Genomic DNA, 144,179 nt, shown 5'->3' with positions numbered 1-144,179 from the left:
GTGTGGGCTTTAGTTGATATAACACTCCCGTCAGGGGGTGCATTCTACGGCGGGGGTGCAGGAGGCGGGATTACTGGAGCCTCAGCCAGTGCGTCTTTTGCAGCCGTTTTATGATCGCTCAGCACAAGAAATACGTTACACACATACAGTTGTTGACAAAATACACTGTACATTATATACCTCAGCTAACTAAACTATGGAAATGTATAATATAGTTCATATAGCAATACGGTCTCACTGCACAGCAGGCCAGCAGTAAGCCGAGTCCGGAATCCATGTTGAGGCACAACTGAGTGACGTGCCTCAACTGGCTGCTGATCACTGCACCGTCTCTTCTCAGTATTTGAATGGCAAATGTGAAAATTCAGCGATTTGGAATAAAAATAATCTATAACTGGTGAAGTTAAATGGAAAATAACTTTATAGTATAATCACTGGATACATATAACAATTTAATTAATGTTTTTTCTTTTTACATTTTTTTTCTTTACATGATGGCAGGTGAGGCCCCGCCTCACCTGCCTCTAGTGACTGCACGTCACTGATACATACGTCCGTGAAAAAATTAGTGAGGAGACTTCAGCTTGTGTACTTGCTTGCAAATTTCACTCCTAAATACAGCCTGATTGTAGTTGAGATAAAACAGTTACCAAGTTTTAAACAAATAAATAAAGTGCATTCAAGTAAAACATTTAAAAAATGTTCCTGGATGATAGTCAGACAAAAAAATTCCATTTGTGTCCAAGTTTATTTCAGTTTAATTCGGGCAAATAATAAACTGTGATTAATCATGATTACATTTGACAGCATTAATAAAACTACATATAAAGTAGACCATTACCATTTCATGTTTTGACGTGGAAAATAATCCTATTATGTAGACATGAACGGACTAAAGACAAGACATAAAGAGACATAGTTTACTACTTACTTGAAGGATTGAACTGATTTGATATGGACACCTTACAAAAGAAAATACAAATAGTTACTGCACATGAGGTTGTTGAGGGTAAATATATTTGATGATGATGGGTTAGTGGGTGCAATAATTAGTTAACTTGCTTGAATACTTGTATGTGTAATTGTTATTATTGTCATAGATGGCTGCAAAGAAGAGGGCTTCAAATGGAGACTACAAATCAGATTCAGAAAAAGCAGAGTGAGCGTTTATATCATTCGATTGTAGATCTGTGCACTCTAATTCATGTCCTGCGCTTACTCATCTTACTGTATTTCATCTAACATGCAGCTCTGAAGACGGTGAGAAGAAGGACCACGACAACGGCAAAGATGAAGCCCCTCCTGAGGTCTCAATGGAGGAGAAGAAAGCCCCTAAAAAGAGACTGGGCCTGAAGAAAGACCCACCAGAAGCCTTTACAGCCAGCTTCTTTGCTGGCTTGGAAATCTACCAGACCAAGATGCTGGTCAGACTTATTTAACGCGTACCAGCAATGACAGATGAATCTTCGAAAAACATATCTTTAATGTTATTTTACAGAACTACCTGGCCAGAAACTTCTACAACCTGCGATTTTTGGCACTCTTTGTTGCGTTTGCCATCAACTTCATTCTTCTCTTCTACAAAGTGAGTTGAATACATCACTATAATAATAATACTATCAAATTGCAATATTTGACTGTAAATACTTAATGATATCAGGTGACTGGCGATAACACGGATGATGACGACCCTTGGAATGGTCGAGGGAGAACTGGGCAGGAGGAGGAAGAAGAGGAAGGCTCTCTTGAATATTTTATCCTGCAAGAGAGCACGGGTTACATGGCGCCAACTCTTCGTTGTCTAGCAATCCTGCACACTATTATATCTTTTTTGTGTGTAGTGGGTTACTACTGCCTGAAGGTACACATAAACTATGACCTAAACTAACATGAATACATTATATCGACAAAATCAATGGGCTTAACATGGACACTTTGCGAATACAATCTATTCCAGGGACAATATGTTGTCATTATAAAACCTTTTTTAACCGTACCTGTAATCATTTTCGTAGCATTTCACATTTACAGCCATGCAAGTGTAAAATTAAGTTATTTTCACAATTGTCACAAGTTAAAAGGGAACTGCACTTTTTTGAGAATTTTGCCTATCGTTCACAATCATGAGGGAGAAGAAGACAAAACATTGTTTTATTTTTTTGCATGCCAACCTGCTAAAATCAGCTCGTTCTAGGTGGCTGTCAATAGAGCTAATGGGAGTAATCCATTCTACCTCTAAATCCCTTTAATTTGCGTACAAAAACCGCCAACAATACTTAATTTACTTTCTGTGACCTGTACAATAACCAAACTGTAGCGACATTGTTATTGTAAAATACTGAGGAACTCTTTTTTTGTAACACATCGGCGTGCTACGGTATTAGCCATGAGCTAGCTATGGCGAGAGATAAACTAGCTTCTGCATCACCGGCTGAATTGCGTTTGAGTTTGTACTGCACAACACAATGCGATAGGACATCAATCTGTACTGACAGAAAACAATGAACAATCATATTACAGTATCTGTAAAGTATTAGCCCACATTTCATGTTTTGTTTGTACACAGCTAGCTTGACAGTGAATGTAGTGTAGTTGTAATAACAAGCATGATGTGCTGCATGTATCATGATCATAATTGAGGTGACTTACTTGATGGACAGTTGTCTATTTTGTCCAGTTACTGTGGGTAAGCACACCATTTATTTAAAATTAGCTTGGCTCCAATTTCCACATTTATAGCATTAAAGTCACGGCAACATCACCTTCTTCTTTGTGCTTGCTTCTGTAAGCAGCAGTTTATCCTCTGTATATTCAGCTTAAAAAAGATAAGGTTGTGAATCTTCATTTGTCCAAAAATGGTCGTCTTCGTTCTCTATAATCAAGTCTTCCATGGTTAAAACACACTGGCTGTTTTTTTCCGGAAGTAGGAACACACATTTGTTCCCGGAAGTCGGAAGTGCGCTGCTATTGAAACAAAAATAAATGCGCTAAAGAAATGAGTTCCGGCAATGCTTAAAATGACCTCAATACGGTAAATATTAAATAACATATTACATATTTTTATGAACATGTCTGTTACTACATTATATATAAAAAATATATTTATGTGTTCTTGTCTCTCATAATGATTTTGAAAAAAGTGCAGTTCCCTTTTAGGCACTGTTAAACAAACGATGGCCTGTGTGATGCATGTCTTACTATAAGTAGGGATGTCCGATAATGGCTTTTTGCCGATATCCGATATTCCGATATTGTCCAACTCTTTAATTACCGATACTGATATCAACCGATACCGATATCAACCGATCTATGCAGTCGTGGAATTAACACATTATTATGCCTAATTTGGACAACCAGGTATGGTGAAGATAAGGTACTTTTTAAAAAAAATTATAAAATAAGATAAATACATTAAAAACATTTTCTTGAATAAAAAAAAAAGCAAAACAATATAAAAACAGTTACATAGACACTAGTAATTAATGAAAATGAGTCAAATTAACTGTTAAAGGTTAGTACTATTAGTGGACCAGCAGCACGCACAATCATGTGTGCTTACGAACTGTATCCCTTGCAGACTGTATTGGTATATATTGATATATAATGTAGGAACCAGAATATTAATAACAGAAAGAAACAACCCTTTTGTGTGAATGAGTGTAAATGGGGGAGGGAGGTTTTTTGGGTTGGTGCACTAATTATAAGTGTATCTTGTGTTTTTTATGTTGATTTAATTTAAAAAAAAAGAACGATACCGATAATAAAAAAAAAAAACATACCGATCATTTCCTATATTACATTTTAAAGCATTTATCGGCAGGCCGATATTATCGGACATCTCTAACTATAAGTAATGCATGTCTTACTACTTTAAATAAAGGTCCGCTTACTCAGGCATGTGGAATTTCTGCGAAAACACGGAAATCTGCTGTTTTAAACATACATTTTTGTGTCAAAAATATCGCTTCCCCTTTTTTTTAATGAAATATTAAGAAATACGATCTAAACAAAATTTGTTGAACGCTTGCCACAGTACTATTGCTGTTCCTCTGTCCAAACACAGCGCTGAGTTGCAGGACAAGCTTACAGAATTAGCAGCAAAGTAGACGTCAACGTTGTGGCTTGATAGCCAACGGAGGTGACAACAAGTAAGCTAGCTAGATGGTTTGCTAACTAACAAGCTTGTGTCGGTGCTCCAAAATAAATAGGAGAACAAAGTGAAGACCATGGTTGAGAGTACCAAAACAAGCTCGCTGGTTAGTTAACCAACTCGCTAGCTGACTTGTTGTCCCGTGCGTTCGGGCTGTCCACTTTGCTGCTGATCATTTTTGGATAATTACAATACAAACACTGTTGACTCCGAACCAGTTGTAGTTCAAGAGTATTTATTAGTAGCCCAGCAAGGTATATGTTTCACCTGACATATCAGTGGCCTTGTGGTTAGAGTGTCCGCCCTGAGATTGGGTTCAAACCCCGGCCGAGTCATACCACAGACTATACAAATGGGACCCATTACCTTCCTCTTCGGCACTCAGCATCAAGGGTTGGAATTGGGGATTAAATCACCAAAATGATTCCCGAGCGCGGCCACCGCTGCTGCTCACTGCTCCCCTCACCTCCCAGGGGGTGGAACAAGGGGATGGGTCAAATGCAGAGGGTAATTTCACCACACCTAGTGTGTGTGTGACTATCAGTGGTAATTTAACTTCATGTAAACAGAAGTCCCAACCCCGGAAGTATATTATCCGTGGGGCGTGGCTACAGGATACAGTTGCCAAATGGGAAATGAGTTCTTTTCATGCATGTTATAGAATTTTACATTACATTTTCAATGACAATGATGTTAGTAAATTATCTTCTAAAAAATAAAAAAAATCTGTGGTACATTACATGGGACAATAAATCTAGAGGTAAAATATAGTGAAGAAATGTAGTCTTGATTTAAAAAAAAAATATCTTGGGCTTGCGTGGCAGCACTTTGTGCTGATAGAAATGTTCTTTTTTTTTTGTCAATTTTCCTCTTTTTTTCTCAAAGCGTGCTTCATACAACAATCTTTTCAAATATACATAATGTAAGAAAGCCTCAAAAAGCTAAGAAAAAAAGAAGCATAGCAGGCTCTCTGAATTGAGGTCTGTAAGTTGTGCTCAGTAGAGATGGGATTTATGGCTTTATAAAGGTACTTGGATCTTGAGGAGCTGCTCCTCGCAGTGAGCCATTCAAAAAACTTTTTTTTTTAAATCATATATATATATATATATATATATATATATATATATATATATATATATATATATGTATATTTAATTCACACCAACATTACTCTATTGGTGGGAATTATTCTGAAAAATTGACTCTATTTTTCTTTTGTTGTTTTCATTGTAAACATTCCTTATTGCCATAATCCTATGCTTTTGACGATTTCTTTATGACAGTAACATCATTATTTTAAATTTTCCCTCACATAAAAAAAAACTTTGTAGCTCAAGAGCATTTTAGCAATACAGAAACACAATAAGATTAAACATGGTTAAAATATATATATGTATATAAAAACTAGAATAAAAATTGGGGGGAAATGTGGATACACAATTCTACTACCCTACCTAGTCTATGTTTACACTTAAACTATGTTACATACCGTATCCACATCAGAACAATGAACCAGAAAAGTAAATACAAATTCTAAATTTCCTTTGGCTCTGACTCACTTTGTTGTCCAGTCGCTAGTCAGGTGACACTCACATGCAGCGTGGGCAGTTGCTGACGCTGTATCTGCATGTGCATAAAAAAATGGCTCCCAAACAAATGGCTTGCAGCTGCGAAGCGGTTCTCATTGTTCACCCCAAAGAGCCGTTCAAAAGACTTGATTTGTTTGTGAACCTCACATCTCTATTGCTGAGGTCTTGTGCACAATGATTTTAAAAGTGAAGTTTTGTGGTACTTTAGTCTGACTGTTCAAATGGGACAGAATGAAATAATTTACATTGTAAAATAACTACTTACATGTTTTAGTTAAATTACATTGGAAAAAGATATTGCATCTTAAATAACTACTTTAATGTTTCATGCTGAATTAAAATTGTATTAACTACCGGTACATAAATGTGTGATGGTATGTGTCATTAATTCAATAAACATATATCATTATTTCACTATTGTGTGTGTGTGTGTAAGGTTCCACTGGTGGTGTTCAAGCGTGAGAAGGAGATAGCCAGGAAGTTGGAGTTTGCTGGCCTCTACATCACAGAGCAGCCGTCAGATGATGACATCAAGGGACAGTGGGACAGGCTGGTCATCAACACGCCGTACGCCCGCCTCGCCTATTCATATCATTGCTTTATCAGTTATGAGATCTAACTCCCGTTGCCCTGTTGTCTTTTTTTCAGGTCCTTCCCAAACAACTACTGGGATAAGTTTGTCAAACGAAAAGTAAGTAAACAAAATATTTCCTATTTGAATTACAAAGGACATGTTTGTTGACTCACTACTGAATAAAACAAATAGCAGACACAGTATAATTGTATCCATGATGCAGCCCATCAAAGTAGAACAAGCAGACACCTGCAGACCACAACGACCATGTTGATGATCATTCATTGAAGTGACTGAGGGTCCTAATCATGTGCCCCCAACCGCTCCACACACACACACATGTACACGCATACTTTTACATAGACTACAGCAGTGGTTCTCAAACTTTTGTCACCAAGTACCACCTCAGAAAACACTTGGTTCTCGACGTACCACCATAATGACCAACATTAAAATACAGTAGCATAATAGAAATTAAAAACAAGGCAGGCATTTTATTTAACAAGTATATTTAATATATTTGGCCATGTGAAGTGAATTATATTTATATATCGCTTATCTCAAGTGACTCAAAGCCCTTTACATTGTGAAACACAATATCTAAGTTACATTTTTAAACCAGTGTGGGTGGCACTGGGAGCAGGTGGGTAAAGTGTCTTGCCCAAGGACACAACGGCAGTGAATAGGATGGCGGAAGCAGGGATCGAACCTGCAACCACTGAAGTTACTGGCACGGCCGCTCTACCAACCGAACTATACCGCCCCAATGTAAAATTACACACAGTTTGAACAGTAACACTGTGTTTCAATACAGGAAAAAAAACAATAATCACTTAAGTCAGGGGTTGGGAACCTTTTTGGCTGAGAGAGCCATGAAAGCCAAATATTTTAAAATATATATCCGTGAGAGCCATATAATATTTTTTTAACAATGATACAACTAAATGCATGCATTTTTAAGTAAGACCAACATTTTAGAGTATAATAAGTCTCTTATTATTTTTAATAGCATTGTTATTCTGAAGCTAACCAGTAATAAATAAAATACTTCTTACCTTTAATGCGACTTCTTGAACAGGTGCGGTAGAAAATGGATGGATGGATTAGAATGCATGAGAATGTTTTATATTTTGAGCATTATTTTTAACACTGTGATTACCAGCGGAATTATTCATTACTTATCATGTTAAGCAATGTCAGCTAAGATTTATCTGAGAGCCAGATGCAGTCATCAAAAGAGCCACATCTGGCTCAAGAGCCATAGGTTCCCTACCCCTGACTTAAGTGATTTTTTGGCCAACCACTAAACTAGTTTAAGAATCACTGGACTAGAGTGTTTATTCTGCCAGGGGCTTGACCTACTGGAAGAAGGGAGATGCAAATATCACAATTTAACACCTGCAATGTTATGTTTCAAACCTGAAACGAGTTTGCAGACACTGGTTGGTGCAAAATGGCACAGTTACGCACAAATGGGCATTGGTCATTGTAAGGAGGCAATCGTTGCAATGATAGACGATGGAGAGAGAATCTGACGTCCATGTGCATGTGTTTAAGTATGAAATAGTAATCATCATTTCATGTTGTACTTTGGTCTGCCACTCACTGCTCGCTCTGCCCTTAAAGGGCCAGCACATCACGTCTGACTGCTAGTCCAGTAGAGGGGTTCTGCTGATTTACTTTAGGGCCACTTAGTGTTATAGTGGTAGCATGTCAACCTCACATGCAGGGGATCGAGAGTTCGAGTCTGAGCCGGAGCATCTCAGTGTGAAGTTTGCATGTCCTTCCCGTGCCTGCATGGGTTAGACTCCAGCTCACCTGTAAGATCCTATTGAGGACCAGCAGCACAGTGAATGAATGCATGAACATCTCCTTTAACAACTACTGACACTTAATTTTTTGTTCCTGTTGTGTTTCCTTGAAGGTAATCAAGAAGTATGGCGATCTGTATGGCGCTGAGAGGATAGCAGAGCTGCTGGGTTTGGACAAAAGTGCACTTGATTTTAATCCGACAGAAGAAGCTGTCACCAAGGAGGCCTCGTTGGTGTCTTGGTGAGACATGACGTGGATAGGGAAGCCCCAGTTTGAACCACATTGAAGACAAAAGCATGAATGATTCTTCTTTTGTCCTTCACAGGTTGAGCTCAATTGATACAATGTATCATATTTGGAAATTAGGTGTGGTCATCACTGATAATGTAAGTGTAGATGGATAAATGAAGACTACATAAAAGGATTTAATTGCCTTAAACATGTCTTTCCATAACAGTCATTCCTGTACCTTGTATGGTACACCACCATGTCCATTCTGGGCCACTACAACAACTTCTTCTTTGCTGCTCATCTATTGGATATCGCCATGGGATTCAAAACGCTTCGCACCATCTTGTCCTCTGTCACCCACAATGGCAAACAGGTTAGGACCGCCAAATTCACATAAATTAATGTTCCAAATTCTTTTTTTTACATATTTGCTCATTGTTTGATATTTTGGCTTACTTTGTGTGGGGCGCCGAATGTAGAAGGTCAGTCACACTTTTTTAGCTGATACATTCTTAAATATTTAGCTCACTTTCCTCACATTGAGGTAATTGTCTTCACATTTGAGGTAGAATTTAAATGGTATATCTAAATCAGTGGTTCTTAACCTTGTTGGAGGTACCGAACCCCACCAGTTTCATATGCGCATTCATCGAACCCTTCCTTAGTGAAAAATATATATATATTTTTTTTTTTTCAAATTCAAGACAAAGTTATATGTTTTTTTTTTTTTTACTGGTGCACAAAATGAACCGTGCATGAACATCACCTTGTTCAAAGAACAAAACCAACACAGTGCATGAACTCACAACAAATTACACACCTGCAAATCAGATGGAAAATTAGAGGGAACATTGTTTGGGGTTATCCATAATACGCCGATAGGGAGAAGTTTTTATTTACACGATGAGTCAGGTGGGTCTTGACCTCCGCGGTGGAGGCTCCGCCGAACCCCTGAGGCCGACTCACCGAACCCCTCGGGTTCGATCGAACCCAGGTTAAGAACCACTGATCTTAATGTTGAATCTAAATTTAAATGTTAAATACAAATTAAGTATACAATGTTGAATATAATATTAAATCTACATTTTTATTACAAACCCTGTTTCCATATGAGTTGGGAAATTGTGTTAGATGTAAATATAAACGGAATACAATGATTTGCAAATCCTTTTCAACCCATATTCAATTGAATGCACTACAAAGACAAGATATTTGATGTTCAAACTCATAAACTTTTTTTTTTTTTGCAAATAATAATTAACTTAAAATTTCATGGCTGCAACACGTGCCAAAGTAGTTGGGAAAGGGCATGTTCACCACTGTGTTACATGGCCTTTCCTTTTAACAACACTCAGTAAACGTTTGGGAACTGAGGAGACACATTTTTTAAGCTTCTCAGGTGGAATTCTTTCCCATTCTTGCTTGATGTACAGCTTTAGTTGTTCAACAGTCCGGGGGTCTCCGTTGTGGTATTTTAGGCTTCATAATGCTCCACACATTTTCAATGGGAGACAGGTCTGGACTACAGGCAGGCCAGTCTAGTACCCGCACTCTTTTACTATGAAGCCACGTTGATGTAACATGTGGCTTGGCATTGTCCTGCTGAAATAAGCAGGGGCGTCCATGGTAACGTTGCTTGGATGGCAACATATGTTGCTCCAAAACCTGTATGTACCTTTCAGCATTAATGGCGCCTTCACAGATGTGTAAGTTACCCATGTCTTGGGCATTAATACACCCCTATACCATCACAGATGCTGGCTTTTTAACTTTGCGCCTATAACAATCCGGATGGTTCTTTTCCTCTTTGGTCCGGAGGACACGACGTCCACAGTTTCAAAAAACAATTTGAAATGTGGACTCGTCAGACCACAGAACACTTTTCCACTTTGTATCAGTCCATCTTAGATGAGCTCAGGCCCAGCGAAGCCGACGGCGTTTCTGGGTGTTGTTGATAAACGGTTTTCGTCTTGCACAGGAGAGTTTTAACTTGCACTTACAGATGTAGCGACCAACTGTAGTTACTGACAGTGGGTTTCTGAAGTGTTCCTGAGCCCATGTGGTGATCCTTTACACACTGATGTTGCTTGTTGATGCAGTACAGCCTGAGGGATCGAAGGTCACAGGCTTAGCTGCTTACGTGCAGTGATTTCTCCAGATTCTCTGAACCCTTTGATGATATTACGGACCGTAGATGGTGAAATACCTAAATTCCTTGCAATAGCTGGTTGAGAAAGGTTTTTCTTAAACTGTTCAACAATTTGCTCACGCATTTGTTGACAAAGTGGTGACCCTCGCCCCATCCTTGTTTGTGAATGACTGAGCATTTCATGGAATCTACTTTTATACCCAATCATGGCACCCAACTGTTCCCAATTTGCCTGTTCACCTGTGGGATGTTCCAAATAAGTGTTTGATGAGCATTCCTCAACTTTATCAGTATTTATTGCCACCTTTCACATTTTCTTTGTCACGTGTTGCTGGCATCAAATTCTAAAGTTAATGATTATTTGCAAAAATATATTTTTTTTATCAGTTTGAACATCAAATATGTTATCTTTGTAGCATATTCAACTGAATATGGGTTGAAAATGATTTGCAAATCATTGTATTCCGTTTATGTTTACATCTAACACAATTTCCCAACTCATAAAGAAACAGGGTTTGTATATATAAATGTTACATTTTAAATATACATGTTAAATCTAAATCTGATGAATGTTGAATCTAAATATAAAATGACGCCACTGCAGTCAGAGATATGGGCGTGTCTATGCATGCAGGAACAGTGGAATATTTCCATATTTAGTAAATATTTAGTTTTACACTCTGTGACACATTTAGATTTAACATTTTAATTCAGATTGAACATTTATATTACACATTTATATTAGGCGTTTATATTTAACATTTAGATTAAATATTTTTATTTGACATTTAGCTGTACATTAAATATATATATTTAACATAAAAATGTAACATGTAGATTGAAAACTTAGTTTCAATGTTTTTGTAGGTTCACCTTTAAATTCCTCCCTTAAATGTGAAGAAAATGAGCTAAATGTGATAAGAATTGTATAAATGTTGAGAAAAGTGAGCTAAATATTCAAAATATATCTGCTACAAAACAGTGATTGCATTTTTACATTCGGCAATCCAAACATTTGAATATGCATCGTGACTCACTTTAATGATAGGACTATGCTTGCCTTCATAAATAAACTGCAGGTCCCAAGGATGTATGTCAACAAACACTAGCATGGTAATCAATAAGGCACAGACATCCGCCAAAGCCAAGCCATGCTAATTTAAACAAATACCAATACTCATAGTCATCTTTCGGTCCAAAACACTATTTTTTGTAAAAATAAGTCTTACAGAGACAATAAAACTTTTGCTAAAGAAAAATAACAACTTAATCATATCTGTGTGTGTTTGTACTGTAAACATAAGTTTATGAAAATGGGATTATTCCGCCTGTGTGTATGTCTGCAGCTGGTGCTGACAGTGGGCCTGCTGGCCGTTGTGGTCTATCTCTACACTGTGGTGGCCTTCAACTTCTTCAGGAAGTTCTACAACAAGAGTGCAGATGATGACGAGCCAGACATGAAGTGTGACGACATGATGACTGTAAGAGCAAGACATAGACCTCCAAAAGTGTCTCCTTCTGTACTGGGTGTGCTGTAACTGTGACGGTTCCTCCGCAGTGCTACTTATTCCACATGTACGTTGGCGTGAGAGCAGGGGGAGGCATTGGAGACGAGATTGAAGACCCGGCTGGTGACCCTTACGAGCTGTACCGCATCCTTTTTGACATCACCTTCTTCTTCTTTGTCATCGTCATCCTCCTGGCCATCATTCAGGGTGAGTGCCATCATGGAGACTGTTTACAGTACAGGTCCAAGGTTTGGACATGCTTGCTCATGCTATTGAATGAGAAGGTTGACTAAAGTCCAAACTGTCTACTGATTCAGTAAATGTGAGTTGATATGTCAGTAAATCACCGCAGAGTTGCACACAGTTCTTACATTACATGACATTACTGTACATCAAAGAGGTCAAATATGATATGCAGGAAGTATGAAATTGATCCACTTAAAGGCCTACTGAAATGTGATTTTCTTATTTAAACGGGGATAGCAGGTCCATTCTATGTGTCATACTTGATCATTTCGCGATATTGCCATATTTTTGCTGAAAGGATTCAGTAGAGAACATCCACGATAAAGTTCGCAACTTTTGGTCGCTGATTAAAAAGCCTTGCCTGTACCGGAAGTAGCAGACGATATGCGCGTGACGTCACAGGTTGTGGAGCTCCTCACATCTGCACATTGTTTACAATCATGGCCACCAGCAGCAAGAGCAATACGGACCGAGAAAGTGACCATTTCCCCATTAATTTGAGCGAGGATGAAAGATTTGTGGATGAGGAAAGTGAGAGTGAAGGACTAGAGGGCAGATAGGGAAGATGCTGTGAGAGGCGGGTGGTACCTTATATTCAGCTGGGAATGACTAAAACAGTAAATAAACACAAGACATATATATACTCTATTAGCCACAACACAACCAGGCTTATATTTAATATGCCACAAATTAATCCCGCATAACAAACACCTCCCCCCTCCCGTCCATACAACCCGCCAATACAACTCAAACACCTGCACAACACACTCAATCCCACAGCCCAAAGTACCGTTCACCTCCCCAAAGTTCATACAGCACATATATTTCCCCAAAGTTACGTACGTGACATGCACATAGCGGTACGCACGTACGGGCAAGCGATCAAATGTTTGGAAGCCGCCGCTGCATGCGTACTCACGGTACCGTGTCTGCTTATCCAACTCAAAGTCCTCCTGGTAAGAGTCTCTGTTGTCCCAGTTCTCCACAGGCCAATGGTAAAGCTTGACTGTCATCTTCCGGGAATGTAAACAATGAAACACCGGCTGTGTTATCCGGCACAACAGTCAAGGGGTGCATTCTTCGGCGGGGGTGCGTTATCCAGCACAACACCTGCCGCAATACACCGCTTCCCACCTACAGCTTTCTTCTTTGCTGTCTCCATTGTTCATTGAACAAATTGCAAAAGATTCACCAACACAGATGTCCAGAATACTGTGGAATTTTGCGATGAAAACAGACGACTTAATAGCTGGCCACCATGCTGTCCCAAAATGTCCGCTACAATCCGTGACGTCACGCGCTGACGTCATCATACCAAGACGTTTTCAGCAGCATATTTCGCGCGAAATTTAAAATTGCACTTTAGTAAACTAACATGGCATGTGTTGCAATGTTAAGATTTCATCATTGATATATAAACTATCAGACTGTGTGGTCGGTAGTAGTGGGTTTCAGTCGGCCTTTTAGTGTTCCATATGTTGGTGCTTGCAGGTCTGATCATTGATGCTTTTGGAGAGCTGAGAGACCAGCAGGAACAAGTCAAAGAGGACATGGAGGTGAGAGAAGATTTCAAACAGACAAAGGAGGACTGTGGCGGATTCATGACATTTTACTTTTTTTCATCAAATTTCATCATCTCTTATTTTCTTCCTCAGACAAAATGTTTCATTTGCGGGATCGGAAATGACTACTTTGACACGACGCCTCACGGCTTTGAGACTCACACTTTGCAAGAGCACAATTTAGCCAACTACCTGTGAGTATTCCACAGCTCTATGTAGCATCCGCTTCATTCAAGCCGTCTTCTCTGTAATTAACCGTGTGATTGAAGGGTTTCACTTGTTTGTTAACCTATGTTTATATTCACTGCGAAAAGAAAATATGTGTGGAATAACTCATGTTATAAAACAATCATAGAACAATAATAATTATAATGGATTAGATTTACATAGAGCTTTTCTCGACACTCAAAGCGCTAAACAGAGATTTGAGAGCCCGATTCATTCACTCCACATTCACATATTAATGGTGGTAAGTTTACATTTGTAGCCACAGCTGTCCTGGGGTAGACTTACGGAAACATGGCTGCCAATTTGCGCTTACGGCCCCTCCGACCACCACCAAACATGCATTCACTTTCATACACCAGTGTGAGTGCCACTGGAGTTTTGGCCAAGGACACAACGGTTGTGACTAAGATGGCGGAAATTGGCACGGCCGCTCTGCCATCTGAGCCACGCCGTCCCTAAAAGAAGACGAAAGACAGGGAGTCTTTCAGAAAACACATAAAAACGAAAAGTGAGCCATGTAACAAAGATTCTTATTATTGCTCTCCAAATAATGATTTCTACAGGAAGTCTTTGTTGGTGCCATAAAAAAAATGTCCACGGTCCGCTGCATGCGTATAACTAAAAAGCACCTAAAGGTGGTAAGCTCCCCTTTTGTCCAATCCTAATGTAAATCCCCAAAGTGAACATAAAACATTTCAAATGTGTCTTTAGTAGGTTATGCATTTGTTGTAATGATGTTCTAGCTATGATTTTTATACCATTAGAAAATCTTTAGCACCTCCATTGGTGGTAATTATTTTCTGTTACGCATTTATTATACAAATTTGTTATACATCCATGGAACCAGAAGTGTTAACTGAAAGAGTTAGCAGAACACACCACAAGCATTGGTGAAGGTTGATTTTATATCTTCCTGAATAATTTCATACAACAAAAATATTGCTGTTACATTCTGGTGTTTGTCTGGACCCCGAGATGCAGAGACTTCAGGCCAATGCAGTGAGGAGACATTTTATTAGAGTAACAAAAACAATAAAGATGTGCACCTGGGAAATGCACAAAGAGCAGATATGCATATGAAGCGCAAAGTAAGGAAAACAAATGGACATGGGCTGGGATAAGAAGCATCATGATTGGAAAACCAGGGACAGGTATGTCCTGATTTCCAACCAGGTAGAGGTGACGGAGCCAGCACTCAGACCAGAGGAGTGAAGGCAAACAGAAAGTGGAATAAAAAAATAAAAGGACTTGACAGGAAATAATACAAAATACAAGCTACTAATAATAACTGTCATATAAGATCATGACATTTGACATGAATAGAAATATATCACTTCCTTTCCACTTACCAACTAGGATAAATAGGTTTTTTTTTGTTATTGTAAATCTACAGTAACCATAAAAGTTTGCTTTTACTTTCATACCAAGAATCATTCAAGACGACCTTGTAGATTCAGAGAAAAACTTGCTTGTATTGGTTAGTTTAATAAAAAGCCCAGAGTTTCAAAATTAAAATTAACAGGCTTTTAGTTGGAAAAAATATTTCCTAGAAACATTGTTACCACAGAGAAAAAACTGACATATGATAATATTTTTCTGAACTTTTTGTTTCTGTTTATCTAGTAACGATGCCATTTCCTTCTATTGTTTTGTTGCTCTCTATGACTCTCCTTTATCTTAAGGTTTTTCCTGATGTACCTCATTAACAAGGACGAGACGGAGCACACTGGCCAGGTACAGTATGAGGACTTCTTATTACATATACTGGATTGATATTATGACTAAAACACAATGTGGCATGAGGTTGCCGGGATCCCCGAAATGTCTTGAAATATGGTTACACTACAGCAAACATTTTTATAAAAAAAATTGGCAATAGTGCATGAATAGAAATGATATAATATATTTTCCGGGCTATAGAACACATTTAAGCCACAACCACAACATTTTAAATTAAATAAATATTTTTACATATATTAGCCGCACTGGACTGTAAGTTGCATGATATATACCGGTACGAAATATTTGTTAATTTTTATTTACATACCTTAACGATGCCTGTCACACAGCAGTAAAACGGCTGGTCAAACAAAACAGAAGTCATCGTCAATAGCCCACTAGCTGTGGAAGCTAACTCTCTAATACGCTTAACAGACTCAATAACTCCACGGTAACGTTTTGGTGAATTTGCAAAACTGAAACAATACAAAAAGAATGCCATTGTAAGTTTACAATACTAACACAGACACTTGTAAATGTGTTAGCATATTCGCTAATACTAACAATGCTAGCTTGATTACATTACGATAGCATGTACAAATATGCATGAAAACACTCCTACAGACATCACACTTGGGACGGTTTAGTAAGTAAGAATTGTTTTAGTTCTACTGTAAAACGTACAAACGGTGCTTGGTGTGATGAGTGAACAATTATTTCAAGCAGAAAAGCTTTAGACGAATAGTAGACAGCAGGACTTATAATTCCAGTTCAAAGCACGAAATAGGAAGTATATTTTCAACCTGAAGCACCTGCAGTGAGCGAACTCGTCCAAAACATGGCGCCTTAGCACAAACAATAACACACCTTTTCAGTGCCTCTGTCGTTCTATGAAAACATTTTGTTGAATACAAAACATTATGCCTTTTAGCGTAGAAAAATCCATAAATTAGTTGCTGTCATGATCTGGCAGGTGTGCTGCCGCCTATCTTCTTTTTTTTTGCAGTGCCTGGTTTCTGGATCACGGGGCGGAGCAACCTGTGCGCACACCTGATACTCTTTTCCTTTTGTCTACTTAAGCCTTCTGGTCCATTTACTCACGCTTCTTATTTCCTGTTGCGTTGAAGTGTTAACCGTTACCTCTCCACACCTTTTGTGTGCAATTTCTGTTCCTCCACACCATTTGTGTGCATCCTTAATTATTTTCTGTCACTCCTTTTTGAGTGTGATTTTTGTTATTATTATTATTTATTGTGTGCTCTGCATTGGGGTCCAATTGTGACAGTTGCACCGTTTTATACGCTGCAAGGTTCAAAGCATGGGGGAAAAAAATAAGTGTCGTAAAGTCAGTAAAATATGGCATGTAATTACCACCATATTGACCAGCATATAAGATTTAGGCAAAGGACTTTTCCCAATCAAGTCAGCGCTTTTCTTCCTCTGTCACACACAACATCCATCCATCCATCCAGCCATCTTCTTCCGCTTATCCGAGGTCGTGTCGCGGGGGCAGCAGCCTAAGCAGGGAAGCCCAGACTTCCCTCTCCCCAGCCACTTCGTCCAGCTCTTCCCGGGGGATCCCGAGGCGTTCCCAGGCCAGTCGGGAGACATAGTCTTCCCAACGTGTCCTGGGTCTGACCCGTGGCCTCCTACCGGTCGGACGTGCCCTAAACACTTCCCTAGGGAGGTGATCGGGTGGCATCCTGACTAAATGCCCGAACCACCTCATCTGGCTCCTCTCGATGTGGAGGAACAGCGGCTTTACTTTGAGTTCCTCCCGGATGACAGAGTTTCTCACCCTATCTCTAAGGGAGAGCACTGCCACCCGGCGGAGGAAACTCATTTCGGCCGCTTGTACCCGTGATTTTGGCCTTTCGGTCATAACCCAAAGCTCATGACCATAGGTGAGGATGGGAATGTAGATCGACCGGTAAATTGAGAGCTTTGCCTTCCGGCTCAGCTTCTTCTTCACCACAACGGATCGATACAGCGTCCGCATTACTGAAGACGCCGCACCGATCCGCCTGTCGATCTCACGATCCACTCTTCCCTCACTCGTGAACAAGACTCCGAGGTACTTGAACTCCTCCACTTGGGGCAGGGTCTCCTCCCCAACCCGGAGATGGCACTCCACCCTTTTCCGGGCGAGAACCATGGACTCAGACTTGGAGGTGCTGATTCTCATCCCAGTCGTTTCACACTCGGCTTCGAACCGATCCAGTGAGAGCTGAAGATCCTGGCCAGATGAAGCCATCAGGACCACATCTTCTGCAAAAAGCAGAGACCTAATCCTGCAGCCACCAAACCGGATCCCCTCAACGCCCTGACTGCGCCTAGAAATTCTGTCCATAAAAGTTATGAACAGAAGTCACAACACTGACTTTAAAAAAATGTTGCTTGGAAAATGTCTCAAAGGTTGGGCAAGTTAGGAAATATAGGAGTTACGATAGGTGCTAATTAAGGAAGATGTCAAGCAGCTAAGACTACATTTTTTTAGATTGCCATCCGTCAATTATTTCACTGATAATAAAAAACGTCTGTCTTGCAACTGTAAACAATAAGAACTTTGCATGTCTTCACTCAGGAGTCATACGTGTGGAAGATGTACCAGGAGCGCTGCTGGGATTTCTTTCCAGCCGGAGACTGCTTCCGCAAACAATACGAAGATCAGCTGGGATAGAACCGATCCATCCTCCTTAGCTCCATTTGAGGGGGCTGCTGTGCCGATCTCCACCCTGTCACTTTGCCAACATTGAGACGACCTCAAGAGAGAGGATACAAATGACTTCTTTATCCAGCAAGGGGAGCGACCCTTTACGGGCTCACGGTTTCAGCCTCGAATTCACATTTTCAGGGTTGTTTTTTTTCAGAGGAGGGGGGTATCTTTGACAGCATTGCCTTTTACTGTGCATAACCCCCATTATTGCACAATGTTTTGTTGTCTTTTCTGAAAAACACTAGGGGGTGTTTTACGAGACGCTAAAATTATGCACAATATAGTGATTTGATGAATGTTGAGACGTAATGCCAAAAGAGAAGTGCAACTGGATTTGTTCATGGTAATCTTGCAAATGAAAATGCAGACAGTCTTATTATGTAAAATTGGAAAAGAAAAATAACAGTTTTCATGAAGTGCCTTATAAGTACCAAGTCTACATTACAAAGAAGCTATGCAAACGTTGTGCTGTTTTTTCCTATCGTATGTGAGTAGACTTTTATTTTCATTGAACAGAGAAGAAATGTGTTTGATTGATTTTTGTTGATGAATGCAGCATACATGCAAATGTTACATGTTGTATAAATGACTTTGAACAGCAAAAATTGAATTGCTATTGTTTGGCTATTTGTACGTAGTAGCTTTTGCGGATTTGTGCATTTCTTTTCATGAGATATAAATAAAGAAAATAGTGCCAGAAAATGACTGAAAAATAACTCCATATTCATGAAAACAGGGCCGCCCCTCCCCATACGCAGGGCCTTGTTTTGGGAGAATACGCATGGAAAATGGCTCTTCACAAATGGAATCCTAGCCTGTTCTTGCTCCGTTACTGTTAAGAATAAATGGCTAATTTTAAATTCCGCCCATAAATGGTTTTGGAAAATATGTAAATTTACACATCACATAAAAAAGTGTGAAAAAACATTTGTAATGGGTGTGGAGGCTCAAAATGCATTTCTTAGTAGGTCCCCAATTCAGCCAGGGGAGGCCTAGCATATATATTTTCTGAGTCCTCCAGACTCCCGGCTTTTTGCTTTTGGTCCCAATTTGCTATTTAACATCACTACAGTTTGATTTGAGATGTTACTCATCAAATTGAACCAGGCTCCAAATGTCACTACAGTATCCATCAGAGGTGTGGACTCGAGTCACATGACTTGGACTCGAGTCATGAATTTGATGACTTTAGACTCGACTTGACAAAATGTAAAAAGACTTGCAACTCGACTTAGACTTTAACATCAATGACTTGTGACTTCACTTGGACTTGAGCCTTTTGAATTGACATGACTTGACATGACTTGTTACTTTCCCCAAAACCCAAAGATTAAAAAGTTATTCGGGAGCGCTCCGTATTTTTCATTGTGTACTTGTCTATCAGCGTTGCGTGTGTCAGCTGGTGTGCTCTCAGTACAACAGCCAATCAAATTAGATCTACTTTGTTTTCATCACACAGCATTCATCCAATCAAATTGCAGGACAACCAACGAAGAAGACATGTCCAAACCACACGCCAGTGAACAAAAAATGATACCTAAAATAATTTTGTTTGGGTATAAAAATTACGAGGTGGTCAACACAAAACGGTTTGCAGTATGCAACACATGCGGTTCGAAAATTACTGATGGAGAGGCAACAACTTCCAACTTCGTCCGGCATTTGAAGTTGCACAAAGAACGGTAAGTTTTGAATGTAAGATAACGTTTATTGGCTAAGTAACGTGACTTTTATTTGCTGTGTAGTTAAATCAGTGAGGCTGTAAACTCACTGCTAACGTTATAACGTTATTGCAAACACGGGAATCTGTTGCAGTTCACTACCTTATTCATACTTTTTGTTCAGTGATTTTTTTCAAGCAGGGTTACGTTAGTCAATATATCACACGTAACGTTACACGGCGGTCAGCAGCACCGCGTATTTTAGCCACCTAAAAAAAGACAAAAATAGTAAAATAAAGGTCAGTTAAAATGTATACTATATTATGAATGTGTGTACCGTTTTAGCTAGCTTTCTGACATACTGTTGGTTGTTTACCTCAGTGGTCCCCAACCACCGGGCCGCGGCCCGGTACTGGTCCGTGGATCGATTGGTATCGGGCCGCATAAGAAATAATGTTTTTAATTTTTTTTTAAAAATTTTATTAAATCAACATAAAAAACACAAGATACACTTACAAGTAGTGCACCAACCCAAAAAACCTCTCTCCCCCCTTTTGTTCTGGGCATTGAACATGAAGACTCTTCCTTCACTGTTCCGAGTGGCCATGAGAGTCTTGGCAGTGCCTGCCTCCAGTGCTCCAGTGGAGCGAGTTTTCAGCCATGGTGGCATCATACTACGCCCCCATCGTGCACAAATGACTGACAGACTCTTGGCTAATTTGGTCTTTTGCAAATGCAATGCAGCATAGGGCCCTGACATATAAAAAGTACAACTTTTTTGTTATGTTCACGTATATGTCATGTTTTTTCAATGTTAACACTTTTGTACAAATAAGTACATTTGCACTTTATTTTTCAATGTGTTTGTTCTGTAAAGGAATGAGTTAATGTTTAAAATGACTGGTTAATAGTGCTATTATAAAGTGCAATGTCAGCACAATTTTCTTTCCTGCAATTTAAAATGCACTTGTTTTAATAAATAAATATAGCGTTTGAAAAGCATACACAATCTGTGTTAATATATTAGTCTGTGGTTAAAAGGACTTGAAAGGACTCGAAACTCAAAATGCAGGACTTAGGACTTGACTTGAGACTTTCCAGTCTTGACTTTGGACTTGACTCGGGGCTTGCCTGTCTTGACTCGGGACTTGACTCGGACTTGAGGTCAAAGACTTGAGACTTACTTGTGACTTGCAAAACAATGACTTGGTCCCACCTCTGGTATCCATCCATCCATCCATCCATCCATTTTCTACCGCTTGTCTCTTTTGGGGTCGCGGGGGGTGCTGGATCCTATCTCAGCTGCATTCAGGCGGAAGGCGGGGTACACCCTGGACAAGTCGCCACCTCATCACAGGGCCAACACAGATAGACAGACAACAGTCACACTCACATTCACACACTAGGGACCATTTAGTGTTGCCAATCAACTTATCCCCAGGTGCATGTTTTTGGCGGTGGGAGGAAGCCGGAGTAGAGGGAACCCACGCAGTCACGGGGAAGATCCCGAGCGCAGGATCGAACCCAGGACTACTCAGGACATTCGTATTGTGAGGCACATGCACTAACACCTGTGTCACCGTGCTGCCGTCACTACAGTATATCAAACATATATAAACCGTGCATCTTAATTAACCTGTACTTGGTCACAAGCTGGCAGCACGGTGGACCAGGGGTTAGTACGTGTGCCTCACAATACGTAGGTCCTGGGTTCAATCCTGGGCTCGGGATCTTTCTGTGTGGAGTTTGCATGTTCTCCCCGTGACCGCGTGGGTTCCCTCCGGGTACTCCAGCTTCCTCCCACCTCCAAAGACATGCACCTGGAGATAGGTTAATTGGCAAGACTACATTTTTTGATTGATTGATTGAAACTTTTATTAGTAGATTGCACAGTACAGAACATATTCCGTACAATTGACCACTAAATGGTAACACCCCAATAAGTTTTTCAACTTGTTTAAGTCAGGGTCCACGTAATCAATTCATGGTACAAATATATACTATCAGCATAATACAGTCATCACACAAGTTAATCATCAGAGTATATACATTGAATTATTTACATTATTTACAATCCGGGGAGTGTGATGAGGAGAGTTTGGTTGATAACAACACTTCAGTCATCAACAATTGCATCATCAGAGAAATGGGCATTGAAACAGTGTAGGTCTGACTTGGTAGGATATGTACTGCGAGCAGTGAACATAGTGAGTTCAGATAGCATAAGAACAAGTATATACATTAGAAATACATTTGATTATTTACAATCCGGGGAGGTGGGATGTGGAAGGGGGAGGGTGTTAGTCAAGGGTTGAAGTTGCCTGGAGGTGTTGTTTTAGTGCTTTTTTGAAGGAGGATAGAGATGCCCTTTCTTTTACACCTGTTGGGAGTGCATTCCACATTGATGTGGCATAGAAAGAGAATGAGTTAAGACCTTTGTTAGATCGGAATCTGGTTTTAACGTGGTTAGTGGAGCTCCCCCTGGTGTTGTGGTTATGGCGGTCATTTATGTTAAGGAAGTAGTTTGACATGTACTTCGGTATCAGGGAGGTGTAGCGGATTTTATAGACTAGGCTCAGTGCAAGTTGTTTTACTCTGTCCTCCACCCTGAGCCAGCCCACTTTGGAGAATGGTCCCTAGTGTGTGAATGCGAGTGTGAATGTTGTCTGTCTATCTGTGTTGGCCCTGTGATGAGGTGGCGACTTGTCCAGGGTGTACCCCGCCTTCCGACCTAATGCAGCTGAGATAGGCTCCGGCACCCCCCGCGACCCCGAAAGGGACAAGCGGTAGAAAATGGATGGATGGATGGTCACAAGCTCATGGTGTTTTTTGTTTGTTGTCTGCCAGGAACCGGCCTTGAAGTCATAAACAACAAAACTGCATGACACTAGACCATAAAACCTAAACCAGAATAAAATATAATAGTCTTAAAGGGGAACTGCACTTTTTATGGAATTTATGGAATATGGCCTATCCTTCATAACCATTATGAGAGATACGAACACACGTCTTTTTTGGGAGGGTATTTTAAAGCCCTATAAAACAACTTCAAAACCCTCCATCAACGTTTTATATACTAACTGCAAGTCTATATATAATGTAGTAGCAGACATGTTCATAACTAGAGATGTCCCATAATATCGGACTGTCGATGTTATCGGCCGATAAATGCTTTAAAATGTAATATCGGAAATTATCGGTATCGATTTCAAAAAGTAAAATGTATGACTTTTTAAAACGCCGCTGTGTACACGGACGTAGGGAGAAGTACAGAGCGCCAATAAACCTTAAAGGCACTGCCTTTGCGTGCCGGCCCAGTCACACAATATCTACGGCTTTTCACACACACAAGTGAATGCCTCGCATACTTGGTCAACAGCCATACAGGTCACACTGAGGGTGGCCGTACAAACAACTTTAACACTGTTACAAATATGCGCCACACTGTGAACCCACACCAATTAAGAATGACAAACACATTTCGGGAGAACATCCGCACCGTAACACAACATAAACACAACGGAACAAATACCCAGAACCCCTTGCAGCACTAACTCTTCTGGGAGGCTACAATATACACCCCCCGCCACCACCTACCCCCCCCCCCCCCCCCCCAACCCCGCCCACCTCAACCTCCTCATGCTCTCTCAGGGAGAGCATGTCCCAAATTCCAAGCTGCTGTTTTGAGGCATGTTAAAAAAAATAATGCACTTTGTGACTTCAATAATAAATATGGCAGTGCCATGTTGGCATTTTTTTCCATAACTTGAGTTGATTTATTTTGGAAAACCCTGTTACATTGTTTAATGCATCCAGCGGGGCATCACAACAAAATTAGGCATAATAATGTGTTAATTCCACGACTGTATATATCGGTATCGGTTGATATCAGAGTCGGTAATTAAGAGTTGGACAATATCGGAATATCGGAAATCGGCAAAAAAAAGCCATTATCGGACATCTCTATTCATAACAATATGTAATATGTTAAAAAATGTACTGTATTTGATCATTTTAATCATTGCTGGAACTAATTCTTCGGCGCATTTATTTACGTTTCCATAGCAGCGCATGTCTGACTTCTGGCAACAACCCCTTCCGAATACAAAACGTTTGTGTGTGTTCTAATCATGGCAGATTCAGTAACAAACAGCGAAGACGACTATTTTTGGACAAATGAGGATTCACAACCTTATCTTTTTGAAGCTGAATTTAAGGAGGATGAACTGTTGCTTCTAGAAGCCAGCACGAAAGAAGAGTGAAACGTTGGAGCAGACGGAAGAGGATAAGAGTGAGGTGAAAGTGAATCGAAGCTGTAAAATGTGGAACTTGAAGCAAGGCTATTTCGACATAAAGGCGTGCTTACAATAATTAACCGTAAAAAACGTCCCTGGCCAGCTGGACCAAACAGACAACTGTCCATGGAGTGAGTGACACTTTATATTGATCATGAAACATGCAGCATGTTGTGTGTATCATGACGCTGTCTGGCGAGCTGTGTACAAACAAAAGATGAAATGTGGGCTAATACTTTACAGATACTGTAATATGATTGTTCATGTTTTTTAGTCAGTACATATAGTTGTCATTTCGTAGTGTTGTGCATTATAAACTCAAACGTGTTTTGTGTTGACGTTGAAGCTAGCCTATCTCTTTCCGTAGTTAGCTTCTATGGCTAATACCTCAGTATGGCGATGTGTTACTAGTGTTATGCCCGTTTGATTGTGGACTATTACTGACACCTTGTGGCGATGGAAAATGCTGCGCGTCATTAGTTTGGGCACTTCCGGTTTACGATGTTAGTCCAGTTTATGAGACAATGAGAGTCAGACAAGTTGTGTTACGTCTTACAAGCTTTGGAAAAGATAAGTCTGTAAGTAAACTGTTGAACTTGTTAATGTAACTCAATACTAAGGTGGAAAGTGGCTAAATTTGATAGTAAGATGTGTATTGAAAAACTAATTGAATGGATGTTTGAGGACTTAAAATGGCTGCCGGTCGTGTATTTCCACCATAGAAGTAGTTTCAACACTCAGCAGTGTTTGTTTGATGGTGGTTCTGTGTATTTGTGTGGAGCTGATGTTTACATATTGTGTATTGCATTTCAGTATGTTAATTGAATCATATAGCTTATACATTTGTCATTGTGTGTATTTCAGTTTTACAATAATAAAAAAATAAAAGTCCAGTGCAAGACAAAGCAAGATCAACAACAATAAAGAGCCTAAATGGATTCATCTGCTTTGGAACTTCATTAGAATGTCCTGGATTGGTTGTTAGCTGTCTGCCAAGCTGTATAACCTCAACACATATAGTGAGGGCAGAACAACCAGGATAGAAAAAGAGTTCCTCGGTGTTCGCTATTACAATAACAATGGTTTTGGTTATTATACAGGCTACAAATGTAAATGGAGTATTGTTAACAGTTGTTGAATGCATTTTTAAAGTAATTCAGTGCTAGAATTGATTTCTCCCATTTAGCTGCATTGCGGCCATCAAGACCAAAACATTTCTTACAAGTTATAATGCAAAAAAAAACATGTGTCTTCTTGTCTGTCATGGTTGTGAACAATAGGCAATAGGCCAGTTTCTACATGTTAGAGTGCAGTTAGGGGAACTGCACTTTTTAATTTTATTCTGCCTATTGTTCACAATCATGAGATCACTTCAAAAATGCATTCAAAAACTGTCAACAATACTTAATTTACCTTCTGTAACCTGTATAATAACTAAAGCATTGTTATTGTAAGAGCGAACACTGAGGAACTATTTTCTATCGTAGTAACACATCGGCGTGCTTCAGTATTCAGGAAAAGCTATACGGAAAGAGATAAGCTAGCTTCTACATCAGCGTTTGAGTTTGTAATCTACTGACTGAAAAAGATGAACAATCAATCAATCAATCAATCAATGTTTATTTATATAGCCCTAAATCACAAGTGTCTCAAAGGGCTGCACAAGCCACAACGACATCCTCGGTATAGCCCACATAAGGGCAAGGAAAAACACACCCCAGTGGGACGTCGATGTGAATGACTATGAGAAACCTTGGAGAGGACCGCATATGTGGGTAACCCCCCCCCTCTAGGGAGACCGAATGCAATGGATGTCGAGTGGGTCTAACATAATATTGTGAGAGTCCAGTCCATAGTGGATCCAGCATAACAGTAAGAGTCCAGTCCACAGTGGGGTCAGCAGGAAACCATCCCGAGCGGAGACGGGTCAGCAGCGCAGAGATGTTCCCAACCGATATACAGGCGAGCGGTCCACCCCGGGTCCCGACCCCGGACAGCCAGCACCCCATCCATGGCCACCGGACCTGAGTGTCTCCCCTTCCACAAGGGATAGGGGGGAGCAGAAGAGAAAAGAAAAGAAACGGCAGATCAACTGGTCTAAAAAAAAGGGGGGCTATTCAAAGGCTAGAGTATACAAATGAGTTTTGAGATGGGACTTAAATGTTTCTACTGAGGTAGCATTTCTAACTGTTACCGGGAGGGCATTCCATAGTGCTGGAGCCCGAATAGAAAACGCTCTACAGCCCGCAGACTTTTTTTGGGCTCATATTACAGTATCTGTAAAGTTTTAGCCCACATTGCATGTTTTCTGTGTACACAGCTAACCAGACAACGTGTGCACTGTAGTTGGAATAACATGCATGACGTGCTGTGTGTATCATGGTCAATTATTAAAGTATGACCCACTCGATGGGCAGTTGCGCATTTGATCAATTTCACCTCACTCTTTCGCCTTTGGTCTGCTCCAAAGTTTCACTTTTTCTTCGTGCTTGCTTCTATAAGCAGCGGTTCATCCTCAGTATATTCAGCTTAAAAAAGATAAGGTTGTGAATCTTCATTTGTTCCGAAAAAATAGTTGTCTTCGTTGTTTGTTAACAAGCCTGCCTTGATTAGACAGACACACGTTTATTGGCAGAAGTCGGAAGTTTGTGCTATGGAAACGGAAATCAATGCGCGGAGGAAGTCAGTCTCGGCGAGGATTGAATAGACCAAAATATGGTAACTATTGTACATATTACAAATTGTTATGAATGTGTCTGTTACTACATTATATAAATACTTGCAGTGAATACATAAAACGTTGATGGAGGGTTCTGAAGTTGTTTTAGAGGGTTCTGAAGGCTACAACGATGATTGCCATTAGCTGCATCTTCCAACCATTTTTTATCATCTTTAAAATCCTGAAAAAAAAAAAGACAAAGTTTTTGTCTCTCATAATGGTTGTGAACAATAGGCAAAATTCCAAAAAAAGTGCAGATCCCTTTTAACTGTCATTGATTTAAAGGTGAACAACGAAACTATGATGGACTCTCCACACCGCATAAACAGTAATAGTGCAATAATAAATATAAACATGTAAACATTTCCCTCGTTAAAAAAAACTAGCGTTGTAATTAACACCAGATAGTGCCACAGGTCAATGTTCCCCTGCAAAAAAAGCTGTTTATTTCTCAAAAAAGACAAAATAAAGGGAAAAGAAATAATTAGTGTTTGTGATGTAGTACCATGTCAGGCATTTTGTTTTCCATTGCAACCCAGCAGGGGTTAGGATGTCCCCACACATAATAAAGGGTAGGGGGTTCTGTCACGTTCTATTAAAAATCACTTATCTATCAGGGAACACCCTATACTCCCGCCTACATGCTTCCTGTCAGCGGACCCCCTGCCATTGTCCTGCTTGTGTTCCAACACAACCTTGCTATTATGGAAGAAGGTCAGGAAGGCCTAATTGCTAATAAATGAAACGCACCAGTTAATGCTCCACATGACAGCATATCATAACAACCCTTAGAAAGTGTGCAAATAAGCCTGTAAGCAATGACATCTCAACTGCAGTTTTGTCATGGGCAGACAAAGACATGCATGTAGAAGACTCCATAGGTTTGAATTGTTTGTCTATGTGTCCTCCTCAAAGGTAGATGACAGCTCACTCGTGACCCTTAATAGGGAAAGTAACTGAAAATGAATGAAAAATGGTGTACAAATTGTTACATCTACTTGTAAAGGAACCATGTATCTACTGACTAATGCCACTAGGGGGAGATATTGTTCCAGTCCAAACGCCTGACAGCCTCTTGGATGATCTCATGGTGGTCTCCTGAGGATTTTGCTTCACCACAAGCCAGCAGGTGCCCCCCCCGGTCTCTTCTCCTGTCCTGCTGCATAAAAATCAATGCCTGCGATGATGTCACTTTCTAAATACAGTATGCAATATTTTATGAGGGGTGAGAATCACCTCCATCTACTCCTTGATTCTGCAAAGAGACGCTTGACCAGAGAGCAGTGCGGCTAGACATTGCAATAAAAATGCCAGGATATAATTCTTTTAGCCATGTTTTATGGTATAATTGTCTCATCACCTCATTATTTAGTGCAGGATTTGGGTCCAGATGGTGTTTGGCAGGTGAAACCTAATAAGGTCATGTTCACGTGTGCACCACAATTTGTTGGGCAGCATGGTGCGTGTGTACATTGATACTATATCTAAGAAGACCGTATGCATATGAGCCGTATTGGACCAAAGATACAAAATAAAAATAGTCAGGAGCCGCAAAAAATTAAAAGCCTTACATAAGTCTTATAATGACGGCAACACATGATATAAATTTCTATATTATCTATATTAGCCTACTATCAAAATGACAATGTGTCGCAGGCTAACGCATATCTTTGTCGACAAATGTTGAAATTGAATAGTTATTCTACACATTGTTACAACCTTGGAAAACGGAAGCTGGTGACATAACTCCTGGAAATTGCTGGCTTAGAATGGCCAAAAGTATAGATGTGTGTGTCCAAGTTAAAAGAAACGGCAGACTGTCTTCTTCTAATGGATTTATTACAATCTTTGGCAAGCTAAGAACGTTTTCTGTGGTCTATAACCACACACAAACAACTATCAGAAATGCAGCCAATATTACATACAGATATTGTGTCATGAAACATGAAAATATAAATCAAATACAAAACCCAAAACCAGTGAATTTGGCACATTGTGTAAATCGTAAATAAAAACAGAATAAAATTGATTTGCAAGTCCTTCTCAACTTATATTCAATTGAATAGACTGCAAAGACAACATATTTAATGTTCGAACTGGAAAACTTTGTTATTTTTTGCAAATATTAGCTAATTTGGAATTTGATGCCGGCAACATGTTTAAAAAAAGCTGGCACAAGTGGCAAAAAAGACTGAGAACGTTGAGGAATGCTCATCAAAGACTTATTTGGAACATCCCACAGGTGAACAGGCTAATTGGGAACAGGTGGGTGCCATGATTGGGTATAAAAGCAGCTTCCATGAAATGCTCAGTCTTTCACAAACAAGGATGGGGCGAGGGTCACCACTTTGTGAACAAATGTGTGAGCAAATTGTCGAACAGTTTAAGAACAACATTTCTCAATGAGCTATTGCAAGGAATTTAGGGATTTCACCATCTAAGGTCCGTAATATCATCAAAAGGTTCAGAGAATCTGGAGAAATTACTGCACGTAAGCGATGATATTACAGACATTTGATCCCTCAGGCGGTACTGCATCAAAAAGTGACATCAGTGTGTAAAGGATATCACCACATGGGCTCAGGAACACTTCAGAAAACCACTGTCAGTAACTACAGTTGGTCGCTACATCTGTAAGTGCAAGTTAAAACTCTCCTATGCAAAGCGAAAGCCATTTATCAACAACACCCAGAAACGCAGCCGGCTTCGCGGGGCCCGAGCTCATCTAAGATGGACTGATGCAAAGTGGAAAAGTGTTCTGTGGTCTGACGAGTCTACATTTCAAATTGTTTTTGGAAACTGTGAACGTCGTGTCCTCCGGCACAAAGAAGAAAAGAACCATCCAGATTGTATAGACGCAAAGTTCAATAGCCAGCATCTGTGATGGTATGGGGGTGTATGAGTGCCCAAGACATGGGTAACTTACACATCTGTGAAGGCGCCATTAATGCTGAAAGGTACATACAGGTTTTGGAGCAACATATGTTGCCATCCAAGCAACGTTATGATCGACGCCCCTGCTCATTTCAGCAAGACAATGTTGATTACAACAGCGTGGCTTCATAGTAAAAGAATGCGGGTACTAGATTGGCCTGCCTGTAGTCCAGACTTGTCTTACATTGAAAATGTGTGGCGCATTATGAAGCCTAAAATGCGACAACTTAAGCTGTACATCAAGCAAGAATGGGAAAGAATTCCACCTGAAAAGCTTCAAAAATTGGTCTTGTCAGTTCCCAAACATTTACTGGGTGTTGTTAAAAGGAAAGGCCATGTAACACAGTGGTAAAAATGCCCTTGTGCCAACTTTTTTGCAATGTGTTGCTGCCATTAAATTCTAAGTTAATGACTATTTGCCCCCCAAAAAATTGTTTCTCACTTCGAATATTAAATATCTTGTCTTTGCAGTCTATTCAATTGAATATAAGTTGAAAAGGATTTGCAAATCATTGTATTTTGTTTTTATTTACACATTACACAAGGTGCCAACTTCACTGGTTTTGGGTTTTGTTCACAGATTACATAAGTAAATGAAATTCAGTGAGCTCAAATATACCTACAAACGAGGCATAATGATGCAATATGTACATACAGTCATGCACTGTCAATGACATCAACAAAGCTCACCTTTGTGTATCCGTTTGGTGGACGAAATGGGACAAAGAAGGAGTGGCAGCGTTGGAGAAGGTTGTACATGTAAACAAACTACAGTGAGTTCAAGGACCGCTGAAATTAGTAGGACAAAACGGCACTCGCCAAATAGTCTATCAGTAAAGCATGTTTTATATAAACAGTGGGATTTCTAACAATTATGAAATTTGATGTTACGTTTGTCCTCTTACAGAAACCATATCAAAACAAAACATATTTTTTCCCGCACCTTTTCTTTATTTTCATACATTTTTGAAAAAGCTCTCTAGAGCCACTAGGGCTGCACTAAAGGGCCACATGCGGCTCCAGAGCCGTGAGTTGCCGACCCCCGCGCATAATAGTGTAGTTGCTGAACTGGCAATATTTGCACACAACAACGGGTTAGTGTTGTATATCCTAATTGTGGACAAGCTACTTTCAACAAGAGGTGATGAATGGCCTCCATTAGGAGCATTTAATCAGCGGCAGGCTCCCAGTTTCCTCCACCCCTTGGGGGAAAGATGAATGCAAACAGGATATTTCATCAGATCCCTAACATCACTGCACAGGATATGAGGCTGTAATTGTGTGTGTTTGGATGCTGCTCGACCATCATAAGGAGGTGAACAATGCTTTGGCAGACTGTACATGTCCATATGTCCATATGACCATACCACAACACTGCAGCTGTTACTTACTATTGCTAATTACATACCAGTGGTTATTTGCCTTTGTAGAGAACGCACCATGCAGTTAGTTAAATAGAGGCAATAGTTGGAGGTTATATGGAAGCTCCTTTATACTGGTGTGTCTATACGGAGGACATTCTGTGGGGGGCGCCTCTAGGATGAGGGGGAAAAAAGAATAGCTATTGCTCAGTGCTAATCAGCTCATATAGGCGCCCTCTGGTGCTCAGATTAAGTGGGTGGGAAGTTTTTTTTTGTTTTTGTTTTAAGTGGGTGGAAGTGTGTGTGTGCGTGTGTGCGTGTGTGTGTGTGTGTGTGTGTGTGTGTGTGTGTGTAATGATGTTATCGGAACTAGAACCGCAACTGGCCCTTAGAGTGCTGGATATGTGGATAAAAAACATTTGTCCATTTCTGTTAATTTTTTTTGTACAATGTTTTCACGTCGTCAAAATATGTTTGGCGGCCTGGAAATGGATACACTTGTCATAAAAGGAGGATTCAATCATTATATATATATATATATATATATATATATATATATATATATATATATATATATATATACATATATATATATATATATATATATATATATATATATACATTTTCTACTGCTTGCTTATGGGGTCGCGGGGGGTGCTGGAGCCTATGTACCCCGCCTTCCGCCTGTGTGCAGCTGAGATGCGTATACCGTATTTTTCAGAGTATAAGTCGCACCGGAGTATAAATCGCACCTGCCGAAAATGCATAATAACGAAGGAAAAAAACATATATAAGTCGCACTGGAGTATAAGTCGCACCAAGAACAGACATTTGAAAGGCAATTTTAAATAAAGAATAGTGAACAACAGGCTGAATAAGTGTACGTTATATGAGGCATAAATAACCAACTGAGAACGTGCCTGGTATGTTAACGTAACATATAAAGGTAAGAGTCATTCAAATAACTATAACATATAGAACATGCTATACGTTTACCAAACAATCTGTCACTCCTAATCGCTAAATCCCATGAAATCTTATACGTCTAGTCTCTAACGTGAATGAGCTAAATAATATTATTTGATATTTTACGCTAATGTGTTAATAATTTCAGGCATAAGTCGCTCCTGAGTATAAGTCGCACCCCCGGCCAAACTATGAAAAAAACTGCGACTTATAGTCCGAAAAATACGGTATATATATATATATATACATATATATATATATATATATATATATATATATATATATATATATATATATAGGAACCTCTATATTCATTATTGAACATGTGTTGTTGTATTGCCACTCTCTCTCTCTCTCTCTCTCTCTCTCTCTCTCTCTCTCTCTCTCTCTCTCTCTCTCTTTCTCTCTCTCTCTCTTTTTCTCTCTCTCGCTCCCTCTCACTCTATAAACCTTTTGCAAATCCAAATAATTTAGGGTGACACTGTGTGTTGTTAAATGCAAGGAGGAATGGTGGACAATTTCAATTGTAAGCAGGTTGTCCTTGAAAGCTTACTTCAGATTATTCCGTCTGCTTGGTAAAACATGTTTGCTCTGCCGCCATTGCGTCTCATGAAAAATGTATGACCTATTGCTTGCTGCTGCCCATCGCTCCCCTTGTCTGAATCCTGGGACTACATTTGGGTTCGTACCCTCCTCCTTTCTCCCCTACCTCTGTGGTCTGTTCTTGAATAACTTAAGACATATTGCAGCCTGACACACTTTTGCAGTGGGTGTCCCCTGGGTGCACAGTTCATGAGCCCACACATGTTGTTTTATTTAAAAGTGCAGCCTTGGTCTTGGCCGTGTGTGGGTGTGCATGCAGTCTCCTTGTGGAGCTCCTCAGGTGACTCAGATAGCAGGCAATCTCTGCATGGGTTGTGAGTACCGACATTAATCACTTTAGATTGGTTTAGTCTTTTTGGAAAATCTTGCTGAAGTGATTCATTACAGGAAATCTGTTTGTCATGTCAGCAATGATTAAAAACTGCCAGCATAAAATATACATAACGATAATGAACAATATAGTGCTACAGTACACAATAACAACGCTTATCTGATACCATGGTGGAAAAGTAAGGAGTGGCGCCAAATACCACATAAATCACGTGCAGAGTGGATGCAAAATTGTGCAGTGCATGATGGATACAAATCGCTGTCTGATGTGTACACAGCTCTCATATAAATACTTGTCATCCTACTTGGAGATTTTCCAAGAAACTGCAGTATTCATTTTGTCTGCCAAATTAGTCGCTCAATAGCCAGTGTTGAGACCCTTTATATCAATATCTTGTATTATGATATGACATCTATCCATCCATTTTCTATCGCTTGTCCCCCTTGGAGTCGCGGGGGGAGCTGGGACCTATCCCAGGACATACACCCTGGACAAGTCTCCACCTCATCACAGGGCCAACACAGATAGACAGACAACATTCACACTCACATTCACACACTAGGGACCATTTAGTGTTGCCAATCAACCTATCCCCAGGTGCATGTTTTTGGAGGTGAGAGGAAGCCGGAGGGAACCCACGCAGTCACGGGGAGAACATGCAAACTCCACACGGAAAGATCCCGAGCCCAGGATTGAACCCAGGACCTTTATATTGTGAGGCACACGCACAAACCCCTATATCACCGTGCTGCCCATGATATTACATATATCTTAATTTTTGCAATCAGCTGCACAATTATTTGTCCCCCTCTTCAGTAGCCATCATCTGACAAAAGCTGTATCAAATCTTGAATAAAGACACTTGACCACTAGAGGACGCTGTATGCAGGACTTTTGGTTGTCAGTACATACTGTAAATGATAAATAAATGGGTTGTACTTGTATAGCGCTTTTCTACCTTCAAGGTACTCAAAGCGCTTTAACACTACTTCCACATTTACCCATTCACACACACATTCACACACTGATGGAGGGAGCTGCCATGCAAGGCGCTAACCAGCACCCATCAGGAGCAAGGGTGAAGTGTCTTGCTCAGGACACAACGGACATGACGAGGTTGGTACTAGGTGGGGATTGAACCAGGGACCCTTGGGTTGCGCACGGCCACTCTCCCACTGCGCCACGCCGTCCCTGTACACATATACATTTATGTACGTTTGTATGAATGTGCTAGAATATTGTTGCAAACATACATTTTAATTCACTCTTTGAAGTTTTGAATTGTAATGACTTCAAATTGTTTTGGTTGAGAGCACACACATGTGTATCTGTCTTCAGTCGTCAGGCCTGTACTGTACAGTCTTCTGTTTTAAAGATAGTTTTGGGTGTTTCGAATCTGTAAGAATGCTGAGTCTTTCTAACTCTCCTCCATTGGTACAAAGCTCAAATTCTTAGAAAGGGGGAACCATCCTCTCCTCGGATATTAATATAATAATAATTTTAGATAGCTACACATCTCATAGTTTTAATTAGTTGCACAGATTCCTTTCATGGATCGATGGCACCACTCAAAGTGTTTCTGGATGGCCTTGGACTGACCCAATCTTTATGAACTGTTTCCTGGACTCGCCCTACTTTTGTGTAGACTTGTTTGGCCATAGACCGCCTCATCCTGCAGACTTTTCTGCTCAATTGACTATAAGAAGAGCGAATAATTGTTGATCAAGGCTCACTTTTTTGGAGGTTCCGCTCGTGGAGCTTATGTAGGCAGCCGATAAGGCTGAGCCAGTGCTGTAATGTTTACCTATGACTTGTTTTGATTAAATCATTTTAAATATTTCAGAAAGACCTGGCCTTTGACCGTTCATAAAAGAACACGGGTCTAGTCTAACATTATGTATTAAGGGTATAATGATTCGTTTGAATGATTTGATTCGGTTCAGAATGTGTGGTTGTCAATACGATTTGGGGACCATATTTTTTTAGAACGATACGATCTGAAACGATTCAGTAAGCTGAAATTGAATCGGTAACTTCTTGGCAAAAATAAATCAAGCACTGTGAAACAAATAATGGATACTTGACACTGCAGGTGAAGTTTCTTATATTCCTGTTATGTCTTGTGAGGGAATTAGGTATAAATAAATTGTGGATACAAGCAAGTAAACAACAATGCATTCACATCTTATTTGAATAAAGTGAAATCAACACTTAAGGTTGTATTAGCCAGAGGAATCCTTTTCTCCTTACATTTTCAACATTTAAGCAATGTTCAATAAAAGCACAGTTACAAACATTTTAACAGTAGATTTACTTTCTGAATAAGGTTTGCCGACCCGGCCATATCTGTATTCTGTTCTCCGCCCTGGCGTCACTGATGAAGGACAGCATCCCAGTTGTGCAGAAGCATGTTTGCCCCCTCAACCCTGTTGATGATGTTCCTCATTTCCATAGCATCCTCCATCCATCTCGGTCGCGTCTTTTGGCTTAAAGTTGTGTTGCGGTTCTATATTATTATGTTGTGTTGTTTGTCTTTGTTGTGGCTTTTGCAATCATGCTGTCGCTGAACATTTTTATGTTGTAATTTATGATATTGTCTTGTGGTGTTTGCATTTGTTATGACCTTTTTCAACCACCATAGCTATCTGCCATTTTTGTTTTGATGACGCCACAGGGTGCAAATAGACTTAACCTTTAACGACCTTATCATTAAAAGTGCTAAAAAACTTCATATGAAATCTACTTTCATTTTTCTAGTATCGAAAATATTTATCGATTCCCTTTTAAAATTATGTTGGATCGATACCTATCGATACCTGTCTTCCAGAAGGCAAACTTGCCGAGCACAGATAAGTATACTTCAAATTTAGGAATATACATTGATATTTTGATATATCGATTAATCGTTGCATGTATGTATCAAAGGCAATTGTCATGCTTGTTTCAAGGTTAAATGAGCAGTGGTTTGACCCGCTACTATACTCTCATTTTAATAAATCATTAAATACAAAACCACAACACAACCACATGAAGCTACAGCACAACAACTGTCAGCTTTAGCACAATTGCAAAAGCCACAACCAATACTGCACAAACCCCACAACACAACAACTGTAGGTCAAAACACGACAATATAAAGACGGAACAGAAGTGACCGCAGACAAATCTTCGACGACTGACCGACTTCCTGAGTCGGAGAGTTGAAATCAGTGTCATGAACGAAGTTGGAAAAGTAAGTGAAGTGTGACTAGTTTTTCAGTCATAAATTATCTTTTCTCCGTTGTCACTTCCGTTGTGCCTGTCACGTCCTTTGTGGCTTAAAGTTGAGTTGTGGCTTGATATTGTTGTATTGCGGGCTGTGCCGTTTGTATTTGTTGTGGCTCTTGCCATCGTGGTGTAGCTTAAAGTTTTTGTGTTGTGGCTTTATGATATTGACTTGTCGCCTTTGCATTTGTCATGACCTTGTCTTTGTAGTGCATTCAATTGAATATGGGCTGAAAATGATTTGCAAATCATTGTATTCCGTTTATATTTACATCTAGCACAATTTCCCAACTCATATGGAAACAGGGTTTGTGGATGATAAATTAAATTGGAAACTGTACATAAATATACTTAAGACAAAGATGGCAAAAATTATTGCTATGTTACATAAAATCAAAAACTCTGTAAATCAAAAGGCTCGTAACATGTTATATAATTATTTCGTACTCCCATATCTTAATTATTGTGTTGAAATCTGGGGTAACAATTACAAATCAAACATCAACTCTATATTCTTATTTCAAAAGAAAGTGATTAGAATTGTACATAATGCAGATTATCATGACCATACCAATGCTCTGTTTATTAAATTAAAAACATTAAAACTGCACGATCTTGTTGACCTCAACACTGCTATTGTGACGTACAAAGCTCTTAACCACATGCTGCCTCGGTGTCTACAGGAGAGGTTCAAACCCAGAGAGAATCCCTATGACCTCAGAGGTTCAGCTGTCTTCCAGAAAGCAAACATAAGAACAAGCTTAAAAAGTAGATGTGTTTCCGTCAGGGGGGTTCGACTGGGGATGATTCTTTAAAATGTTCCAGTTCCATTCACACATTTAAAAAACACTTTAAGACCAATGTCTTGAAAAAATATATCACTCTTGAATCAACACAGTAGTTAATACTATGATCAATGTTAATTAAAAACTAAATGTGAGATATAAATAATAATGGAATTATAATTGTTTGTATATAGTATATAATTGGTGCAAAGGTTTAACACGTGTACAAGGATATTTCACATGCCTTTACTGTGTATATAATTTAACTGTTTATGTTGTGTATAATTTGTATTTATAATATGTTGTACAAAGGACATTTCATAATTTTCGGAAGTTCGTCTTGTACTTGACATTGTTTATAGGGTTAGGCGCAATAAGTGTTCAACTTCAGCCTAAACCCTTTCGGTCTGCAACATTTTATTTTTCAATCTATGAATGTACAACTGTTAGTTTATTTTGTTGACCATTGACCGAAGAAGAAGAATAAACTAGTATCGATACAATCAGTATATAGCCTTTTAAAAATATGTTGGATCAATACCTATCTTCTGGAAGGCCAACATGCCAAGTACAGATCAAAGTAGTTGAATCTTAAGAATATAAATGTTTGTATCGATTAATCGTTACATTCCTACTGCATACATTCATGCAACGTATATACATTCATACATACATAATGTCGTGTTTAACTAGAAAAATAGTTGTGTGAAATCAATTGTCATTAGGCATACTTGCCAACCCTCCCAGATTTTCCGGGAGACTCCCGAAATTCAGCGCCTCTCCCGAAAACCTCCCGGGACAAATTTTCTCCCGAAAATCTCCCGAAATTCAGGCGGACCTGAGTGACGTGTCGACAGCCTGTTTTCAGTCCGCTTTCCCACAATATAAACAGCGTGCCTGCCCAATCACGTTATAACTGTAGAATGATCGAGGGCGAGTTCTTGGTTTCTTATGTGGGTTTATCGTTAGGCAGTTTCATTAACTGCCTAACAACTCACAACAACAGCAGTCACGTTTTCGTCTACCGTAAAGCAGTTCGTCTGCCGTAAACAGCAATGTTGTGACACTCTTAAATAGGACAATACTGCCATCTACTTTACATGCATATGTGACAATAACTTCTACGGCTTTTAGAGAGTGCAGTGCACAACTGCGCACACAACAAGGAGACGAAGCAGAATGCATCATCAGAGAGGGTGTTCAGCATGGTTAGAAAAATAGTGACAGAGAATAGAACAAGGATGAACAATTCAACCCTTAACTCAACAATGAGTAGATGAGTGTTATGTGTGTGTATATGTGTAAATAAATGAACACTGAAATTCAAGTATTTCTCTTATTTATATATATATATATATATATATATATATATATATATATATATATATATATATATATATATATATATATATATATTTGTGTATATATATATATATATATATATATATATATATATATATATATATATATATATACATATATACTGTATATATATATATATATATATATAATAAAAAAAAAAATAAAAAAAAATATATATATATATAATAAATAAATAAGTAAAAAATAATTATATATATATATATATATATATATATATATATATATATATTTATATATATATATATATATATATATATATATATAGCTAGAATTCACTGAAAGTCAAGTTTTTCCTATATATATATATATATATATATGAAATACTTGACTTGGTGAATTCTAGCTGTAAATATACTCTTCCCCTCTTAACCACGCCCCCAACCACGCCCCTCCCCCCTCCCCCCACCGACCACGCCCCCCCACCTCCCCACCTTCCGAAATCGGAGGTCTCAAGGTTGGCAAGTATGGCATTAGGAATATTTTAATCACATCCGAATCAAGATTTATTTGTATTTTGATTCCAAATCAGTACAACATTTTCAAGAAAATATTTTTATAAGGATGTTTTTAGGCCATCTTTGCACTTACTTGTTGCATGTATACCTCATACATCATCAGCAGGCAAGAGGAGTGTGAAACCTGTTTTGAAAAGTGTTTCCAAGTAATATATTGTGAGAATTAGTTTGAATGAAGAATCGTGTTGAATTGAATTGTCAATCAAAAATCAGATCGATTCAAATCCATTTTGTCACATGCCTTATAAACATGTTGATGTGCTTTTGTTATATGATCACATACACATATTTTGAATAATAGCGTTGTCATGGTTTTATTGAAATTACTTAGGCATTAATTAGCCCATGCCTCTATCCAAATGCTTATTTGAAATACATCCATCCCATCCATTTTCTACCGCTTATTCCCTTTGGGGTCGCGGGGGCGCTGGAGCCTATCTCAGCTACAATCGGGCGGAAGGCGGAGTACACCCTGGACAAGTCGCCACCTCATCGCAGGGCCAACACAGATAGACAGACAACATTTACACTCACATTCACACACCAGGGCCAATTTAGTGTTGCCAATCAACCTATTCCCAGGTGCATGTTTTTGGAGGTGGGAGGAAGCCGGGGTACCCGGAGGGAACCCACGCAGTCACGGGGAGAACATGCAAACTCCACACAGAAAGATCCCGAGCCCGGGATTGAACCCAAGACTACTCAGGACCTTCGTATTGTGAGGCAGACGCACTAACCCCTGTACCACCGTGCTGCCCTATTTGAAATACATATACATGGAAAATGTGATAGGAATGTATATTTTAGCCCAAGCCATGTTAGTGAAACTAACTACAATACATTTAAAACAATGTAGTGTAACAGGCATGTTGCTTAATATAATTTCACTTTTCTACTACGATTTAAGGTGAGGTTTTAATTGAGCAGAAATGACATTTTACAGCAATATGGGCATAAGGGAATATCCATGAAGCCATGACAAACGTAATTTAATTAAAGGCTATTATAGGTTTGATGGGTGGGTGTTTAGCAGGAGCCTATAACTGGTTTGTACATTAAAAGAAAAAAAAGATGAATCCTCTTCTGTCTGCTCGTCAGTGCGTGGTCGGATGCTGCGTCTGCCTATGTACTGCGCATGCGCAACCTCTCCAGGTCCCTTCACGAAGGAAGAAGCCGGGCAAAAAAAATGGCCCTCGATAATTTAATCTTCGCACAATGCATCCTTTATTTTTTAGCCTTTGTGTTCGGTTTCATCGCCGTGGTGCCTCTGTCCGAAAACACGGAGGATTTCGGGGGGAAATGTCTGCTTTTTACGCGCGGAATGTGGCAGAATGAGAACATCACCGTGTCGAAGCAGAGGTTCATCGTGGAAGAGTGGGGACCGCAGTCGTCCTGCAGCTTCATCACTTTTGTCGGCATAGCCTCCCTCATCTTGTCGGCAGTGCAGGCCTGGAGGCTGCTCTTTCTCCTGTGCAAAGGACACGACGAGTGAGTAATTTTAAGACGCCATGACTGCATGCTGCTCTGAACAGGAATGTCAGGATGCTGTAAAGATGGAGGAGAGACAAGCTGAGCTACCATAACTGAGTCTTGTGATAGGCCTGTAGCCTTTGTTCAGTCTATTTAAACGTCTATGACAGTGGTTCGCAAACTTTTTTCACCTATGAAGAGACTTTGCTCTCCAATTGCCGCGTTAATGACCGACATAAAAAATACAGTAGCGTAGTAGGCCTAACTATTCATTAAAAACAAGGCAGAGGTTTTATGTAACAAATATACAATTTTTGGCCACAGTAACACTACACACAGTTTGAACAGTAACATTGCCTTTGAATATAGGAAAATAAAACATTTAATCACTTAATTTAGTGATTCTTTGGCGTACCACTAGATAGGGTTCACGTACCAATAGTGGTAGAGCTGTGTTAAAAGCGAGTATGGCCAACTAAGCAACAGGTACCATGTTTGCTACCATGGACATGTGCAGCCGTGCCTGGAAGCATGTTATGATCATAATAATATGTCTAATTCTAGTTTTAAACATATTCCAGCTCATTAACATATATATATATATATATATATATATATATATATATATATATATATATATATATATATATATATATATATATATATATATATCCATCCATCCATTTTTTACCGCTTGTCCCTTTGGAGTCATGGGGGGGTCGATGGAGCCTATCTCAGCTACAATCGGGCGGAAGGCAGAATACACCCTGGACAAGTCGCCACCTCATCACAGGGCCAACACAGATAGACAGACAACATTCACACTCACATTCACACACTAGGGCCAATTTAGTGTTGCCAATCAACCTATCCCCAGGTGCATGTCTTTGGAGGTGGGAGGAAGCCGGAGTACCCGGAGGGAACCCACGCAGTCACGAGGAGAACATGCAAACTCCACACAGAAAGATCCCGAGCCCGGGATTGAACTCAGGACTACTCAGGACCTTCGTATTGTGAGGCAGATGCACTAACCCCTGTACCACCGTGCTGCCCTATATATATATATATATATATATATATATATATATATATATATATATAAAGATTGTAGCTGAGATAGGCTCCAGCACCCCCTGCAACCCCGAAGGGAATAAGCGGTAGAAAATGGATGGATGGATGGATATATATTAGAGATGTACGATAATGGCTTTTTTGCCGATATCCGATATTCCGATATTGTCCAACTCTTAATTACCGATACCGATATCAACTGATACCGATACATACAGTTATGGAATTAACACATTATTCTGCCTAATTTTGTTGTGATGCCCCGCTGGATGCATTAAACAATGTAACAAGGTTTTCTAAAATAAATCAACTCAAGTTATGGAAAAAAATGCCCTCATGGCACTGCCATATTTATTATTGAAGTCACAAAGTGCATTATTTTTTTTTAACATGCCTCAAAACAATAACAGTGCAATGCTTTTTCATAACATGGTCACTACAGCCTAGTTTCTCTTGTTATATTCTTATTTTACTATTATATTTTTATTCTCATTGTTGCTTTTTATTTTTATTATTATTGTAATATTTTTCTATTCTGTTTCCATTTATACTCCCATTATTTACTTTTTACTTTTTAAAATCGATCTCTATTCTGTACACTGCTGCTGGAATTTTAATTTTCCTGAGGGAACTCTCCTGAAGGAATCAATAAAGTACTATCTATCTATCTATCTATCTATCTATCTATCTATCTATCTATCTATCTATCTATCTATCTATCTATCTATCTATCTATCTATTTATCTATCTATCTATCTATCTATCTATCTATCCAAACAGCAGCTTGGAATTTGGGACATGCTCTCCCTGAGAGAGACTATGAGGAGGTTGAGGTGGGCGGGGGCAGGGGGTAGCGGAATGGGTTTATATTGTAGCGTCCCGGAAGAGTTAGTACTGCAAGGGATTCTGGGTATTTGTTCTGTTGTGTTTATGTTGTGTTACGGTGCGGATGTTCTCCCGAAATGTGTTTGTCATTCTTGTTTGGTGTGGGTTCACAGTGTGGCGCATATTTGTAACAGTGTTAAAGTTGTTTATACGGCCACCCTCAGTGTGACCTGTATGGCTGTTGACCAAGTATGCGTTGCATTAATTCGTGATGAGAACAGCCGGTAGATATTATGTGACTGGGACGGCATGCACGCAAAGGAAATGCCTTAAAGGTTTATTGGCACTCTGTACCTCTCCTTACGTCCGTGTACACAGCGGCGTTTTAAAACGTCATACATTTTACTTTTAGAAACTGATACCGATAATTATGAAACCGATACCGATATTTTCCGATATTACATTTTAAAGCATTTATCGGCCGATAATATCGGCAGCCCGATATTATCGGACATTCCTTATATATATATATATATATATATATATATATATATATATATATATATATATATATATATATATATATATATATATATATTTATATATATATATATATATATATATATGTATATATATATATATATATATATATATATATATATATATATATATATATATATATATATATATATATATGTATATATATATATATATATCCATCCATCCATCCATCTTCTTCCGCTTATCCGAGGTCGGGTCGCGGGGGCAGCAGCTTAAGCAGGGAAGCCCAGACTTCCCTCACCCCAGCCACTTCGTCCAGCTCCTCCCGGGGGATCCTGAGGCGTTCCCAGGCCAGCCGGGAGACATAGTCTTCCCAGCGTGTCCTGGGTCTTCCCCGTGGCCTCCTACCGGTCGGACGTGCCCGAAACACCTTCCTAGGGAGGCGTTCGGGTGGCATCCTGACCAGATGCCCGAACCACCTCATCTGGCTCCTCTCGATGTGGAGGAGCAGCGGCTTTACTTTGAGCTGCCCCCGAATGACAGAGCTTCTCACCCTATCTCTAAGGGAGAGCCCCGCCACTCGGCGGAGGAAACTCATTTCGGCCGCTTGTACCCGTGATCTTGTCCTTTCGGTCATGACCCAAAGCTCATGACCATAGGTGAGGATGGGAACGTAGATCGACCGGTAAATCGAGAGCTTTGCCTTCCGGCTCAGCTCCTTCTTCACCACAACGGATCGATACAGCGTCCGCATTACTGAAGATGCCGCACCGATCCGCCTGTCGATCTCACGATCCACTCCTCCCCCACTCGTGAACAAGACTCCGAGGTACTTGAACTCCTCCACTTGGGGCAAGATCCCCTCCCCAACCTGGAGATGGCACTCCACCCTTTTCCGGGAGAGAACCATGGACTCGGACTTGGAGGTGCTGATTCCCATCCCAGTCGCTTCACACTCGGCTGCGAACCGATCCAGCGAGAGCTGAAGATCTTGGCCAGAGGAAGCCATCAGGACCACATCATCTGCAAATAGCAGAGACCTAAGCCTGCAGCCACCAAACCAGATCCCCTCAACGCCCTGACTGCGTCTAGAAATTCTGTCCATAAAGGTTATGAACAGAATCGATGACAAAGGGCAGCCTTGGCGGAGTCCAACCCTCACTGGAAACGTGTCCGACTTACTGCCGGCAATGCGGACCAAGCTCTGGCACTGATTATACAGGGAGCGAACTGCCACAATAAGACAGTCCGTTACCCCATACTCTCTGAGCACTCCCCACAGGACTTCCCGGGGTACACGGTCGAATGCCTTCTCCAAGTCCACAAAGCACATTTAGACTGGTTGGGCAAACTCCCATGCACCCTCAAGGACCCTGCCGAGAGTATAGAGCTGGTCCACAGTTCCACGACCAGGACGAAAACCACACTGTTCCTCCTGAATCCGAGGTTCGACTATCCGGCGTAGCCTCCTCTCCAGTACACCTGAATAGACCTTTCCGGGAAGGCTGAGGAGTGTGATCCCACGATAGTTGGAACACACCCTCCGGTTCCCCTTCTTAAAGAGAGGAACCACCACCCCGGTCTGCCAATCCAGAGGTACCGCCCCCGATGTCCACGCGATGTTGCAGAGTCTTGTCCACCAAGACAGCCCCACAACATCCAGAGCCTTAAGGAACACCGGGCGGATCTCATCCACCCCCGGGGCCTTGCCACCGAGGAGCTTTTTAACAACCTCGGCAACCTCAACCCCAGAAATAGGAGAGCCCACCACAGATTCCCCAGGCCCTGCTTCCTCATAGGAAGACGTGCTGGTAGGATTGAGGAGGTCTTCGAAGTATTCCCTCCACCGATCCACAACATCCGCAGTCGAGGTTAGCAGAGCACCATCCCCACCATACACGGTGTTGACACTGCACTGCTTCCCCTTCCTGAGGCGGCGGATGGTGGTCCAGAATTGCTTCGAAGCCGTCCAGAAGTCTTTTTCCATGGCCTCCCCGAACTACTCCCATGTCCGAGTTTTTGCCTCCGCGACCGCTGAAGCCGCACACCGCTTGGCCTGTCGGTACCTGTCTGCTGCCTCAGGAGTCCCATGAGCCAAAAGAACCCGATAGGACTCCTTCTTCAGCCTGACGGCATCCCTCACCGCCGGCGTCCACCAACGGGTTCTAGGATTACCGCCACGACAGGCACCAACTACCTTGCGGCCACAGCTCCAATCGGCCGCCTCGACAACAGAGGTACGGAACATCGTCCACTCGGACTCAATGTCCAGCGCCTCCCTCGTGACATGTTCAAAGTTCTTCCGGAGGTGGGAATTGAAACTCTCTCTGACAGGAGACTCTGCCAGGCGTTCCCAGCAAACCCTCACAATGCGTTTGGGCCTGCCAGGTCTGTCCGGCATCCTCCCCCACCATCGCAGCCAACTCACCACCAGGTGGTGATCGGTAGAAAGCTCCGCCCCTCTCTTCACCCGAGTGTCCAAAACATGAGACCGCAAATCCGATGACACAACTACAAAGTCGATCATGGAACTGCGGCCTAGGGTGTCCTGGTGCCATGTGCACATATGGACACCCTTATGTTTGAACATGGTGTTTGTTATCGACAATCTGTGACGAGCACAAAAGTCCAATAACAGAACACCACTCGGGTTCAGATCCGGGCAGCCATTCTTCCCAATCACACCTTTCCAGGTTTCACTGTCGCTGCCAACATGAGCGTTGAAGTCCCCCAGTAGAACGAGGGAATCACCCGGGGGAGCACTCTCCAGTACTCCCTCGAGTGAATCCAAAAAGGGTGGGTACTCTGAGCTGCCGTTTGGCGCGTAAGCACAAACAACAGTCAGGACCCGTCCCCCCACCCGAAGGCGGAGGGAAGCTACCCTCTCGTCCACCGGGTTGAACTCCAACGTGCAGGCTTTGAGCCGAGGGGCAACAAGAATTACCACCCCAGCCCATCGCCTCTCACTGCCGGCAACGCCAGAGTGGAAGAGAGTCCAGCCCCTCTCAAGAGAAGTGGTTCCAGAGCCCTTGCTGTGCGTCGAAGTGAGTCCGACTATATCTAGCCGGAACTTCTCCACCTCACGCACTAGCTCAGGCTCCTTCCCCCCCAGCGAAGTGACGTTCCACGTCCCAAGAGCCAGCTTATGTAGCCGAGGATCGGACCGCCAAGCGCCCTGCCCTCGGCTGCCGCCCAGCTCACACTGCACCCGACCTCTATGGCCCCTGCTATGGGTGGTGAGCCCATTGGAGGGGGGACCCACGTTGCCTCTTCGGGCTGTGCCCGGCCGGGCCCCATGGGGACAGGCCCGGCCACCAGGCGCTCGTCATCGTGCCCCACCTCCGGGCCTGGCTCCAGAGGGGGGCCCCGGTGACCCGCGTCCGGGCGAGGGAAATCTGGGTCCTTTGTGTTTGTTCTTCATCGAGGTCTTCGAGCTGCTCTTTGTCTGATCCCTCACCTAGGACCAGTTTGCCTTGGGAGACCCTACCAGGGGGCATAGAAACTCCCGGACAACATAGCTCCTAGGATCATTGGGACACGCAAACTCCTCTACCACGGTAAGGTGGCAGCTCAGAGAGGAGTATATACATATATATATATATATATATATATATATATATATATATATATATATATATATATATATATATATATATATATATATATATACATATATATTTATATATATATATATATATATATATATATATATATATATATATATATATATATATATATATATATATAAATATATATATTTATATATATATATATATATATATATATATATATATATATATATATATATATATATATATATATATATATATATATATATACATATACACAGTCGTGGTCAAAAGTTTACATACACTTGTAAAGAACATAATGTCATGGCTGTCTTGAGTTTCCAATAATTTCTACAACTCTTATTTTTTTGTGATAGAGTGATTGGAGCACATACGTGTTTGTCACCAAACATATTCATGAAGTTTGGTTCTTTTATGAATGTATTATGGGTCTACTGAAAATGTGACCAAATCTGCTGGGTCAAAAGTATCATACAGCAATGGTAATATTTGGTTGCTTGTCCCTTGGCAAGTTTCGCTGCAATAAGGCGCTTTTGGTAGCCATCCACAAGCTTTTGGTAAGCTTCTGGTTGAAATTTTGACAACTCGTCTTGACAAATTTGGTGCAGTTCAGTTAAATTTGTTGGTTTTCTGACATGGACTTCTTTCTTCAGCATTGTCCACACTTTTAAGTCAGGACTTTGTGAAGGCCATTCTAAAACCTTCATTCTAGCCTGATTTAGCCATTCCTTTACCACTTCTGATGTGTATTTGGGGTCATTGTCCTGTTGGAACACCCAACTGCGTCCAATACCCAACTTCCGGGCTGATGATTTTAGGTTGTACTGAAGAATTTGGAGGTAATCCTCCTTTTTCATTGTCCCATTTACTCTCTGTAAAGCACCAGTTCCATTGGCGGCAAAACAGGCCCAGAGCATAATACTACCACCACCATGCTTGACGGTAGGAATGGTGTTCCTGGGATTAAAGGCCTCACCTTTTCTCCTCCAAACATATTGCTAGGTAATGTGGCCAAACAGCTCAATTTTTGTTTCATCTGACATCACATGGACAAAGATTAGACCTTCTGGAGGAAAGTTCTGTAGTCAGATGAAACAAAAAAATTAAAGTTGTAGAAATTATTGGAAACTCAAGACAGCCATGACATTATGTCCTTCACAAGTGTATGTAAACTTTTGACCACGACTGTATACTGACCACTACTGGGGATATAGTTGGGCAGTGGAAGGAATACTTTGAGGATCTCCTTAAACCTACAGACAGACCCTCCGTAGAGTAGGCTGAGTCCGAGGTCACAAACGTGGACATATCCATCACTACAGCCGAGGTTGCTGAGGTAATTAAAATACTGCCCAGTGGCAATACCCTAGGAGAGGACGAGATTCGCCCCGAATACCTCAAGGCTCTGGATGTTGTGGGACTGTCCTGGCTGACACGTCTCTTCAACGTAGCGTGGAAGTTTGGGGCGGTACCTTTTGGATTGTCAGACCGGGGTTGATGGTCCCCCTTTTCAAGAAGGGGAACTGGAGGGTGTGTTCCAATTATAGAGGGATCACACTTCTCTGCCTTCCGGAGAAAGTCCGTTAGTCGAGCCTCAGATTCAGGAGGAACAATGTGTTTTTTGTCCTGGTCGTGGAACACAGGACCAGATTTATACCTTTGCAATGGTACTGGAGGGGGCATGGGAGTTTGTTCAACCAGTCCACATGTGTTTTGTGGATTTGGAAAAGGCCTTCCTTCGTGTCCCTCGCGGTGTGTTGTGGGGGTTGCTCCAGGAGTATGGAGTCCAGGGTCCGTTGCTACGGGCCATTCGGTCCCTGTACAAGCGGATGTCTAATGAGGAAGTGCAGTGTACGCAAAACTCCAGTTGTGGCCAGTTCAAAGTTTGAAGCAAACATGGCGCCCTGTAGTCTTGTGAGTGCCTTTTGACCAATCATTTAAGAGATGGTTTGAAAAAGAGTTGTCTTTACTCCCGTTAAACACGACTCTGACTCGGGGTACACCTACCCTACCAGCGTTTGAAAATCACTGGTTTATGATAACTGACTGGCCAAATTGTAATGCTAAGCAATATATCACAGCAAATTGTAGTCATTTCTGTTTGTGAGAATATCAGGATGACATCAGACTAACACATTTGTAGGTGCAGTAAGTGTGATGTTCTTCAGGACAATTTGCACATCATTGCTTTTTTTAAAGCAATATTATAAATATTTTATTTGGGCTAGATAATGAATAATTTGATCCAATGTTTCGCAGCTCCATCTTCAACGCCTTTCTCAACCTGCTGATCAGCTCCCTGGTGGTCTTCACCGTCTTCCTGTCCAGCACCATGGTCAGTGTGGGCTTCAACCTGTGGTGTGACTCCGTCACCGAGGGAGGGACCATGCCCAGCAGGTGATGAGAAGATGACGCACAACTTCTTTTTAATTCCCAAGTGCAAAGAAATTCAACACAAAATAGGAGACGAGGTTTTGATCCAATGGTCTGTTGTTGAGATAACGGGAACTATAAACCACGTAGATTTACGTAAAACTTAGATGAAGTGCTGGTGCAGAACTACAACTCAAGTAGATACACAGCTAGAAATAACAAAACACATGCTGCTATACTGTAGAGTTGCACAATATAGATAGTATACGATATAAATGATATAAATCTGGCTGACAAAAGGGCTTTTTAATAATATGGTTACACAGGAATCCCAGATGCCCTCTATTTAGCAGAATGCTCAGAATGCTGCTATTTTTCTAGACAAAGTGGATGTCCGCATAAAACGGCTAAAACAATGCGTATTGATCAAATCAGGTTGCTTTCATGGTGTAGCGGCTGGCTACGGGGTTCCAGCCAATGGCTTTGACTGGGGGGCGGGACTTCTGGGGCAAGGATGGGGAAGTGACGTGTTGCTGTGGGTGAGAGTTCATGCGAGTGATGCAGAGAAAGGAGAGAGCATACTTGCCAACCCTCCTGAATTTTCCGGGAGACTCCCAAAATTCAGCGCCTCTCCCGAAAACCTCCCGGGACAAATATTCTCCCGAAAATCTCCCGATTTTTAGCCGGAGCTGGAGGGGGCGTGGCCTGCAGCTCCGGCTAAAAATCGGGAGATTTTCGGGACCTGAGTGACGTGTCGACAGCCTGTTTTCACGTCCGCTTTCCCACAATATAAACAGCGTGCCTGCCCAATCACGTTATAACATCTACGGCTTTTAGAGAGTGCACAGATGCGCACACAACAAGGAGACGAAGCAGAAAAACGAGGAAGATACAGCCATGGCGACGCCGACGATGAGTAAGATGAAGAAATACGCTTGTAAGTTCCAAGCCGCAGCTGCGATTGGACCTGGATAGCCTCCGGGAAGAAGTAGTGGAGTACCAAGTGCTTGGCAGTGAAGATCTTCCGCAGGAAGCAAGGATTGACCAGTTTTGGGCCATGCTAGGGAGAGATGGAAGATTTCAGACTCTAGTGCATTTGATGAAAGCACTTTTGTGCGTGCCACACAGCAATGCATCATCAGAGAGGGTGTTCAGCATGGTTAGAAAAACAGTGACAGAGAATAGAACAAGGATGGACAATTCAACCCTTAACTCAACAATGAGTAGATGAGTGTTATGTATGTGTATATGTGTAAATAAATGAACACTGAAATTCAAGTATTTCTTATATATATATATATATATATATATATATATATATATATATATATATACATATATATATATATATATATATAATGAAACAAATATATATATATATATATATATATATATATATATATATATATATATATATACATATATAGCTATAATTAACTGAAAGTCAAGTATTTCTCTATATTTCTCCCTCTCTCTCTCTCTCTCTCTTTCTCTCTCTCTCTCTCTATATATATATATATATATATATATATATATATATATATACAATAAAATATATATATATATATATATATATATTTTATTGTATATATATATATATATATATATTTATATATAGCTAGAATTCACTGAAAGTCAAGTATTTCTCTCTCTCTCTCTCTCTCTCTCTCTCTCTCTCTCTCTCTCTCTCTCTCTCTCTCTCTCTCTCTCTCTCTCTCTCTCTCTTTCTCTCTCTATATATATATATATATGAAATACTTGACTTGGTGAAATCTAGCTGTAAATATACTCCTCCCCTCTTAACCACGCCCCCGCCCCACCCCCGAACACGCCCCCCACCCCCCCACCTCCCGAAATCGGAGGTCTCAAGGTTGGCATGTATGGGGGAGAGACCTACATTGAGTTTGTTGTACGAGAATAGGCCTGGGCGATATAAAGATTTTATCAATACATTTGAGTTTTTTTTGCAGGCAATTTAAAAAAAACATTTTTTTCCTCTTTCTCCGGCATAGTTTTTGGCCCCATGAGCTTCTGTAGTCCTAGTTCGCCCCCTTGCTTCCGTAGTCGAGATCCACAAGCCTAGCAAAACATGACTAATGCTAACGAGAGCGAGACCTTTGTTCCAAAGAAAAGAAAAGTGTTGACAGTGCTTTAGAATTACGGCAACAGGTGTGGAACAAACGACTTAAGGTGAGGTTACGCAAATTGTAATTTTGCTAAGAGTAAGATGCAGTGTCATTTCAAACAAGTTTTTGATAAAAAAAACGTGCTTCAAATATTGCTGTCATTTGTATTAATTGGTTTATTAAGAAGGTAGAGACAAAAAAATCATAAATAATTTTTTTTGCGAAAAAAGCTAAGATTTTATCTTTTACCTTAGGCCATTTTCTGTGACGTCCCCCGTAGGCCTATACCATACTTGCCAACCCTCCTGAATTTTCCGGGAGACTCCCGAAATTCAGCGCCTCTCCCGAAAACCTCCCGGAACAAATATTCTCCCGAAAATCTCCCGATTTTCAGCCGTAGCTGGAGGCCACGCCCCCTCCAGCTCCATGCGGACCTGAGTGAGGACAGCCTTTTTTCACTACGGGAGGACAACAGGGTGACAAGAACTAAATCATCCAGACTAGAGATACATTGTATTATTATGTTTATCTTACCTAAAAATAAATAGATATTTATTAATTAAAAAAAAAAAAAAAAACTAAATACATTTTTACTATATTTTGCTAAAAACATAAAAATTAATTGTATTTTTATTTTTATTTTTTCTGACTCCTTATTACATCCAGCCATAGAATTTTACATTAAAATAAACATATTTGAAATAATTAATTTTAAATTATCATAATAATTCATTTAAAATGACCATATTTAATTATTAAAATAATTGCTTGTTTATCAACAACTTTAGCATTTTATTCACTACATTTTGAAGCTCTCAGAAGCCAAGTTATGTTATATTCCTTAATATTTATTTATGCAAGTTTGAAGTATCAATTATCCAAACACAGTTTTGTTTGCATATTTTCAGGATGTAGATGTAGATATATATATATATATATATAGGTGTACCCCGCCTTCCGCCCGGTTGTAGCTGAGATAGGCTCCAGCGCCCCCCGCGACCCCAAAAGGGAATAAGCGGTAGAAAATGGATGGATGGATATGTATGAAATACTTGACTTGGTGAATTCTAGCTGTCAATATACTCCTCCCCTCTTAACCACGCCCCCAACCACGCCCCGCCCCACCCCTGACCACGCTCCCACCCCCCCACCTCCCGAAATCGGAGGTCTCAAGGTTGGCAAGTATGGCCTATACAAGAGTGTGGCTTTTGTTAAATAAGTGAAGACAAACTCGGAATTTGTCTTAGCCACCATTCTTGGAACATTACAGTTGTTTTGGTGGTGTCGGTTGCTTCCGTTGACTTTCGGGAACACTTGGAAGTGAAATACTGTGCGAGGAAGAAACATAAATGTCAGCGGCTCTGTTGCGTTTTTGCTAGCAAATTTGTCCTTAACAGCTTCGCATGTTGTACTTGTGTGTTTAACGCAGTGATTCTCAATTATTTTCCGTGACGCCCCCACTAGGAAGAAGACAATATTTTGCCCCCCCCTGCCCTGTCACTCTCCACCGGGATGATAAGTAGTATAATTTGTCTATAAAATTGTTGTAACGATACCTAGGGATGATGCTCGAAACCGGTTTTCCCGGTTGTTCGATAAGAAATGAACCGAGTCCTCGGACTCGAATCCCTTTTTGAGAACCGGTACCCGTTATCGAGACCACTATAGTAAAGAAAAAGAGTTGGTTCTTTATTCGAATCCCTGGGAACGACTCCCGTCCCGACAAGAAATGCCCCGTGTGACATCACAAGAAATGACGTCACGTAGCTCAGTCATTTGTCACGGACCGGGTGCAGCGTGCTGCGGTTTGTTCCCGGGATGCAAAACTGATGGCTCCGGACGAAAGCGTGCAGTTAGGAGATGATTTATTTCTCATAAATCGACAGGGACGAAACAAAAGGAAAGTGTGCCGTTCGCACGAGAAGCTAAAGTAAAAACTTACTTAGCACAAGAATACTAGAAGTTAAGGAAACTTAAGCACAGGAATCATGGGCTCGAAAACCAGAATGCCAACGTAACTGTTGCAAATGCAAACAATGAAGCCACGACGAGTGACCGGAAAAGGCAGGCTTAAATAGAGTCTCTGTTGAGCAATAGGTGCGCGTACAAGGCAGGTGAAAATCAAGTAACCATGGTGACTAAAACAAACCCCCGAAGTGCACAAAACAACTAAGGAAGTCCAAAACTAACAGAACATAACTAAACAAAACATGATCCGACAAATATATACATCATTTACTGACCTTTTTATAATAAAACAATCTGTGAATTAGTACATACAACAGTTTTGTAATATGTAATTAATTAATTCAGTCATTATTAATATACTGAGATGAAGAATATCTTATTTTCAATAAGGTTGAAAGTATTTCTCATAATTCTTCTTCTTTGTACTTTGTAAGCACTATTCATTTGAACAACCTCTTAAAGTGGATCATATCAGTACAATGTTTAACTTCTTTACTTAATCCATTCCATCGTTTGATTCCACATCATTTTAGCTGTTTGCAATTTTACCAAATCATCGAACTTTAATATTTTTGACTCAATAAATAAAGTGTTTGAATGTTCTCTATATCCTATTCTATTCCTGCTGGCCCCACTATGGACTGGACTCTTTCTATTATGTTGGATCCACTATGGACTGGACTCTCACAATATTATGTCAGACCCACTCGACATCCATTGCATTCGGGCTTCCCTAGAGAGGGGGGTTACCCACATATGCGGTCCTCTCCAAGACTTCTCATAGTCATTCACATCGACGTCCCACTGGGGTGAGTTTTTCCTTGCCCTTAGTGGGCTCTGTACCGAGGATGTCGTTGTGGCTTGTGCAGCCCTTTGAGACACTTGTGATTTAGGGCTATATAAATAAACATTGATTGATTGATTGATTGATTGATATCCAACATTATGTACCAGTCTAATTGATCTTTTTTTGTAACACGGTTAACGAATGTAGCGCACATTTGTAGTTATTTCCCCACATTTCTGCACAATAACTCAGATATGGTAATACTATAGTAGCGAGCAGTAGAGAATGTGAAGTGATTTGTTAAACCAAATATTGTGTGTTTTTTTTCCATATACAACAACCTATCTGGACTCGATAAGAGAATTGATAAGGAATCGGTTCGATAAGAGGATTCGATAATAGGCTCGAACTCGATGATTTCTTATCAAACATCATCCCTAACGATACCTCTTCATAAGATTGTATGCTTATAAACATTAAAAGAAACAACACACTAGGGTTGTACGGTTACCAGTATTAATATAGTACCGCGATACTAAAGAATCATTTTCGCTACTATACTTACAAGTAGATACAGTGTGTAGACAGAAAAGAGAGAACAGACGCATTTTGGCTTAAAAACTAACGATAAAGGTGAAGTTATAACACTGAAACGCCCTCAGGAAGAGGTGCTTTAAGACATGGCTAGCTGGCTAGCGGCTAATGTCCATCCACCGTCGGCAGTGTCTTAGCTACTTCTAAATCACTAATCCTCACCTCCATGGTGACAAATAAAGTGAGTTTCTTAGAAGTATCATCCCTGCAGGACGAGGAATAGCTAAACATGCTTCACTACACACCATAGCTCACCGGCGTCAAAATGTAAACATACGGCATAGGTGGATCCACACCTAACATCCACTGTAATGATATCAAGTATAGGCACGTATCTAATCGATACTACTATGATTACGTCGATAATATTTGGCATCAAAACATCTTCTTTCGTTTTTTTTAAATGTATATTATGTTTATAAACTCAGGAGGACTTTGAATATGACCAATGTATGATCCTGTAACTACTTGGTGTCGTATTGATACCCAAATTTGTGATATCATCCAAAACTAATGTAAAGTATCAAACAACAGAAGAATAAATGATTATTACATTTTAACAGAAGTGAAGACAGAACATGTTAAAAGAGAAAGTACACAGATATTAACAGCAAATGAACAAGTAGATTAATAATTAATTTTCTACCACTTGTCCTTAATAATGTTGACAAAATAATAGGTGTATAAATGACACAATATGTTACTGCATATGTCAGCAGACTAAATTAGGAGCCTTTGTGTGTTTACTTACTAATAAAAGACAAGTTGTCTAGTATGTTCATTATTTTATTTAAGGACTTAACTGCAATAATAAACATATGTTTAATGTACCCTAAGATTTATTGTTAAAGAAAAGCCAATAATGCAATTTTATTGTGGTCCGAAAAGTATCGAAATAACCATAGTACCGGTACTGGTACCAAAATATTGGTATCGTTACAACACTACAACACACAGGTGTTTCCTCGTCTCCCACCGTGTTGACAGTGAAGCCAAGTGCTACATACGCTTTGTCATATACTAGTACGGCATAAAAAGCAAGTTCCCCGAGGTCACATGTGCCTCCCCTGACTATTTCAAAAGGACGTCTGTTAATATGTGTCAATATCATAGTGTAGGGTTGGTTAATATTGTGTAGTGATTTTCTTTTGAAATAACACATACATGTTTCGTAATTGCCCGCTCAGGCGAGTTTACGACTTTTTCAACATGTCGTGGAACTGTGTCTTGGTTGGATGCGGGGATAATGAATCATTGGAATTGGACATGGTTAGAAAAATAATTCGACGGATGCCCGCTTTTCGGAATTGATTTTCAAGCACAAAGCACTTTGGAGTCTTTGCGATGGGAAAGTGATCATATATGGTGACAAAGGTTGGTTGTCATTGAAATAGCATTGTGTGAGAATCAAACATTCAGAGAAGAAAAGATTGAGAAAAGAAAACTACAAACTGCCTGAGGAGTCATTCTCATAAGTTTCTTCTCTTCCATCCATCCATTTTCTACCGCGTATTCCCTTTGGCTGTTCCTATTGATCTTTTTCATACATGAAAACACTAGCCCTAGGGCGATTCTCTTTAAAATGCATTTTTACAGAATTGCTATGTAGGAAATGCCTTCCAAAACATCTTAAAAATGATCAAATCTCTTTAATGCCCGACCCCCAAAAGGGCCCCCTTGCCCCAGAGCTAATAATTTTCCATCCATCCATTAATTTTCTAACGCTTTTCCCTCTCGGGGTCGCATTGGGCGGAAGGCGGGGTGCACCCTGGACAAGTCACCACCTCATTGCAGGGCCAACACAGATAGACAGACAACATTCACACACTCGGGACCAATTAGTGTTGCCAATCAACCTCAATTCCTCCATTTTCTTTACCTCACTGGGATCCCTGGTTATATCGTGATAATGCATGTTGATGACAAATTCTAGCTGTGTCTCGCACATTTGACAGCAACAAGTAAACAAACTCGTCATCAACGTCTTCACTAGCGGCTAACGTCCCGCCACAGTGCAAAGCCACTTGTATGTCAGGAATCCTCACCTCCATGGCGGCAAATAAACTTTGATCCTTGCAAGTATCATCATTGGAGGATAACGACTAGCTAAACATGCTACACCACACACTGTAGGAGGATACAATAAGATATGCTAACTGCTAAGCTACCGTTCTTGAATGTAATCAACGGTGGGCAGATTGATACCAGTGGACTGTAACGATACCAAGTATAGTATCAGTAAATTGTCAATACTACAGTGGTTAGATCAATACTTTTTATTATCACACATTTTTGGTCGTTTTTCTCTTTTTTTCACAAACTCAGGATATAAGTCCCTGGACACAGAAAGGCTTTAAAGACAAAAACCTAGGGACTTGAATTATAACCAATTTGGGATGGGCGTTAAATGTGTATTGCAATATACTGTTCCACACTATAAGCCGCTCCTTTTTTCCTACACTTTGAACCCTGCAGCCTATATCACCTCAAGTTAGTTTGGTTTCCATTTCAATAAAGTAAAACAAAAAAAAGTTGATGTGTTTTTAGCAATGATAATCCCTCCACATTGTTTAAATTGCGTCTTTTCACCGTAGTGTCACAGGTAATATATTAGGCTGACCATATTCTGAAATCCCAAAGAGAGGACACATATATGCGCGCCAAGGCCGTGACTAGGTGAAAATTTGCCAATGATAATCGAACTTGCTTTATAAATAATATATTTATTTAAATAAAGCATTTTTTCTCCTCTGTTGACAGCAGTGTTGGCGCTACGAATTTTCAAAATGGGGTCCCAGGGACCCCATCAAGTCATAAAAATGGGGTCTCACAGTAAATTTTTGGGGTCCCACTTTTTGTAAGCGTTTGGAAAAAAAATGATAAACGTATGCATTATCCTGTTATATCTCACATTCTATATTGGGTTTTGGAAAAAGGTTGTCATAAACATTACTTAATTCATTAAAAAAGAAAACAAATTTGTATACATACTGTATGTAAATGTGTTCAGTTATAAACATTCATTCACTTTCTTCTTTCCTTCATTGACCTAAACTTTACCGATGCTGGTAGTTTTTTCTATATTTGTATTTAATAAGTTGTAGGTGTATTTATTTCAGTATAAAAGTGTTAAAAGTGTTTTGCGTCGGTCATGAAATGATGATAATGGTGTGCTAGGGCATACATACATTTTATATTTAACGCTTAAATCTCTGGAGTCCACATCAACTTCAGATCTATTCCTCATTTCAAAATGTTTTAGTTTTTTTTTTTGTTTGTTTGTTTGTTTGTTTGTTTTCCGCCCTTTTTTGTCAAACAAAACTATGTTTTTAATGGCAAACACACAAAATATGCAAAATCTTCCACCAAAAATATTTTTCAAAGTGGAATATTTGATGTGAAGTAATCGGAACCTTGGATAGGTCAATAATTCATAATAACATTGATTTTGATTCAATATTATGTTTTGTGCAATGACAGTTTGAAAGAAAGAAAAAAACAGCTTTGTTTTATTAGTCAACATTGCAACTTTTTCTAAATAACATTTCACCTTCAAGCTTTTTTATTTCACTTTTGTTATGTTTTTGTTTATTTTAATAGTATTTTTAGAATGTGCTGTGGGCCTTTAAAACATTAGCTGCGGGCCGCAAATGGCCTCTGTGCCACACTTTTGACACCCCTGCTATAGATAATGAAAAGTTAAATCTGATAAATCTATCGATAAAAAGCAGAGGCTGGCGACACATGCACATTTATCATAACGCACAGTCAGCACCTCTGCTTCAGTAAACAATGACGGTGATGACGTCACTGTCAGCGATGCTAACTTGTCAGCAATCCTTTTGAACACTCCTCGCACATTAACACTTCAAAAGGCAAACAATTGCCCCGTTTTTTGACCTGCAAAGTATGTTTTTGGGGTGGAGGAGTCTGCTCGGACGATGTGGATCCAGCGGGAGATAAAAGTGAAGTTTACATGGACTCACAAAGACTAAAATAACTAACTTACTGGAGTTAAAAAGATTGACTTTACACTCACCTTAGTGTTTACCATGAAGTCTTTATTTTGAAAGCCCCTCGCGGTAAACTTGTCCGAGTGCAAACTGAGGCAGTAGTTGTCATTGATAAAACTTTTGGCGAATCAAAATAAAAACGCAATAAACGGGGACGGAAATTTGACCCGGCAAATATAAACAAAACAAAAAACTGACGGAAAGCGATAATCGATACAATAAAAAAAAACAAGCAAATCGGGTGTCTTGTCTGTCTCTCCACTCCCTTTACCATGAATTGATTAATGTGGACCCCGACTTAAACAAGTTGAAAAACGTATTCGGGTTTTACCATTTAGTGGTCAATTGTACAGAATATGTACTGTACTGTGCAATCTACTAATAAAAGTTTCAATCAATCAATCAATCCCTCGCTCTCTCTGTCTCTGCCCCTCCCTCACGAATGCTGCTGCGTGCGCACACCTTCACAATTTGTTTTGTTTTTAACCCCTTCTTAACCCTGAACGTACATTGAAAATACACGCAACCCTAACTCAAAATGCCAGACATTTGAGGCATTTAAGAAACTCCGCCTGGACAGCCCCGCAAAAGAGGACATGTCCAGGGAAAGAGACGTATGGTCAGTCTATAATATATGTTCATATGTGTACTCTTCTCTTTCTTCCAGGCGTAGACATATTTCAATGTGTAACTCGTTACAATATTGTAACATACAATATTGTTTTTTGCAGAAACTTCTACAGTCCTACCTCAAAAAAACAATAGTTCTGATTGGATCTCCTCCAATACTCACAAACAGCTAAAATAGCTGTGATTGCTATATCTTCCCAACCTGTTCCTGATGTCATCTATAAAACAAAATGACCAATGAATGGATTTAATTCCTTTCAATATTTTTGGCTTTTTTTGTGCATTGACTAAACTGCATTCGTACTGATTAGTTATCGTCTTGTTTATTGTTCGCGCAACAAGTTTGTTGACAGAAACTATGACCAAAATTACTGTATTTTCCAGGCTGTTGAGCACACCGGTATTTAAGCCGCAACCACCATATTTTAGAAGAAATCAATATTTTACAAATATCAGCCACAGATATATACCTGTACGAAAGAGTTTGTAAACATTTGTTTAGATAACTTAACTGCTTCCAAACAGTGTCTGTCACATGGGAGTAAAGCGGCGGATCAAACAAAACAGAAGTCATCGTCATGGACACACTAGTTGCAGAAGCTAGCTCTCCAACCAACTAAACAGGCTCAATAACTCCATGGTGACGTTTTTGTGAATTTACGAAACTGAAACAATACAAAAAGAATGCCATTGTGAGTTAATAATACTAACACAGACACATACGTGTGAACATATTCGCTAATGCTAATGAAGCTAGCTTGTTTACAACACGATAGCACATACAAATATGCATGAAAACACTCCTACAGACATCACACATGGGACAGTTTAGTACAGGGGTCACCAACGCGGTGCCCGCGGGCACCAGGTCGCCCGTAAGGACCAGATGAGTCGCCCGCTGGCCTGTTCTAGTTAAAATGGGATATTGTGATTTCACAAGACTGTCTTAGAAGTGATCATTTGAAAATGTTCAATTTGAAAAATGTGCACTTAGAGAAAATATAAAAATAAAGTGTTGCATATTGATATTTATCTGTTTCTATATATATTTATTGTGAGAAATCATTAAGATGATCAGTGTTTCCACAAAGATAAATATCATTAATTATTAATAATAACATAGAGTTAAAGGTAAATTGAGCAAATTGGCTATTTCTGGCAATTTATTTAAGTGTGTATCAAACCGGTAGCCGTTTGCATTAATCAGTACCCAAGAAGTAGCTCTTGGTTTCAAAAAGGTTGGTGACCCCTGGTTTCGTAAGTAAGAATTGTTTTAGTTATATTGTAAAATTTACAAACGTTGCTTGGCGTGATGAATGAACAATCCTATCGAAAGAGGAAGTACATTTTCAAGCCTCATCACCTGCAGTGAGCGTACTCATCCAAAAGATGACGCCATAGCACAAACAATAGCACGTATTTTCAGTGTCCTTATCTGTGTTTGTAAATACAATACATTACGGCCGTTAGCAAAGAAAAATCTATACTCTAGCCGCAGGGAAAATAGTAGCAGCTTATTGTTTTTAAAATACAGTAAGTCAACAAAATGAACAACTGGCACCAAGCTAGTACTTTGCAGTGGAGTAGAACTACTTCTTTACTTTTTACTTACTAATACCTATTTGAGTAGTGGGACCTGTTATGAAAAAAGCTTCATCCCATTTTGTAATGCAGGTTATTGCCACCTACAGGACTGGAGTGGGACATTTCATAAGGTGATTTGTGTTCTACTTAATGACACTCTCCTTAAATAATGTTATCATCCCTGTATTATTTTATGTAGCTGCGAGGACCTGCAGGACACCGACCTAGAGCTGGGCGTGGACAATTCTGCTTTCTATGACCAGTTTGCTATAGCCCAGGTGGGTCATCACCCTAAAAGAGCCACTTTTAATCCCAAAGACGTTTATAAGTGTTTTCCTTTTACAGTTTGGCTTGTGGGCTGCATGGCTCACCTGGCTAGGCATCGCTGTGCTGGCTTTCCTCAAGGTCTACCACAACTACAGGCAAGAAGACCTACTGGACAGTCTGATCCATGAGAAAGACCTGCTGCTGGGTCGCTCTTCCTCTCGTCACGGCTCTGACCTCAAAACTGGCCTCATCTAGAATGTTAAGGCTGCGCACATACACACGCATATACTTCTTACCCGTCATGAGGAGCACATCGTTTGCTTCTGTAGACAATCAACACCAACTGGCGTTTCCTCCTAATCACCATTCCTGTAATTGTTCATTTATCCACGAAAGCTCTTTAATGCCAACAACCCGCAGCTGTTGAGAAGCACCACAGTGTTAGCAGCTTGGACACATTGGCTCATTCTTTGTGAACCTTATGCATGACACCAAATGCATGGCGACCTGATAATATGATGCTGGTTTTAGATATGAAGGGAACATATCAACATCTTGTTTTATACACCAATAAATGTATTCTGAAGGTAAGAATTTGCTTTATCCTGCATGCTGCAGCATACCTTATACAGCCACATGTGCTTTTGTGTACTCGCACTATAAAAAAAAAACATTAACTGCACTGTACTTCTGCACCCAGTCCCAAACAGCTTTTAGCAACGGCTTTTCTATCCCTATGTACAGTATGTGGTATTAAATATGCATACCGTATGCCATTAAAAAGCAGAAAAACAGCCTGCATGCATCATCAGAGGTCAAGTCTCTTCCTGCTTGAGGACAGTTTTATTTAAAACAATTGAATTCGCAGAAAAAGGCTCTACATACAAAGTGGCCATACGTGAAATGCAGCTAAGCTAAGTGTGTATATGACTGGTTTTTTTTTTACAAAGCATTTTAAATTGGTAACTTTAAAAATCCTCCACGTTCCATTAAGTTCCACAGTTGAAACCCATTACATGAAGCACTCATGGTAATTACCGTGTGGTATTGCTCATAATGAGAGGTACCCAGTGTGTATGATGTTATACATTATTGTTATGTGAAGATTTGAATCATCGAGGGGACTCACATCACAACATGTTCTGTTTGTTCTTTGTTTGGCCTCCAAGTGACTCATCTGACATGCACAATGGTTACTGCTTTTTTAGAAGGAAATGTAGCAGATAAGCTCAAAAATTTGAAACTTCTACAGCTTTTGGGGGGTTTTGTTTACAGGCAGTAGTGGTTCCAATTATATGGCCCACTTGGGCAATAATCCAGGGCAACATTCTTTTTGACCTCGGCGCCCAACTTTTCCACTACATTACTTGTCCTGCTCAGTGGCCTTGTGGTGCGCCCTGAGATTGGTAGGTCGTGAGTTCAAACCCCGGCCGAGTCATACCAAAGACTATAAAAATGGGACCCATTACCTCCCTGCTTGGCACTCACCATCAAGGGTTGGAATTGGGGCTTAAATCACCAAATGATTCCCGAGCGCGGCGCACGCTGCTGCTCATTGCTCCCCTCACCTCCCAGGGGGTGAACAAGGGGATGGGTCAAATGCAGAGGCTAATTTCACCACACCTAGTGTGTGTGCGACTATCAGTGGTACTTTTACTTTAACTTTACAACTCAAGTATTAACACTGAATTTGTAATCTTACTCTTGATTTAATCGTATTCAATAGTTGTATACAGTATATCTAACCTACTTAGAGTTTAACAGGATATCCATCCATCCATTTTCTACCGCTTGTCCCTTTCAGGGTCGGCGTTGTCAAAATTCTATGAAACCATGTGTTAATCACAGGTTATTATCAAGGTTTAGGTCAAGTTGATTACAAAATATTAATCAAATATGCTGCAGAAGAAGGGACTCATAAAAACGGATGACAAATATATTTACATAAAATGACGTAGTGCTAAAATGAGTACATTTTAACAAAATTAATAATAAATAACTAATGTTTCTTAAAGGGGAACTTCGTTCACAGTCATTTTGAGAGACAAGAACACATGTCTTTTTTTTAATTAGGATTTTAAAGATGATTAAAAATGCTTGGAAGATGCGACTAATGGGAGTTTGTAGCCTTTGAAGCCCCCTAAAACAACTTCAAAACCCTCCAACGCTTTGTTGGGGGCGGGAGGGTGGGGGGGATTTCTGTGTGTAAACAGCCACCAGATATAATGTAGTAACAGACCTGTCATAACAATATTTACCGTATTTTGGTCATTTTATTCTTCCGTGCATTGTTTTCCAACATCCGGCAACAAATATGTGTTCCTACTTTCGGAAACAAACGCTTGACAAATGAGGATTCACAACCTTTTCTTTTTGAACCTGAATGAACGAAGAATGAACTGCTGCTTCTGGAAGACGAGGGTGAAACGTTGTAGCAGACGGAAGCCAACAGAGTGACACACAAAGCTGCAAATGTGGTATTTGGATAAATGACAAAACGTCCCCGGCCAGCTGGACCAAACAGACAACTGTCCATCGAGTGAGTGACACTATATTATTCATGATACATGCATCATGTCGTGTGTATCATGACAGATGGTGTACAAAACAAAACATGATTGTTCATGGTTTTCTATCAGTACATATTGTTGTCATATCGCAGTGTTGTGCATTACACACTCAAAGGCATTTTGTGTTGTTGTAGAAGCTAGCTTATACAATAACAATGTTGCTACAGCTTGGTTTCTATACAGGTTACGAAACGTAAATGAAGTATTGCTGACAGATAGTTTTTAAATACATTTTTAAAGTGATTCAGAGGTAGAATTGATTGCTCCTTTTAGCTGCATTGCTAGTTACCTAGAACGAGCCAATTTTTACATGTTAGACTGCGATACAAAACGTTTGTATTCTTGTCTTTCATGATTGTAAACAATAGGGACAATTCCAAAAAAGTGCAGTTCCCCTTGTCTCAATTAAACTGTTAATAACATTAAAGTGCAAATATAAATACAGCTTCACCACTTTAGCCATCATTTTTCGCGCTTAAGAAACTTCTCTATGACTTTAGCTAAGATTTCTTCTGTTGGTTTGAGATTGTCATTACTGCCACAAGTGGTGGAAAAGAGTATTACAATTGAGCACCGCTGCAGCCCATACAGACCACAGCTGAGAAAGAGATCTATCTTTTGGCTGAACTCTAGGGGTTGCTCACGGCCCAACAATGGGCCCAGGCCCTATGGCTAAGAAACACTGCTTTAGGTGGTGCCACAAGAATGAAGGGGTTAAAAAAAAAGAATAAAATCATGTTTATTTGTGCATAAAGATGGCCTATGATGAGTTTCATCTTTTGCTGCTTGGCTATGTTGTGACACCAGAGGGAGGTGGACATTCCTATTTGGATATTGGTTTCGAGAAAACAGAAAAAAAGGACGGATAAAGTGTTATTCTCATCTAATCTTGCCGTGTGCACAATAACGCCGACGTGGGACATGCAGTGACATCAATGCTGGTAAAAGCAGCGTTTTTTGTGCAGTCTTAATTGAGCGACGATTGTGCAGGTGTACCTAATTTTTTGACCTGATACAGCTATGTAATGTTTATGAAGTTTATTTTCGACCGTGTCTTGAAAAGAAATTGAGATGACAACTTCGAGGTATATTTTTAAACAGTGTACATTTTCAAAAGATACATTACGATATTTTTGGAGAAAGTGGGGCATGGTTTCATTTGCAATCTGGTAACGCATCCGGAGTTGAACATCTTGCAGACGCACTAAAAAAAACAGGTTATACAAAATGTACACCAAACCATATCTATTATGGACCACAAAGAAGTCTTTTAAATGTAGATTCAAAACATCATAAGGCAGGATGTGTGTGTCAGATGGGGACACTTTACAGGCAGGATGTAAGTTTACCTGCTGGGCCTCATGTTCATTACATGGTCAAAAAAAGTATATTGTATTAAGGGAAAGTCCATCCTTATTATATTGCAAGAGGGTCCAGCACAAAGGGTGTCATTAAAGCTCAAACTACTACTGTTTCCAGGGGTTGTCAACCATGACAACCCATGTGACAAAAAACAAGCCATATATAGACATCCTCCTCCTAATTTGGCATGCACTGTATTACAGCTGCCAAACACACTCTACATATCAAATACATCTGTACAATTTAATCAGATCCTACATGTGCTCTTACAAAGATTCTGCCTTTACAAAGATACAGTAGGAAAGGGATTCATATGGCCTCATTCCCTGCGATTTACCTGACACATGAAACGTGACCGATTTTGCCAGATGGCAGTGGTGTTGAATATCTTTAATAAATGTGTTTTGTGGCTATTCCAACTTTGACCACAGCGTCAGTTTCCCTATAGAGAGGCGCTTTCCATCATTTTTAGCAAATTATTAACCCACGCCCTTCCTCTCACACGAGAGCCACCCAGGGCTGGGGCCATTTAAATCCCTTCCCTACTGTTATAAGGCAAAGCTTTGATTGACACAGTAAAATACGTACTTATGTATACTTATATTAATGTGGCGTTAAAGCCATAATCTCTGACAGTGTCAATAAAAACTCAACTTTTGATACAGCTCTTGTATTGGATCGCGCAAATGTGTCTAAAATTAATATTCTTGAATGATCTAAGTGCACACACATTCGGTCAAAAAGGTTTGACAGCATATACTCAAGTTATCTATTGTACCAAAATAATTATTTGCATTCATTGTCAATCACATGCTGTGATGATGAATCAAATCAAGCAAGGGATACGTGAGTGCAAATGTGCAAAACTGTCAGAAGTAGAAGAAGTAGTTCCATGCCCATCACTGCACTGTGCACATATTCAAAAGGTAAAAGAAGCTCCATGTTTTAATGTAAAACCGGTCCATCACCAAATATGCACCCAATATTTCGCCACCAGGCTTTTTGTGACCCTTGGCAAGATTTTCTTTGTGGCTCCATTTCCGTCTTAAACATTATTTTATTTTATAATTTTCTCATCGAAGTGAACAATCCAACTCCTTAATGGAAATATATACAGTGTACATCTATATGGACTTGAACCTTTCCAATCATGTGGCTGTTGAGTGTTTATGCCCCGCCTGTGGCTGGTGTCCATCACTGCATGGTCAGCCATAACCAACAGCCCCACACAAGTTGCTTCATGTGCAACAGATACACAGCCAGTGACGCCTCCAGCTCCTCGCATGCCGGCTGCGCCCGCCGCCGGTCGGTGCAATACATGGCCACGCCCAGGAAGGACATCATCAGGAAGAGGCAGGTGAACAAGGCCAGGTGGGGGCGGGATGGCGTCACCTCATAGTCTAAGCATATAATAAAAGAATATTTTTTAATCGTATTCATGGTTTATGTTATAAACACATGTTAACTTAGTCATGCTGATGCTTGCCAACTCCAGACGTGAATTATTAAAAAGCTGTGCTGCAGACCTTCCCTCATGCAGCAAGTAAGTCCATGCACTTCCATACTGGACTTACCTGTGCTGTCAAAGGAAGGAATGTCTGTGAAGACAGACAAGCAACACGTCAACGCAGGCAAAGAAAGCAAGCAAGGCAGTCTGGGAGCAGCGACACCCGCCTGCTCGATCCCAGGAGATTTACTATCTCTGCGGAGCAGACCGGGAGCGTGCCTCTTTTGTATGCATAATTCATTCAGAGGAGTAAATCACTTGCTTATGTTTGGGCAGTTCTCTGCAATGCATTACTTTTAATAGTGTACAATAGAACAGATTCCCAGAGGGACAATGCGATACAACGCAACCTCCAGATTGCTTTTGTTCTTTATCTGCAAGGTATTCATCCTGCCTTGTATAATGACTAAGAATAGAAAAATGATTCCAAAAATAAGTGCCCACAAACAAATTCAGAGGAAGCACCAAAGTCAAACAGTCCTTGTGACCGCTCATTTTTTCCCCACTGGAAAAATAGGAAGTGCATTATTCTGTTCCAGAGTAAAACTGTGGCCATCATTATAGAAACAAGTTATTACATTTGCAGGCATTTTAAGTACAATTATTGTGTTGTGACTTTTTGACAGTGTAAAAATAAGGTAGCTATTAAAAAAATAAAACATGTTCTCAGCGATGTTTGTCATGCATTTTTCTTGACTGTGCAAACAATAAAGTGACCATCGCGTTGACAAAACATGCAGAAAGAGATTACTGCTTCTTTCTGGTTTGGCCCTGTTTACACTGCGCATCAAATCTGGTATTGTTTGCCCTCAAGTGACACAGATCAGATTTTTTAACGCTCCAAAGTGTTTCAAATCTGATTTTTTGTCATCAGATTCAGGCCACATCTGGAGGTAGTTCTTAATCCGATTGGAATCTGATCTTTTCAAATGTGACTTCAGTCTAAACCAATGGTTCTTAACCTTGTTGGAGGTACCGAACCCCACCAGTTTCATATGCACATTCACCGAACCCTTCTTTAGTGAAAAATATATATATATTTTTATTTTTTTTCAAATTCAAGTAGAATGTAAATGGTACATCTAAATCAATGGTTCTTAACCTTCTTGGAGGTACCGAACCCCACCAGTTTCATATGCGCATTCATCAAACCCTTCTTTAGTGAAAAATATATATATATACATTTTTTTCAAATTCAAGACAAAGTTATATGTTTTTTTACTGGTGCACAAAATGAACCGTGCATGAACATCACCTTGTTCAAAGAACAAAACCAACACATTGCATAAACTCACAACAAATTACACACCTAGAAATCAGATGGAAAATTAGAGAGAACATTGTTTGGGGTTATCCGTAATACGCCGATAGGGAGAAGTTTTTATTTACACGATGAGTCAGGTGTGTCTTGACCTCCACGGTGGAGGCTCCGCCGAACCCCTGAGGCCGACTCACCGAACCCATAGGGTTCGATCGAACCCAGGTTAAGAACCACTGGTCTAAACGCAATGTGATCTGAATGTGATGTTTTCGTCAGCTTGGATGAACTCCGTATCTCGTGTGTGCCAGAAAGACGCAGTCAGCAGCGGAAATGTACTGTATATTTCATCACAACACCCGGTTTCGATTTTTAAGACGACCACATTTTCGGTGCATCCCTTGTCAATAGTGCGCAAATAATAGGTTATATGTAATATACAAATATATATTTTGATTCCACAGAAATAGCGATTGTTTAAAAAACGGAATTGACGCTGTGGCGCATTTTCTAACGTGTGTTGAAAAATAAAGCTCTCGTATATCCACGCTGATGTCCGTGTCTCCTCTGCTTAACAGCCATAAAAAGATTACAACCCTCCCAAATATCCATCCATCCATCCATCCATCTTCTTCCGCTTATCCGAGGTCGGGTCGCGGGGCAGCAGCCTAAGCATGGAAGCCCAGACTTCCCTCTCCCCAGCCACTTCGTCCAGCTCTTCCTGTGGGACCCCAAGGCGTTCCCAGGCCAGCCGGGAGACATAGTCTTCCCAACGTGTCCTGGGTCTTCCCCGCGGCCTCCTACCGGTCGGACGTGCCCTAAACACCTCCCTAGGGAGGCGTTCGGGTGGCATCCTGACCAGATGCCCGAACCACTTCATCTGGCTCCTCTCGATGTGGAGGAGCAGCGGCTTTACTTTGAGCTCCCCCCGGATGGCAGAGCTTCTCACCCTATCTTTAAGGGAGAGCCCCGCCACCCGGCGGAGGAAACTCATTTCGGCCGCTTGTACCCGTGATCTTGTCCTTTCAGTCATAACCCAAAGCTCATGACCATAGGTGAGGATGGGAACGTAGATCGACCGGTAAATTGAGAGCTTTGCCTTCCGGCTCAGCTCCTTCTTCACCACAACGGATCGATACAGCGTCCGCATTACTGAAGACGCCGCACCGATCCGCCTGTCGATCTCACGATCCACTCTTCCCTCACTCATGAACAAGACTCCGAGGTACTTGAACTCCTCCACTTGGGGAAAGATCTCCTCCCCAACCCGGAGATGGCACTCCACCCTTTTCCGGGCGAGAACCATGGACTCGGACTTGGAGGTGCTGATTCTCATCCCAGTCGCTTCACACTCAGCTGCGAACCGATCCAGTGAGAGCTGAAGATCCTGGCCAGATGAAGCCATCAGGACCACATCATCTGCAAAAAGCAGAGACCTAATCCTGCAGCCACCAAACCAGATCCCCTCAACGCCTTGACTGCGCCTAGAAATTCTGTCCATAAAAGTTATGAACAGAATCGGTGACAAAGGGCAGCCTTGGCGGAGTCCAACCCTCACTGGAAACGTGTCCGACTTACTGCCGGCAATGCGGACCAAGCTCTGGCACTGATCATACAGGGAGCGGACTGCCACAATCAGACAGTCCGATACCCCATACTCTCTGAGCACTCCCCACAGGACTTCCCGAGGGACACGGTCGAATGCCTTCTCCAAGTCCACAAAACACATGTAGACTGGTTGGGCAAACTCCTATGCACCCTCAAGGACCCTGCCAAGAGTATAGAGCTGGTCCACAGTTCCACAACCAGGACGAAAACCACACTGTTCCTCCTGAATCCGAGGTTCGACTATCCGGCGTAGCCTCCTCTCCAGTACACCCGAATAGACCTTACCGGGAAGGCTGAGGAGTGTGATCCACAATAGTTAGAACACACCCTCCGGTTCCCCTTCTTAAAGAGAGGAACCACCACCCCGGTTTGCCAATCCAGAGGTACCGCCCCCGATGTCCCTCCTAAATATATTACACTATATACACCATTCATACATTGTATTACTTTCATTTACTTTCACGTAAAAAACACTACTTTTTTAAAGTGATGCTACTTTTATTTTATTTGGTTGTGTTAGCAACTTCCTCCCGGTCAACTTCCTTTGTTTTCACTTTATCGAAGTCTGCATGCAAGCGACGTTGAGGCCACATTGGGGCCAGAGCGCGTTTACACTGGAATCTGATAAAAATCACATTTTACTTGCAGTGTAAACAGTCAGATGGCCAAAATCAGATCAAAAAAAAATCAGATTTGGGCCACCTTACATTTACACTGCAGGCCAAAGTGGCCCAAACAAAATAAAGGAAGTTGACCGGGAGGAAGTCGCTTTGACTACAAAATATTACAATAGTCACAACACCATAAAATGAGTGGCTTTTTTACATGAAAGTAAATGAGAGTAATATAATGTATATAGTGTAATATATTTGGGAGGGTTCTAACCTTTACTGTAATGGCTGTTAAGTAGAGGAGACACGGACATCAGGGTGTATTCCGTTTTCAACTCACATGTAAGCAAATACGCCACAGCATCAATTTCTTTGGAATCAAAATATATATTCATATATTACATATAGCCTATTATTTGCGCACTATTGACAAGTGATGCACCGAAAATGTGGTGGTCTTAAATACACTTTGCTCCCGGAAAATGTATGTTGTGATGAAATAATCACTTCCACTGGCGACTGTGTCACACGAGTGACGAAGCTCGCCCAAAGCTGACGAAAAAGTCACATTCAGATCACATTCAGGTCACATTCATTGCGTTTAGACTGAAGTCCCATTTGAAAATATCAGATTCTACTTGGATTCAGGACTACCTCCTGATGTGGCCTGAATCTGATGCCAAAAAGTTAGATTTGAAGCAAATTGGAGCGTTTAGGCTGGCAAAAAAATCTGATCTGTGTCATTTGAGGGCAGAGAAAATCAGATTTGGCGTGCAGTGTAAACGGGGCCAGGAACTGGCTTGAGGGTTGTTGGTCTGCACCCCTGGATGCAGAGAAGGCAGGCAAAGTGCAATTAAAAACCCTTTTACCAGGGACAACAAAACAAAAACAGTGCAGCAGAGAAGTGCACCACAAATCATCGAGGCACAGGAAGCATAGGGCAAGCTATGCAGCACGTTGCGGTGCAAAGCAAAATGGTCAAAGGCAGGGCTAGCATAAACCAGATTGCTAATCAGGGACAGGTCAGGGAGCCAGCGCTCAGACGAGTAGCTCTCAATTATTGTCTGTCAACCCCCCTCCCTCTTAAAGGGGAACTGCACTTTTTTTTGGAATTTTGCCTATCTTTCACAATCATTATGAGAGACATGACGACGGATGGATTTTTTAAAATGCATTCTAAATATTAAACAAATTCGATCAAACAGTCCTCTTTCAATGGAGCCTATGGGAGCCGTTCAATTGTGCCTCTAAAGCCCCTAAAAAAACATCCAAACACTTCCATTAAGGTTTTATATACATGATGTAAGTATATATGTAATGTAGTATCGAGCACATTCGTAATACCATTTAATATTTACGTATTTTGATCATTTTAAGCATGCGCGGCGCATTCATTTAAAAAACTTTGCTTTTTCTTTTTTTCTTCATCACTGATTATTACTCACTGCAGACTTTATGAGAGCCAACAAACATAATAAAGCATCACTTACTGTACAATATCTGCTCTCATTAGGATGCTGACTGCTGGGATGTTCATATATTGTCATTTAGGTGAAGAATGTCTCAAAATCCTCGCGAAAAAACAGGGAGGGGGGAACAAGTGCTTTTCCTGTCGTTCTCGCCAGTTCCAGTTCCTAAATTGCGATCATAGTGTCCCAACTTGTCGGAATTGATTCTTATCCATCTACTTTCCAGGTGAGAGGCATAATTTATGATCTAAACTTTTTTTGCAGGGAGCAAGAAAGCCAGAAAGCAGCAGACCACTCGATGATGTAAACATAGGCACACCCGAAGACGGAAGTGGTCACGACACCGTTTGTCTGCGTTAGCGTCTATAATAACAATATCACTAATACTTGGTTAATATTCAAGTCACAAAATGTAAATGGAGTATTGTTGGCACTTTTTGGATGGTTCTTCGGCGGAATAGAGGACCTCCCATTGGCTGCGCTGTAAGCTGACTTTAATTCATGTTTATTTATTATTTAGAATTTTTTTTTTTTAATCCATCCGGCATGTCTTTCATAATGATTGTGAAAGACAGGCAAAATTAAAAAAAAAAGTGTAGTTCCCCTTTAAAGGACATAATTGTTTTGAAGTTAATGTTTTTTTATTTTTTTATTTTCAGGTGTCAAAATATTTATTTCCTAACACTGAAGATGCTATTATGCCATTGCCTCTGACACCCCTTTCCCATTACACCTCACGGCGCTCCTCTTGGTGTACATTCCATCCTTTGTCTCACGTAATGGTCCACTTAGCTATATTGTACTGATTGTACTGATGTTTTTATCATAAGTTTATTTTCCAGTTCTATGGCCTTCATCGCATCTTTTGCCCTGGCTGCTACTTCTGTGGTGGTTCGCACAGCTGTGTTTACACTTAGGTACTCACTGAGCTGTGATGTTGTGCAACCGATGGATTTGCAACTTCAGATGTTATGATCCGCTGCCCGGATCATAGTTTGTTTACGTTTTCAGTCACGTGTGTTTTCAGCACCTTTATTTTGTTTGTTTCTGTTGCCATGACTGCAGATTGCGCTCAGCTGCCTCTGGTTAGTGTTCGAGACGCTCACCTGTTGTCCGGGCACTAATCAGAGGGCTATTTAGTCTTAGCCCTGGCCTCACTCGGTCTGGCTTCCTACTGTGACGACTGGGTCGCAGCATGGTGCGTGGTTGTTCTCCCAGGAATGCAGACGGCTTCGGACACAGCGTGCAGGTAGGAAAAATGATTTATTAAGAATTAAATCAAAAGGGAACAAACAAAAATGTGCTCATAGCACTAAAGACAAAGGGGCTAGCGTGGGAGCTAGCAAGAAAAATAGCCTAGCGTGTAAACTAGCAGGAATAGAAATAGTCGTCAACTGTTGCATCAAGCAAATTAGGAAGCCAGACCGAGTGAGGCCAGAGCAAAGACTAAATAGCCCTGTGATCTTCGACCCAACTCTCTCGTTTGAGTCACACATTAAGAGTGTTACTAAAACGGCCTTCTTTCATCTCCGTAATATCGCTAAAATTCGTTCCATTTTATCCACTAGCGACGCTGACATCATTATTCATGCGTTCGTTACGTCTCGTCTCGATTACTGTAACGTATTATTTTCGGGTCACCCTATGTCTAGCATTAAAAGATTACAGTTGGTACAAAATGAGGCTTCTGTACTTTTGACAAGAACAAGAAAGTTTGATCATATTACGCCTATACTGGCTCACCTGCACTTAAGATGTGACTTTAAGGTTTTACTACTTACGTATAAAATACTACATGGTCTAGCTTCAACCTATCTTGCCGATTGTATTGTACCATATGTCCCGGCAAGAAATCTGTGTTCAAAAAACTCCGGCTTATTAGTGATTCCCAGAGCCCCAAAAAAGTCTGCGGGCTATAGAGCATTTTCTATTCGGGCTCCAGTACTCTGGAATGCCCTCCCAGTAACAGTTAGAGATGCTACCTCAGTAGAAGCATTTAAGTCCCATCTTACAACTCATTTGTATACTCACGTGCGTGACTGCTCGCAGACTGCTCGCTGTTTCGAAAAAGCAAGTATCGCTCTATTTGTGTGCTTTTAATTGTTCTACAGCTTTCTTTATTTCTTTCTCAACATATTTAGTAGTACTATTTAACTTGCAAATCACCCGATCTCTGTCTCTCCACCCCTCCCGCAGCTAGCTAGCAGCTAGCTGCTAAGCTAACGAAGCTAGCGCGGAGAAAAGCGGCGCCGGTCGCCGGTCAGAAGGAATCTACTCCTGCACACCGTGACCAGGACTTCTCGGAAGACAGCAGGAACTTCACTCGGTGACAGAAAACACCGTGAGTATGGCTTCCTGCGCGTCTTGCACCTTACTCACGGAGAGGCTGGCTCTGCTAGAGGGCCATGTCCGCCAGTTAGAGCAGAGTAATCTCGTAACTTTAGATGTTGTGGACACATCTGCTAGCGTTAGCTGTAGCGAGCTAACTAGCCCAGCCTGTAGTAGTCCTAAGCGGCCTACAAGCTACGGTGTACCGGTTGAGACGCATAATAGATTTAGCTCTTTAGCTAGTCCTACACCCCAGTCTACCGGGCACCACACCTTAGTCATAGGGGACTCCATCACCCGAAACATAAAGCTTAGCAAACCAGCCACAATTAAGTGCATCCCTGGGGCCAGAGCACCTGACATTGAGGCTAATCTTAGGGAGCTAACTCGCAACATGCCTAGTAAACACGTACGACAGGCTAATCGCACCACTAGTTATGCGAATATAGTTGTACACGTTGGCTCCAATGACACTAGGATGAGACAGTCAGAGATTACAAAGAGAAACATAGCCAGGACTTGTGATCTCGCTAGAAAGATGTCCAGGCGTCGAGTAATTGTCTCTGGCCCCCTGCCTGCGAGAGGCAATGATGAGAGATATAGCAGATTAGTCTCGCTTAACAAGTGGCTGGCTAGCTTCTGTAGACAACAGGGACTAACGTTTATTGATAATTGGCCCTCTTTCTGGGGCAAACCAGGCTTGTTGATGAGAGACGGCCTTCACCCTAACCAGGAAGGCGCCATCATCCTGTCTAAAAACATAAACTACTGTTTAAGTCACATTTGACTAACTACACTAGAGCAAGCCCGGTCACAGGCAATTACAGAGCCTGCTAGTCCGGGTGAGGAGTCAGTTAAGCTAGAACTAAGCAGCACCAGGCTGGATAATTCCTGTACGCATAGCAATTTTCTTAGAATAACACACAACTCACATAATGTGTTTTCTGTTGTGAATGTGTCAAGGGTAGATATGCATTCTACTGAGGTGGCAAATCATGATGCGTTCAGTCGATCGCAGCATCAACCAAACAATCTGAAAATTCCCGTCGTATCAATTCCTAGATATGGTCGAAACTATTTAAAGTGCACTACGTATAATAAACGCAACATTATTAATATTGCTACTACGGATAATTTAAACAAAAACTCGTCAAAACAGCCCAATACTTATAATATGTGCTTTTTAAACATAAGATCATTGTCTCCCAAAACGTTATTAGTTAATGAGGTCATTAGAGACAACAATCTTAACGTCATTGGTCTTAGCAAAACCTGACTCAAACCAGACGATTTTTTTGCGCTAAATGAGGCATCTCCTCCTAACTATACAAATGCGCATATTACCCGTCCCCTTAAAAGGAGTGGGGGTGTCGCACTAATATACAATGAAAACTTTAACCTTACCCCTAACCTAAATAATAAATACAAATCATTTGAGGTGCTTACTATGAGGTCTGTCGCACCGCTGCCTCTCGATATGGCTGTTATCTACCGCCCCCCAGGGCCCTACTCGGACTTTATCAATGAATTCTCAGAGTTCGTTGCTGATCTAGTGACGCACGCAGACAATATAATCATAATGGGGGACTTTAATATCCATATGAATACCCCATCGGACCCTCAGTGCGTGGCGTTCCAGACTATAATTGATAGCTGTGGTCTTACACAAATAATAAATGAACCTACGCATCGCAACGGTAATACGATAGATCTAGTGCTGGTCAGGGGTGTCACCACCTCCAAAGGTATGGTACTCCCGTATACTAAAGTAATGTCCGATCATTACCTTATAAAATTCAAAGTTCTGACTCATTGTCAACAAACTAATAATAATAATAACTGCTATAGCAGCCGCAACATTAATGCTGCCACAACGATGACTCTTGCTGACCTACTGCCTTCGGTAATGGCACCATTCCCAAATTATGTCGGCTCTATTGATAACCTAACTAACAACTTTGACAATGCCCTGCACAAAACCATTGATAGTATAGCACAGCTAAAACAAAAAAGGGCCCCTAAAAGGCGCACGCCATGGCTTACAGAAGAAACCAGAGCTCATAAATTATCATGTAGAAAGTTGGAACGCAAATGGCGCGCGACCAAGCTTGAGGTTTTCCATCAAGCATGGAGTGATAGTTTAATATCGTATAAACGCATGCTTACCTTAGCTAAAGCTAAATATTACTCAAATCTCATCCGCCTCAACAAAAACGACCCTAAATTTTTGTTTAGTACAGTAGCATCGCTAACCCAACAAGGGACTCCTCCCAATAGCTCCACCCACTCGGCAGATGACTTTATGAATTTCTTTAATAAGAAAATTGAACTCATTAGAAAGGAGATTAAAGACAATGCATCCCAGCTACAACTGGGTTTTATTAACACAGATACAACTGTATCTACGACGGATACTGCAATACAAAATAGTCTCTCTCTTTTTGATTAAATAACATTAGAGGAACTATTACGGCGTGTAAGTGGGATAAAACAAACAACATGTTTACTTGACCCACTTCCTGGGAAACTTATCAAGGAGCTTTTTGTATTATTAGGTCCATCAGTGCTAAATATTATAAACTTATCACTTTCCTCTGGCACTGTTCCCCTAGCATTCAAGAAAGCGGTTATTCATCCTCTGCTCAAAAGACCTAACCTTGATCCTGACCTCATGGTAAACTACCGACCGGTGTCCCACCTTCCCTTTATTTCGAAAATCCTCGAAAAAATTGTCGCACAGCAGCTAAATGAACACTTACACTGAACTGAACAATCTCTGTGAACCTTTTCAATCCGGTTTCAGGGCAAATCACTCTACGGAGACAGCCCTCGCAAAAATGACTAATGATCTACTGCTAACGATGGATTCTGATGCGTCATCTATGTTGCTGCTTCTTGATCTTAGCGCTGCTTTCGATACCGTCGATCATAATATTTTATTAGAGCGTATCAAAACACGTATTGGTATGTCAGACTTAGCTTTGTCGTGGTTTAACTCTTATCTTACTGACAGGATGCAATGCGTCTCCCATAATAATGTGACCTCGGACTATGTTAAGGTAACGTGCGGTGTTCCTCAGGGTTCGGTTCTTGGTCCTGCACACTTTAGTATTTACATGCTGCCGCTAGGCGACATCATACGCAAATACGGTGTTAGCTTTCATTGTTATGCTGATGACACCCAACTCTACATGCCCCTAAAGCTGACCAACACGCCGGATTGTAGTCAGCTGGAGGCGTGTCTTAATGAAATTAAACAATGGATGTCCGCTAACTTCTTGCAACTCAACGCCAAGAAAACGGAAATGCTGATTATCGGTCCTGCTAAACACCGACATTTATTTAAAAATACCACCTTAACATTTGACAACGAAACAATTACACAAGGCGAATCAGTAAAGAATCTGGGTATTATTTTCGACCCAACTCTCTCCTTTGAGTCACACATTAAGAGTGTTACTAAAACGGCCTTCTTTAATCTCCGTAATATCACTAAAATTCGTTCTATTTTATCCACTAGCGACGCTGAGATCATTATTCATGCGTTCGTTACGTCTCGTCTCGACTACTGTAACGTATTATTTTCGGGTCTCCCTATGTCTAGCATTAAAAGATTACAGTTGGTACAAAATGCGGCTGCTAGACTTTTGACAAGAACAAGAAAGTTTGATCATATTACGCCTATACTGGCTCACCTGCACTGGCTTCCTGTGCACTTAAGATGTGACTTTAAGGTTTTACTACTTACGTATAAAATACTACACGGTCTAGCTCCATCCTATCTTGTCGATTGCATTGTACCATATGTCCCGACAAGAAATCTGCGTTCAAAGAACTCCGGCTTATTAGTGATTCCCAGAGCCCAAAAAAAGTCTGCGGGCTATAGAGCGTTTTCTATTCGGGCTCCAGTACTATGGAATGCCCTCCCGGTAACAATTAGAGATGCTACCTCAGTAGAAGCATTTAAGTCCCATCTTAAAACTCATTTGTATACTCTAGCCTTTAAATAGCCCCCCTGTTAGACCAGTTGATCTGCCGTTTCTTTTCTTTTTTCCTGTGCTCCCCTGTTCCTTGTGGAGGGGGGGGCACATGTCCGGTGGCCATGGATGAAGTGCTGGCTGTCCAGAGTCGGGACCCGGGGTGGACCGCTCGCCTGTGCATTGGCTGGGAACATCTCTGCGCTGCTGACCCGTCTCCGCTCGGGATGGTGTCCTGCTGGCCCCACTATGGACTGGACTCTTACTATTATGTTGGATCCACTATGGACTGGACTCTCACAATATTATGTCAGACCCACTCGACATCCATTGCTTTCGGTCTCCCCTAGAGGGGGGGTGTTACCCACATATGCGGTCCTCTCCAAGGTTTCTCATAGTCATTCACATCGACGTCCCACTGGGGTGAGTTTTTCCTTGCCCTTATGTGGGCTTTGTACTGAGGATGTCGTTGTGGCTTGTGCAGCCCTTTGAGACACTTGTGATTTAGGGCTATATAAATAAACATTGATTGATTGATTGATTGATATACTCTAGCCTTTAAATAGACCCCCTTTTTAGACCAGTTGATCTGCTGTTTCTTTTCCTTTCTCCTCTGCCCGCCTCTCCCTTGTGGAGGGGGAGACACACAGGTCCGGTGGCCATGGATGAAGTGCTGGCTGTCCAGAGTTGGGACCCGGGGTGGACCGCTCGCCTGTGCATCGGTTGGGAACATCTCTGCGCTGCTGACCCCTCTCCGCTCGGGATGGTTTCCTGCTGGCCCCACTATGGACTGGACTCTTACTATTATGTTGGATCCACTATGGACTGGACTCTCACAATATTATGTCAGACCCACTCGACATCCATTGCATTCGGTCTCCCCTAGAGGGGGGAGGGTTACCTACATATGCGGTCCTCTCCAAGGTTTCTCATAGTCATTCACATCGACGTCCCACTGGGCTGAGTTTTTCCTTGCCCTTATGTGGGCTCTGTACCGAGGATGTCGTTGTGGCTTGTGCAGCCCTTTGAGACACTTGTGATTTAGGGCTACATAAATAAACATTGATTGATTGATTGATTGATTGATTAGCGCCCGGACAACAGGTGAGCGTCTCGAACACTAACCAGAGGCAGCTGAGCGCAATCTGCAGTCATGGCAACAGAAAAAACAAAATTAATGTGCTGAAAACACACATGACTGAAAACGTAAACAAACTACGATCCGGGCAGCGGATCATAACATCAGAGGCATAATTTGCCAGAAAAGTGAAATCCAAATGAATGGTTTGGGGTTCAAATCTATCTCATACCACTTTGTGTGGTGTTTGCATGCATTTTAGGTTCATTGGAGACTAAACTGTTCATGGATGTAGATTTGAACGCTTGTTTGTCTGTAAGTGCCCTGGGATTGACTGCTGACCAGTCCATGGTGTACCCATAAAGGTCACTGGAAGTTAGCTGGGATAGACATCAACTCACCCATGATATTAAACAGGATGAGTGGTTCAAAATTGATAGAAACAAATTAACTCAAAATCGTACAACTTTTGGGCATTGGACTTTGCAGGTTTCAAGATAATTAACGTTCATTTAAAATCAAAGATGTACACCAGCTGGCAGCACTGGTTCTAAGTAAACACAAACACAGATCTTCTTCCTATGAAACTGTCAGAGCACAGTCACAGTCTCTGCCAGCTGTCCACTATTTCCTTACCATGCACCGTGGTCTCCGGCTCCCGGAATCGAACCCTCCGTTCACCTGTCCGTCTGTGTTCTGTGTCCAACCCATAACTGGGGCTTGGCCTCTTGAGGATGGATGTGGGGATTCTTCCATTGGGTAACTGAATACAATACAAGTGCAACATTAAAAACTCACATTGCACGTGTGAGTGAATGCAATCAAAGGAAGTAACCTCCAAATATTGTACAGTCATTTGCCTGCAAGGGAGTATTCCGGTAACCTGACTCACGTCAAATCCTTGTAGTTCGCTGAGCTCCACTCAAGGATCTGGGAGTTCTCAATAGGAGATGTATTTCAGAAGGCGGGGCCTTGTAAAAAAATCATTGTATTTGATTGGATAAACCACTTGTCCGTTATCTTGAATGACGTGCTACTTCAACCACTCACATCGAAATCAAGCCGTGACGCTGATGAGAGCGACGCTGGAAAATCCAAAACAGAACAGCCGACATATTGGATAACGACAGAGCGAAAAGTTAGAGAACTTTTACTGAAACAACGAAGCAATGTCAGTAGACAATAGGGATGATGTTTGATAAGAAATTATCGAGTTTGAGCCTAATATCGAATCCTCTTATCGAACCGATTCCTTATTGATTCTCTTATCGAGTCCAGACAGGTTGTTGTATATGGAAAAAAACACACAATATTTGGTTTAACAAAAGCTCACTTTTATTATATAAGAAAAAAATAAAATCTAATAAATAAATAAATATTGACTGTTACCCCCCTAAGAAAATAAAATAAAATAAATAGATATTGACTGTTGTTACCTAAAGTATATTAAGTGTGATTTTTCAGAAAAACAAATATATACAGTAACACAAAAACAACCTGTCTCTGTGATCACTATAGGTGTATAAATAATAATATAGTGTTAAATAAAATCAGTCCCTTGGGCACAAAACTGAAAATAATACAGCTCTCCAAAAAGTGCACTTCTGCTGCTATTTGACATAACTGTTTGTTATGAGGCTTTGACATTGTTGCACTTTATTTCTTTATTGAAAGAAAATTCTATGAAAAGAAAAGTTGTTTGCAAATGTGTTTACAATGCTAAAAAATGAAAAGTTAAAGCTAAAAAAAGAAATACACTTTATTGAGTTAACATTATTTCTTTATAGGGGGAAATATGTTATGAGCTAGGGAATATATTAACTACACTAGTGTGAAGTGAAGTGAATTATATTTATATGGCGCTTTTCTCTAGTGACCCAAAGCGCTTTTACATAGTGAAACCCAATATCTAAGTTTTATTTAAACCAGTGTGGGTGGCACTGGGAGCAGGTGGGTAAAGTGTCTTGCCCAAGGACACAACGGCAGTGACTAGGATGGCGGAAGCGGGGATCGAACCTGGAACCCTCAAGTTGCTGGCACAGCCGCTCTACCAAACGAGCTATACCGCCCCACTACCCAGCATGCAACGGGAGTGCCGAGCATGCGCGGTAGCCCCGAAAAGTGTTGTTGCATGTCGTCACCCGGCAGCTAAGAATGAGGTTATGAGCACGCTGTGAAAGTAAACGTCAAAAACTCAGCCAACACGCCTCGTCTGCATTATTTATAATTAGACAGACAACACATATACAGTGTGATTTTGTTTTGTTTACAAGGAAAGAAAAACAAAAGTTAAAAAAGGGAGATATGTTGTATATATATGTATGTGCTGCGGTTGCTTTAAGAACGTTGCGACAGCTGCCGTAAAGGAGGTGCGTTGCTAGCCTGGTTGCTATGTTTCCGGTTGGTCGTGAAAGTGTTCGTCATGTGTTTGTACCCTGCTCAAATCTCTCAGTAAAGTTATTCATTGGATTATACCTTTTGTTTTGAACTTTATTACACCTTGGAGCGCTTTTTTTTACGGTCCATTGTTTTTCCTGCTTTCCCTATCTGCGCCTAATGACTGAGCTACGTGATGTCATTTCTTGTGATGTCCCACGGGGCATTTCTGGTCGGGACGGGATTCGTCCCCAGGGATTCGAATAAAGAACCAACTCTTTTTCTTTACTATAGTGGTCTCGATAACGGGTACCGGTTCTCAAAAAGGGATTCGAGTCCGAGGACTCGGTCCTTTTCTTATCCAACAACCGTGAAAATCGGTTTCGAGTATCATCCCTAGTAGACGATCGATGTCACAAAACAGTTGCAATAGCAGAATCAATGTCAGCACACGACTCCTCGCTGCGTGCTGCCATTGTTGCTTGAATCAAACAGTCGCTTGTGCGCTACGTCTCATCTATGAAATCCCACCCGGCGATCCTGATTGGTTCATTATTTTTTGCTATCTTGAAGGAGTTTGCAATGCCCTTGAGGCCAGATCCATGTGTGGAGCTCAGCGAACTACAAGGATCTGGCGATAGTCAGGTAAGTATTCCAGTAGAAAGGTTCAACAAATTCAAATTCTGAATGTTGGGTTCCAGCTGATCTGAGTTATTTCAATCAATCCTGACTGTGCTCACTCTAAAATAAAACGTCACGATCAATCATGACCACATGATAACAGATTTTACGATTCACCATAGCAACTGGGGATAGAAAAGGTATTTCTTCCTGGTGGAAATATATATTCTTTTTACTAAAAACAAAAAATAATAATAATAATATTGGACTTGAGTAACAGATAAGTACTGCCAGAGTCAATGTTTAAGTTAGAATGCAGAATTGTATTGAAAAATGAAGGGGTGATATGGAATAAAACAACATTTTAATTTAGGTGCAATCCCATGGGCAAAAAACACATGGATGTAGATGTAAATAATATCTCCTATTTGTTTGGATATATTTGACAGGTCAATGCAAATGAAAAGTAAATATTGTTTAGTGGCTATATACAGTATATATATATATTTTTTTTTTATAATAATGAAAAATAATGAAATAAAAACAAATGATGTGATTTTTTTTCTTTAATTTGTATAAATCAAAATAATAAATATTTAAAATCAAAATATGTTTTTTTTCCGCAGTATCATACAAGTAGTATAACTACAGGAGAGAGGAAACCTGAAAAAATGTAAGGTTTGTTCAACAAGTAGATTAGGTTACCACGGTAACTAACTCTGTGTTTGATTGACCTCTTTTTCAAAAACAAAAAAACTGAATTTACCTAATTTCAGGGTTTACATACTCCATGTTTTTACTTCACCTGCTTTCTGGACTACCCCCAGGTATCGTTGACTCTACCTTGGCTTTTGGCTCATCCTCCTGTTGTTGGCGAGTGTCCTTTCTGTGGCGAACCTCGGAGTGTTTCTCCCGATGAGAATGAGGAAGACCTTTGACCGTATCTCTGATAGACTCAGCAGCAGCAAAGCGTTTGGACAGCGCAGACACACACTGACCTAAGGAATCTGGCAACCATCACAAAAATGAGTTTGATGATTGATGCTTGCTTTGAAGACAAGTTAAGCAGCAAAAACCTGCAAATTAACTCTGTCAGCACAATCTCAATGCAACTCACATCTCCACAAACTACAATCTTGTTGGCTAACTGCACTAACTGTTTACACTCACCGGTAATCATCTTAATGCGAGAAAAGTGTCTTCTACTGCCGGAAAAAGTAAGAAGAAACCTCAGTTTGAGAGCCCCTGCTCCAAACTAAACACAGTCTTTGCACAGTCAATAATGGCTGCCTGATGATGTAATCAACTGATAAGCCAATCTGTGCTTTGAGTACTTGAATCAATTCAAAGAAATTAAAGTAAAAAATAAGCTATAATTTTCAAAGTAATGAAAAATGTGCTTTAAGGGAAATACTTTTTTTTTTTAAATACTACTATATTACTTTTTCAAGCATGTTTTTAGCCATCTCAGATGCTGAATTAGTCATGCTGCATATCATATCATATCATATCATATCTTCAATTTCATGTTTCATAATTAGTCCATATGTATACTTCTCTCTTTTTAATCAGCCCCGTAACTTACACAACATGCAGCTATAAAATTATTAAACGATGTTGCTGAATAAATGATATGTCTAATATTTTTTCTTTCTGACACACCATGCAAATATAATGTTGACACACACTCGTATGGCGGGGGATTCTCAGTTTGCACATACATTTCAGTGGTGCTAAATAAAACACTAAATAGTGCTCCCAAAACGGTGGTGAGTGTTGATTAATCACATATGTATAATATAATTGCATTTTCTCCTTTCTGTATTGTGGGCATTTTGATGCTATCAAGTTTGCACGTGTTTTAGTAAACCTTTAGTCAATCAGGCCCTAAACTGACATAAATACAGTGCTACATTGGTTTTTGTAATGCTTACTTTTCGTATGATATGAATGCAGCTGTGATAGGCTCCAGCACCCCCCGCGACCCCGAAAGGGACAAGCGGTAGAAAATTGATGGACGGATGGTTAGGGTTGGGCATTGCATTCCGACGATTCCGGTTCCTGAACAATTCTCGGGGCACATATTGACTATGCTATTTTCAAGCAGTATATAAATAGCAACCCTTTGAAGTTGAATATAAATGTTCCAATGTTTCTTTACAGAGGAAACATTTTCACAAAAGTTTGACTTTATTTTTGTAAAGCTCATAAAAAAACATTTACACTTATCCAATGTTGCTTATGTGTTAAATATAGAGATGTTCCGATTAATCAGTACACAATAACTAAACAAATGCAAAAAATATTATTTATAACTCATTTAAATCCTTTTTTTGCCCTCAAAATCCTCCTGTGTCCAGGGAAATAATTTGCTAAATTTTAAATAATCTATTGTGAGAAAATGTGGTGGCGACTTGTCCAGGGTGTACCCCGCCTACCGCCCGAATGCAGCTGAGATAGGCTCCAGCGCCCCCCCGCGACCCCAAAAGGGACAAGCGGTAGAAAATGGATGGATGCATATTTTGAGAAAATAAAAATATAGCAATTTTATGGATCAATCTGTCTTCCTCTTACGTGTAGCCTGGCAGTGGCCGCTGAACAGCAACAAATCAGCCCAACAGTTGTTGTTATATTATCCTCTCTCTAGAGCAAGGATGTCAAACATGAGGCCCATGGGCCTGATCAGGTTCAATCCGGCCTGCGAGAGAAGTTTGCTAAGTGTAAAATTGAGCTGCATTGTAAGTTAAAGAAACTGCTGTTCTAAATGTGTCCACTGGATATCGCAATAGCAATTCTGTTAGGCAAGCGAATAGTTTATACCGGGGCAAGCAAGTACACCAAGCAAGAGGTACACGGTAAAGCGGGGCTGTGACTCCTCCTCCTCGACCCAAAGTAAAACAAACAGGTGTAAAATAAAGAATTGGTAACCCCACTTAAAATGCTGCATGAGACACTGCACATTGATATAGTTCTGTGAAAATTATTGTCTTCTGTGGAAATTTAAAGAGAGTGAACAGTGTATGATTTACTGCAATACTGTCAGTCTTTTAAGTTTTTATTTTTGGTTTGTTGAAATTGTTCTCACATTGCACAGGTTTTATTTTTCTAACAAGACTCAGTGATGCCTAGAAGGCAGGGAGGTGCTCAACCCTCTTGAACAGTTTCTACCTCTGTTTGTATGGTTTGTTGAGTTAGCACAGGATTAATATGTGGAAATGACAAATTAAGTATTTGATACATAGAAGAGTTTTTAGTTTGTTTTTTGTTTAATCTGAGATGGGCTGTGACTTAAAGTTTAATTGCTTTGTAGATACACTGAGATTAAGTCTAAGTTCATTGTGTTCATCATGGTGTTTTTGAAACTGCACCATTTTTTTCCTCAGAATGTTTTAATTAACTTGAAGTGTTTTGTCAAGAGGATTATTTGCAGAGGTGTGGACTCGAGTCACATGACTTGGACTCGAGTCAGACTCGAGTCATGAATTTGATGACTTTAGACTCGACTTGACAAAATGTAAAGAGACTTGCAACTCGACTTAGACTTTAACATCAATGACTTGTGACTTCACTTGGACTTGAGCCTTTTGACTTGACATGACTTGCCACTTTCCCCAAAATCCAAAGCTTAAAAAGTTATTTGGGAGCGCTCCGTATTTTTCATTTTCTTCGTGTGTCGATCAGCGTGTTGTTCCTGTCAGCTTGTGTGCTCTCAGTACAATAGTCAATCAAATTAGATCTACGTAGTTTTCATCACACAGCATTCATCCAATCAAATTGCAGGACAACCAATGAACAAGAGTTGTCCAACAACGTGCCAGTGAGAAACAATTACACCAAAGTTGGTTTAGTTCGGGTATAAAAACTACGACTTGGTCAACCAAAAACGAATTGCCGTATGCAAATCACGCAGTTCGAATTTTACAGACGGAGACGCAACAACTTCCAACTTCGTTCGACATTTGAAGTTGCACAAAGAAGGGTAAGTTTTGAATGTAAAATAACGTTTATTGGCTAAGTAACGTGACTTTTATTTGCCGTGTAGTTAAATCAGTGAGGCTGTAAACTCACTGCTAACGTTTTAACCATAGACATCTTATAAGTTGACGCAGCATGGAGCGCTACTGCCTACTGGCGCAGACGAGACGCGTGGCCGCCATCTTGGAATGGTGATCCGCTCCACTCAGTGCAATTCATTTGGCAGGAGCAATGAACTGTCAGCGCATTTAATTCATCTTACCTCACTGAATACCACTGATTTTCACCCCCTTTTTTGTCATACGTGTAGCTATGATAACAGACACATGTTTTGGCGTGTTTTATTATTCATAGTTTGCTTAACAGTAATATAATATTCTTATACGCTATAAGTGACCAGACGTCCGAGATCAAAACTGGGAATATAATCCCAGAGAAGGGGGAAAAAAACGGTTAGCTATTTTTAAGTTGAAGAAACAGTATGATTAAGTTATATATACATGCGTGTATCCTACATAAACAATGTATGAACACATTAGACATCTATATATCTTAGGGACCTATAGACTGTATCTCTGTTGCTTCAGCAGCAGAGAGTTTATTCTGTCTTGACACTTTGTATTGATATTTTCTATTACATTCTTCCCTTAAATGATAATGTTTGCAGTGATTGTTTTATATGTATTTTTTTATGTAAGTCGCTTTGGATAAAAGCGTCTGCCAAATACTTAAACATATATAAACACCTGAAAGTCTTTATATCAGCTAAAACCACCAATCTGTTTCACTGGATTCAGAATAAAACCAAATTCTGTTTTACCCAACAATGTTAGTATTTGAATATTGTTACTTGAAGACTTATTCCTGGTTACAATTATACTGTTAAGAAAGTATTGTCTTATACTTTGCCTAAAATGAGAATACATCATAATCAGTGGCGGCTGGTGAATTTTGTTTTAGGTGGGGCTGAAAGTTTGTAAACCAAACCCCTGAAGGGGGGGTCATCCTCCCCCAGAAGATTTCTTTGTGATTTTCACATACAAATATTGAAGATCTTTGCTCCTTCTCAACTCTGTGGTAATATTCTTTTCATAAAATACAACCAATAGTACGTTAATGTTAAATCTTACTTGTGAAAAGTAATCCCCCGATTCCTATTTTCAACAGTCCGCTCATTTGAGCAGGAAAACGCTGAACACCATCTTTGTTTTCTACCTGTCAACTGTCAGTTTAGGCTGCGCGCCGGGTCCTCATCACCACTTCAAGATGGCGGCCAAATTGCTCACGTCACAGCAACCAATGCTGCGTCTACTTATACGATGTCTATGGTTATAACGTCATTGCAAACACGGCAATCTGTTGCGTCCACTGCAGTTCGCTACTTTATTCATACTTTTTGTCAAGTGATTTTTTTTAGGCAGGGTTGCATGAGGTACCTACACATAACGTTACGTTAGTCAATGTATCACACACAGTAACGTAACGTTAGACGGCGGTCAGCAGCATCGCGTATTTTAGCCACCTACAAAAAGACAAACATAGTCAAATAAAGGTCAGTTAAAATGTATACTATATTAAGAATATGTGTACATACTGCATAGGGCCCTGACATCTAAAAAGTACAACTCTGTTCATTGTTATGTTCATATATTTGTTATGTTTTTCATGTGTACGCACACAGATCAATGAGATAAGATAAGAACAGGACAGAAACTGCTGTGGAACTAGTTACAATGCAATATGCCATGGAAATACAATGTTAACACTTTTGTGCAAATAAGTAAAGTTGCACTTGTTTTTTCAAATGTGTTTATTCTGTAAAGGAATGAGTTAAATGTTTAAAATGACTGGTTAATAGTGCTATTAAGAAGTGCAATGTCACCACTATCTTTTTCCCTGCAATTTCAAATGCACTTGTTTTAATAAATAAATACAGCGTTTCAAAAGCATACACAATCTGTGTAAATACATTAGTCTGTGGTTAAAACGACTTGAAAGGACTCGAAACTCAAAATGCAGAACTTGGGACTTGACTTGAGACTTTCCAGTCTTGACTTTGGACTTGACTCGGACTTGCCTGTCTTGACTTGGGACTTGAGGGCAAAGACTTGAGATTTACTTGTGACTTGCAAAGCAATGACTTGGTCCCACCTCTGATTATTTGTGTTATGTACATTTTCAGAATCTGCTTTGAATTCAAGTTTCATAGAAGATTCCATAGGAACTGCTTGGGGTCATGTTGACCCCACTTGTGGAAGAGTGGCTAGTGATAAAAAAAACAACCTGTAATTTCTTAGAATGATGACAAAATAAATACAAATCTAAATGGCCTCATGTCACAAAAAGGTTTCATCAACAATACCTGGAATATGAAAACATTTAAATTATTTATTCAAGAGTTTGAAGAATAACAACCCAGTTTTAATTGGGGTCATTTTAGACCCCACTTGTGGAAGAGTGTAGGTATTTGTAGGTTGTGTGTCCAAAGGTTAATAAATGTAGTCTATTTATTCTTAGGGAAGCAGTTGGCTGCTATTTATGGATTTATGTATCTGAGCCGAGGATGTCGTTGTGGCTTGCAGCCCTTTGAGACACTCGTAATTTAGAGCTATATAAATAAACTTTGATTGATTGATGTTTCTTTTGGTCAGTGGACTGAGTATCGAAAATAGGAATCGACGTTTGAAAATGTGGACGTTCCAGGGAGAATTGAAATGTAAGACCTGGTTCCCACGGATGCTCAATGCCCAAACCTAGATTTGACTTTTGTCAAGAGTTTTTCTCGGTTACATTGCACATAACAAACTATTCCATTTGCACGCCTATCCATATCCATCCATCCATGTTCTACCATTTGTCCATCTATCATTCCACAAAATCGAGTGCACAAACAAAAGAATTCCACATGTTCATTTATCCGTTTTATTTTTCATTCATATCTATTTTGCATTGTTTTCTACATATACAAACCCCGTTTCCATATGAGTTGGGAAATTGTGTTAGATGTAAATATAAACGGAATACAATGATTTGCAAATCATTTTCAATCCATATTCAGTTGAATATGCTACAAAGACAACATAATTGATGTTCAAACTGATAAACATTTTTTTTTTGCAAATAATCTTTAACTTTAGAATTTGATGCCAGCAACACGTGACAAAGAAGTTGGGAAAGGTGGCAATAAATACTGATGAAGTTGAGGAATGCTCATCAAACACTTATTTGGAACATCCCACAGGTGAACAGGCAAATTGGGAACAGATGGGTGCCATGATTGGGTATAAAAGTAGATTCCATGAAATGCTCAGTCATTCACAAACAAGGATGGGGCGGGAGTCACAAATGCGTGAGCAAATTGTTGAACAGTTTAAGAAAAACCTTTCTCAACCAGCTATTGCAAGGAATTTAGGGATTTTACCATCTACGATCCGTAATATCATCAAAGGGTACAGAGAATCTGGAGAAATCACTGCACGTAAGCAGCTAAGCCCGTGGACTTTGATCCCTGAGGCTGTACTGCATCAACAAGCGACATCAGTGTGTAAAGGATATCACCACATGGGCTCAGAAACACTTCAGAAACCCACTGTCAGTAACTACAGTTGGTCGCTACATCTGTAAGTGCAAGTTAAAACTCTCCTATGCAAGGCGAAAACCGTTTATCAACAACACCCAGAAACGCCGTCGGCTTCACTGGGCCTGAGCTCATCTAAGATGGACTGATACAAAGTGGAAAAGTGTTCTGTGGTCTGACGAGTCCACATTTCAAATTGTTTTTGGAAACTGTGGACGTTGTGTCCTCCGGACCAAAGAGGAAAAGAACCATCCGGATTGTTGTAGGCGCAAAGTTGAAAAGCCATCATCTGTGATGGTTTGGGGGTGTATTAGTGCCCAAGACATGGGTAACTTACACATCTGTGAAGGCACCATTAATGCTGAAAGGTACATACAGGTTTTGGAGCAACATTACCATGGACGCCCCTGCTTATTTCAGCAAGACAATGTCAAGCCACGTGTCAACGTGGCTTCATAGTAAAAGAGTGCGGGTACTAGACTGGCCTGCCTGTAGTCCAGACCTGTCTCCCATTGAAAATGTGTGGCGCATTATGAAGCCTAAAATACCACAACGGAGACCCCCGGACTGTTGAACAACTTAAGCTGTACATCAAGCAAGAATGCGAAAGAATTCCACCTGAGAAGCTTAAGAAATGTGTCTTCTCAGTTCCCAATCGTTTACTGAGTGTTGTTAAAAGGAAAGGCCATGTAACACAGTGGTGAACATGCCCTTTCCCAACTACTTTGGCACGTGTTGCAGCCGTGAAATTCTAAGTTAATTATTATTTGCAAAAACAAAAATAAAGTTTATGAGTTTGAACATCAAATATCTTGTCTTTGTAGTGCATTCAATTGAATATGGGTTGAAAAGGATTTGCAAATCATTGTATTCCGTTTATATTTACATCTAACACAATTTCCCAACTCATATGGAAACGGGGTTTGTAAAACGAATGCATATTCTCTATAAAATGTGTGCTTTGTTAACATTTTTGAGTATCTGTAACGGCTTAATTGAATTTCCATTATTTCTTGTGGTTCCTTTGGTTTTTGTACGATTCCGATTTTGTGCAAAATTTCTTAACGCATTACTAACAAAAACTGAGGCATAAGTGTATTACGAAAAGAAAGTTGTTTATTATCATTCTGAGTACGACATACCTGAATATTCAGTCTTGCCAATCTCAGCATAGACTGTGGCCATGAGCTCCAGGCTTCTGGCAGTAATCGGATGGTCATTACCAAAGGTCTTTTGGTGGATCTTCGTAGCCTGACAGACGAATTAAGGTTACCAAATGTCTGATTGATTATCAACATTGAGAAAGCAATGGAAATGTATACGTACCTTACCACTGTACTCTAGCGCAAGATGAGGCCTGGAAGAAAAATGGAGAAAAAAACACATGTAAGAGAGCGGACCTCTGCCAAGGCTTAAACTAGGGATGTCTGATAATGGCTTTTTGCCGATATCCGATATTCCGATATTACCCAACTCTTTAATTACCGATACTGATATCAACCGATACCGATATCAACCGATACATACAGTCGTGGAATTAACACATTATTATGCCTAATTTGGACAACCAGGTATGGCGAAGATAAGGTACTTTTTTAAAACATTTATAAAATAAGATAAATAAATTAAAAACATTTTCTTGAATAAAAAAAAAAGTAAAACAATAGAAAAACAGTTACATAGAAACTAGTAATTAATGAAAATGAGTAAAATTAACTGTTAAATGTTAGTACTATTAGTGGAACAGCAGCACGCACAATCATGTGTGCTTACGGACTGTATCCCTTGCAGACTGTATTGATATATATTGATATATAATGTAGGAACCAGAATATTAATAACATAAAGAAACAACCCTTTTGTGTGAATGAGTGTAAATGGGGGAGGGAGGTTTTTTGGGTTGGTGCACTAATTGTAAGTGTATCTTGTGTTTTTTATGTTGATTTAATAAAAAAAATAAAATAAAAAAAACGATACCGATAATAAAAAAAATGATACCGATAATTTCCGATATTACATTTTAACGCATTTATCGGCCGATAATATCGGCAGGCCGATATTATCGGACATCTCTAGCTTAAACGTTTGTCACCTACACAATCAATAGGTGAGTGAGCACAATCTATCCATCTTTATTATTAAAAGGGGGTAAAGTTTCATACAGAGAGACTCGTCTGGATTCAAGAAGCGAACAAAAAATAAATAAAAATTAACAGAATACAACCTAATCGGAAAAAAAAATGTTTGTATTACAGAAAGAAATTGTATTATTTTTAATCAAACTTGAATTTAATTTGATGCACGTTTAGTTTTTTCCCTACCATTTTTTTTGTACTGCAAAATAGAAATTTAACATTTTTAAAAGATAAATGTAGAAACATTCCTAATACACAGGTAAAATGGCCTGTGCTCCCCCCACCCCCGACAGATCGTGGGATCTGTATATAAGGAGGACGGCCCTGAGTGGGATACAATAATACATTTGCAAACGTAACAAAAGCAATACCTAAACCAAATCACTTCCTGCCTATGTATATTTCATGTACTGTATGTGGGACAAGGAAGTGCAATGTGGGTCAAGTGCTGGTTGTCAGGGGAGCTCATCTGTTTCATTGCCCGTGGGGTGCGGGTAGGGGGGCAACAATGACACCGACTTCGAAAAGCTGTGATGACACACGGGAAGCACTAGAAGGAAGTGGAGATGCTAGTGCTATTGCAGGCTTACTGGCACGTGTCCGCCCGTCCTGTCTGCCTTGTGTTAATCTATGTAAACACATCACAGGAGATATGAGAGCATACAGCTGTTTCTCTCGCAGGTGAGCAGGAAAGTCAGGCGTGGACGTCCGTCACCCTCCCGTGTTGAGTAAACATGTAGAGCAAGCTCTGTTTAGTGTGACAGAATGTCAGACTCGCCGTCCCAAAGCCACATGTCCCTTCAATAAGTAATGCCCCGGTGTCGCTTTGCCTGTTTAAAAGGGCCCTCTTAGGGGACACCTGATCAGAGAAGACCTGAAAGGGACTTTCTACCACATCGCTGAAAGACTGATGAAGGCATGAGTCCTCTGGTTGTTTTTAGTTTTTTTTTCCAGAAAACAGGATCTTATTTAAAGGATGTTAATACTTGTACCCAAAACTTCATCCTCCAGGGTACTTGCACACACAACTTTAACCACTGTTTCTTTTATACTACAGTGGAAATGTACAAAAACGGAGGCTGCACTGTATATGTACTGTATATTTATATTTATATGCATATTTTTATGTACACAATGCAGTAAACCCACTAGTCTTTCTGTCATGTCTGTTGATCATGTTTTTGTTTGGCCATGTGCAGTTTGTTTTTTGGCCTGGTTGCACTTCCTTGTTTGTTTGTTACCTTGACAGCCATTAGTGTCACCTGTGTCACGCCTTGGACTCACGCACCTGATTCATTTGAACTCACGCACCTGTTTTCAATCACCACATGACTATTTAAGCCTGTCATTTTCTGTTGCAGTCGGCCTGGCGACATCACATTCATGCTCTGCACTCTTGACACGCTGCTTACTCTGTCCAGGTCATAGTTCATGCTGCTCTTTTCTTGCCTCGTAAGTTTTTTTGTTTATTCAAGCCACTGTTTTGTACCTCCGCTGTGAGCGCCTTTTGTTTGTTCTTTTTTGTCCCCATAGTTCTGCCTTTGTGCGCGTTTTGTTTTATTAGCCAAGTTTGTTCCCCGCCTTGTGTGTGCCTTTTGTTTATACTTTTTATGATTTATTATTAAATCATGTATTTAACTTCACGCCATGTCTGGTCCAAATCCTTTGCATTCCGGTAAAACAAACCCCAAGGTCCACGTATTGACACTTTCTGGTCTAACCTAAAAAATTATAACCAAGACACACGCATGCGCACACAAACACAGCAAATGATTTGACAATTGCCAAAAATTAACATTCTATTTCTAAAAATGTCCCTAGTTTTAAGAGCTATGTACTTATTTTTGATAATTGACTTTACATTATAATCTTGATTTTGGCATTAGTCATTATATTTTGTCCAGTCTAGTTTAAAAATGTTAAAGTTGAGAAAATAGATATTCAATAGATACTAATAGAATTCAAAGATATTTTGGTTTTCTCCGCATATAAAATGTTGTTTAAAGATTCTGCAACCTCCCGAGGATGCTTAATTTAACAACTGCAAGTTGAATAATGCTTGTTTTCAGAATAAAATACTTATTTTCTACCTTTAAAATCCTGCTAATTTTTAGATGTACCACTCTTAAGTTAGGATGTCTTATCAAGTAAAATTAACTAGGTGCATGGACAGATAATTTCACTAGTTTTTAGTATTTTTTTCCTAAAATCTCGTCTTTTAACTTTTATTTTGTCAGCTCTTTTTTGCGGCACACACACACACACACACACACACACACACACACACACACACACACACACACACACACACACACACACACACACACACACACACACACACACATACAAGGAGACACCAGATCCTTTGAAGGTGTTACTTCACTTACATAGAGTGGTGTCCCATTTCTTTACATGTATTCAGAAGTTCAACTCGAGCAAAACAAAGATGTATTGACACGAAAACAAGTATCGCCATGGAAAAAGTTTGGAAGTGAAGAACACTCAATAAAAAGTGAAGACATTTAAATTCACCCTAAAAAAATTATGAATAAAGATGGACATGAAGGAAAAGTGTATCCAATGTAAAAAATATCCAAATAAAAATGTATATTTCAAATTTTTTAGGATTAGTACTAATATTATTCTTTTTGACAATGCAAAAAATCATGTTAAATCCCCAAACTTCATTGTTGTTCAATATTTATTTTTTTTGTTAACGGAGACCTACGAAGAATTAAATATTTTCTGACTTATATATGTTGTTACAATGTTGGATGCTTGACACAGTTTTGGATACTTTTGTTTGCAGGGTTTTGCAGTCTGGCTACGTTGTGACGTCACAGCGAGGTGGACGTACTTATTTACACATTAAAGGGGAACTGCACTTTTTTCGTAATTTTGCCTATCTTTTACAATCCTTATGAGAGACAAGAAGACAAAAGGTTTTGGGTTTTTTTGCATTCTAACTTGTAAAAATTGCTCGTTCTAGGTGGCTAGCAATGCAGCTAATGGGAGCAATCATTTTTACCTCTAAATCACTTTAAAAATGCATTCAAATACTGCCAACAATACTTCATTTACGTTTTGTAATCTGTATAATAACCAAGTTGTAGCGGCATTATTATTGTAAGAGCGAACACTGAGGAACTATTTCTACAGCATACTAACACATCGGCATGCTTCGGTATTAGCCGTAAAAGATAGCTATGGCAAGAGATAAGCTAGCCTCTACATCAGCTGAGTTTGTAATGCACAACACAATGTCATAGGACACCAATCTGTACTGACTGAAAAACATGAAGTTTCATATTACAGTATCTGTAAAGTATTAGCTCACATTTCATTTTTTGTTTGTACACAGCTAGCTCGACTGACTGTGGTTGTAATAACAACCATGACATGCTGCTTGTATAATTAGCATTATTAAAGTGTCTTACTCGATGAACATTTGTACGTTTGGTCCAGCTGGTTGGGGATGTTTTTTCCGGTTTATTTCATTTATGTCGAAATATTTACAGCATCAGTGTCACGCCGACCTCACTCTCTCGGCTTTTGTCTGCTCCAACGTTTCATCCTCTTCTTTGTGCTAGCTTCTATAAGCAGGAGTTCATCCTCCGTATATTTAGCTTCAAAAAGAAAAGGTTGTAAATCCTCATTTGTCTAAAATTAGTTGTCTTTGTTGTCTGTTACGATTGGAAAACAAACTGCTGAAACGGAAATAAATGCGCATAGGAAATAAGCTCTGTCTGTTACTACATTATATATATATATATATATATATATATATATATATATATATATATATACATACAGACTTGCAGTGTGTATACAAAACGTTGATGGAGGGTTTTGAAGTTGATTTCGAGGGCTTTGAAGGCTATTGGTGACTCCCATTAGCCGCGTTTTTTATCATCTCTAAAATAAAAACAAATAAAAAAGACATATGAGTTCTTGTCTCTCATGATTGTGAAAAAAAGTGCAGTTCCCCTTTCAGTCAAGCTCTCAGTCAGAGGGGGAGGAGCTCATTCCCCTAAACTTCAGGCCATGAGGAAACGCAAAATAAAATAGGATAAACGTATTATTTTTATCTAATATTGGCATGTGCGCATTAACACTAATGTACAACATGCAGTGACATAAATGCTGCTAAAAGCAGTTATTTTTATGCAGGTCTGATTCGATCAGCGAGTGTGCAGGTGAACCTAATGCTGTGACCGGGTGAATCTATATAAAGTTTATTTTTAACTGTGTCTGGAAAAAAACAGCAGTGATGACATCTAAATATATATTTAAACAGTGTACATATTTAAAATATACATTTTGATACTTGTGGAGGGGGCGGGCCGCGGTTTTTAATTTGCAATCTGGGAATGCTTTCACAATCTTGCAGACAGATTAAAAAAAAATGTTTTAAAAGCGACTGTGGAGCAAATTTTTACACCAAAGCATATCCAATACATATTATCTGGAACACAAGGAAGTGTTTTAAATTTAGATTAAAATCATCATAGGTCCCCTTTAAGCTTAACAACGTAATAATAAAAATACATGAAAGAAAAAGACCACACATACATAAACTTTGTTCAACATATTATCCAATGGTACAGGCGCCATAAAACAAACTTTACACGAGCATAAATTACCTCCTGATAAGCCTACTAAGCACATACTGTACTGCACATTAAATCCCACACACTGTAAGTTTTACCTACTGTTTGCTCATGATGCACAGCTGGGCCAGCCGCTCGAGGTGCTGAGCCTGGGAGGCCTGCTCTGAGAGCTCCTCTGGGGTCGTCCATCCTGCAGAACCCAGCAAAGGCTCCTCCTGGGGCTCTGTTACGCAAACACAGGGCATGGGATCGCAGTCAGCCTGCCAGAAAACCACTCAAGGCTATCAAACCCCTCTGGGTCCTGACGATACGTCTCACTCTCAGCACCCCTCTAGGGGTTAACAAAACAACCCCAAAAATGCCTGCCTATCTGGCACTTCTGAGAACTATGAGAGTGAACTGAGAACTAGAGACAAGTCAGTGATACAGGTTGCAGAGAGCAGATAAAAGGGGTCAAACAACACACTTGCAACGCCCACTAGAACACTGTCACTGGCACGTGTGTGCAAGGTGACAAAGCAAATATACAGTCACGCACTGCACTCGTAAAAATGGGCTGCACCTGTATCCCACATTAGAGAAGGTAGCTAGTGACTACAAATGTATTTGAAAGAATTCACAAACAGCACAAGTAAGATGCAAATAATACGGCATGGACAGGTGATCGTGGCAGGTAAACAAAACACAGAGTCACAAAGAAGAGGTAACAAGTTCAAGACAGGTTTCTTTCAACGGTTGTGTTTATTATGCCGGTACAAATACTTTTTACTCCAACTTGTTGATCATGACATTTTTGACCTTCTAGTATTTTTTGCCATTCATTTTCTAAAAAAACAAAGGACAGGCACACAAAAACAATACTTGTATCAATAAACAGTTTAACAATATATCAATCAATCAATCAATGTTTATTTATTTAGCCCTAAATCACAAGTGTCTCAAAGGGCTGCACAAGCCACAACGACATCCTGGGTACAGAGCCCACATAAGGGCAAGGAAAAACTCACCCCAGTGGGACGTCGATGTGAATGACTATGAGAAACCTTGTAGAGGACCGCATTTATGGGTAACCCCCCCCCCTCTAGGGGAGACCGAATGCAATGGATGTCGAGTGGGTCTGACATAATATTGTGAGAGTCCAGTCCATAGTGGATCCAACATAATAGTAAGAGTCCAGTCCATAGTGGGGCCAGCAGGAAATAAGGATAATGAAGGATATCAACACAAAAAGACAATGTCACAGTCATAATGCAAGTACTTGTTTTGCATATAATTAAGGAGTTCCAGAAAAAGCATGTCCATCCATCCATCCATTTTCTACCGCTTGTTCCTTTTTTGGGGTCGCGGGGGGTGCGGGAGCCTATCTCAGCTGCATTCGGGCGGAAAGCGGGGTACACCCTGGACAAGTCGCCACCTCATCACAGGGCCAACACAGATAGACAGACAACATTCACACTCACATTCACACACTAGAGACCATTTAGTGTTGCCAATCAACCTATCCCCAGGTGCATGTCTTTGGCAGTGGGAGGAAGCCGGAGTACCCGGGGAGATCTTGCAAACTCCACACAGAAAGATCCCGAGCCCGGGATTGAACCCAGGACTACTCAGAACCTTCGTATTGTGAGGCACATGCACTAACCCCTCTGCCACCGTGCTGTCCAAAAAATGATGTCAACAGTGCGAAATAAATAAAGAACAGCAAAAATGCAAACATGCATTTTGCCCCTAAAGCCCTCCTGTGTCCAACAACGTTTTCCAGGATTTTATTTTTTATATCATTTATTATATGAGAATTAGCGCTTTTAAGCATTAATTTCAAGCACCTTTGAAACCCTTAAGTCAGGTATTTCAAGCACCCATGAGAACACAGTCAAGAAAAACATGCACTTTGTTATAATAACAACACTGTGAGAGTACTTGTAACTGTTGACATTGCTCAGTGTTACTACAAGCGTCACGTGCTCAACATGTGTCAAACATTACAGCCAAGTGAACAAAAATAGTTCTTTCTTCTCACAATCAGAAAAATGGAAATGAACATGTCATAATAGTACAAGCACTTCTATACACAGGTTATCATAATGCTTGTTGAACTTGCCTGTTCTCCCGTGCAGCGCTGTGAGCTCGATCAGTGCCACCTCGTAGAACATTTTTTCAGCCTGGATGAACTGGAGGGCCTTCCCATCTGTTGTATATGGGTGAAGGATCACTCACTTGTTCACTGGGATTAGTCAATTGTTGAAGTTAAAAACAGCCTTGTCGCGCAACTCAACTCTGTTTATTCGGCTCGACACCCGCCTTAAGAATGACCTTCAGGGATGTGCATGTAGTAAATGTTGGCAGAATGACTTTTTATGATAGACTACAGAGGCTCAGGAAACCAAGCCCCCCACTCTCGCCTTAACAGCTTAAAAGGGGACTGTGATGGTTTTCGTCTTTTATGACCTATAAATATTATTACAGTGTTGGATACTTGTGTTCAACAATGCCAAAGCATCAATTCATAAGGTTCATGCATTTGGGCGTGAGCTTGCTTAGATGCCTCTGTTCACAGCTTTTTTTTCAGTCTGGTTACCTGGTGACATCACAGCGAGGTGGACGTACTTATTTGGACATTAAGCTCCTCTTCCTGTGTTTCAGGCCATGGGGAAAGACAATAAGAGTAGATTAAAGTAAAAACCCCGTTTCCATATGAGTTGGGAAATTGTGTTGGATGTAAATATAAACGGAATAAAATGATTTGCAAATCCTTTTCAACCCATATTCAATTGAATGCACTACAAAGACAAGATATTTGATGTTCAAACTCATAAACTTTATTTTTTTTTTGTAAATAATAATTAACTTAGAATTTCATGGCTGCAACACGTGACAAAGTAGTTGGGAAAGGGCATGTTCACCACTGTGTTACATGGCCTTTCCTTTTAACAACACTCAGTAAACGTTTGGGAACTGAGGAGACACATTTTTTAAGCTTCTCAGGTGGAATTCTTTCCCATTCTTGCTTGATGTACAGCTTAAGTTGTTCAACAATCTGGGGGTCTCCGTTGTGGTATTTTAGGCGTCATAATGCACCACACATTTTCAATGGGAGACAGGTCTGGACTACAGGCAGGCCAGTCTAGTACCCGCACTCTTTTATTATGAAGCCACGTTGATGTAACACGTGGCTTGGCATTGTCTTGCTGAAATAAGCAGGGGCGTCCATGGTAACGTTGCTTGGATGGCAACATATGTTGCTCCAAAACCTGTATGTACCTTTCAGCATTAATGGCGCCTTCACAGATGTGTAAGTTACCCATGTCTTGGGCACTAATACACCCCCATACCATCACAGATGCTGGCTTTTCAACTTTGCGCCTATAACAATCCGGATGGTTCTTTCCCTCTTTGGTCCGGAGGACACAACGTCCACAGTTTCCAAAAACAATTTGAAATGTGGACTCGTCAGGCCACAGAACACTTTTCCACTTTTTATCAGTCCATCTTAGATGAGCTCAGGCCCAGCGAAGCCGACGGCGTTTCTGGGTGTTGTTGATAAACGGTTTCCGCCTTGCATAGGAGAGTTTTAACTTGCACTTACAGATGTAGCGACCAACTGTATTTACTAACAGTGGGTTTCTGAAGTGTTCCTGAGCCCATGTGGTGATATCCTTTACACACTGATGTCGCTTGTTGATGCAGTAAAGCCTGAAGGATCAAAGGTCACGGGCTTAGCTGCTTACGTGCAGTGATTTCTCCAGTTTCTCTGAACCCTTTGATGATATTACGGACCGTAGATGGTGAAATCCCTAAATTACTTGCAATAGCTGGTTGAGAAAGGTTTTTCTTAAACTGTTCAACAATTTGCTCACGCATTTGTTGACAAAGTGGTGACCCTCGCCCAATCCTTGTTTGTGTATGACTGTGCATTTCATGGAATCTACTTTTCTTTATACCCAATCATAGCACCCACCTGTTCCCAATTTGCCTGTTCACCTGTGGGATGTTCCAAAAAAGTGTTTGATGAGCATTCCTCAACTTTATCAGTATTTATTGCCACCTTTCCCAACTTCTTTGTCACGTGTTGCTGGCATCAAATTCTAAAGTTAATGATTATTTGCAAAAAAAAAAAAGTTTATCAGTTTGAACATCAAATATGTTGTCTTTGTAGCATATTCAACTGAATATGGGTTGAAAATGATTTGCAAATCATTGTATTCCGTTTATATTTACATCTAACACAATTTCCCAACTCATATGGAAACGGGGTTTGTAATATTATAATCTAATCTAGGCATGTGTATAATAAAAACCCACATGCAATATGAAATGACATAAATGCTGCTAAAAGCAGCTTATTTGTGAGGGTCGGAAACCAGGGTCTGCCTAATGTTGGGGGCGGGTGAAGCTATATAATGTTTATGAAATTTGATTTCGAAATTGTCTGGAAAAAATGACTTCAAGGTATATGTTTAAACAGTGTATCTTTTGGAAATATTTTTGGAGGGGGCAGGGTGTTGGTTCATTTGCAATCTGGGAACACATCTACAAACGAACAATTTGCAGACAGACTCAAAAAACTGCTTATAAAAATGACTGTGGAGCAACATTTACACAACATGTACAAGAAATGTACATAGGATATCCCATACATATTATCTAGACCACAAGGAAGTGTTTTGAATGTAGACTGAAATCATCATAGTGCTCTTTAATAATGAATGTGAGTGATAAACGGTCTTGAATCTTAAATTCTCACATCTCCTTTTTCAGGGTAAATACCAATGCACAGTGTAATTCTATTAATTTAGTCAAGACTAAAAAACATAAAGGGATACTGTCCAGTACACTATAGTGGTGTTATCAATTGAATGTACATTAATGAAAAAGTCCAGTGCCAAATGGATGGATTATCTTGGCAAAAACACAGATTTCATGAACACAATTTGAACAAATTATTCCTTTTGTGTCCATAGAAAAAGTTTTTCTTGAGTGTATTTAGTATCTTACACACTATACTAAAGTTCCATACATATATATTTTTTAAATTGTATTATTGATAATATTATATATTATATGTTTGTGAAAAGCCTTTCTATTAAAAGCACCTTTATTAATAGCGCCAGCTCACTCTGTCAGAAACACTCCATTGTACTTGGCCCACTGTGAAATGACACCGATGATGCTTGTCAGGTGAATTTAAGGAGCAGCAGAGACACTGAGCGCCTAAAATAAACACAGTCCTGGCTGTCCAAACACCCTATTTAAAACTGAATCTCTCACGTGCAAAACAATGTTTAATATTTGCTCACCAACGTGACGTGATGTTACTGAAGTAGCTAAATATAGTTAGTTCCAAAAGTATCTTTATGATTTTTATACGCCACAACATGACTTGCATTTACATGAAAAATATGCATGTTAAGTTCCTTTATGCCTATGGACATCATTCACCATATTACACTAACTTGCTGGGTCACAGATAAATAGGGATGGATACCTTCCACATTTGAACCGATAAAATACCAATTTTTGGTACCTCAAAGTCGATTTTCAATACTTTTGTGTATATTCATGGGGTAGTAGAGTCTCTTTCTATTACATATCAAACATTTAACAGTGAGCTGATAATGATAATGTTGTTGTCCAGTCATATTTAGTTTTTTTTCCACTTATGAGTCTCCTTTTCAAGTATGCATTTATTTCTTTATCCTCAGTGTGTTGCCGTTCTACTCTTAGCCATTAAGTTTCATATGTCCCATTTGTCTTTTGTTGAGCCCTACTGAGTGTTTATACTGCAATTATTGTAGTTATTACACATCAGCTGTTTGATTGTAACGTGGATCATAGTTGTAGTGTTCATGAACAAATTTGGAGGAGTTGAAATCGCCATGTAAATTCGCTAATGCTAACCAGTAGCATGTATATGGTATAGCCAATGTACATTAGCATCCAGCTAGCACAGTTTGATAAATGCAGCCTTACTTTTGAGTGCTTTCCATCAGACATACTTGCCTGTTTGCAAGGAAAATCGTAAGATCACCTGTAGAGGCAGTCCGCCATAAATACACCTTTTTTCCCGCCAAGTGCTTGAGCGTGGGCCAAGTGTGCAACCAGAAGTTGCAAATATAATCATCAATCAATTATATACTCATTTAGTGCTTGCAATGTGATTTATCAAACCTAAAGCAGTTTTGCAGGCGCGGGTTTGCATCTATATTTAGCACGTTTGGAATGCGCGTTCAAACTCACATTGTTTCGCACAAATGGCTGTGCCGCGGTCAGAAGCAGGCAATCACTGCTATGACGGATGATGGAGAGAATCACTTGTGCGCATGTCGACCATAGTCACATTGTGTGTCTGTCACAAATAAAAAATATCAGACACATTGTCTATTCAGAAATTCCATCTCAAAGATGATGCAGGACTTGAGGACACATGTAGAGCAAGCAGCGACAAAAAAAATCTAAAGAAATCCTTTTTGAAACAATTTATTTCAACATACATTTTTTTTTGTGTTTAGTGTGCTAAAAAGTAGATTATGTTGGAGTTTCTAATAGTCTAGAAAAGGTGGTACAGATCATAGTTGTTTGCTGCATGTTCCACAACATAGCAAAACACCATTTGTTGGTGTACATGAATATGAAGGAGAAATGAGTATCTCCATGCTGACACTACACCAAAAACTACGCACAACAACCTAATTTAAATAGGGCAGTGTGCACCACAGTTGTACTTGTGAGCAGATCACCTGCAGCACGCCTACTAATCGAACGCACAATGTTTTAGTTTGTGCATGCTATTTAACACTTGGTATTTTGGCTCTTAGTAGATGTGTCTTATAGTATAATAAATGTTTGCATGTACTTAAACATGTGCAATTATTAGTAGTGCACGCAAAGCTAATCTACTGGCACAGTTATGAATGAATGGCTGCTGGCTTTTTGGCGAGAAGGAGGCAATCTGTGAAATGACCTGACAATAAAGACAGAGGATAATTTGTGTGCGTGTTGACATACAAACCCCGTTTCCATATGAGTTGGGAAATTGTGTTAGTTGTAAATATAAACGGAATACAATGATTTGCAAATCCTTTTCAACCCATATTCAGTTGAATATGCTACAAAGACAACATATTTAATGTTCCAACTGATAAACTTTTTTTTTTTTTGCAAATAATCATTAACTTTAGAATTTGATGCCAGCAACACGTGACAAAGAAGTTGTGAAAGGTGGCAATAAATACTGATAAAGTTGAGGAATGCTCATCAAACACTTATTTGGAACATCCCACAGGTGAACAGGCAAATTGGGAACAGGTGGGTGCCATGATTGGGTATAAAAGTAGATTCCATGAAATGCTCAGTCATTCACAAACAAGGATGGGGCGAGGGTCACCACTTTGTCAACAAATGCGTGAGCAAATTGTTGAACAGTTTAAGAAAAACCTTTCTCAACCAGCTATTGCAAGGAATTTAGGGATTTCACCATCTACGGTCCGTAATATCATCAAAGGGTTCAGACAATCTGGAGAAATCACTGCACGTAAGCAGCTAAGCTCGTGACCTTCAATCCCTCAGGCTGTACTGCATCAACAAGCGACATCAGTGTGTAAAGGATATCACCACATGGGCTCAGGAACACTTCAGAAACCCACTGTCGGTAACTACAGTTGGTCGCTACATCTGTAAGTGCAAGTTAAAACTCTCCTATGCAAGGCGAAAACCGTTTATCAACAACACCCAGAAACGTAGTCGGCTTCGCTGGGCCTGAGCTCATCTAAAATGGACTGATACAAAGTGGAAAAGTGTTCTGTGGTCTGACGAGTCAACATTTCAAATTGTTTTTGTAAACTGTGGACGTCGTGTCCTCCGGACCAAAGAGGAAAATAACCATCCGGATTGTTATAGGCGCAATGTTGAAAAGCCAGCATCTGTGATGGTATGGGAATGTATTAGTGCCAAAGACATGAGTAACTTACACATCTGTGAAGGCGCCATTAATGCTGAAAGGTACATACAGGTTTTGGAGCAACATATGTTGCCATCCAAGCAACGTTACCATGGACGGCCCTGCTTATTTCAGCAAGACAATACCAAGCCACGTGTTACATCAACGTGGTTTCCTAGTAAAAGAGTGCGGGTACTAGACTGGCCTGCCTGTAGTCCAGACCTGTCTCCCATTGAAAATGTGTGGCGCATTATGAAGCCTAAAATACCACAACGGAGACCCCCGGACTGTTGAACAACTTAAGCTGTACATCAAGCAAGAATGGGAAAGAATTCCACCCGAGAAGCTTAAAAAATGTGTCTCCTCAGTTCCCAAACGTTTACTGAATGTTGTTAAAAGGAAAGGCCATGTAACACAGGGGTGAACATGCCCTTTCCCAACTACTTTGGCACGTGTTGCAGCCATGAAATTCTAAGTTAATTATTATTTGCAAAAAAAATATAAGTTTATGAGTTTGAACATCAACTATCTTGTCTTTGTAGTGCAATCAATTGAATATGGGTTGAAAAGGATTTGCAAATCATTGTATTCCGTTTATATTTACATCCAACACAATTTCCCAACTCATATGGAAACGGGGTTTGTATTTTGAACTGCCAGAAATAAAAACAGCAGACCTAAAAGCCCAATAATTTAGGGGCAGATTTTGAGCCAGTAGACTCCAAAAAGAATAAATCAAACACAGTGATGTTAAACACGTGAGAAATTGAGCACCAATACCCCATATATAAGGTAGATGAGATCATCACGCTCGATAGATGGCACTAGTTAGCCTTACAAAAATGCCATTAATAATTGTGTGAGCTTGAATGAGGTCAGTATGATATATATTGCATTTAGGAAACACCCGGTGGCGGGCCAAAATAAAACAACTCGGCAGACCAAAATTGTCTCGCAGGCCCCCACTTTGGGCACCTTTAGTCTAGCTCACATTGTCAAAGCTCCTTTATAGCCCAGAAAACAAGATTAACAACTTGGCAATAACACCAAGAGCTAAAGCATGATGGTGTGGATGTGGAGAGAAATAACTGTGTCAATGCTTACAGCCGATGCAAAACCCCCAATTTAGGAAAGTGCCACACTTTTGCACTCGTTCAATTGCGCAAGCAGTCTTAGTACATCACCCACTTCCACTTTCGGCTTTTCCCTGTCAGTCACCACAGCGAGTCAATCGCATGAATGGTTTTGGCTTAATGTTTACGTCCTTCTTGACGCAAACCAGGCTGGGAATCAAACCTCCGCACCTTGCCATGAAGAGCAGAAATGTGTACCATTACACTACAAGGGCTGTATCACCCACAACACGCTTACTAATAGTGTGTGCAATGTTTTCCTTTGCACATTCTATTTAGCTTTTGTTATTTAGGATCTTAGTGGACCAAACCCTTAGTATGTGGCAGACCAGTGGGAATACCGGATTTGGGGTGTAGCCAACATCATAGGTCAGAGAACTTCCTCTCCTAACTATTTTTATCCTCACTGGATCACAATAACAACTTCACACAATTCACTGATTTCACTGTGCTATCACCAAGAGAATCCCTTAATAACATTGACAACTCCATTTAGCACATCTCATGTGCATTTTGTTAATCTGATACGCTTTCCAGGAAATGTATCAGTCAACACTAAGCAGCCAAAAGTTCATTGCACTGATAGCAACACAGTACATCAAGTCTAAAGCAGTCAATATTGCACACCCACTCTGAAGGGTACACAGTACTGATGCATTTGCTTCGATGAGTGAATTTTGCTAGACCGCCATTGATTTTTCTCTGTGCTATCATTTCCTGTTACTAGGTGGGCCTTTAACGTCCTACCCCAGAGCAGATGACTGCTACAAAAGATAGTGAAATAAGCTAAAAAAAAAAATCAGTTTAAATATAAAATAATTTATATTGTTGAAGCTGCTAAATGAACATGTTACAATGAATATTAATGCTGTATGTAAAAATACAACTCAGCCTGTAACCCTGCCTTACGAGATAAGTGGATAATGTTGCACACTCATTGCTTGCCATTTAAACAATGGTCAGTGAGGGGTATAGAGACTAGTTCTTGTCGATAACCTGAGCTTGTAAGTTTAGAGGAGGTGTGTCTCAATGACAGGGAGAGGGAAATATACACTGACACCCAACACCTCTCTGTTATCCCTTTGGCCTATAATGTTGTACTTTACAGAGGCCCGTTAACCTAGTCAAGTGTAGATACAAGTTAATTAGTTTACTCCAGTATCCTGTTGTGCAGCGATAAGAGCCTACAAATCCTGTTTACACTAAAGCATGAGCTTTGGACAAACACTGTGGCACTATGTCGGATGAAAGTGCTGTTATGAACTTGGAAACTCAGTTTACGTTGCACTGCGTGAATTGTCGATATCTATATTGGACACGAGGGTTGGGCATTGAGGGATATCGATCCCTATTTTCAATACTCAGTCAGCCGACCGGAAGAATTAGCTGTCACGGGGTAGGTAAGCAGCTAACTTTATCTTCATACAGCATGTGGAGCGCTCCCCTAAGTCGATAATCCTCCATTGTGTGAAATAAACTACTTTTCTTACAAATATTATTAACACCGGAAGACTGGATGACTAGGCTAAGCATGTTACACACAGAGGAAAAACAAGCTGGAGCAGGCAAATTAATCACTAATAGTTGGGAACCAGGTTCTATTGGACACTTCATTTTTGTAAAGGATACAGTTTTTTTCCGTGATAAAAAGTTCTGCAATCTGTAAAGCACAGAAAAACAATGACAAGTCAAGGGTTGGATGATGTCATGAGTTGTCAAACAAGTTATTTGGATCTCCTAGCAGCATCCTCGGTCTGGTTATCATCAATCACACTTTCATAGGGTCTGGAGTAAACTATGTTTTGACAGCAGGGACATTCCTTCATGTGCTACAAAACAGAATAACATCGCATCTCTATTTATAGGATAACCATTTTTGGTGTGCTTAGCTAAAGCTAATGTAAACAATATACATGTTCAATGTTTTGCATATGGCAACACAGATGCAATTGTGGGGACACAACACTATGTGGGACATAGAAACAATGTGGTTGCTCACCTGGTGAAGGCAGATGGGCAGAGAGGTGAAGCTCTGCACATGTGTCAGTCCCAGCAGGCAGCTGAGGAAGCAGTGTAAGGCGGCCTGGTACTCCCCCTGCTGCTGGAGCTGCTGTCCCAGCTCAAACAGGCCCTCCCTCCCCCCGCTCAGCATCCCCAGTCCCAGCCAGAGCCGGCACTGCCTCCCATCAGAGCGCCGGCAACCCAGGACAAATCAGTGCTTCCTTCAGCACTCTCATGGAGGCGGTGGGAGATGATTCTTCAAAACCAACAAAAAAAAAAGAATAACTAATGACAAGAATGGCCTGTCAAGGACAGGTGGTAAGGAGCGGGCTGAGGGAGCTCCGGCGACTCACACTGAAGAGGTCCATTCCCCTCCCTCTTTCCAGGCTGCACCAGGAAAGGAGGACAGAGGAAGTGGAGAGTATTTGCCGGGTGAGTGGCAGAGCTTTGGACCAATCACTTCTCTGCTAATGTGCATGTTAACCACTCTTTCTCCAACCTTGCAAGGAGTAACCTAGATAAGCAGTAATTATGGCATGCATTAAGCCCCTAATTTATATGTATACTTTTTACTTTATTCCATATTCACCTTATGGCAATACTCACAATACGCAAAGTGTGCATTTTCTTTGAGATCAGAAACAAAGAGAGAGAAAGAGAAAGTGTTCCTCACAATCCAAGCAGGCACAACAAATATATATTCATGAGGCGTATGCACTCTAAAGTCTTTGCACACCACTCTGCTAACAAGCTGTGCCTGGAGATGTAGTGCTGACTGCGAAAGAAGCACTTCTCTTGTCTTATATGTGGACACAAACAAGGTAGACGGGGTCAAATGAACGTGATAACTGAAAGCAAATCAGCACAGTCAGTCTCCATTAGTGTCCGAGGCACCCAGCTAGGCACTAAAAGGATTTTAATAGGGGTGAATGCAAGTCCACTGAAAATCAGAAAGCGTTTAACATCTGATGGCAGGTCAGACAGGAAGTGTGAATTGTGCTGATGTGGACTGATAGCATCCAGAGCCTACACTCCATGTGATTATGGAGATGTAGTTGAGAAGTGGGCAGCACAGACAGTGAAGGTGAGTCAGACAGCATGGGGCCACTCCATTGGTGTAGTAGGTGGGATCATTTGTGTCCTAAGGAGAACCATCTCCTCATTACAGAGCAGCCAAGCTGAACACGTCTGTTAACGACATATGAGGCATGCAACGAGATGCACGACAAAAGGCATGCAACACTTGCTACAAGGCTTAATAACAACTGACATGATCAACCGACATCACGATAATATTTTATTTTATGGATTGCCTTGCAACTGGTTATGCAATTACATGACCACAGTACTGTAATTGTTATTAAACAACGACATAGTTCATGCCACGTTGTACAGACAACCAGTGGCTTCAAGTGAATGCATAATGTATTGAATTGTAAACTGCACAAGAAAGTGTCTTGTACACAGTTTGGGAGTGCCTTAAAATAGTCGACAATTCTATTCGAAAGAGTTGATCCGACTATCAACAGCCTTGTCGAATCGTCAGTCATTGAACTCCCACTGATCGTCGACAAAGTGCAAAATCTAAGAAATCAGATTTAGCTATTAAAACCCTTAGTTAAAGACTACATTGTTTTGGGGGCCACATTTCCAGATAGCTAAAAACCAGAGGGCAGAACCTATTTCTTCAATATTATTATTATCTTCTATATTCCTGAATATCAACTGTTTCTAAGGACCTACTGCCAAAGATCTAGTCAATATGACAGCGCTCTCGTGTTTTTAGTGAAGTGAAGTGAAGTGAATTATATTTATATAGCGCTTTTCTGTAGTGACTCAAAGCGCTTTACATAGTGAAACCCAATATCTAAGTTACATTTAAACCAGTGTGGGTGGCACTGGGAGCAGGTGGGTAAAGTGTCTTGCCCAAGGACACAACAGCAGTGACTAGGATGGCGTAAGCGGGGATCGAACCTGCAGTTGCTGGCACGGCCGCTCTACCAACCGAGCTATAACGCCCCGTTTTTAGAAATGTGCTTGAAAATTTGTCTTTCAGAAGTTTTTTTAACTAAACTGCCGGCCTGTCTGGTGTTGTTCACAGTCTGGTTTTGGCCCCTGGGTTGCCAGTTGAATAGCCCTGCTGTACACGACCACATACTGTAAACAACTCATATACAGTGAGTGGACCCTTGGTAGAAATTATGAATGAAACTTGTCCAAATGCATTCACTTGTCTCAGGGTTTTTCTTTGGCTTTTTTTTTGAGTATCAATCTCTACTTTTCGAGTGATAAAGAAGCCAAATAATAAAATTGTAAATCTAACAATATAACGAACACAAGAGTTTGGCGCTGTTTTCGACTATGGATTTTTATTGTCAAATCTGATTTGTTAGATTTTGCCCCTAATCAACGACCAGTCGAAGCTAGAGCATTATTTTTCATATATTGTATCCTAACTGGTCACGAGTTAGTAAACGTACTGGATGTGCGCTAACACTTCTATAGTGAGTCAATCTCCTAAAGTTAATTCAAAATAATTATAAAATTAATTTTCTATAATTATTTAAAAATTTAAAAGAAAAAAAAAACATTTATTTGCGACTTTTTCCATCCTATAAAAGGCTACAAACGCCAAAATACAAAAGCGGGGTTTGACAAGTATACCATACTATACCTGACTGTTGTTACATTCCTACACTTCGAGTCTGATTTTCCTGGCTCTGCTCTCTCTCTCTCTCTTGTGGTTGTTGTTGGAGGAAGGCTGGAGCTTGGAGCGCACCTGATGGCAATCACCAGTGGACTATAACAACTGATTGCTCACACCTGGTGTTGCTGATTCTTTCTTTTTCCGTTTTTTTTTTTTTTTTGTCCTGTCCAGCTACTCAGGCAAATCATATTGTTGATGTAGATGTCCATATCAGCTGTACAGATTTACTTTACAAAAGAGAAGTGTGGGATACTTCTCTTGTTGCCTTATTTGTATTTGACATTATTAAATGGATTTATAATATTATTTGGCGCAGCCGGGCTGGAGCAGGAGGGGATAGAAAGAGAAAAAAAGGAAGACAGAGGGGGACAAGAAGGAGATAAGACAGAGGGACAACAACAACAACAAACACAACAATAACAACAACAACAACAGAACAGCATCAGCAAGTACGATATGTACAAATATGCAGTGTTGGGTTAGTTACTGAAAACCAGTAACTAGTTACAGTTACCAGTTACTTTATTTCAAAAGTAACTCAGTTACTTACACCAAAAAGTAATGCGTTACTGTGAAAAGTAACTATTTAATTACTTCTTTTTTTCTTCTTTTTTTTTAAGGCTCCCATTAATGCTCTTTTAGCCTTCATTTCAGTACTGTTATTGCACTGGAGAATAATACAATCTGTTGATCAACTTGACATGCATTTGCATCACTGAACTCTGCTAAGCAATGTGGTCTACATACAACACACAAAGACAAAGCTATGTTTCAAAGAGCCAATTTATTTCAGGCCAGAACAAATTGACAAAACTATTTTAAATAGCTGCAACATAACATACATAAGTAACAAACAGCATAATAACAACACAGCTGTAAACCTGGCTTCACCTAAGGAAGGCACACATGACATACACAAAGCCTAACCAGGCATTTTTTTTCCTCTCAAGGAATTCGGAAATAAAATCATGTATTCTGAAGATCAACACTGTACTGAAGCCCAGAACACTCTACACATTTCCCCAGTTTTAGTTTAGAGATAAGGAAAGATTGCCCTGGCCCACTAGGATCCCTCTTTATGTTTGTGAACTTTATAGTCTATACATTTAGTGATGTGATAATCAAACACTCTAGAAGTCTAGAATGAAAGAGTATATAAGAGAATTGACAGAGTGTGTACCTTCAATGATGAACTATGAGCAGAGGCAGAGTTTCTAGTGTTTTCTTTAGCTCGCTTTCCATGTTTATGTAGTCACTGTCCAGGTACTTGGAACATGTTGTCCGTGCCATTTGCTGTTTGACGCCGATGTCATGCTAATTAGCTGCCTGAAAGCGGGTGATTCCACAGTAGAAATAGCCTGCATGTCTTCTAGCACATACACTGCAATGGCTCTATCAATGTTGCCCTGGCTAGCAGTCCCTCCGTTAAAATCCTTAAGTGGAGCTGAAGTGGCATCGGAGTCTGTGTCTCTCTTTACTAGCTTCGTCGAAGCATGTTGCTTTTGTAGCTGTTTCAGCAGATTTTAATTGCTGTTTTGGGCAGTATTCCCGGGCGGGGTCACTGCTGCTGCTCACTGCTCCCCTCTCCTCCCAGGGGGTGATCAAGAGTGATGGGTCAAATGCAGAAAATAATTTCGCCACACCTAGTGTGTGTGTGACAATCATTGGCACTTTAACTTTAAGTAGATGGGATCTTTGATCCAAGACACAACTTACATTTAACTAAAATGTTCTTTTGTTTGTGCTCGACAAAAGAAAAGTAGTGAGAATGTCTCCATGTTAAGAAACTGGACTTCTGGCTTTGCCATGATGTCTTGTTAGTTGTTATGAGAGTAGCGTGTGTGTGTGTGTGTGTGTGTGTGGCCATTTAAGTTAAACAGCATGTGAGGTGAGTGACGTCAGTGAGTGAGTGGGCGAGAGAGGTGAGGGAACGGCAACAGTGAGTGCGTGCAGGTGCTCTAGCTTGGTGGATGGCTGCGTGCAAGACACCAATAAAGCCACAAAGTTGCAACAAACTGCCAGCCTCGTCATTCACCCTCTAGTCCGGAGCTGTAAAGACCCACTGCCGGGTAAAGTGAAGGTTGTTAGCCCCGAAGTACATACATATCCATCCATCCATCCATCTTCTTCCGCTTATCCGAGGTCGGGTCGCGGGGGCAGCAGCCTAAGCAGGGAAGCCCAGACTTCCCTCTCCCCAGACACTTCGTCCAGCTCTTCCTGTGAGACCCCGAGGCGTTCCCAGGCCAGCCGGGAGACATAGTCTTCCCAACGTGTCCTGGGTCTTCCCCGCGGCCTCCTACCGGTCGGACGTGCCCTAAACACCTCCCTAGGGAGGCGTTCGGGTGGCATCCTAACCAGATGCCCGAACCACCTCATCTGGCTCCTCTCGATGTGGAGGAGCAGCGGCTTTACTTTGAGCTCCTCCCGGATGGCAGAGCTTCTCACCCTATCTCTAAGGGAAGGCCCCGCCAGCCGGCGGAGGAAACTCATTTCGGCCGCTTGTACCCGTGATCTTGTCCTTTCGGTCATAACCCAAAGCTCATGACCATAGGTGAGGATGGGAACGTAGATCGACCGGTAAATTGAGATTTTTGCCTTTCGGCTCAGCTCCTTCTTCACCACAACGGATCGATACAGCGTCCGCATTACTGAAGACGCCGCACCGATCCGCCTGTCGATCTCATGATCCACTCTTCCCTCACTCGTCAACAAGACTCCGAGGTACTTGAACTCCTCCACTTGGGGCAAGATCTCCTCCCCAACCCGGAGATGGCAATTCACCCTTTTCCGGGCGAGAACCATGGACTCGGACTTGGAGGTGCTGATTTTCATCCCAGTCGCTTCACACTCAGCTGCGAACCGATCCAGTGAGAACTGAAGATCCTGGCCAGATGAAGCCATCAGGACCACATCATCTGCAAAAAGCAGAGACCTAATCCTGCAGCCACCAAACCAGATCCCCTCAACGCCATGACTGCGCCTAGAAATTCTGTCCATAAAAGTTATGAACAGAATCGGTGACAAAGGGCAGCCTTGGCGGAGTCCAACCCTCACTGGAAACGTGTCCGACTTACTACCGGCAATGCGGACCAAGCTCTGGCACTGATCATACAGGGAGCGGACTGCCACAATCAGACAGTCCGATACCCCGTACTCTCTGAGCACTCCCCACAGGAATTCCCGAGAGACACGGTCGAATGCCTTCTCCAAGTCCACAAAACACATGTAGACTGGTTGGGAAAACTCCCATGCACCCTCAAGGACCCTGCCGAGAGTATAGAGCTGGTCCACAGTTCCACGACCAGGACGAAAACCACACTGTTCCTCCTGAATCCGAGGTTCGACTATCCGGCGTAGCCTCCTCTCCAGTACACCTGAATAGACCTTACCGGGAAGGCTGAGGAGTGTGATCCCACGATAGTTAGAACACACCCTCCGGTTCCCCTTCTTAAAGAGAGGAACCACCACCCCGGTCTGCCAATCCAGTGGCACCGCCCCCGATGTCCACGCGATGCTGCAGAGTCTTGTCAACCAAGACAGCCCCACAGCATCCAGAGCCTTAAGGAACTCCGGGCGGATCTCATCTACCCCCGGGGCCTTGCCACCGAGGAGCTTTTTAACTACCTCAGCAACCTCAGCCCCAGAAATAGGAGAGCCCACCACAGACTCCCCAGGCACTGCTTCCTCATAGGAAGACGTGTTGGTGGGATTGAGGAGGTCTTCGAAGTATTCCCTCCACCGATCCACAACATCCGCAGTCGAGGTCAGCAGAACACCATCCTCGCCATACACGGTGTTGATAATGCACTGCTTTCCCTTCCTGAGGCGGCGGATGGTGGTCCAGAATTGCTTCGAAGCCGTCCGGAAGTCGTTTTCCATGGCCTCACCGAACTCCTCCCATGTCCGAGTTTTTGCCTCTGCGACCGCTGAAGCCGCACACCGCTTGGCCTGTCGGTACTTGTCCGCTACCTCAGGAGTCCTATGAGCCAAAAGAACCCGATAGGACTCCTTCTTCAGCTTGACGGCATCCCTCACCGCCGGTGTCCACCAACGGGTTCTAGGATTACCGCCACGACAAGCACCAACTACCTTGCGGCCACAGCTCCAATCAGCCGCCTCGACAATAGAGGCGCGGAACATGGTCCATTCGGACTCAATGTCCAGCACCTCCCTCGTGACATGTTCAAAGTTCTTCCGGAGGTGGGAATTGAAACTCTCTCTGACAGGAGACTCTGCCAGACGTTCCCAGCAAACCCTCACAATGCGTTTGGGCCTGCCAGGTCTGTCCGGCATCCTCCCCCACCATCAACAGCACTATCGACAATGACTAATACCAATAATTACCTCTACTATCAACAATACAATTGTTTCAAATGCAACAATGCATATATGTAATGGTAACTTAAGATTCAAAATAAAGCAGATAAATGGAGGGGAAGAAAGAGAAGTGAACTGTATTAACCTTGTAGATTGTTATAGTAACAATAGGTTAAGCCAGGGGTAGGGAACCTATGGCTCTCGAGCCAGATGTGGCTTTTTTGATGGCTGCATCCCGGAGCCACCCCACCTAAGTCGGGGGCCGCAGGACCGCCTAGCACACGGCCACGGGAAACCCCCACCCCACCTGCAGGTACCCCAATTATGGAGATGGAACATCCAGCAACTGCCCTGTCGGATCCTCCCCCTGAGGAAAACAATGAAAATAAAATAAAATAATGATAATAAAATAGAAATAATATAATAATCATAAATAATAAACAATAAATAAATAATAGAAAATAAATAAATAAAATATAAAAAAATAAATTAAAAGAAGATCACAGACACGCTGACACACAGGGTAACTACACCAGCAGCTGGCCAACTTGCAGCACTGCGAAATACTTTGCAGTGCACCAAGCTACCACGACGTGATAGACGTGGGGACTAGACCCAGCAGGCCCCAACCAAGACGGGCATCTGTAAGGGTTGTGGACGATGGGACGCAGGAGCCCCAGACACGCGGCACGGCCACAGTAACCTGAGGCACCAACCCCTGCCGGACAAGCAGGCCCCGAGAGTATCCCCATAAATATATACTGTATACAGTATATACTGTACAGATATATATATATATATATATATATATATATATATATATATATATATATATATATATATATATATATATATATATATATTTATATTTACATGCATACACACATTTACATACATCCCCCGACAAGCCCGCCCCCAGAGGACGGCAGGACACCGGGCGCGAAGGACGGCACGGCAGAGCGCAAAGGTCGACACCTAACAAGCAAACTAACAAGACAATAAACGAGAACGAAGCCGGCAAGTTTGCCAGCCCCAACAACCATATATATATATATATATATATATATATATATATATATATATATATATATATATATATATATATATATATATATATATAAATATATATATATATATATATATATGCATACACACATTTACATACCTACATTTACATACATACACACACACACATACACATATATAAACCAACAAATCAATACACACACTGCCACAAGTCACAACATTGCCCCCCCGCCCCACCCCCCTTCACCAGACCCAGCAGCCACAAGCGCCCACACCACAAACAAACTGCAGCAGAAACAGCAGCTGCAATAACCCCAGACAGCCAGCATCACCCGATCGAAAGTGATCAAGTGATCGAAAAACCGCGACTGACAACCACACGCCAACAGGATCATGGAGACTCGCCAGCACCAGCCCGCCAGTCAGCCCAAACGCCAACACGCAAACAAGAAACATCAAAACCTCCCCCATTAAAAGACTCTGCCCCCCAACCCAAACCCGCACAGACACACCACCACCCAAACAACCAAAACACAGCACCCACACTAGACAAGAGGGCCGCGCTTCCACCGCATCAAATCACCAACACAGACCCCACAGCGCAAAGCCGGACCACACAGGCACGGACCCCGCCCGCCCAACAGGAAGCGAAAGCCACACATAAAAAATAAATAAATAAAATAAAACAAAATAAAAATAAATGAATAAAAGCTTCGCACCCTCAGCAGACCCTTGATTCTTTCTCTGATGTCTCTCACTACACATCGGACCATGCAGACGATCTCCTGACAGTGCTCTATGCCTGGACTTATTAATTATCGTCTTTTGCTTTAGTTTTATTTTGTGATACAGTTCTCTCAGCCTTCCTCCTCGTGAGTATGTCGTTTGCTACTTTGTCTCCTGCCTTTTTTCGTGGCATTGGCTGTTCCTGCCAGGACCATTGTTTTATGTTTTTCCTCCTTGTACGATCAGTAAAGACTATTTTCAAACATACATCTCAGCCTCTTTGCTTCGGGGGTCCACTCTGCTATCACAGCGTAACAACCGTAATTTCATTACCTTGCAATCCAGTTGAGTCTGTTTTGAGTGCTTGTGTCAGGCTTGTCCCTGACAGTTTGACTGTGTTTTAGTTTTTCCTCTGCGTTTGTCTTAGTTTTCTGTCAGCGCTTTTTATTTTGTCTTCTATTCCTGATTTTCTCCCTGAGTGCTGCTTCCCCTCAGCTGTGACTGATTGGCACCTGGCCACACCTGGTGTCAATCAGCCAGCTGCTATTTAAACCTGCCTTCCCCTCCAGTCAGTGCTGGATCATTGTCATCACTACCTGTCGTGTCATTGCCATTGTCTTTCCTACTTGTCGATGCCAGTGTAGCTGTAAGCGGTAGCGGTAAGCTATTTATTGTAGATGTTTTGTAGCTTGCTGTCTTTTTGTTCCTCGTCTTCCAGTTCCTGTTTTCCTGGCATCCTGTTTCCTGTTCCTAGTTCCTGGTTTGTGTTTTTTCCTTTATTTTATGAACATTAAATCTTGTTTTCTCGCACAATGCCTTCCACCTTCTCTGCATCTTGGGGTTTGTGTCCTACAAACTCTGACAGCTTGTTTCCCCGCCGAATGCTTGAGCTGGTGCTGTGTCTGCAAATGGATGTGAAGTCACGTGCAAAAAAAAATATTGAAATATGGTACGATTGAATTTTACACGTTACCGGTACAGTGCCCGGTAGTGCTGACAGAGTTCGGTCGTTACCGATAAAAGTAGCACATTTGGTATCCATCCCTAATTAAGTGTAAATATTATCTATCTAGACAAGGAAACATTTTGTTGTACTTGGTGTATTGATTCTCTGCCGTAAGCATTAGTTGAACAAATACATCAGGATGATCAGTAAAGGGGTTGTTTCCACAAAAGCCAAAGGGTACACACATTCACACACACACACACACACCTACAAACACACACACCCTGCAATAGAAATGACACTAAGACATAAATCTGACATCCTCACCTTTTTGTAGGCAAGATTTAGGACCGCCGATAGCCTTACATCAAAATATAACTATTGTTGCTGCAGTTAGGTGTAATCATGACAGGTGCTACACCCTTCGCTAATTACGTAACATTAAATCCAGCGTTGTCATATCAAGAATGTAGTAAATACATGTTGGAATGTACGCACAGTACGCATAGTAACAGACAACCTATTACATCCTTGTTAGGCTCTGTGCAGAATAGGCCAAGTGCTCTAACTTTAACACATCCACCCTCTGGCCAGGGCATCTACATTGGTGTAGGACGCAGGCTTTGGCAGTTTAATAGGCTTGGACCTGACACCCCCAGCTACTGAAAGGCAGTTTATGACCTCCATGTAATCAGCAGTAAATGCTGCCACCATCTGTCTCTTTTTACTCAATTATCTGACCCAATGACTTTTACTGATGACTACGTCCAAGTCAGCACAGCGACAGACCCAAGCTTATCACACTTATGCACTCTCTTATTTTGATTTCACTTCCCAAATCAGCAGAAATTCTTCAGTTAAAAGCGTACAAATCAGATGACAGACAGAATCTCTATTGTGTTTAATGTAATTTAAGTAGGTTTCATTGTGTGAGGACCACTAGTCACACTTAAGTCAGCACTTAATGTTCAAGTGCTGCCTCCGAAAGCAGCTATTTACCTTGCTTTAGTTTGAATTCATCACTGTCAGTCAGGGAAAAGCAAATCTAGAACTGATAATTAAACTAAACACTTTGACACCTAATGAATTTTTGCTCAGCTCTTTCTCCCCCTAGTGGAGAACTAGTTATGCTGTGCAATCAATGACCATGAAAATGCAAAATCAGTTCCTAACATTGTTAAAATAGCAAAACATATTCTTCATATGCTCTCACATGTAATGAGGAAAAAGTGTACATGTAGCTCTGGGATGATTACATTCCGATAATTGATAGTTGTCACCAGAAGCTGACAGGTCCACGCTCATTGAACTTTTATTTACAGAGTCATCAACAAACCTCTGGACAATTTCATCATGGTAAATAACAACCAGGGCCATGTCCTTCGCTTGTGAAAAACGTTGCACGGCACAACACTAATAAAACATCCTGGCACAAGGCATAAAACCCCAAACAGCAGGCTCACACAATTCTCATACGAAGCTAAACCAAAAGCTGCTTTAAGCCATGATTTAACGCAATTTAAATGATCAACATAGAAAAGAGCTAAAGTCAATTGATACTGTACTAAAAATAACATGTTTAAAAAGTGAGGACTTGAAAAAAAGTAATACTAATGTGTCAAAATTAATAAATGTATTTAGTGTGTCAGCTAATGTATGCAGCACTTGAGATAATACAATTGAAATCGTATGTACAGTAAAAGGCACCTTTAGAGTCTTGCAAAACTTCAAACTGTGGTCTTGCGTGACATCAAACAAGACTCAATGAGTTCAGCGAGCATCATCTAATCAATTTGTACTTGTTTTTCTTTTTGTGTCTTATTATTCCGAATGAAGCACATTCTTCATGTTGAGAGAATAATATTTTAAGGCCAAATATCTTGACATCTTGTTAGATTCAAACTTGTATTGCTTTTACGAATAAAATCATGGTCAATTAAATTTGGCTTTTTTTAAAAGGAATTTGCCTCCCAAGGAAGCTCATTCCATGTCAAAGTTAAAACAGAATGGTGTAAATTAATTACAAATATTTAAATTAAAAGTAAATGACTGCATAATTAATCACCCCATTCAGATCAGTACTGGATTTGTAGATTTAGCAGATTTTCGTCCAGGATTTGCCAATATTTTTTAGTGTTTGTTCCCCTGTTCTGCTACAAGTCTTTGCGTTCTGCTGCTGAGAATCATTCCATTCGCATGATGTTGCAAACCACCATACTTGGACGTGGAGATGGTGTTTGTGGTGATGTGCTGGGATGTCTGGTGATTGCCAAACATAGCGTCTCGTTTGAAAGCTAAAAATCTTGATTTTGTGTCATCACACCAAAGTCTCATCACAAGGAAGGAGAAAGAGCACAAGTCAATTTAAATTGACCATGATTTCCCTTCTAAAAACAATCCAAGACAAGCATTGACCCAAAAATAAGTTATACAAGGTGAAACTGACAACTATTAAATATTGTGCAATGTTTTGTTTATTCTAGTAATCAGATTTAAAAGGTGGAACTAATATGACATAGGGCAGCACGGTGGAATAGGGGCTAGTGCATCTGCCTCACAATACGAAGGTCCTGAGTAGTCTTGGGTTCAATCCCGGGCTCGGGATCTTTCTGTGTGGAGTTTGCATGTCCTCTCCGTGACTGCGTGGGTTCCCTCCGGGTACTCCGGCTTCCGCCCACCTCCAAAGACATGCACCTGGGGATAGGTTGATTGGCAACACTAAATTGGCCCTAGTGTGTGAATGTGAGTGTGAATGTTGTCTGTCTATCTGTGTTGGCCCTGCGATGAGGTGGCGACTTGTCCAGGGTGTAACCCACCTTCCGCCCGATTGTAGCTGAGATAGGTTCCAGCGCCCCCCGCGACCCCAAAGGGAATAAGCGGTAGAAAATGGATGGATGGATGGATAATATGACATAGGCTCATAATATGCAACTCAAAATATGTCAAGCCTTCTTTTGATACACCCTAATTTGAATGATTATGGCTGACAGTGTTACATGTTAGTGTTACACCTGACCCCAATTAGTGGGCCACTACTTAAGTGATCATGTTAAGCTATGTGTCGCCAGAACTTTGGTTTGCCATGCTATCCTTGCCGTGCTCACAGCTCCTCCAAGATGATTTCTGTGCTTTCCAGGTCTGCACTAGTTATTTCCTAACTTTCGCCTAGCATCCTAGTTTGTTGTATTTGTTTTGTTTTTTACCTTTTTCCATGGTGTGTCAGTTATTGCCACCATCGCCTTTTGTTGAACACCGTTGTGCATACTTGCCAACCCTCCCGGATTTTTAGGGAGACTCCCGAAATTCAGCGCCTCTCCCGAAAACCTCCCGGGACAAATTTTCTTCCGAAATTCAGGCGGAGCTGGAGGCCACGCCCCCTCCAGCTCCATGCGGACCTGAGTGACGTGTCGACAGCCTGTTTTCACGTCCGCTTTCCCACGATATAAACAGCGTGCCTGCCCAATCACGTTATAACTGTAGAATGATCGAGGGCGAGTTCTTGGTTTCTTATGTGGGTTTATTGTTAGGCAGTTTTATTAACGTCCTCCCAGCGCGGCAACAACACACAACAACAGCAGTCACGTTTTCGTCTACCGTAAAGCAGTTCGTCTGCCGTAAACAGCAATGTTGTGACACTCTTAAACAGGACAATACTGCCATCTACTGTACATGCATATGTGACAATAACATCTAGGGCTTTTAGAGGGTGCAGTGCACAACTGCGCACACAACAAGGAGACGAAGCTGAATGCATCATCAGAAAGGGTGTTCAGCATGGTTAGAAAAATAGTGACAGAGAATAGAACAAGGATGGACAATTCAACCCTTAACTCAACAATGAGTAGATGAGTGTTATGTGTGTGTATATGTGTAAATAAATGAACACTGAAATTCAAGTATTTCTCTTATTTATATATATATATATATATATATATATAATAAAATAAATAAATAAATATATATATATATATATATATATATATATATATATATATATATATATATATATATATATATACATAGCTAGAATTCACTGAAAGTCAAGTAATTCTTATATATATATATATATATATATATATATATATATATATATATATATGAAATACTTGACTTGGTGAATTGTAGCTGTAAATATACTCCTCCCCTCTTAACCACGCCCTCAACCACGCCCCCGCCCCACCCCCGACCACGCCTCCCGCCCCCCACCTCCCGAAATCGGAGGTCTCAAGGTTGGCAAGTATGCGGTTGTGTGATTTTAGTCCATTTTATTTTCTCTGATGTATTTGATGTATTTACTCTTTCATAGTTAAATGTTTCATGATATTGACTCTTCCAGTATGTATGTCTTAACTTCTGTACAGCACTTTGTGAAACTTCAATTGTTTTTTTTAAATGTGCTCTATAAATAAAGTGGATTGGATTGGATTGTATGCTTTGACCTCGACAATAAGGCGGAAAGTAAAAGGTTTGATGGCTTCCAACTCTGCATCTTGGATCTGCACCACACAACCCTAACATACAGCTTATTAAAAACTCTGAACATTTGGGGTATTCAAAAAGTGTAAGCAATGATCATCAAAATTATAACAAATAACATCAATATGTTTGACATATTTCACTTTGCATCCAATGAGTTTATATCACATATTAGTTTCACATTTGAAGTTGAACTGCTGAAATGAATGGACTATGGCACGGTGGTTGTGGCTTTGGCCTCTACGCTCTCACCTGTATGTTACTCACAGAGCAGTCACCTGGAGAGATACAGTGAAGACACACAGGAACAAGAGGGCTCAAATTGTGGCCATATTAGCACAGAACAGAGAAAACATGTATTAAAAAAAAATGTCAATTGAGGACTTGAATGACACAATGGACAGATCCTCACTGATGTGAGAGAAGAGAATATCATCAAAATGGTGAATACATGTACATCCAAGACCTCTAATGATTGGAACATAATTGATATGGAAATAATAAAAAAGGGTATTAAAGTATTCTCAGAACCATTAAAGGACATCAGTAACCTTTCATTTCAAACAGCTAAATTCCCAAACAAAATAAAAAATGTGCAGAAGTTGTAACGATTTATGAGAATGGAGATAACAGTTTGCAAACAATAGACCTGTTTACTTACTTCCACAATTGTCTCTAATTATTGAAAAAATATTTACCAACAGATTGGAGGAATTCATGAATTAAAGTGTAGTTGCATACAAAGCCAACTTTTTAACATCAATGGCATTAATCGTAATAACTTGAGGAAATTACAAATGTAATTGATCGTAAACAGTGTGCAGCTGCAGTTTTTATAGACCGAACAAAAACATTTAATCCAAAATCATAACAAATTAGAACACACATACAACGCTGAATATATCTTGCGGCATACCCTAGGGATCTATACTGGGATTAAAATGTTTTAATCTTTGTATTTGTACAGTTACAAAGGACTTAACGTTAGTACTATTTGCAGACTACATGACTGCATTTGATCACACAGAAGCTAATACGAATACAAAAAGGAATTAACAAATTAAAGAGGTGGTTTGACAAAAACAGACTATCTTTGAGTGTCAGTAAAACTAAAATAATGCTATTTGGTAACAGTAGAGAGAATATTGACAGGGTCAAAAAAAAATTATTTTTTTTAGGTGTAATAATATGATAAAATGAACTGAAAATCTCATATAAAAAATATACAAAAGTGAAAAGAAATACGTCAATGAATTCAGCTAAACATGTTCTAGACCAAAAATCACTCCATACTATGTACTGCTTGCTAGTTCTACTATAGCTGAGTTATTGTGTAGAAACATGGGCAAATAACTTCAAATGTACGCTTAATTCATTAATTGTGTGGTTTTTTTTTTTTAAAAAAAAGGTCAGTTAAGATAATACACAATGTTGGTTGCAGCGAACATTCAAACTGTTTATCTATTAAATCAAAAATATTGAAATTCAATGATTTGGTGCATTTGCTAATGCACTAAACATACTATAATCTGCTACCCAAAAATGTACAGTAATTATTCCCAACAAAAGAGGAGAACCTTTTTATATATCAGTAGTTAAAATATGAAAATGGATTAAGCAAAGAAGTTAAACGGTGTACTCATACAGTATGATCCAGTTGAATTTCTTATTCATGTGAATCACAACTTATAAACAATTATTTATTCATGAGAACTTTAATATAATAAAATAAAGTAATGTTTGTTTGTGAAACAATTGAGCATAGGATACAAACCAATCTTTTTGAAATTGCTATGAAACGGAATAAGGGAAGAGTTAAATAAGCTCTGCTTCTTCCTACCATAATGTAACTGTATGCATGTTTAAGATCAATCAATCAATGTTTATTTATATAGCCCTAAATCACAAGTGTCTCAAAGGGCTGCACAAGCCACAACGACATCCTCGGTACAGAGCCCACATAAAGATAAACTCATACTATTACCATTTCGTTTTAAAATATTCTTCCAAGAGTGTTTTCTGGAAAAGAGGGATCGTCTTGTATTCAGGTCAATACAGCAATCATTTTTTTGCATATCCAGGACATTAATCACCTTCACTTTACTCCTTTGTTAGTTCTAGCTAACATAATAGTAAACATGTTTTTCCACTTGTATGGAATAATGTTAAGAATAGTGTATTTGGATCTTATCATTCATTCAGGTCTTTGTATTCTCACAATATTCAATCAATCGCAGCTGGACTGTTCAGTTTGTCTTGCAAGACTTTTCGTCTTTCATCCGAGCAGGCCTAATCACTTCATGCTCATAGACTTATTCTAGCCTGAGCATTTAGAAATGTAAACTATGACTTAAAATAGGTTTATTAAGCTGACAGAAGCACACAACCCTAAAACACATTTTTCTATTGGGAAAAATCCATCCATTTTCTAACACTTATCCCTTGTTTGACCTTCAATTGTACAGTACATTTGATAAATACCAATTTCAACAACATAATCCCTGACCTTTGGATGTGAGAGCCAGATGATGGATTCAAATCAAATTTTAGCATCACTACTTGTATACGATATGTTCACTTTGATGGACATGGCAATTCATAGTCCATCATCCTATTTGTCATTCTAACCAAGGTCTGTCCCCATTGCACAAACATGTGGTTTTAAAAATGATGTTATAACTGTACCCATCTGGTTGTGATGACCATAAAGCATGAGGGGACGGAATGGAGGTCTCGTGGGAAATCTACTCATTTGTTTGGCGGGAAACAGGAGGCATAAACAAACGGAAGGCACGGGAGGATTTACGACGTTCTGATGAGTGTACGTGTGAGGGACTATCTTGCCTACTCAGCCATAGCTTATTGTGACAGGTAGAGCAACTACATGACAATCCTATTGAGGTTTGACCTAAATTGCGGCTCCTCCTGTTGTACAATGTTGAGGAAAAATGCAGTACAATGGCCAAATTAGCTACCACGCAGGAAACAAAGGCTATTGAAGGGATTATCTATCTACTAGAGCAGGGGTGTCAAACTCAAATACAGAGTGGGCCAAAATTTAAAACTGAAAAAAGCCGCCTGCATACTTGCAAACCTTGAGACCTCCGATTTCGGGAGGTGGGGGTGGGGTGGGGGGCGTGGTTAAGATATATATATATAACAAATACTTGACTTTCAGTGAATTCTAGCTATATATATATATATAAATAAAATAAATACTTGAATTTCAGTGTTCATTTATTTACACTTATACACACACATAACACTCATCTACTCATTGTTGAGTTAAGGGTTGAATTGTCCATCCTTGTTCTATTCTGTGTCACTATTTCAGAACACACACATTATACAAATATACATTATAAAATCAATAAGAAAATGGGAGCTCTAATTTGGGAGTGTGAATTAGGATCAGAAGTTCCTATATAAACATTGCACACTCACGTCGCCTTTTTGTATTGATTACTGCAGCTGTGCACTGGATTCATTCACAAATACAAACTTCAACTCACAAACACTTTAGAGTTATAGGCTCCACCATCAGAATGTGTACTTAAACTTATAAAGATCACATGGATATTATTCAGTGAGTTGATTCACCAAAACTAGCCTGTTATACAGGAGGAAAAAGCACACAGGACGTCTCAATTGTTCACAGACTGGTCACGCTCATCAGAATGACAAGACACTTCCGGTCTGCAGGTGATAGCATTCAATTGGGAAGAAACGCCCTACTGCCCCCTACTGACCAATGTGAATACTGATAAATGTGTAATGACAGCTCCAAAAACGAATTCAAACCACAAAATAAAATAAATAAATCAACACAAAAATGTGACACATTATGGGTGGGTCACATATGCATGTATTGTCCTGTTTAAAAGTGTCACAACATTGTTGTTTACGGCAGACGAACTGCTTTACGGTAGACGAAAACTCGACTTCTGTTGTTGTGTGTTGTTACCGCGCTGGGAGGACGTTAATGAAACTGCCTAACAATAAACCCACATAAGAAACCAAGAACTCGCCCTCGATCATTAGCTGTTTATATTGTGGGAAAGCGGACGTGTGAACAGGCTGTCAACACGTCACTCAGGTCCGCCTGAATTTCGGGAGATTTTCGGGAGAAAATTTGTCCCGGGAGGTTTTCGGGAGAGGCGCTGAATTTCGGGAGTCTCCCGGAAAATCCGGGAGGGTTGGCAAGTATGGCCACGGGCCAAGGTTGAACAAATGAACCTTTTAATAGGGACCCAAACAAGTTTTGCATTGAATATTGAACAAGCAAGGCTTTTATAACTTTATAGTGACATGCAAAATCGAGTTTCAAATAATAATAATAATAATTAAAAAATATCAATGGCATGTCAAATACAGTTTAAATAAAAATGTAATGCCTCTTTTCTATTTGCAGCCTTCTGAGGTAGATATCAACATTAACTTTTTCCACAGGCTAATAAATTTGAAAATAAAATAACATTGAATAAACCAACCATTCAGGACTTTGAACTGCTCAGTTTGCAACACACTGATCTAATCTGATGTGCCCAAGCCAAATACCTGCCATATTTTCTGGGATGCTAGTTCATTAATGTTGGGGCTCAGGCTTTGAGCTGAGGCAACCTTCATTATTCAACGAAGGTGTTCATCAGTCATTATATCTTGTAGTCCACCCGGACCACAGTCTTGGGGGCGTGCCTTAAAGGCACTGCCTTTAACGTCCTCTACGAGCTGTCGTCACATTCGCTTTTCATCCATTCTAACAACGTGCCAGCCCAGTCACAAGATATGTGCGGCTTCTGCATGAACATACACGTGTATGCAACGCATACTTGATCAACAGCGATACAGGTTACACCGAGGGTGCCCGTATAAACAACTTTAACAATGTCAGAAATATACGCCACACTGTGAATCCACACCAAACAAGAATGACAAACACATTTCGGGAGAACATCCGCACCGCAACACAACATAAACACAACAGAACAAATACCCAGAACCCTTTGCAGAACTAACTCTTCCGGGACGCTACAATATACACCCCTGCTACCACCAAATTTGGCCCGCGGGCCAGAGTTTGACACCCATGTACAAGAGGCTTAAAGAGAAATTCCCATTAGCATGAACTATAACAGTTTGTTTGTATACTCACCATTTTCCCAGCACTGTTGAAGGAATATGTTAAGCACTATTAAAAGGAGTTCCCAGCTGATATCCCATCAAAATGTTACCATCAATTAGCCATATATATTGTGCATTAGCATTCCATTACCCCTTAATTACCTACGGTAGCTTCTGTAGCCGTTCATGTACTGTGTTAGTCCTATATTCATTCCTTATTAGTTACTCGTAGCATGTGTACACCCTCAAGTTGTGTAAAAACTTTTGCGGTGATGTGCCATGACGAGCTAGAAATAGCAACGCTACGTAGCAACGCTGAACTACATTCCCCAGTAGCTACTTTTTGAACCATAAGGGATTGGTGTCGCATAGATTTTTTTTTAGACCTGTGTGGTGATATAGCATCCATATGAGCTACAAGTTACAAAGACAAAATATGGACTGCAAATCCATCCATTCAATATGGCGTGTCCCTCCCAGGGACCCAAGGGGGAAATAACAAAAAATTACGGAGAAACTCTATGATGATTGGTTGGTTTACGTCTGAGAAAATTAATGATGATTGGTTGGTTTACGTATTAAGAGTCACGATTGGCTAAGTTTAAGGGAAAACATTACGGCAGGCCAATCAGAGGCAAGATAGGGCGGTATATGGCGCTTTAAAACTAGGAAGTAAAATCAAAATTGGCAGAATGACAGAGACCACATGAGGCGATTGAGGGTCTTCTTTCAATAACTATGTTTCTTCCAGGTTGCATCAATAGGTCTGTGGGGGGAGGTGTGGCCAGCGCTGCCTGCAGGAGCAAAGGTCACTGCCTCTGTCCATGGTGCTGAGGACAGAGCACCATCAGACGGGGGCGTGGGAGTGCTGACGGCGAGACTCAGCTGGCAGGTGATTAGATTTCACAGGTGGTACGTGTTAATCTAATCATCTGTTGTCTTTAACAGTAAGCAGCCGGGAGCATGAGGGGAGAGAGGGTACGGACGTGGCTGAAAAGTCGCATCCTGCTGGAGAGAGAACTTTGTGAAAACATATGATTATTAAAACTTTGTTAAAACCTGCACGCTGGGCTCCGGTGCCGTGTCTGACAGTGGGACTGCGAGGAAGCGACTTCCACAAGGTCATTTACCAGTACTTTTATTCAATGTATATTATTAAATACATTTTAAAAATGTTCTGTTTTGTTCTGGCTAACTTGACAGTGCAAAGCTGTGTAAGCCAACAACTCAGGGAGGAGGGTAGCGATGGGAAAGTGTCAATACAGATTACTCCATGCTGCTTAGTTAACACTGGTATGAAAGCTACATAGGATTCACAAAAATATTTTCACTTTTATTGATTTCTGTTCATGTAAAGATGGAGTTTGTTAATGTCTGTTTTGTGAGACAAATGTTTTGCACTTTTGGCCAGGTTATTGTCATTTTGCCACTGTGATTTCTGTTGAAAATGTTTTTTATCCTGTGCTGAAATGTCCCCATTCCAATGGAAAGTATACATGTTGGTGTTTGTTTAATGTTCATATTATACTTATTGTTTAACTGCCTTTTAATTATTTTTTTTTCCTGTATTCCCCCCGCATTTTTAACAAGGTCCCACAACTTTGCAAGTTACATTTTTTTTTTTTTAAAGCCAGAAAGAGGGCATGCTTCCTGTTTATTATAATAAAAAATCAAACTGAGCATTTTTTCTCTGCCTATTTGTTTGGTGGAAAGTTGTACATTTAGTTGAAATGTGTAGTGTAGCTTGCTAAAATTCTTTTGGGATAGCTTTACCTGTGGATTAGCTAGATTTAATCGAGAGTAACCAGTAGCTTAGCTTACTACATTTTCCAAGTAGCTTACCCATCACTGAACTTTTGTTGGAGGCTTTTGAGCCATTAATTGGAAGTGTGTTTGTTTTTCTGCTGTGGTGTTAGCATCTTTTGGCTTTGCAGTTACTTAACTTGTGTTAGCCTTCTGTTAGCATCCCAAAGTGTGTGTGCATATAGCCTAAGTTACAAGAAATGGTAGCAGTAAGCTAGTCTCTAGTGTTGTCCCGATACCAATATTTTGGTACCGGTGCCAACATGGATTTCGATACTTTTCGATACTTTTCTAAATAAAGGGGCCCGCAAAAAATTGCATTATTGACTTTATTTTAACAAAAAATCGTACAGTACATTAAACATATGTTTCTTATTGCAAGATTGTCCTTAAATAAAATAATGAACATACTAGACAACTTGTCTTTTAGTAGTAATTAAGTAAACAAACAAAAGCTCCTAATTAAGCTGCTGACATATACAGTAACATATTGTGTCATTTCTCATTCTAATATTTTGTCAAAATTATTAAGGACAAGCGGTAGAAAATGTATTGTTAATCTACTTGTTCATTTACTGTTAATATCTGCTTATTTTCTCTTTTAACATGTTCGATCTACACTTCTGTTAACATGTATTAATCACTTATTCTTCTGTTGTTTGATACTTTACATTAGTTTTGGGTGATACCACAAATTTAGGTATCGATCCAATACCAAGTAGTTACAGGATCATACATTGGTCATTTTCAAAGTCCTCATGTGTCCAGGAACATATTTTCCGAGTTTATAAACATAATATACATTTAAAAAAAATTAAAAAAGATTTTGTGATGCTAAAAAAAATCAATGTAATCATAGTAGTATCGACTAGATACGCTCCTGTACTTGGTATCATTACAGGTGTAGATCCACCAATGGCGTTTGTTTACATTTTGACGCCGGTGAGCTACGGTGTGTTGTGAAGCATGTTTAGCTATTCCTCGTCCTGCAGGGATGAAACCTGTAAGAAAATTATTTTATTTGTTGCCATGGAGGCGAGGATTAGTGATTTAGAAGTGGCTAAAACACTGCAGACTGTGGCTGGAATTTAGCCGCAAGCTAGCTATCCATGTTTTAAAGCACCTCTTCCTGAGGGTGTTTCAGTATTATAGCTTCACCTTTATCTTTATTTTTTAAGCCAAAATGCGTCCATTCTCCCTTTTCTGTCTACACACCGTGTCTGTTTGCAAGTACTCCATGATTGTGCGCTACAGAACATGATCCTCTGCTTGTAAAACCAACAATGACACGACATGACAACGATATAAACAGCGTGCCTGACCAATCACGTTATTCCATACATGGCGTTCGGCATACCGCCGATGAGCATGGTGCAGATGGAGAAGATCTTCTCGGCGTCCGTGTTGGCGCACACGTTGCCAAAGCTGCTGGTCAGGCTGCTGAGGGTGAAGTAGAGGGCGGCAATGTACGAGCTGCGCACCGACGGGCCACCGACCGTGTTGTTGACGTAGGGCATCTCTTGGCGTTAGCCCAGCTCATGGAGCCATCCTTGGGGAAGAGACGGGAGGACAACAGGGTGACAAGAACTAAATCATCCAGACTAGAGATAAATTGTATTATGTTTATCTTACCTAAAAATAAATATATTTATTAATTTAAAAAAAAAAAATACATTTTTACTATATTTAGCTAAAAACATCAAAATTAATTGTATTTTTATTTGTATTTTTTCTGACTCCTTATTACATCCAGCCATAGAATTATACATTAAAATAAACATATTTGAAATAATTAATTTTAAATGATCATAATAATTCATTTAAAATGACCATATTTAATTATTAAAATAATTGCTTGTTTATCAACAACGTTAGCATTTTATTCATTACATTTTGAAGCTCTCAGAAGCCAAGTTATGTTATATTCCTTAATATTTATTTATGCAAGTTTGAAGTATCAATTATCTAAACACAGTTTTGTTTGCATATTTTCAGAATGTAGATGTATATATATATATATATATGAAATACTTGACTTGGTGAATTCTAGCTGTAAATATACTCCTCCCCTCTTAACCACGCCCCCAACCACACCTCCCGCCCCACCCCCGAACCCACACCCCACACCCCGAAATCGGAGGTCTCAAGGTTGGCAAGTATGGGTATAGTACCGAATGTGATTTATTAGTATCGCGGTACTATACCAATACCGGTATACCGTACAACCCTACTAGTCTCTGATAGTTTTGTCTGAAATCGTGTTGTACTAACTCCTACCTATGTTCTCACTGTAGGTCAAGTTGATTTTCCCCGTATGTGACATGTATCTGACTTTTTCATGTCAATGTCTACAGTACAATTATGATTTTTATTTAAATCCTCATACAGGCCTCTTTGATAGGTGGCTATAAATCAGATACGTCTCGGATGCGACTAAACTGAACGTTCAGGTTGCGTTCATCCGATCTATACGTCATTAAAATGTGACAAAAGTCACAATTCTTTGCCAAAAGAGACTGGCGTGAAAATAAATGGTGGCATAAAGAGCAGAAAACAGTCATTGGTGAAAAATGTTTTGGAAGTGATTCAAATATACTTACGTCAATGTCCCAGCCTTTTGCCTCCTCACCCACATGCTCATCGGTACAAACGTAGCAACAACTGATCGCTGCCCCACAAACTACATTAGCTAAAATAATTGCCCACTTGAAATAATACATATTGACTCCAGTTGTACACACTTCTAGAGACTGCCATACATTTGCCATGACAGACACCAACACACATAGGGGCCATGTTAACCACTGTAAACACAGAGCTCTACGTATGAAGTCATGTTTTGAGACCAACTACATAAACAGATCAGCTTTAACAAAACATCCGAATTGGGCCCCATACCCTGCAGTATGAATGTAGCCTATTCCTTCTGAACCTATGCACATAAAAGGGGTTTCTTTTTTCATTTAATTTTTAAAGATGAATAACCATAAACCGAATTGTCTTAAAATTTCTCACCCACTCGATGTACTCTACAAAATACCCACTGTAGCTTTGGGGTGTTTAACCGAATAATCACAACTTTGGTACACACCTTTAGGGGACTGACAAGCATACGTCTAAAATCTGAGAAAGATTGGTTGACAAACACCAACCCAAACGTTTTGACACAGGCATTTTCTATTGCCCATTTATGAAATGAGTTTAAAACCTTGAAAACTTTGTACTTAAAAAAGCATTTTGAACAAACATTTTTTCACATGGTTATAATCTACGTTTGCAGTATCAGTTTTGGTTTGTTCCTTACAAGCCATTTAAAAATGGTCCACTTGTTTGTTAGTTAGGTGTCAACTTCCTGATTCCTAAACTAATAGTATCCTTTGACACGCACATCTAAGCAGAAATTTAAATGCCGTTTCAGCGCTTTCTTATCTTTTTTATGAAAACCTCAAAAGGCAGTGCCTGTAATCCTTACCAAAGCAAATTGTTACAGTCTGGTGTTTATTCGGACCCCGGGATGCAGAGATGAAAGGAAACTGCAGGGAATAATCCAAATTTATTAGAGAAACACAGGTAAACAAAAACAAAGAGGTGCCGCAAGGAGGTGCACAACGGGAAAACAAGCGTAGGAAGCACAAACCACAAAATGTTAATCAAAGCACTGCTCCAGCCCCATCCTACTGACAGTAAAGTGCAATCATGACACACATTTTTGTACTGCAGTAAAATACAGTTAAAATTGCCCATATAGCATGTTTGGTTGAATCTATATTTTTATTGCTTTTAATATGTTTTGTTTTTTTACACAGAGTTTCGGTTATTTAGTCCTAAAACAAACAAAACAACAAAGTATGATCATGGACACTTTGAGTTGAATGATTATCAGGTCATACCAGTTCTACCGCACTGGACAGTAGTTATATTTAATGTTTAAAATCAAACAATGTGTCCTCATACTATATACTGTAGTGCATTATGTTGCCCATTACGTTTTGTATGCAGCCATTGATGCATTTATTTTTATGGCTGATTCCCTTGACCATAAGGCTCGGTTATTGTTGCATCAACACAGCAGTGTAGTGTTTTATTGTGAGCTAATAAAAAAATTATTAATCTACAAACGCCTGATGGTTTCCCCTCCAGGAAGAAAAAGAATGGGGCATATTGTAAAAATCTATGACAATTATCTTGCAATATTGGTTTTTATTACTGGAGGGATGTATCCCAGCCACATGCTGTTTTCTTTGATAATTTTAATGCTTCACAGGCACATCAGGAGGGGAGGATAAGACCATGAAGGAAATAGACCACACCAAAAAAAAAAAAAAACCACCAGTCTAGACTGGTTGGATGGCATTTATGTGCACATTCTAAGTCAAGCATACAAACATCAGGATTTTGGGAATTTGATGTTTTAAATGCCTTCAAATTACTTCCTTAATATAATATCTAACTACAGTTAGGGATGGGAATTGATTATTAGGTTCCGATTCCACTTTCTATTCTGCTCAACGATTTGGTTCTTTAACGGTTCTCTTAGCGAATGTAATTTGGAAAAAAAAGACAACGAAAAGGTAGATTACCATCAATTGTGTTAAGGTTAGTGCTAACATGACCATACAAAGCCAACAGTGTGTGGTGTTCGGGTCTGTGGGACCCGTTTTCATTTTCAAAAATGATACAATTAATTAATTTTTCAAACTGAGATTAACTGACTTTGGCTCATTTTCTGTGAAGAACATATATCAGAATACATATTTAATGACCACACAACATACACCCCCCCTACACATTGCTATTACATATAAGATGTCCGGGTCCACTGGACCCGGGGCTAATTGAAGTATGGAAATGGATGTTCTGTGTACCACACACACACACACACACACACACACACACCTGACAGGAGGAGGACAGAGTGTAGGTACACAGAACATCAGAAGGTCAAATGTGCGAGAAAATGAGAGCAGACAGTGTTGACAAACAATGTTGCAATCTTGTGTGGGAACCGCAGGTGCAGAAACACAAAAGAAGAATCCCTGTGGGATGCAGAAACTGGCAGATACATTTTCTGTGCAACGTTCGTATTGTTGTTACTCAGCCAGCGTTTGTGGGTCTGATGGACCCGTTGCATTTTGTGGCTTTTAATGCCTCACAATCAAACACTTTTATGTTAAAATACTGAACAGATGTTTACCTTATCCCTTTTAATTACAGCAAGGTGGTCTTGCCGCTGGGCCTTAGGCCTGTCGCACCTCCACCGGTGCCTGTGGTGGTCTGTGCATGGCAGGGACGTCCTCTTCCCTGAGGCAGGCCTAAACCTGACCGCATACCAGAAAAAGTTTTGCTGCAGGGTCTTCAGCTGGGGACCACCTCTCATTGATGTTTCGCCCCTTAGCCCAGAACATCTCCCGGTGGCGGGGCAGTGAACAGGGACGTCTCCCTGACACCCCCTGCAGCAAAACCTACTTGGATGTTGCTCCCCAAGCCTTGTCGCGTCGTTTGAGCCAGAGCCAGTGGCTAGCTTTCTCTGCTACTTCTGAGAGCTCCTTGGCGGATCTGCTCAGGGTGGCTCCACGTAGTCCCAGGCCCTTGAGCAGGCGTGGTGTTGATCTGCCCACAAAGCCTCTGGCTCCTACCTCCACCGGATACAGTCTCACCCTCCATCCCAATAAACATCTGTTCAGTATTTTAACATAAAAGTGTATGAGTGTGAGGCATTAAAAGCAAATCAAACACTTTTATGTTAAAATACTGAACAGATGTTTACCTTATCCCAATAAACATCTGTTCAGTATTTTAACATAAAAGTGTTTGATTGTGAGGCATTAAAAGCCACAAAATGCAACGGGTCCTTCAGACCCACAAACGCTGGCTGAGTAATAACAATATGAACATTACACAAGGATTAAGAGGCACACTGCATAGAAAACAAATAATTCTTAAATAAATATAAGAAATAAATATTATACTGTAGAATTTAACAAAATAAAATGTGTGAAAATTACTCAAGAAATTAACATTTATCTTAACATTTTTTAAATGTTCAAAAATTAGGGATGTCCGACAATATCGGCCTGCCGATATTATCGGCCGATAAATGCGTTAAAATGTAATATCGGAAATTATTGGTATCGTTTTTTTATTATCAGTATGGTTTTTTTTTGTTTTTTTTTAATTTTTTTATTAAATCAACATAAAAAACACAAGATACACTTACAATTAGTGCACCAACCCAAAAAAACCTCCCTCCCCCATTTACACTCATTTACACAAAAGGGTTGTTTCTTTCTGTTATTAATATTCTGGTTCCTACATTATATATCAATATATATCAATACAGTCTGCAAGGGATACAGTCTGTAAGCACACATGATTGTGCGTGCTGCTGGTCCACTAATAGTACTAACCTTTAACAGTTAATTTTACTAATTTTCATTAATTACTAGTTTCTATGTAACTGTTTTTATATTGTTTTACTTTCTTTTTTATTCAAGAAAATGTTTTTAATTTATTTATATTATTTTATTAATAAAAAAATAAAAAAAACTTATCTTCACCATACCTGGTTGTCCAAATTAGGCATAATAATGTGTTAATTCCACGACTGCATATATCGGTTGATATCGGTATCGGTTGATATCGGTATCTGTAATTAAAGAGTCGGACAATATTGGAATATCGGATATCGGCAAAAAGCCATTATCGGACATCCCTATCAAAAATCTTTTGTCATCTCCCGAGAAAATATATTGCTGATGTTCCAAATATTAGAATGGTTTGTTTAGATTTACAAGATGAACCTATTATATACATGATATGCACCACAGGATATTTCAAGCCTTCTTTTAATTTAATGTTGATGGTTATGGCTTACAGTCTATGAAAACCTTGAAATGAACATTTTAGAAAATGTGGTTTCTTCAAAAACTGTAAGCCATCATCATAAAAATTATAACAACTACAATTTTGAAATATCTCACTTTGCATGCAATAAGGTAATATCACATATTTAAACTGCTGACATGTATGGGCTTTTTTACACCATAATCTAATTTTATGAGTTTCACCTGTATAATGGAAATGAGTTAGTGAAAATGTAATTGCAAGAAAACATTGAACTTTTCTCCGACTACAATTGAACATTCCCCATATCTACGGCTTTTCACACACACAAATGAATGCAAGCATACTTGGTCAACAGCCATACAGGTCACACTGAGGGTGGCCGTATAAACAACTTTAACACTGTTACAAATATGCGCCATACTGTGAACCCACACCAAACAAAAATGACAAACACATTTCGGGAGAACATCCGCACCGTAACACAACATAAACACAACAGAACAAATACCCAGAACCCCTTGCAGCACTAACTCTTCCGAGACGCTACAATATACACCCCCCGCTGCCCCCCCCCCCCCCACCTCAACCCCCCAACCCCGCCCACCTCAACCTCCTCATGCTCTCTCAGGGAGATCATGTCCCAAATTCCAAGCTGCTGTTTTGAGGCATGTTAAAAAAAAAAAAGAACTTTGTGACTTCAATAATAAATATGGCAGTGCCATGTTGGCATTTTTTTCCATAACTTGAGTTGATTTATTTTGGAAAGCCTTGTTACATTGTTAAATGCATCCAGCGGGGCATCACAACAAAATGATGCATATTAATGTGTTAATTCCACGACTGTATATATCGGTATCGGTTGATATAGGTATCGGTAATTAAGAGTTGGACAATATCGGAATATAGGATATCGGCAAAAAAGCCGTAGTACTCCCTAGTCCACGGGAGCTTGCATTCTCATTGTCTCCCCTTCGACAAATGGACAAAGTTTTTGGCTAAGTAGAATCACAGCTGACCTGGACATTGGAAAGTTCTTTTGCCGTTCCTCTGGCACAACACACTCGTTGACAAACATATCCCGCCAGGCTGCCTTTGTTCCAGACCTTATCCAAAACCATCGCTTAACATTGTTATGTTGCCGTCTGAGATGTGTTGTATCCGAAATAGCTGCAATCACGTGTTTCCTTCTTTTTAGGTATTCATGTGTGATTTCCACAAGCGTCTGTTATGAAGCTGGCTGTGGCGCATTCTTTCTGACGTCACTTCCTGTGTGGGGTGCGGTCTTTCTGGCGTCACTTCTTCTCCGAACTCAGTTTGTAAACGATCGATGAGTCCATACAAAGCTAAGAGCCGGAGATTCAAGAAATACATGGCGCACTTACCCATGTAAAAAAATATCCGAGGAGGGGAACCTTAAACGATGGTTTAGTGTGGCTGAAACGGGGCTTAAGCTAAGAAATTATACGTTAAAGTAGTTATCCGGCTTAATGTAGACAGGGCCTAAGTTACGAGCCTCCGAGCTACTAGATGCCATAGCTAATTCCACAGTTAACGCCAAAAGATCCGCCTCAAAATATCTGCCCCAAAACAGCTGACCTTTGAAACCAAACATTTAGTAGTGGTCCACCTTCCATAGCCTGCCAGTTGACATTCTACTCCTGCTGCTGAAGCTTGCTCCTTCACCTTCCGTGACTATGGCTTGGCTTAATGCAAAGCTGTTTTAAGTGTACAGGGTGGTTTGCTGCTCTGCAAAAGCGGCGATATCCTCTCCGTTACCGCTGCTGCCTAGTAACCCTCCCCTCACATCACCTGAAGCCTGTGGCGGTCCATACATTTCACACCTTGGCCTAGTCCGACATTGATAAATACCTCTCAAAATACCATCATTTAAGTCACCCCATGACCACGGCTGGAGAAATACTATACAGAAACACACTTGTGCACTACTGTATTGCGTATTGAAGCACCTCAATTGTGTATAAAACGGTCAATTTTCCAGCACTTTTAAAAATCAATAAACCTGCATCAGCAATTAAAACATAACTCAAGGTTGTACTGTTAAAATTAAAATAATTGTAACAACATATCAAAGGTGGGAAAAAAAAGTGATTTAATATTTGAACTCACAATTGGCAGCACCCATCGGAAGCCGTAAACCAGTGGTGCTGCTTATAATTGGTTGATTCGATTTGGAAGTGGTGGACAAACAATATTAGCAGCTGGGGCAGCTTAGTTAGCTCGGGGGTCGGCCGACCTCGTCTCATGAGATCTTGCTTCTCTTGAAATGTCCCTCTTGAAAATGGCCTTGCAAATATATTTCTGCAACCTAGTCAACGTTTTGCTCTATTTCAGCCATTGTGGGTAGAAAAAGCGAGTAGATATCAATCTTTCTCTCTGGCACTCATCGAGGGCGGACGCTCCCCTTTCCTCTGCCTTATCTCTTCTGCTTGCTTCTTTGTCTTGTCTTAACTTTCTTGTTGCCTCTTTTTGCACTGCTCTCCAAATCTAAACATTGGAACTATTTCACTGGCCTCAACAAAATTTACAAGATCTTGGGTTTGGGGGAACCTGCTGTCGTGACGGAGCAGCTGTTGCTGGACACACGATAGACTCTTGGGAGAAGAAGGAGTGCATCGTGCCTGGCGACCCTTTTCAGTCGAGGACGTGAAAATATCTACCTAATCGGAATTATGACAACAGGACATCTGCTGATTGGAGTAAGCGTTGCTCTGCTTTGTCGACAAATTGGAAGTTGCTGGCAGTCTTCAAAGTACCCCAAATCTGCCACAAATAATTGGAGGATGCGGGAAGAACTGTGGACACTCTTGTGATTTTGGATCACATCGGACTGTCTGCCCCGCAGTTTTGAGGACCAGTCATAGACAATTTAGAGTGAAAAGCAAATTTTATTTTCACTCGCATACAAAACGTTCTAACTTGGATTGTTTCCCTGGCTTCGAGACTTTCCCGAAGGACAGTGCGGCGAAGACACAACAAACTCCCTTCTTGTCACTCATGGACACACACCTGTTGTTGTTGACTTTGGACTAGCGACTGCACAAACATCAAGGCAGCGGAACAGAGACACACTGCAGGCTTACACACAAACATGCATCCACAAAAATATACGGCACACATACACACCCCAACCCCCCCAACCCAACGCCCTCGACGCAAATCCCATAGGAGTGATGAATGGATGGTGAGCGCCTGAGAGCTGCGGCCTACCATCATGACCCCGCACTCCCTTCCCCTCTGTTGCTAGATATCTCGAGATGTACGTTGTAATATGTATATGTGCTTTGCTATGGAGGTTTTTTCCCACTCCAGACTGGGCCTCCTTAGGAGCCCAGTCTAGATTGTATTTTTTTACTCATCCTTCCCCAGCGTTTTACGTTTTTCCCATCTTTTACGGGGCGCCTTGTGGCGACCCATCAGCGTTCCTGTTCTGTAACCCTGTACACTGTTTGTTTGTCTAATCTTGAACGGGTTTGTGCTGAAAACAAAGTTCCGTTGTACTTGTGCGATGACAATAAAGACTTATCTATCTATCTATCTCTGTTAGCCGAGTGTGGCTGCGGAGTGGCTTGGCTGATCACCCGAGCACTTTCTGCTCTCAAATCTCACAACTTGTGATTGGATACTCTCTTGCGAGTCACAAGGTAGTGTCCAATCACAGGAGGCGTCAATGTCACGTGCAACGGTTTAACGTGTGGCAACCTAGAAGGGCTACTGTCAACAACTCGTGATCTGATTGGCTATCGCAACTGTCTATCAACTGTATGTACCACTTAAACTAGCTGAATTCTGATTGGATAAATGCTCTAATCTAAAAACAGCAACACTGGAGCTTAATCTGACATGAATAGAATATGCTGAATATTTAGGGAAAGTACATTCAAAATAAAATTAACTTTTAACAATTTATGTTCATGGTTTATGTTAGGCCAGCAGAGAAGTCCTTTCTGGCTCTGACGGGCCACCACTCTTTTCTACCAGAACACTGACTGTGAAAGATGGACTTTAAAGAAAGATCTCTTTTTTCAACGCCATATTCGCTGCTATCGTAGCCTTATTGACCAGGCTTCCCTCTTCGGTAACTTGGCTCATTCTAAATGTTGCATCTAAGGGGACGATCAGAATGGACAAAAAAGGATTTTAAAATCCTCTTCAGTCTGCTGTAAAATGTAAATGCTGTACATTATTCTTACATTGCTTTATACAACTTCTCTACTGCAGTTGTTTGTACTATTGTATTGTTGTCAAACAAAATGCCTAATGTTAAAGTTTGCTTTTGTTTTTAAAAGGCATGTTACATGTAAAAATGAACGCAATGTGCTTGTAAGTTGAGGTACCACTGTACTTTTGAATAATATGATGCTCATTTTCTTTACTGCTTGTCCTCGGTAGGGTCAAAGGTGAGCTTGAACATATCCCAGCTGACTTTGGTCGCCAGTCAATCACAGGACACAGAGAAACAATCAATCATTCACACTCACATCCACACTTTTGGAGAACTTAGAGCAGGGGTTTCATGACCAGTCCCTCCCGGATATGTCCTGTGTTGGTTTTGATGTTATTCTTCTTAGTTTAATGTATATTTAGGTTGCCAGTACTCCTAGTCCCTGTGCCTGAGCTCACACACCTGTTTCTGTTCGTTGATTAGTGTCTAAAACTGCCTCTGCCACTAATCACTCCATGTCCATGTTACCCTGCTTATCCTTTTGGGATTTTTGTTCGCTGTACGCGACAGTCACACCTCTTTCTTTCAAACCTTAGACCTTATTGTACAGTTTTTTGTTCGCCCTTGGCGACCGTCTGAGTTCTGGTTAGCTTGTGCCTGTGTGTTTTTGTGCCATGTACTGGAATTAAGTAAGCATTCTTACCTGCAAACTGTAAACTGCTGTCCTTTGCATTCTAGGAGACATGACCTTTGCTGACATGCGACCCGCTCGTAACAAGGGGTTTCCAAAGTGCGGCCATCAGATAATTTTTTAACGGTCCAAATTCAAAAAACCCATAATGAGAGAGCTAGCAGCTGTGATGTAATGAAAACAAGTCGAAATGTTGACGCTGACAACACAAAGCTGACATGCAGGCTGTTTTTTTATTTTTAAAAATCTATGAACTGCATCGGTTTTGAAAAGGAACATTATCAAAATGCTCCTTTGAGTTTTCAATCTGCGGTCCCTTCGTGGAAAAAGTTTGGACACCCCTGATTTATAGTCTCCAATTAGTTTAACACACATGTGGGTAGAAGCTGGAGTAACTGAAAAACAAACAGTTGTGGAGAACATGCCAATTCCACACAGGAGTATTCCAATGCAGATCTAAATACAGATCACAGGACCTCCTCCAAGTCCTGGCGTTTACTGTATTTAAAGGCCTACTAAAATGCGATTTTCTTATTTAAACGGGGATAGCAGGTCCATTCTATGTGTCATACTTGATCATTTCGCGATATTGCCATATTTTTGCTGAAAGGATTTAGTAGAGAACATCGACGATAAAGTTCGCAACTTTTGGTCGCTGATAAAAAAGCCTTGCCTGTACCGGAAGTAGCAGACGAGTAGCGTGACGTCACAGGTTGTGGAGCTTCTCACATCCGCACATTGTTTACAATCATGGCCACCAGCCGCGAGAGCGATTCGGACCAAGAAAGCGACAATTTCCCCATTAATTTGAGCGAGGATGAAAGACTCGGGGATGAGGAAAGTGAGAGTGAAGGACTAGAGGGCAGTGGGAGCGATTCAGATAGGGAAGATGCTGTGAGGGGCGGGTGGAACCTGAAATATTCAGCTGGGAATGACTAAAACAGTAAATAAACACAAGACATAGATATACTCTATTAGCCACAACACAACCAGGCTTATATTTAATATGCCACAAATTAATCCCGCATAACAAACACCTCCCCCCTCCCGTCCGTATAACTCGCCAATACAACTCAAACACCTGAACAACACACTCAATCCCACAGCCCAAAGTACCGTTCACCTCCCCAAAGTTCATACAGCACATATATTTCCCCAAAGTCCCCAAAGTTACGTACGTGACATGCACATAGCGGCACGCACGTACGGGCAAGCGATCAAATGTTTGGAAGCCGCAGCTGCATGCGTACTCACGGTACCGTGTCTGCGTATCCAACTCAAAGTCCTCCTGGTAAAAGTCTCTGTTGTCCCAGTTCTCCACAGGCCAATGGTAAAGCTTGACTGGCATCTTCCGGGAATGTAAACAATGAAACACCGGCTGTGTTTGTGTTGCTGCAGTCGGCCGCAATACACCGCTTCCCACCTACAGCTTTCTTCTTTGCTGTCTCCATTGTTCATTGAACAAATTGCAAAAGATTCACCAACACAGATGTCCAGAATACTGTGGAATTTTGCGATGAAAACAGACGACTTAATAGCTGGCCACCATGCTGTCCCCAAATGTCCTCTAAAATCCGTGACGTCACGCGCAGACGTCATCATACCTAGACGTTTTCAGCAGGATATTCCGTGCACTTTAATAAGCTAACCCGGCCGTATTGCCATGTGTTGCAATGTTAAGATTTCATCATTGATATATAAACTATCAGACTGCGTGGTAGGTAGTAGTGGGTTTCAGTAGGCCTTTAACTATATTGAACAAAGCAGCATATAATGCCAAGTCAAACTGGTACAAAGCTCCGCTGTCAAAATCCACCCATTCTCTCTCGTCAATCCCCCAACCCCTCCAAGCCATTACGGTATTCCATTTGTGCACTCTGACCTACAATGATGTCATATTTTAAATTCAATTCCGCATGAAATGGACAAAGTGAAATCCATGGGGTGTCTGCAGCGTAGCACCAGGCTCTCAGCACCGTTCACTCGGGCATTCCATCGGATATAATTGCATCTACAGTCTGAGGTCATGGAAGGCCTGCGATTATTGGATGGAATGTGTATCGCTGATGGAACTTGCGGAAGGAGAGGAGACCATTACGGGAAGTCCCACACAGCAATGAGAAATGGATTGTTTTTTCAAAAACTGGAACGCTGTTACATTTTAGTGACATACAGTATAGTTGTAGAATAACTGTTGGTTACATTGGCAAGGGGAGTGATTTAACGGCCGGACAAAATGTAAGAAAATTGCACCATGCTGACTACGGAGTTTAAAGAGTGGCAAAAGTGACAGTGCTGTACAAAATGACTTTTCTCTGCTTTTGTACCCTGTTGTGACTTTATGAACCTGATGTTGAATGACTTGTTTTGCTTACCTTTGCAATGTTAAACAGTGGATACAAGGATGTCCTGATCAACTATTTAGGCCTCCAATCCCGATCCTATTTTTTTTTATCTGATTTCGAATCTCAATCTGACACTTTGACAATAGATTATAGAAATGAAAATGTTTAATAGCAAGTAACTAAAGTACACACACAATTGTATAAAGCTTTTTTTTTTACATTTAGAATTTGCTCATAATATTGTAAATCAGATGACGTAATAAAGTAGTGAAGTGAAGTGAATTCTATTTATATAGCGCTTTTCTCTAGTGACTCAAAGCACTTTTACATAGTGAAACCCAATATCTAAGTTACATTTAAACCAGTGAGGGTGGCACTGGGAGCAGGTGGGTAAAGTGTCTTGCCCAAGGACACAACGGCAGTGACTAGGATGGCGGAAGCGGGGATCGAACCTGGAACCCTGAAGTTTCTGGCACGGCCACTCTACCAACCGAGCTATACCGCCCCGTAGTGGTACTGAATGCAACAAACATTTTTTTTACAAAATAAAGTGCACAATAACTAAACAAAAGCTATTGGTTCCCATTTACCGTATCTTTTGGACTATAAGACGCACTTAAAATCCTTTAATTTTCTCCAAAATCGACAGTGTGCCTAATAATCTGGTGCACCTTATAATTCTGGTTGTGCTGACCGACCTGGAAGCTATTTTATTTGGTACATGGTGTGATGAAAAGTGAGACCAGTAAATGTGCACAAGAGATATGTGTAGACTACAAGATGATGCCAGTAAACAACACCAAAATGTAAATGTTCCATTGAGAATATAGAACATTACACACAGCGCTCAAAAATCCGTCAACATGTTTTAGTATGACTTTGATAAGCTCTGAAGCCGCACCGCTTGATGGATTGGCGGAGTATTAAGGCTACCGTAGTCAGACATACTGTGCTTCAACATACAGGTATTATTATGGTGTGTGTGTGTATAAGGACCCCAAAATGGCACCTATTAGCAGACATAATCTCGCGTTTTGTTTTGCAGTATTATGCAAAACCAACTTTTCTTACCTTAAGGTACCTGCTGATGTGTATTTGGGATCTGCATAAGTCCTGATCATTTGCTAGGGTCCGCCATTGTAGTCCGTGCTGACACCGTAGTCGGTAATCTTCTTCTTTTTCTCTATCTTCTTGTTGTGGGGCGTGCATTCATCCTACCGCTGTTGCCATTTGTAATATAAAGTAGCGTAAAGTGGTAACTTGTATCTGTCAGTAGACTCGCTATGGAAGCGCTAAAAACTACCAGTGTAGTGGGTTTACATAATTCACCCACGGAACTTTAGTTATTAGAGAGTTCAGGTCGGACGTTGTTTTATGGGACACATTTCCAGCATTGTTGTTGCACTAGTGAGCCACGGATGAGGAGATGCTGCTCCGCTATTGATTTAAGTAAAGTCTGAATGTCGTTTAAACAGTTAGCTCCATTTTATGACCCCTGTCCTTGCACGCTACATCGGTACAACAAAGATGACAGGGAGAAGACTCTGTCGAGGTGGAGCCACATAAATAAGACCGCCCACAAAATGGCGCATCCTGAAGATGGTCTGTAAAACATAATCTATGAAACATTTTGGCCAAATAACCAGCTTTTCATGTTATGTAGGCCACCAGGAAGTGTTTTAAATAAAAAGAAAATCAGAATATGACTCCTTTAATGCGCCTTATAATCTGGTGCGCATTTTTGTATAAAAATAGACCTG

General features: G+C 40.4%; 3 protein-coding genes across 8 annotated transcripts in view; 2 read left to right on the top strand and 1 right to left on the bottom strand.

The window, feature by feature from the left end:
* LOC133611746 (ryanodine receptor 3-like) overlaps positions 1-19,176 on the top strand; it is a 359,447-nt gene extending 340,271 nt beyond the window's left edge. For all 5 annotated transcript variants that reach the window (XM_061968833.2, XM_061968834.2, XM_061968831.2 and 2 more), the window contains 15 exons: positions 1,101-1,159; positions 1,250-1,424; positions 1,499-1,585; positions 1,661-1,861; positions 6,176-6,306; positions 6,388-6,430; positions 8,238-8,365; positions 8,451-8,511; positions 8,583-8,729; positions 11,852-11,986; positions 12,064-12,220; positions 13,751-13,815; positions 13,915-14,015; positions 15,732-15,783; positions 18,353-19,176. In XM_061968833.2, the coding sequence (XP_061824817.2) occupies positions 1,101-1,159; positions 1,250-1,424; positions 1,499-1,585; positions 1,661-1,861; positions 6,176-6,306; positions 6,388-6,430; positions 8,238-8,365; positions 8,451-8,511; positions 8,583-8,729; positions 11,852-11,986; positions 12,064-12,220; positions 13,751-13,815; positions 13,915-14,015; positions 15,732-15,783; positions 18,353-18,448 (1,638 nt within the window). In that variant the 3' untranslated portion in view covers positions 18,449-19,176. The remainder of the gene's footprint in view (positions 1-1,100; positions 1,160-1,249; positions 1,425-1,498; positions 1,586-1,660; positions 1,862-6,175; positions 6,307-6,387; positions 6,431-8,237; positions 8,366-8,450; positions 8,512-8,582; positions 8,730-11,851; positions 11,987-12,063; positions 12,221-13,750; positions 13,816-13,914; positions 14,016-15,731; positions 15,784-18,352) is intronic.
* A 21,289-nt stretch (positions 19,177-40,465) lies between these two features.
* On the top strand, positions 40,466-62,455 carry tmem179ab (transmembrane protein 179a, genome duplicate B). Its single transcript, XM_061968828.2, has 4 exons — positions 40,466-40,789; positions 49,018-49,155; positions 61,033-61,111; positions 61,179-62,455. Exons 1-4 carry the CDS (start codon positions 40,488-40,490, stop codon positions 61,353-61,355), a joined length of 696 nt encoding a protein of 231 aa, XP_061824812.1. The 5' UTR covers positions 40,466-40,487; the 3' UTR covers positions 61,356-62,455.
* Positions 62,456-63,307: 852 nt separating this feature from the next.
* Positions 63,308-107,599, bottom strand: lg08h14orf180 (linkage group 08 C14orf180 homolog). Of its 2 annotated transcripts, XM_061968826.2 has the most exons (10): positions 107,231-107,599; positions 106,861-106,891; positions 98,264-98,350; positions 96,265-96,385; positions 90,744-90,774; positions 90,560-90,668; positions 82,709-82,872; positions 79,505-79,631; positions 66,607-66,630; positions 63,308-66,432 (listed from the first exon to the last, which is right to left on the bottom strand). In XM_061968826.2, exons 1-10 carry the CDS (start codon positions 107,381-107,383, stop codon positions 66,227-66,229), a joined length of 1,053 nt encoding a protein of 350 aa, XP_061824810.1. In that variant the 5' UTR covers positions 107,384-107,599; the 3' UTR covers positions 63,308-66,226. The 2 variants fall into 2 exon arrangements, with proteins under 2 accessions (XP_061824810.1, XP_061824811.1); XM_061968827.2 differs by lacking the exon at positions 66,607-66,630.
* Between the last annotated feature and the right edge of the window lie 36,580 nt (positions 107,600-144,179).

The sequence above is a fragment of the Nerophis lumbriciformis genome, linkage group LG08 (genome assembly GCF_033978685.3).
Source record: "Nerophis lumbriciformis linkage group LG08, RoL_Nlum_v2.1, whole genome shotgun sequence".
NCBI lineage: Eukaryota > Metazoa > Chordata > Actinopteri > Syngnathiformes > Syngnathidae > Nerophis > Nerophis lumbriciformis.
This window is presented reverse-complemented; position numbering and strand designations above follow the sequence as displayed.

Bases quoted from the DNA above. Each gene is read 5' to 3' on its own strand.
- tmem179ab (XM_061968828.2), top strand. From the start codon at position 40,488: ATGGCCCTCGATAATTTAATCTTCGCACAATGCATCCTTTATTTTTTA. The intron at 40,790-49,017 runs GTGAGTAATTTT...AATGTTTCGCAG, and splicing joins CTGTGCAAAGGACACGACGA to CTCCATCTTCAACGCCTTTC. The intron at 61,112-61,178 runs GTGGGTCATCAC...TTCCTTTTACAG, and splicing joins ACCAGTTTGCTATAGCCCAG to TTTGGCTTGTGGGCTGCATG.
- lg08h14orf180 (XM_061968826.2), bottom strand. From the start codon at position 107,383: ATGCTGAGCGGGGGGAGGGAGGGCCTGTTTGAGCTGGGACAGCAGCTC. The intron at 106,892-107,230 runs GTGAGCAACCAC...TGTGCTTTACAG, and splicing joins TGCCCATCTGCCTTCACCAG to ATTGCAGAACTTTTTATCAC. The intron at 98,351-106,860 runs GTATCCTTTACA...CATATACAACAG, and splicing joins TTTTATCACGGAAAAAAACT to ATGGGAAGGCCCTCCAGTTC.